This window comes from Lygodium microphyllum, chromosome 4 (genome assembly GCF_053477565.2).
Source record: "Lygodium microphyllum isolate KBCC chromosome 4, Lygodium_microphyllum_v1.1.10, whole genome shotgun sequence".
In the NCBI taxonomy this organism is placed as follows: domain Eukaryota; kingdom Viridiplantae; phylum Streptophyta; class Polypodiopsida; order Schizaeales; family Lygodiaceae; genus Lygodium; species Lygodium microphyllum.
The window spans coordinates 104,350,212-104,494,390 of NC_141138.1; the positions used below are offsets into that span (position 1 = coordinate 104,350,212).

At 42.1% G+C, this 144,179-nt stretch overlaps 1 protein-coding gene across 2 annotated transcripts; it reads right to left on the reverse strand.

The window, feature by feature from the left end:
• Positions 1 to 32,136: 32,136 nt before the first annotated feature.
• On the reverse strand, positions 32,137 to 106,996 carry MOR1 (ARM repeat superfamily protein). Of its 2 annotated transcripts, none has more exons than XM_087676347.1 (54): positions 106,458 to 106,996; positions 106,227 to 106,332; positions 56,812 to 56,935; positions 55,883 to 55,962; positions 55,608 to 55,785; positions 55,426 to 55,490; positions 52,984 to 53,066; positions 52,811 to 52,896; positions 52,604 to 52,717; positions 52,386 to 52,505; positions 52,114 to 52,216; positions 51,812 to 51,948; positions 51,585 to 51,650; positions 51,348 to 51,468; positions 51,220 to 51,269; positions 50,490 to 50,561; positions 47,837 to 47,929; positions 47,607 to 47,712; positions 45,929 to 46,041; positions 45,747 to 45,834; positions 45,490 to 45,590; positions 45,298 to 45,405; positions 44,356 to 44,461; positions 44,195 to 44,274; positions 43,633 to 43,782; positions 43,453 to 43,528; positions 43,163 to 43,287; positions 42,912 to 43,022; positions 42,677 to 42,826; positions 42,514 to 42,588; positions 42,352 to 42,430; positions 42,122 to 42,261; positions 41,941 to 42,042; positions 41,779 to 41,853; positions 41,580 to 41,675; positions 38,808 to 38,909; positions 38,624 to 38,725; positions 38,323 to 38,505; positions 38,103 to 38,214; positions 37,272 to 37,348; positions 37,110 to 37,189; positions 36,751 to 36,819; positions 36,519 to 36,660; positions 36,190 to 36,312; positions 35,899 to 35,976; positions 35,659 to 35,817; positions 35,321 to 35,479; positions 35,143 to 35,240; positions 34,303 to 34,459; positions 34,104 to 34,223; positions 33,903 to 33,998; positions 33,740 to 33,811; positions 33,259 to 33,553; positions 32,137 to 33,177 (listed from the first exon to the last, which is right to left on the reverse strand). In XM_087676347.1, the coding sequence occupies exons 1-54, from the start codon at positions 106,615 to 106,617 to the stop codon at positions 32,885 to 32,887; spliced, it is 6,156 nt and encodes a 2,051-aa protein (XP_087532473.1). In that variant the 5' UTR covers positions 106,618 to 106,996; the 3' UTR covers positions 32,137 to 32,884. The 2 variants fall into 2 exon arrangements, with proteins under 2 accessions (XP_087532473.1, XP_087532472.1); XM_087676346.1 differs by having other exon boundaries at positions 50,490 to 50,564.
• Positions 106,997 to 144,179: the final 37,183 nt, after the last annotated feature.

Below are 144,179 nucleotides of genomic sequence, written 5' to 3' on the forward strand. Positions count from 1 at the left end.
TCTCATGTATGATTTTTCTACAATGAGTCATGCTTTGACTGCATGGCCCTCTCGTAAGAGTGACTATCACCTCTATGCAAGGCCTCCTCTCATAAGTATGGGGGGGCTCAATAGAATCTATCACAATGACATAGTCCATGGAGGGCTCAAATAGATCAATATCTAGTAGACCATCTCAAAACAAGAGGTGGTGATGCTAGGAGGCATATTTCACGGTGGATTCCGTGAGGTTTTCCGGTGGATTCCGTAAACTTTGATGACCGGGGCTCATACACAAAGTGGATTCTTTGCGCGAGAAGTTGATGGGGACGCCTGTCCTTTCTAGTGCGCAGATCAGACGATGTATGCTCGCGTAGTGAATGCCGGAAGGTCCCCAAGAACAATGAACTCTACTTTTTGCACAAATTACAAGGTAAAAAGCATGAACGACAAGAGCAAGAGACCAATTGGGTGCAATCTCCCCCCATGCCTTGTGTGAGCACTCCACAAAGCATGTATTTTATGTATATTTCATCTTCATGCTCAAATAATAGCCCAATTTACAAAATAGCAAGCTTTTAGCTTTTGAGTTTGCTTTTACACAAAAATAGGAATAAAGCTAATGGACAGTGCCCAAAGAGTCTGGCACGCCCAATACAATGTCCAAATAGAAATAACATAATCATGCGCCCATGCGCATACAAAATAATAATAAATAATCAATGCCTCAATAAATAGGCATGACAAAATATAGGCGTGGCGCCTATCAAAATATAATCCATAAATCGAATACTCGCTATCCTCCAATGCTTTCCTCCGCCACTGCTGCTATCTCTACACATCAACTGAAGCATTCACAATCGTTAGTAAAATAATACAATTAAACTGACAAAAGTGAATACCTAGCAGTCTTCAGCTACATAAATAAATCAACTGGTTAGAAATAAATCCTAACCTTAATTTATTACGAGTGCGCACTCTAAACTCATAAACGTTTATTAATTTAATATGCATTTTGCGGAATCACCTACTATGGATCACCCATGTACACACTAAATTAATGAAACGCCCGAAAAGGACAGGCGTCCCCATCAACTTCTCGTACAAAGAATCCACTTTGTGTATGAGTCCCGATCATCAAAGTTTACGGAATCCACCGTAAAACCTCACGGAATCCACCGTGAAATATGCCTTCTGGCACCTCACGGAATCCACTGTGAAATATGCCTCCTGGCACCTCACGGAATCCACCGTGAAATATGCCTCCTGGCATCATAGTTTTACGGTGGATTCCGTAAACTTTGATGACCGGGGCTCATACACAAAGTGGATTCTTTGTGCGAGAAGTTGATGAGGACGCCTGTCCTTTTCGGGCGTTTCATTAATTTAGTGTGTACATGGGTGATTCCATAGCGGGTGATTCCGCAAAATGCATATTAAATTAATAAACGTTTATGAGTTTAGAGTGCGCACTCGTAATAAATTAAGGTTAGGATTTATTTCTAACCAGTTGATTTATTTATGTAGCTGAAGACTGCTAGGTATTCACTTTTGTCGGTTTAATTGTATTATTTTACTAACGATTGTGAATGCTTCAGTTGATGTGTAGAGATAGCAGCAGTGGCGGAGGAAAGCATTGGAGGATAGCGAGTATTCGATTTATGGATTATATTTTGATAGGCGCCACTCCTATATTTTGTCATGCCTATTTATTGAGGCATCGATTATTTATTATTATTTTGTATGCGCATGGGCGCACGGTTATGTTATTTCTATTTGGACATTGTATTGGGCGTGCCAGACTCTTTGGGCACCGTCCATTAGCTTTATTCCTATTTTTGTGTAAAAGCAAACTCAAAAGCTAAAAGCTTGCTATTTTGTAAATTGGGCTATTATTTGAGCATGAAGATGAAATATACATAAAATACATGCTTTGTGGAGCGCTCACACAAGGCATGGGGGGAGATTGTACCCAATTGGTCTCTTGCTCTTGTCGTTCATGCTTTTTACCTTGTAATTTGTGCAAAAAGTAGAGTTCATTGTTCTTGGGGACCTTCCGGCATTCACTACACGAGCATACAGCGTCCGATCTGCGCACCAGGTGGGGCCTATACATCCTATCCAACATCATGATTATGAACCATTGAAACATCAATTGCAGGCTGTCTAGTTGGTTGTACACACAGTAGTAGGAGCCTTCTCCTAAAATATCACCCTATGTATCTCGACTACTTGCTTAGGATGGTTATGCATCTTCTCCTCATGGAAAACAACATCATGGCTATGGATTATGACCTTCCTAGCTTGTGGATCCTATAAGTGATATCCCATCTCACTTACATTCCTATAACTAAGAAAGATGCATTTGATGAATTTAGGATCCAGCGTATTGCATTTGTCCTTGGGAACATGGCAAAAAGCCTCAAATCCAAAGGCACACAAATAAGCATATGATGGAGGCTTTCAGAGTATACCTCCTTTCTAACCTAGCAACCAATAGTAATGCATGGGGATCTATTTATCAAGTGTACAACACTAGAAATGGCCTCGGCCCAAAAATACTACGGTAAGACTGCATGGCTAAGCATACTACAAACTTTTTCTTGAATCGTCCTATTCATGTGCTCTGCAATACCTAGTGACTGTGTGGAGCAGTAGCAAGCTATCTAAGCAACTCCAAAATCATAAAAACTTAAGTGATTTTATAGAATATCTTACAGTAAGTCATGATTTCAAAGAACACTATATTAGGGAATTTAGGAATTCTCATATAGTTTGGGAATTCCCAATATAGTTAATATTTGGCCACATGATCAAATCTTGTCTCCTTACTTGAAAATGGAGTCTACCATGTTGGGGTAAAAGGCCCTTGGGTCTGCTCGTGTACACTAACTGCCTATATTCTTTATTCATATATATGAGATAGTGCAATAAGGTTGTCATATATATCACTTTTGGACAGCACCTAAATTGTGTGTGCTCTTCTCTCTCGTATCTTCCTCTTCTCCTTCTCCATTGCCATTGCATCCCCTTCAAAGGGTTCAGAGCTTTGGATCAGATCTTGATCGTGGAGCTTGGCCCGGATTGAAGACCTAGAGCTTGGAGCTTCAATGCCAGCCATGGCTTCTTCCCCCCAAGGTAAGATTTCATCTCCCGCCTCTCCTCGTCCCTCATAGGCTCTTTGCAGGTATTCATTGGCTTCATTGGGCACCTTGTATGCCCCCATTTGCCCCCTTATGCTCAGGATAACCAGCAGGCCCCACAGTAGCAGCTCACGTTTTTTTTGCGTCTATTTCAAAATCTGGCTCAAAAATCCCATTTTTTCTCATATCTCAGGCATCCGAAACCCGATTTAGGCGATGTAAGAGTATAACTTGGGGTTTTGGCATGCTCCGAAAGCAATGGCGATGTCAGATTTGCCAAATTCTAATCACAAAATTTTCTACAACAGATTTGAGTTGATTTACAGCAAGAAAATGTCATGCTCTTAGCTTATGTGATGCTCTCGAGGCTTGGTATTTGATGCCTAGATGCTTTGGGGACGTTTACCCAATGTTTTGACATGCTTTTGGACTTGGTTTGAGCTTCCATAGCTCGATTTATCCAGGGATTTACTAATGTATATTGTTTGGGCAGCAAGGTTTTATCAGGGACAGCTTATGCATAATGCTCTTTGTTGACATTTGGGTGCCCTGTTGGATGTATTGATGCTTGGTCATAATGGTTTATGCCCAGATATGCTATTTACGAGCTATTGAGCCTTGATTTGGATGTAGACACTTCGTTGTTGGTTGGGATTTATTCTACCTTGGTTGACAGGTTATTTTACCTCCTATTTGGTTATGCCTATGGTCTATGGGTGCTCCCGACTACTCAGGATGATATGCTAATGTATTTGGATGATGCCACTTTGATGTTTATGCTCCTGGATGCTTCTGAGCAAAGAGTAGAGCTCAATTCTTGGTTCACTATCATTTTCTTTACAATTGGCATTTCACTTGATAAGGTTTATGCCCCGTGCTACCCATTATGGGATTGATGTCTGATGTGGATGCTTTTGGGTTCGATTGCAGTATGGCAGATGTTTGGGCTTGAATCAACTTGCATTTGAGAATTTTGTGGAGTAGTTTGCATTTGATCGGCTTATCACTTATGCAGCTTGGATGCTATTTGACCCTTAATGCCCCGATTATGGATCTTGGATTTACTTGGATACAGATACATGTTTGAGTAGTGCTTGTTCGATTGTCTTGGCAGTTGGTTATTGAGCTTTCATTGCTCATTGATGCTTGGTTCTTTGCGGATTACTCCTTGATCAGTGGACTTCTTGACAGTGCTTGGGTTTAGTAGTTATGGCTTTGTTGCTTTTGTGTTGCCTAGCTTCTATGCTAGTTGGGCTGCTTTTTCCCATACAGGTTAGAGAGCAGTTGCTCTTGATGCTTACCTGGCTATGCACTTTGTCTACTGTCATGTACCTTATAGAGCCACTTATTTGGATGTTGTTGTACAAATACTTGGGCTTTTCTTAGAGCTTGACTCTTGCAGGATTTTTTGCCTCTTGCTGGTCTTGGCTTGACTTGGCTTTTTTGAGATGGCATTATGTGCTGCAGAGCTATGCTTATGCGTATGGTTATGGGATGATTTTATGGCTGAAATCTGTATGCTCTTATGACAAATGTCTTATGCTTTATCGTATTGTGGTTGGTTATGTCATGCAGTTGGCTACAACTCTTCTTCATGTGGGAGCTTTTGCATCCTTGGTTGATGCCATTATGTCCTCTCGTCTATTGAGGTTTCATGAGCCTTTGCAATATGCTTCTACCACTAATGTAGTTTGTTAACCCCGAGTCAAGATGGCGGAAAATGAAGGAAAAAAGTGGAAAAAGCATGGAAGAAGAGAAAAGGCACGCAAGCGACCCCTAAAAGCTAAGCCGAGACCAAAGGCGCAATTTTAAATGAAATGCGCCTCAAAAAACTTGGAAAACTCTTGTAAAAGAGCACCAGGCTCCCTCCTGTGCCAATTGTAAAATATTAGATAGGCATAGGCTAGAGGCATAAAGATAGAAGAGGGAAATGGAAAAGGACCTTGCCACAATGGCCGGTCATGTAAAAAAGGGGATGGGTGCCCATGGGATTTTAGGGTTTGTATATAAAGTTCAAAAAGTGAATGGAAACTCATTCTTTTGGTGGGTGGCAAAAGGAGTCTTCATCTTCTTCTCTTCTTCTCTCCTTCTTGCTTATGTGTACTCTTGAGAGAGGGAGTGTGAGAGTGTGAGGGAGTGAGTGTTGGGAGTGAGGGATCAAGAGGGTGAAGCTCTTCACCATCTCCTCTTCTCTTCTTCTCTTCTCTTCTCTTCTCTTCTCTTGTGCGCATGGCTATGGAGGATGGAGCTTGGAGATGGAGGAGGCTTGAGGAGGCTGGAACTAGCATCGAGAATCGTGGAGCTACCGAGGTGTGCACGAGAGGAGGCTACTCACATTGGCATCAAGGTAAGCTCACTACACTCGTAGGATCAACGGCCCGTCGGCTAGGTGACAGATAGCCATTAGAGCTCGCTTGAAATGCTTGAAGCAATAAGCGGTCCATGGGTCTTGGCGGTTGAGCAAAGGCTCCCACATTTTGGTTCGGTTTTGCTGGGACCAACGGATTCAAGCTTGAGCATTGGCGTGCCTCATATTGAGCATCGAAGTAGGGGACTCATCCCCGAAACAGAGCTTGAGATAGGTAGGAAGTTTGGGTGTTTTTGATCTTCAAAACAAGTAAGTATTTTGGGATATTCTAGTTGTTTGATGATTGGAAAACATGGAGAAATTATTTCAGTTTTTTGCTTTCGATTCTTCTTGTGTATAGAGTAGGCTAACATTAGGAAATCGCACCTGAGAGGCATAGGGTTTGCTACTATAAAACAAGGAGAAAATCGGGGAAAACAAGTGAAAAATGGAGGAAATGCTCATTTGAATGTGTAGGAATCGCAAGGAGAGTGATCGGTAACATCCGGGTAATGTCCAGCAGGGGTATAAGTTCTTGGAGGGCAAGGAAATCCTCATTTGCAACTAGTTGAGAGAGAGAGAGAGTGACCCATTTCGATCGATCAGTGCAAGGAGTTACATTGCTATCGGCGATCCCCAGGTATATAGATCTCTTCCCCATCACTTCAGCATCATTCCTGTTGAATCTTGTAGCTTGTAATAATTAATACCTTAAGATTTTGACGATTTCATGCTCGAAAGTGCGTTTGGGTCGGCGGGATCGAACATCCGATCCAGTGTTCAATCCTCAGAATCGGACGCTCGAACAACTGTCCGATCGGACCACTCGGATCAACTCGTCCAATTTTGAAAATCGGACCATAGGAAATCGGATCACCTATCCGATCGGACGCCTCGTCCGATCGAGGCAATTGGATCCACCCTTGTCCGATTCATAGAATCGGACCCACGGATTAGGACACATTAGCAATCGGACCACCCACCTGGTCCGATCGGACCACTTGTCCAATTTTCAAAAATCGGACACTTGACCCCTGTCCGATTCGGAGAATCGAACAGCTTAAAATCGGACCCACCTGGTTCGATTCTGAGAATCGGACCACTGGTAAATCGGACCAATGGTAAATCGGACGTCTGATTTTGAGAATCGGACACATTCTTAGGCAGAAAAAAGAAAACATTAAAAATTGACCCCCGCGACCTATTGGAAGCGCAACCCGCTCCAGGACAACATAGCGAACGCCTTGTAGGCAGTTCCCGACGTAGGAGTCACGACCAAGGGACAGGGGGACAATGCTAGAGCACTCCCTAGCAACCTGATGCATTGAGAATGGAAATCCAATTGTAGGACCTGTGATCGACCCCCGAGTGAATAGCAAGAAGCAGCGCAGACCCTAGAATCCGCTAGGACGGCCAGGACTTGAGCGATGAAGCTTATCAGGCCCGAGACGAGACAAGAGAGCGTAAGGCATATAGAGATTGTTTGCTGCACTCACATTGAATTCCGCACTTGAAGTACACATAAGAAAGCTGAAAGCCTGATTGACCACAAGTGCACGAGAAATGACACACACTGATGAGTGATCATAAATTGAGGATTGTATTCAATAAGTCAAGGAACTCACTCAGATAAAACCACTCAAGGAACCCACCAGCAGGAGAGAACCAAGACATAGACAAACCATCAAAGCGCAAAGTAGGACCAAGCAAGGAGCGCCAACGACGTGGATCTGTCAAGTCTATTCAACCTGATTGATAGCTTAGTGGAGCGCGAGAACTCGACCATGGCGGAAGAGAGCTCAGACCATCGGTCTAATGAGAAGCTCGATTTGAATGTATTCCCAGATGCTATTCAGCAGCAGCTGGTGAGCAGTTACGACGCGCACATCCGGTACGAGCACCACGGCAGGACAGCAGACGCAATCATCGCAGATCTAGAAGAGGAGAGAAGGCTAGCCCACAAAGCATTGCAGAGCATAGCCGAGTACAATAGGGATTAGCAGGCTAGGAGCCAAAGGCAAAGCATGGAGCTGCATGAGGTGCAGCAAGTGCTGAACTTAGCTGACCGAAATCGAACGGACCATGAGAGAGCACTAGAGGGAGACTTGACGTTGAGCGAGCTTCTCATGAAGCGGATGCTCGATAATACACAGCAGAGCAGAGTGCCACCGCACTAGCGACGTCGCTGCTCACAGGACTAGGGGTGAACCAAGGCTCAAAGAGCCAGTTCAAAATACCGATCATTGCCAAGCAACTCGACAAGTACCAACCCCATGACAACCCATACAGCTTTGTTGAGTAGTTTGAGTAAGTCTGCGAAGCCAACGGTCTCAACGACCTAACTCAACGCTCGCAAGCGTTCGAGCTTTGCCTAGGCGGCAAGGGTAGGACGTGGTATACGAGCCTAGATGCTATAGAGCGAGCCAACTTCAATGGCCTCAAGGATCTCTTCATTAAGAGATTCGCCGAGCCCGGATACTCTGATAACCTACTAGTACGCTTGATGAACGTCAAGCAGAAAGAGAAGGAGGACATCCGCGACTACGTAACCCATGTGAGGAGCCTCTTCAAGAGAATCCCTATGGGCGAGCGACCGACTGAAAGAGCAGTTTTGACTGTGTTCATCAGCGGCATTTTGGACGAGGAGTTATATAAGGCTTTGGCAGGCAATTCGAGCTTGCAACGAGATGCGATAGCTAGAGTGTTTGAGAAAGCCATCAGAGTCGATGATCAGTTGAAGGAGCGGAACTCCAGGAGCTCGAATCTAGAGGAGACCAACTCGGAAGCTCAGAGAGAGCGTCAGCCTCTAATGAGTGATCAATCCCATCATCCCAAGATAATGGGAAAGCCACTGAGACAAACCAAGGCTTGGCTGATGTCAAGATGGAATTAGCTAAGTTGCAAGACATGTTGAGACGACCAACGCGCCTGCACATCCAATGTGTGTACTGTGGCGGAAACCACTTGCCGGCCGAATGTCAAGACCCTAGGCCAAGACCTTGTGCTAACTGCGGTAGGTTCGGTCATGATGTCGCGCATTGTAGATTACCAAGAAGACTTCCGTACTCGCAACCCTACGGCCAGCCTTACCCAGTGAACAGGCCGCAGCCATTCTTCGAAAGGGGAGCTCCATTGGCTCTTCACGCGCCTAACGAGATGAAACCAGCTGTCCCTAGAATGGACATAAACCCTACACGCATTCCTAGGCCGCCTGGTCCTTACGTGACCCATCCACCGAGCGAACACATACCCTTACGTCTCGCACGACGACGAGGGCAACGCGGTCCTCATGGATTATCGACCCATGCCGGTGATGGTGTTAGAAAGAGGACGAGGTAGAGGCCTAGGAGGGCAGACGCAAGATCTAGTCACTTGCTGGACTTGTGGTCACCCCGGTCATATCTCATCACGCTGCCCTGAAAGAGAGCAGCAAAACAGAGACAAGGCTGACCAAAGGTGCGCAAAGTGTGGAATCACCCATCTCTTCGTAGATTGCCCAAAGTGAAAGCCATCTTCTAGCTCAGCCAACATACCATCTGTCCCATTGGGGTTGTTTGGTGTCAAAACCTTGATGGGGAGGCCGCACCTATCCCATTGCGGGTCATGACCCGAGCCCAAACGAAGCAGGCCGGCATCTCTCTGCCAGGACCTAGCAATCTTGACGCAGCCTTGATAGGGAAGAAAAGCTGCAGGCGGAAGAAGAAGAGATCATAAGCTAGAGTCGCACTAAAAACCGAGAGTGCTACGAATCTGCCTGTTGGAAAGAAGGTTTCAGGCGCAGAGGCAGAGACTTCAGTCCCTAAGACGGCCGAAAAGGGAAGTGCTAAGGTAGGGGAATACCCGCATCCGAAGTGACAGTTAGAGGCCATAGAAAAGGTGAAGGAATGGGTAAAGGAGGCTCAAGAGCATCTCAAGGACGTTGAGCCCATCATAGAGGACGAGATCGATGATCTCTCTAGCATAAGCATGCCAATATCACCGCCTCAACCTAAGTCGACAGAAGCAACCGCGCCACAAGCAGTGCCGCTAAGACCAAGCCTTGATGCTACAGAGCCGCAAATCAGCCGCAGCCATTGGCCAGGACAATCTAGGTTAGGGGAAAAAGGACTATCCAACGATCTCCTGACCACGCTAGTGACCACCTCTGTAACACTTTGCCTAGGAGATCTGCTTAGGCAGCATCCTAACCTATGGCAAGATCTTAAGCAGTGGGTTGAAGGGTCATGAGAGTAGGTCATGGCAGACCCTCAAGACAATGACGCAGAAACGCAAATACCGAGTTTGACGCTGCAGTCCATGCCCAAATCCTTGCACGTCAATGCCTTCTGGGAAGGTTCCGAGATGCATGTGGTCTTGCCGGTTTTAGCCCTAGGTGACACAACAAGAAAGGGAATCGTAGACACGGGAGCTGGGGTCAGTGTGCTTAGCCACGCAGTGCTTCAGACTTGGGGAAACCCGCTTGTCGAAACTGCTAGGTTTAATGTTATGCTAGCAAACGGTATGAGAGTGAAGCCATTTGGGGTACTTAAGAATTGGCCAGTGAAGATCGCATGTGCCCAGTTCTCTGTTGACTTTATAGTCATGAAGGGAGTGGACTACGATATCCTATTAGGCTGACCCTGGATGCACAATGCTAGAGTCATTGAAGATTGGGGTAACGGCTTGATCTTCCTTGGCAATAGAATGGATGCTGTAAGGATAGAGATGGACACTTGGAAGACCTCACCAGTCGACCTAGCCATCTCTGCTATGCTCAAGGGTAAAACTCAGGTCAAGAAGTCTTATGGGCCCTTGACCAAGTATATCCCATGCCCAAAGAATGAGCGGGATTGGATGCACGTTCTCGCTACAATCGAACTGCCATTCTCAGATCATGAGGCGTATGAGCAAGCCATCAAAACGATCGGCAAGTCTAATGAAGCACTCTCTATACCAGTCTGCATGATGGCAAGAAGCCTCCGTGGAAAGCCTAAGCCTGTCACCTTCCAAGTACCATCCAACAAAAGGGAACTCCAGGGGATACTGGAATATCTAACAGACAAGCTAGCTGGCAATCCAGCTGCAAACTTCAAACCACTCCAGGATCTCTTAGAGGAATCCAAGTGGCAATGGACTAGGGTGCATGATTTAAACCTCATGTATAACTGGGCCCTAGTTCCTAACCAACAACATGAGACATACCAAACCCTAGGAGAGGATGAGCAGTCGGATGACAAAGATTCTAGCGACGAATACGAAGACTGTCAATCCTTCAGTGATGAGAGCGAGGGTGAAGTAGATACCGTAGAATACGACACTGAAGGATAAGAAATTGAGCAGATACGAGCAGACTCCAAGCCACAGAAAAGGTAGATCTTTAGGGTAGGGCGAAGAGTCATGCGCATGGAATGTGATCGTGCTTGGTTGGAACACGTAGGAGCCATAGACCTTGAGCAAGTAGGCCTAGCCCAGCCAGGAATGATATCAGTACTTAGGACTTAATCGCTATCTGAACTGCGGCCACCAGGGGAGACCACCTCTTCTAGCGAAAACGGAGGGTTTGACTCTGAATCGGAAGTTAGTTCGGATAGTGATCTAGAGATCCCTAGGCCGCCCACGACCAGACGTACCAAGGGGGACCTACCCGTCCACTTGAGGCGCAGACAGTTAAGGCAGGAAAAGGCAAAGCAACCCAGGGATACACGAACAGAAGAACAGCGAAAGCCGCAGGACCTCCCTAAACGCTTCATGAAATTCAAAAAAGGGGATAGGGTAGTAGTTCTATTAGGTGCCAAACGTCAAGGGAAGACGAGTGAACCAATCGAAGGACCAGCCAAAGTCAAGGAGGTAGACTTAGCCCAGGAAGGGGAAACACCCCGACCACTATTCATTGCCGATGACTTAACTGATGAAGAAGAAACGCGTCTTGTCGCTCTCTTGCGAGAGTATATAGACGTGTTTGCATGGTCCTTAGAGGAGCTTAAGGGGGTAGATCCGAGTTTCGTGACTCACAACATACCCATGATGCCAGACGCAACACCGGTCAAGCAACGACCGTACCCTATGAATCCAAAACACACTCATGCTGTCAAAGAGGAAATTGACTAGCTGATGAGAGCTGGATTCATTTACAAAATTGAGCACACAAACTCGGTATCGCCCATAGTCATTGTGATGAAGAAGAATGGAAAAATCCGAGTGTGCGTCAATTACAAGAAGGTGAACACTGCTACGAAGAGGGACAACTATCCATTGCCGTACACCGAGCACATGCTTGAGAGGGTGGCAAGCAAGGAAGCCTACAGTTTTATGGACGGCTTCTCAGGGTACAACCAGGTGCAAGTGCATCCTGCGGACAGACACAAGACCGCCTTTGCCACTGAGTGGGGCATCTTTGCATACATAGTCATGCCCTTCGGGTTGACCAATGCCCTTGCCACTTTCCAACATCTCATGTGCACCATCTTTAAGGACATGCTTCGCAAGGAGTTAGAAGTCTTTGTTGATGATCTCTGTGTCCACTAGACCTGGATCGAACACTTAGACAAACTCTGCACAGTCTTTGAGCAGTGTCGCTTGTATTGTCTCTCCTTCAATCCCTCAAAGTGCCAGTTTTGGGTTAAGCACGGATGCATCTTAGGGCATGTGGTGTCGAAGAACGGCATTGCCACTGACTTCTCAAAGGTCAGGGTTATTGTTGACTTCCACCCCCAATTAACTACAAGGGAGTTCAATGCTTCTTAGGCCATACGGGGTACTATCGGCGGTTTGTACTGAACTATGCGTTGATTGCCAGACCATTATACAAGCTGCTGATCGTCTTTGAATGGACCGAGGCATGCCAACAAGCGTACGAAGAATTGAAAAAGGCTCTAACAACAACACCAATTCTACGAGCCCCAGATTGGATCATTACCTTCCACGTGCACATCGACGCTTCTAAGTTTGCCGTGGGGGCAGTGTTGTGCCAACCTGGCGAACACAACTTAGATTATCCAGTGAGCTTTGCTAGCAGACAACTCACTGAGATGGAAATGATCTAATCGACAAAACAGAAAGAGAGGGATTAGCCATGGTGTTCATTGTGAAGAAATTTCGGCATTATCTTTTGGCCACACCCTTTACCTTCTTCATGGACCATCAAGCCTTGCTTTATCTCGTAAACAAACCTTGCGCTACAGGATGCATAGCTCGATGGCTCCTTCTGCTTCTAGAGTTCGATTTCTCCGTGGTAGTACGAAAGGGAAAACAACATTACATGGCTAATCACATGTCATGCATCCCCACGGGAGAAGCCGCGGGACAAGGTATCGTTGATGAATTACCCGATGCCCATCTATTTAACCTGTCTAGCGAGAGAGAGTTAATTAAGACTAATCTAACGCCATATTGGGCGGATGACATAGTCCAAGTGCTTGAGCACGGACTACCTGAGTGACCAATAGAAAAAGCCCGACTTAGGCACTTAATCCTTAAGGTCCAGCCCTATCAACTGATTGCAGGCCAACTCTATAGGTTGGGGCAAGACGGATTGCTGCGTAGATGCGTATGTGAGCATGAGATGCACGATGTGCTCTCGAAGGCACACAACAGCATTGCGGGAGGACACTTTAGTGGAGACACGACAGCACGGAAGGTGCTGCAGTCTCAACTATGGTGGCCCACGCTTTTCCGCGATGCCACGCGATTCGTCAAGCATTGTGACGAGTGCCAATAGACAAAAGTCTCGATTTGCAAGGATCAAATGGAGTTGACCCCAATTATTGCTCGACAACCCTTCAAAAAACGGGGAATCGACTTCATAGGACCCATCAGTCTTGCGGCGCAGTACTCACAAGCCAAGTACATCATTGTGGCCACGGATTACCTCACGAAATGGCAGAGGCAAGAGCCACACGTAAAAACAACGCTAGGACGACTGCCAAGTTCTTATAGGAGCAAGTGATCTCGCGATTCGGCTGCCCCATCGAACTAGTCAATGACCAAGGTACGCACTTCATCAACGAAGTGATAGCGCATCTCCTGTCCACCTTCCTCATTATCCATCGCAAATCATCGCCATACTACCCTCAGGAAAACGGTCAGGCAGAATCCACGAATAAGATTCTTGTCAATGTCCTGACCAAAGTAGACTCAGCCTCATGCAGTGACTGGGACAACAAGCTGATGGCAGCTTTGTGGGCCTACCGCACAGCTTATAAAACGGCTGTCACCAAACCCCCTTTAGGCTGACCTATGGAACTGAGGCAATTCTACCATTAGAATTCTTCGTTCCTAGCGTGAGAATAGCACTTCAAGAACGATGGGAAGGGAAGGAGGCATGGACGCAACGCCTGGTCAAGCTTGAACACCTATCAGAGACCCGTCTTCTGGCCACCCACGCTCTTATCTGTGAGAAAGCCCGACGCAAGAGTTGGTTTGACAAGCATGTCAAGCAGCACGAGTTCGAATAGGGTGACTTAGTGCTCCTTTACTCAGTTAAGGGGTATAAGCAAAAAATGAAATTCAGAGGTCTCGGACCCTTCAAGGTTCGTGCAATCAGTTGAACTGGCAATGTCGAGCTTGAGACACTAGACGGTGAGGGAATAGGCTTCTTCAATGGCAGTCGTGTCAAGAAGTACTACCCTTCCACGCATCCTTTGCATGAGCCACCATTGTTAGAACCGCTGGTCAAAGTATGAGTAGCTACAATCACTGAAATCAACAAAGAGGATGAGGAAGCCGTAGAACCCGCTTACCTTCGTATCACGGTCACTGCCAAGCAAACATGCGCTTTCAACGCCTTGATTGACGAGGGAGCAAACTTCAATGTCTTAACCCACAATCATTGGATCCAACTTGGCAAACCACTACTTCAACCCACAACTGCCAAATTAAACCCATATGGAGCCCACTCATACGCACTTCTCGGCAAGTGCAGAGTCGCCGTTTCTATCGAGTCTAAGACTGTTCCAATGCTTTTTTACATATTGCCAAGTGCTACAGACGCAGGCACGGAGTCACTGCTAGGGCGAACCTTCAAAAAGTAGACTCACTGCAATGTTGATTATGAGTCACAGCGCATCCACCTAACAATAGGCAAAGTGCGCATTGTCATAGCTTTCAGCAAGGGCTGTGCGACACCATCACCGTCCATAAAGCCATCGGTAGAAACATCCATAGGCAAGACTAAGGAGGGGGTAGTGCGTGGCCGCCACTTCCCGACTTCCACAAACCACAACCCATAGCAGCCAAAGCTAAGGCCCAATAGCCTCACCTTCAATGGGTGCCTAAACAGCCGCAACAACTGCCTAGGAGTCGACGCTTCTATCCTCATAAGACCCAGAACTCTAAACCTAGGAGGCCAAGACGCAATCACAGGAAGCACCCCATGTTCAAGCAAAGATGGGTCCCTAAAGCCCTCTTGCATGCACAAGGCTACTACGAGGGAAATACCTGGCTGTGGATCCCTAAGGCCCCCACGGCCAGAGGCACTATTCATACGCCACCCTCAAGCTTGATCAGCCCACATCCCATAACACATCAAAACCATAAGCCGCAGTGCTCTCCAGAGCCCAAGCCATCCGACTCATCTACGCTTTGGCCCAAGAAAGTTGCACAGGCCTATCGGCCCAAGCAACAGCCACCGTCACAGGAGGCATCATCCGACCAAGTCAATCCAACTCCCCAAAGCAAACCTGAATGCAGCAGTCCATCTATTGTGGCTGAACCTAATCCACCCATATTCCAAACAGCCCAACTGCAGGCTCAAGGAAACTCCCAACCGCAACTCTATATTGTCAAGGCCTCTAGTTCTAGCAAACCTCAACCACCCGTCGGCCTTACGCCCTCTTATGAACGAAAATCCTTTCTAGCGCTAGCCGTTGACCTCGCTGAGGACACCAGGGATGACGTGGTGGAATGCATTAAATGACTCGATGCCACCTTCGTGTCGCTAGCCCTTAGCTACGACCGCTTGGACTTAGGTCTATTAGAAGAACCCTTTGCAACGGAAGTGCGCAATATGCCTTTTTCTTGGGAGACCTTTGAATTTGCATTTGCAAAAGCTTCTCGCTTTGCTGCTGAGTTGCTCAATAGCGAGATCTCCAAAGAGCAAGCCATTAAACAACGTCTCATCACATCCTACGATCAGCGAACCACTTCTTCTATCACTAATCAAGAAATCACAGAGTTATCCAAGCTCGCTAATACTGACTCCACATTTTTGAAGCATTGATACACTCTTAGGCTGCAATGGGAAGTTGAGGGGTGCCGCATAATGACCAATGCTGAGCAGCACCGCGTAATCAAAACAGCAGAGTACGATCCCACTTACGTCGCGCCAACCTCGTATCGAGTATTAACCACTCTTCGTGGCCGACCCATGGAAGAGCACATCAAGGGGCATCCCTACCTTGACTGCCTCTTAATAGAGGAAGAACACATTGCTAGTCGCGTCGATTCTGGCGATCTCCTAACCAATGTTTTGACATACATCACGCACATGGGCATCCGTCCATTCGAATTAGACCGTGAAGCTCAGCTAGAGTACAACCCCAACTTCTATGCTTGGCTCCTGCGCAAATAGACCGATGCTCTGTATGCTGAATGCCCTTGTCCTCTCAACCTCCAATCATGGGACAGATTCTTCTCATTCCAAAGGGGGAGGGGGTAAGGTGGAATTTAAAAAGTGAACCAAGTATGAAATGTCAATAAAAGTTGAAATGCAATGGTAAAATGTAATGGTAAAAGTCTGAAAAGAAAAGTTAAGGCTATACTCAAAATATTTTAGATAAATAAAATTTGCTACGCTTTTCTTCCTTCAGCAAGTTACTTGTCAAAAAGCACTAATAGTGGAAATGGCTGAACTTGCAGGCATCTATCATGGCAAGCCAGGACAAGGCTGGCAAGCTCCCCTTCTCGGAGGAGGAGCAAGCGAAGTACGGGCTCACGGTGGAGACTAGAGCCTTTAGCCAGTTGAAGTTCCGTCACATCTTCAACCTTGAAGATGTGGCCATCGAAGAGCCGGCAGTGTGCCAGATTATAGACCATTGCCATCTGCAGAAATATCTAGAAGTAGTGGGCCAGAGGGTGGACTACACCCAGTGCGCCGACTTTTTGTGCACCTTTAACAGAAACAGAGGCACCATCACAGTGCACGAGAATGAAGCCACCCAGCAAGTACAGATTGAGTTGACCCCGGAATTGGTGGAGAGGGCACTGGGGCTGCCAACTAAAGTGGAAAGAAATCCGAAGAGGGACGTCTACGCCATGTTAGGAATGGACAAGGTGAAGGTCCATACCAACGATGGGATTAGCTTGGCAGACATCCCAAACCCAGATATCCAGCTGCAAGCAAAAATGGTGCACACTTTGTTCTCGAACCACAGGTACAACACCATAATGAGTCGGATCAATGTGCCTCTGCCCAAGGCCTCAACCATAGGGTTTGGAGGCGTCCTTACTGCCATAATCCGAGAAGCATTAGGGCAAGGATGGGAAGAAGTAGATAAGAAGGGAGACGAAGAAGGAAGTGATGAGTCACCGTCACAATCCCCACCTCACACAGAAGAACAGCACAGGTCCTCATATGAAACAGAGACTGACAAAGACGAAGAGGGAGAGTCCCAGGGCAGCCCATAGAGGCACACAGAACAAAGAACGAAAGCCCTGCATGGAAAGAGGGAAGAAGAGCGCAAGAAAAAAGAAAAAGAAGATCTGGAGAGGGCTTGGAGGGAGTCGCTCAGGGATGAGGAGGAGAGAAAAAAGAAGGAGCAAGAGGAGGCAAGATTAGCTGAGATGGAATCAAAGAAGGCAGAGGAGGAGAGGAAGAAGACTGAAGAGGAGTTCAGAAAAGAAAAAAAAAAGTACTCACGATCACGACACAATACCTCGGGGTCCTCAAATCAGGTACATCCAGTGACCTTGGTTGTTGGCTAGCTTTGTCCCTAGTTCCCTAGCCCTTTACACATCCCCCACAATTGTTCAGGGCATAACAAGGGCATGACATACCTAGGGAGGGTACGAGAAGAGAGGGCTCATAGGTATGAGCAAGAGATAGAAAAGTTAAAACAGGAGCTGAGTGCGGAGCAAGAGAAATAGGTATAGCTGAAGGACATGCAAGACCAAGAGCAGCGATTGACAGTGCTGGCTCAAAGGCAAGGCGAGAGTTTGGAGGATATGAGAAAGAGGGTCGAGGAGTGGGCCGCTCACAATGAAAGGCGGGTGAAGACTCTCGCCCAATGCCTAGGACAGCTGGAGAAAGATAAACTGATGGTGGCGGAAAGCAGGGCAGGTGCCGTCTCCATGAGCTTCAATGCTCAACAACGTGCTTTCATGACCACCCTGCTAGACGTAACAGTGCCATAAGACAACGAGACCGTGGAAACAACCTGCAAGAAACTAGGCATGGCACGCAGAGCACTAAAAGCAGGACTATAGCTGCCGGCTCGAATGACAAGAGTTAGCCCAAGCCTGGAAGAACAACGTAACTCACTACTAGAGGCAAGGCTATCTCCCCAGGAGATAGACTCATTGGGCTTCACAGCAGAGGCAGTGCAGCAAGAGCAATGGCAAGAGGGGGATGAGACCGACTTCAATTTCGAAATGGGGCCTCAAGAGGAGGAGTTGGTCCATCCACCCCCTTCGCCACCACCAGAAGACCAGTCGCCCACTGACCCATCTGCAGAGAGAGCAGCCGCTCAAGAAGAAAGGAAGAGGAAGCTTATTGAAGAGGTCAGGGCTAGACAGAGGGCTCAGCTAGTGATAGCAGCCGCAGTGCCAATCGCGCCCACCCTAGAAGAGCGCCCTGTGCGCTTCCAAGCAGACATCGTCGCCTGGGAGCAGCAGGAGCTGAATAGACAACCCTATGACTTCGCTTTCAGCTTCCCCACGAACTTAAGAAGAGTTTTACCCATTAAAGTGGTGGACGAAGTCATAGGTGTCGCTGGAAGGCTAAGGGACAGGTGGTTGCTAGAAAGAGAGCAGCATCCAACTGCATGGAGCAATGTAGACAGCGAATACTGGCAGAACAAGGTATTCAGACCGCCAAGATCTGTGCCAGGATTTGAAAGCCAGCCTCTGTGGAGGAGAAGGCTATGTTTGATGAATATGGACACTTGGATGACCTTTTGCAATGCACTCCCCTCCGAGCATAATGATCCCACTCACATGCCGTACCCTCGGAGGATTGGAGTCAATTTTGACCCAAGTGCCCATGGAAGGTATGATTTCCAAATCATCTACAACCCTAATTGTACAAATTACGAGGATGCTCTTACCTTCACCCCTAGCGATCTATGTAATGCCATTGTACACTTCCTAGACACATTCTCCTCTTGTCCTGACCCAGCATTTATCACCACTTGTAATTACCTTCTCCTACTTAGAATTCTCATTAGGATAGATCTCACTCTACAAGAGCGCAACTTACCCCCTCTCTTCTTCGATCCTAACATGATTGATAGCTGTGCCATGGCCCGTCTCATGATGCGAGCCACGCTCCTACCCTCGTTTTGCCTAGCCCTTTTAGAGGATATGAGTGACAGCCGATTTTCGACTTGTAGTCATCCCTTCCTCTCCACCACCACACTCCAAACCCACCTCGATCTACATAGGTATCTGCAAAGCCGACCCTTCCTTAATAGATCCCACAAACCCCAACCTCCTTCCCAACATGATCAAAGTGAGCAACAGTAGCCATATCCTCCTCTGTAACTTCTTCCCTTATTAACAACCAAAAAAAAAAAAAGAGAAAAGAAAAGAAAAGCAAAGAACGTACAAAAAGAGAAAAGCTAAGAAAGAAAGGCAAAGCAAAAAGCATGACAACACAAGCACTCACTTGAGAGCTCAATCACCACATAAGCACTATCACTGCACCTAGGGGTTCTCAAGTTAGGCGTGCCCGGTGGCTTCGGTCGGCCGGCTCAGCTCCTAACCCCCTAGCCCCTTTTGCTCCTCCACTTCACCCTTAGGGCATATCAAGGGCAGGACATACCTAGGGAGGTAACACTTGCCTATGGTTAGACCTGTCACCCTAAGCCACTTGCACCGCACCTCCCTCGGCACAAATGGGATCCTCAAGTGTGGGACATCACCCAGGCTTGCCTGCAGTTAGACCCACCTCCCCATTCCACTAGCACGAGCACAGTACACTAACACGGTACGGTAGACACTCCCCTTAGGTAAAGCACATCACCTTCTCCTGTCAGGCATCACAGAAAGCAATAAACCACCAACTTCGGAGGCCTTGTCAACCACTTGCTATCCATTTAACTTCTCCGACAACCATCCTTCCTCAGCTTCCATGAGTACCTAAATCTCCACGTGGCCCTCCCCTTTACATCATCATTTGTCCAACTGCCTACCACTCTGCAACAACACAGAAGTGACATGGGACTGGCACCCATCTAGGAGGGGGGTAACGTTAACCCCAAGTCAAGATGGCGAAAAATGAAGGAAAAAAGCAGAAAAAGCATGGAAGAAGAGAAAAGGCACGCAGGCGATCTCTAAAAGCTAAGCTGAGACCAAAGGCACAATTTTAAATGAAAGGCGCCTCAAAAAACTTGGAAAACTCTTGTAAAAGAGCTCCAGGCTCCCTCTTGTGCCAATTGTAAAATATTAGACGGGCATAGGCTAGAGGCATAAGGATAGAAGAGGGAAATGGAAAAGGACCTTGCCACAATGGCCGGTCATGTAAAAAAGGGGATGGGTGCCCATGGGATTTTAGGGTTTGTATATAAAGTTCAAAAAGTGAATGAAAACTCATTCTTTTGGTGGGTGGCAAAAGGAGTCTTTATCTTCTTCTCTTCTTCTCTCCTTGCTTGTGTGTGCTCTTGAGAGAGGGAGTGTGAGAGTGTGAGGGAGTGAGTGTGAGGGAGTGAGTGTGAGGGAGTGAGGGATCAAGAGGGTGAAGCTCTTCACCATCTTCTCTTCTCTTCTCTTCTCTTGCGTGCACAGCTATGGAGGATGGAGCTTGGAGATGGAGGAGGCTTGAGGATGCTTGAGTTAGCATCGAGAATCGTGGAGCTATCGAGGTGTGCAAGAGAGGAGGCTACTCACATTGGCATCAAGGTAGGCTCACTACACTCATAGGATCGACGGTGCATCGGCTAGGTGAGAGATAGCCATTAGAGCTCGCTTGCAACACTTGAAGCAATAAGCGGTCCGTGGGTCTTGGCGGTTGAGCAAAGGCTCCCACATAGTTGCAGATGATTATCTTTATGCGCAAGTTCCCTTTGTCGGGACAACCCTTGACTCCTTGAGCTCCGTGGATGCTATGGATAGCCATATTCATGATGACTTGGATTCCTTGTTGTCTTCTTCAGGTTCTTCAATTACAAATGTTATATACTTCCATTGTGGAAAGCTTGGGCATGTTAAAAGAAAATGTTTTAGACGAATTAGAGAGGAGCAGAGACAGAGACGAACTCAACATGAGCAGAGAGTCAATGATGTAGTAGGTGTTACCACTCTTTCTAGTGGTGAGGTACATGTAGTTACCCATGATGATGCATTTGAGCATGTCCTCCTGTCATCTAGTTTCCCCACATCTTACTTGCTCAATGATCAGGCCTATCTCTTTGATTGGTTGTTAGATTCTTCAGCCTCTTGTCATGTTACCCCTCATAGAGCATGGTTTTCTTCTTACAGGGAGGTTGACAGATGTATTGATTTGGGCCTTGAGCAGACTTATGCTATTGTTGGTACAAGGGACATACATCTAGCTTTGCCTAATGGGACTTCTCTTATGCTTAGGGATGTTCTACGTGTTCCCATGCTCAATAAGAGCTTGATTTCTGTCAGTCAGTTGCATGATGCAGGTTACTTTGTTTCTCTTCAGGATAGGTCATGGAAGATCTATCGTGATTGCTTAGTTTTGGCTAGAGGTTCTAGAGTTGGTTCTCATTGCCTAGTGCATGTCTCTCATGTGGGAGATTCTATGGTTGCAATTATCCAAATGCCACATGCATTGTTGTGGCATTATCGCCTAGGCCATATGCACCACAGAGAAATGGAGATCTTGTCTCATTCAAACTCATTGTTGCCTCCTATGTCACATGCAGATCTTGATGCTTGCCCGGATTGTTCTTATGGTCCTTGCAAAGCCCCTTTAGCTCATGGTGATCGTGAGAGGCATGATCCTCTAGATCTTGTCCATTGTGCAGTTTGTAGATCTATGCCTACCAGTCACTTGGTGGAGCTTCGCATTTTGTGACCTTCATGGATCATGCTACCCACCGTGTTTGGGCTTTTCCCTTGGTACGAATTGAGGATGCTGCAGTTATGCTTGACAAATTTATGGATTCTACTGGTTGCAGGCCTAGGTGCTTGTAGATGGATTATGAGAGTCATGCTATCTCTCCCGGCTTTTAGTCCTATTCTCAGCAGTTTGGCATTGGTTTCCTATGTCCACGATATTACGGGATTGCTCATGGCATGTGCCTGAATCTACAGGCAAAGGTTGCTTCTATGCTTACCACAGCTAGGTTATCTTATGGCTTTTGGACTGAGACCCTTATGACGAAAATCTACTTGCTTAATAAGACACTGTGTCTGACTTTGGATGGTATTACATCACACGAGGCATGGAGTAGCATGAGACCCTCCTATGATTACTTGAGGATGTTTGGCTGCCAAGCATTTGTATGTATGCCAGATATGCATATGTCACATAGATGTATCCTCCTTGGTTATGGAGACGGTGACTTTTAGGCTTACAGGCTATGGGATTTGGATGCCTAGCATGTTATATGTAGCCGTCATGCCATCTTTTATGAGACGCAGACATCTCTCAAGCCTCTTGATGCGCATTCAGTGTGCTTTATGGTTGATGCTACAGCTGTATGTTAGTCTTTCGCTTCACTGAGGCCGCATACTATCTTGAGACCCCGTCTGAGATGTTGGCCCTTCTTCTATGATTGACTTTGGAGAGTCTATGTGCTCTCAGCTGTCTCCTATGCACCATGCTGATGATATGTGCTACTTTGATGCTTATGCATTACAGCCTTGCACTCATGAGTTGTGCTTGCTTCATGAGAAGCATTCTTGGATTGCTCCGCTGTATGGAGCTGCGGGATCACTTATCTCCTAGATCTCATGGACTCGAGGATGCTTATCTCCTGGATGTCATGGACTCGGGGATTGCTCCGTTGTATGGAGCTACGGGATCGCTTATCTCTTGGATGTCATGGACTCGGGGATGCTTGACTCTTCTTTCATAGAGATTCCCGCTTATTGCATAGCTCCCTTTCCGATTGGGCGTTGGGTGAGATGGCATGATTCCTCACCTTGTCTCTTTTCCTTTTGTCTTTTTTTTTTTACTCCCTGACCCATTGGCCTTTTAGTGGGAGGTTGTTGGGGTAAAAGGTCCTTGGGCCTGCCCGTGTACACTGACCGCCCATATTCTTTATTCATATATATGAGACAGTACAATAAGGCTGCCATAAATATCACTTTTGGACAGCACCTACATTGTGTGTGCTCTTCTCTCCCCCATCTTTCTCTTCTCCTTCTCCACTGCCATTGCATCCCCTTCATACCTTAATTACTGTATAGGTTGTCTTTCCAAGTTCCACTTTGAAGCATGGGTTAAGATTTAGCCACATGACCAAATCTTTATCCCTTATTTGAGAGTGGGACTTGGGAGATTCCCAAATTCTCTAATATGGTGTTAGAGAAAATTTAATTCTATTTCTACTTTCATCATGGAATTGGGGTACATATATGGGGTGAATTTGATATGGAAGGCTGGACTTGCAAGGAATAATATTATGATCATCAAACTTTTCCTGCACTTTACCCTTGCCTTTCTTTTTGCACTTATCATTGTGCATCTCATGGTTCAAGATATGCCCCCACAATAATGATATGTAAGAGAGGCCTTACGACCCCACAGAACTTACTATGAGATTGCCCACAAGATTGAGACCTTTGTGAATCTCTACCATGGTCGTCTCGTTATTGCACTTACCATCATGTCTGCCCCTAACAGTCAATGCATGAGATGCATCCACATTCTTTCTATTTATCTCTCCTGTGAGTAAGGCACCCTCAACATCCTAGAGTTTCAAACCATGTTTAGGCATAGTAGCACACATGGTAGTATGAAAAGTGTTCCATGACTCGAGAGGTATCACAAGTAAGAATAAGGGAGGAATATTATCCTTAAATCCAATTCCTTGTGAAGTCAACTCTGTAAAAATAAATTCAAATTCATTCAAATGCATGGACACAGTAGTACTTTCCTTCATGATGCGAAGGGCCACAAGCTATTTTGACCAATACATTTGTGAAGCAGGACTTTGCTCTTCATAAAGATTGATATCTTTTCCCATAATTACTAAGCATTATATTTGAGTTTCACAACATTGAAATAAACCTAATTAGATAATGATAATATAAGAGTGGATTTACATAGATCATCCAACTCATCCGAACTATCCTAATCAATGCCTTCGGGCTTTATACTCTTGTTTTCCAAAGGCCTAACATGCTTCTTTTGAACCAATATATGCCATATTTGCATCTTCCAATAGGTGAAATTTGTGTAATCAAGCCTTTCAATATTAAAAATAGCACTATCATTTGAAGAACCAACCATAATGATAGTATACCAATGTAAAATCCAAGAGAATAGGCTACTATAAATAACTACAAATCAACTTGCAAAACTCAGTCAAAACAAGAGAAAAATAGAAGGGAATACCAAAGTATAGAGTTGTCCACCAACTCTAAGTAATAGACTACCAAAGCACAATGTCTACTCTCCAAAAGAATGTTGAAACTTGTAATTACTTCAATGCTAAAATAAATACAACACTATATGTCAATTCAACTATAGGCAAATAGCCAAGAAAGCAAGCTCCCACTGCAACAGATATCCGAGTACCACCCCGAATACAAAGAATGCAACTAGTAATGACTAACCATAGACCACTGATACCAAACATTGTCATTGCAAACTCAAATTGTCAATAAGCCATACATCCCATAAGTATATGCATCACTAACAAATTGTTGATAGAGGAAAGCGCAGGTGTCCGAAGCATACAGAATCAAATCAGCCCACAAGCATAGGTAAATCCATCCGATAGCATACAAGAGAGTATATATGTGAACCAAGAGTCCCACTATCTCAAAGAACCAAGCTCTATCAAACCTACTTCTAGAAGCAAATCCAAAATGCAAAGTGAGTAAGCAAATCTCAAGACATATACAGCAAAGCATCTAAGAAGCCCAAACACATCACAAATATATCTAGGAGCATAAGTGTCCAATGAAGCTTTAATATCTATAAGTGAGTGAGCATAAAAGCTCAAAGAAATTGACCAAAGAGATTAGCTCAAATCCAACTACCAAAGCATGTTATAATATTAGGCACCAAAATAGCATCACTAAGGCATCAAACATGCATTATGGAATTTACTATTTGCTATCCAAACCAAAACTGTTCTATTTTTTGTGAAATAGAGAACTGAAAATTGCACAAAATTGAACTCTATGAGTGCTTAAATCTATAGCTCATGTCATGCTCTTTGTTTTTAGATATAGAATACTTGAATTTGATGTCATATACAAAAGTTATGGCCAAAATACAAAAGTGTTGTTAAGTTGTCCATAATTGTCCACGACTTCAGTAGCATGCTCTATATCCACTCAAAATGGATAGAATGGTTGCTCCTTAGCTCAATAAGCACTTAATAAGGCTCAACTAACCATTGGAAAGCTTCTCAACAAGCCAAGAGAGCAAGTTGAAACAAGCTGGGAGAAGAGAAGACTCAATGTATACCTCGAGAGGAAGAAACAATGGCTACCATGAAACCTTGAGTTGAAGCTTTGAATTCAGGCTAAAGCAAAGGATAAAGAAGCTTCTTGAATAGTTGGCTTTGATACCAATTGAAAGGTAGATTCTGAGTGGAAGTACACAAGTAGAAGGAAGGGTAAAGAAAGAGCTATAGTAGATGGAGAGAGAGAGAGAAGAGAGAGAGAGAGAGAGAGAGAGAGAGAGAGAGAGAGAGAGAGAGAGAGAGAGAGAGAGAGAGAGAGAGAGAGAGAGAGAGTGTGTGTGTGTGTGTGTGTGTGTGTGTGTGTGTGTGTGTGTGTGTGTGCAAGAACTCTAATAGTTGACTTTTTAGACTTCTCGTACATTAAATTTGAAGAGTTTAGACTATCAAAAGCGGTGTCTGGGATAAAATAATATGTATCTTGTACCTCAACACATTCCGAGATTGATACAAGAATGAATACCTCTACACGGGAATTGCCATGTGCACAACGGTTATGGCTAGTAAGTCTAGAATAGATTAAACATGTTTAAAGACTTGAGCAAGTCAAGACTTGACTTGTGAGAGATTAAGGCCAAGAAAAGAAAAAAAAGTTTTAAAGATTTTTTTAAAAGGCTAATAGAGAAGGAGACGACAATTGATTGTGCTGCCCCCTTCCCTCCCTTTTTTACAAATCATTGCGATCATCTTCTCCCCTCCCAATTTGGGAAATTGAAAGACAAAGACAAAGCTTGAAAACTCCCTTCTCAATCTTAGCAAAAAACTCTAGCAATCTCCCCCTTTTCTCAATTCAACAAGAGTCTTGGATCGAAGCAAGATCACCCGAAAGCTAGGCAAATCAATCATGGCATCTTTAATAGCCTCTCCAGACCTCAAAGATCACGTTGCCAACATCAGATTGTATCTTGAAAGCTTCCAAATAGCTAGATTGGCAATATACCCTCCATAAAGAACTCCTCTTCTTGGCCACAACTCATGAGATCCCCCCTCCCTTCAATTTGATTATAAATATGGGGTATGAGTAGTCGTAGAGGGCATTAGCTCAAACAAGAGAGGAGACTCTTCCCAAATCAAGAGAATAGAGCAAAAGAGAGGGGCAAGAGGAGAGCGAGAGAGATAATTCATATTAGAAGGCAAGGGGGATACCCTGCTAGCTTTTGAAGTCAAATCCCATCTCTTCTACGTTCATTCCCTTGTAAAATCAAGACTCTACTCGATTTCTTCTCAATTCCTATTGTCGCCATCTCTGTCGATCCAATCGAGACGGCCATAGCTCTATTATCGAAGTCTTCTTTGGAATTTCTTAATCGAAGATCATAGCCCCAAAGACAAAAATTACAAAGGCCATGGAAGCAAGGGCTATGGGTACAACCCACTATGAACAGAATAGCAAGTACCGGAATTACAAATGAAGCTGCCAATCCCAACGACAACCAAGCGCTTATCGTAAATTCCCAGGTGCCATATTTGACTATTATTTTAAATATTAAATGTGATAATTAGATTATCATGACTGGTAAAGAAAAATTACATTTGTAAGAGTAGGATTTTTTTCATATAATCTCATGCATAGAAAATTTACTAAAGAAAAATTCTTAATGGCAAATTCAAAGGATTAATTCGGATAACATGAGATGTATTAGGAATAAAACACAAGGAAGTTATTGCACTACCCGAAAGGATTTATGATTTTATTGCATCAAATGGAATTTTCCAAGAACTAAATTCTAGAACTAAGATTTTTGCAATAATAAATATTTAAGTAGTTAAAATTTTGAATCCAATTTGTATTAACTGATGGAACCTCGATCGATAAATATGAACACTAATCCCTTGAAAAATCTTGGGATGAAATTATTATAATACTTTTTTGTAATCAAATATCCAAGGGTATTGAACCTAGTGAATTATCACTAGACAAGGACCTATAGAATTCCGTTAAGGACAAGGAAAAGGTCATCATGAAAGTTTGCTTATAGAAGTCCCTAAGCGATCTTGGAAGGACTAATGGATTGTCCAAACTCTCAAAGATGGAAGTTTTGAAAAAATAAACTCTTTGGCTAGATCCCAAGGGGAACAGTAATCCGAGAGGATTATTGGAAGCTATTGCCACTTGCGCTAAGTTTAACCTTGATATTGTTATTCTAGGAAAAGGGTTTTTCTTGGAAAGAAATTCATTAAAATTATTGTGTATAATACATTTGAAGTAAGTTGTTTGTGGTTGTAGATTATATTCTTATTTTTCTTAAATTATTAGGATAAAAGATGGATAATCAGGTACAAATAACTAACTGAGGCAGTATTTCGATAGGCATAAAACGTTGATTGAGGTAGTGTTCCCTGCTAATGATGCTAGACCTCCCCAAGGTCAACATGAATAAAACCTACTCCAAGGGGTATTTGTTTCGCATCAATGAGTATGGAACAATCATGGTGCAAAGGGTCCTATCATAGGGAATTCTAGTTGGCAAGAGGAGTTCAGGATACCAAGGGGCTTTGGTCACAAATTCTTTGGACTCTTACAAACTATCAATTACCCTTTGAACCCAGATAGTATTCTGGAAGTCCCAATACTAGTCTAGGGATTGAACTTAGTGGGAATAATACCTTTGGATTAATATTATGTCCAATTAGGATAGGAAACATTGTAAAAATATATTTTTTCCAAGGGAACTATTTGAGAAATAATTGATTTACAATGTTTTTGTGTCATGAAATAAAGACCTGTAACGAACCAGTGCTAGATGATAATCAAAGAAGTTGTTTTTATATGTCAAACCTAAGTGGTAGGTAATTAGGTAATTAAAAATACTTTACTAAGGGAAGGAGGGTGGATGGATCCCCGAATGGGTCCAGACGTACGGCTGGGTGGTCTTAGTTACTCGAGAGCTTTTCTCATAAAAATTACATTAACAAATAGGTAAAACGAATGGCCATTAGATATTAGGAAAAACCCGACTTGCATCGTTTTAGGGAGCTGAAATTGGATTTTTCCTTACGGGCAGAAGGGTCAATGTGCTGCAGTCCCCTTTGTCTCCCATTCTCTTTGAACCAAGTGCAATGCAAGTCTGCCTCAGTTTGAGTAATCCTGTGAGAAGTGGGAACTCGAAATACTGATGCTAGCTAACTAATAGGTGACTTGAACAATGTTAGGAACCCAAAAACTCAGGTCGATCCTTGTGGGAATGGCTGAAAACTTCCACAGTGAGGTAGACTCAAGCAAACCCAAACAACAAGCTCCGAGGTATTCCACCGAGTGCTGGCGGACGATGTTGTTTAAGATATCTCTTGATGGACTATTAAGAACATGCCAACAAGAAAGTAACTCGGGCAAGCACGTTACAAGATGCATGTTTCGAAACTTGTTCACCTACTACTTTGGCCTCTCCATCCTTCAACATCTCTTGCACAATTTTCCACACATCATCCAAAACTTCTAGAGTGTTTGCCTTATGAACCATCTGATCTTCAGAGATCTCCTAATATTTACTTCCTTTAGTCCAATTTTCTTTAGCTCCTAACAAAACTATTGGCTTCTAAGTATCAAGAATAATCTAATTAATCTCAACATTTTGCCTCTAATTTTTGAATCCAACATTTTCCTCTTGGTTTTCAGACACAAATGTGGCTTCAAACAAATAAATAAATTTCGATGTTGTTTGATATCGACTTGCTTTTTATCTCCTTCCAAAAACAACATTCTCCATTTGGCAAATGACAACCACATTTTGTCCATCTCCATCTGAAATAAAGATTCCTTGAATCTCCACATCATCTTGAGCCAACAAAACCTATTTCTCAATAGACATAATGGCTCTATTCTTTATCACAAAACTTGGTTTCAGTATGTAATTTAACCATCTAATCAAAGAACATTTCGAACTCCTAAGTCTTGGACTCCAAATCCATACTCCATTCTTAGAACAATTTGACAAGTATCTTATTCTTAAATATCTACCTCTATAAATCCAAACTAAGGTTTTGAGCTACTTTTGTTTGTCGACAAGGCTAATAATCCTCTCTTCTTCCTTCGTTTGGATCTAATCAATCTTAATATTCTTGTTCTTCATGAGATTTTGATAATAAACATCCAAATTCTTTTCCTTAGGACTCTTGACTTCTATCTATTTTGGGCCATTACATAGTCGTTGAGCTTCAACAACATATGCACAACTATAGCTTCATCTAACACTTCATATTTCCTTAGCCCAACAATTTGAAACTCTTGCCTTCCAGTTAATTCTATAAACTAGATACATCCTCTAGAATGGACAATTGTTTCTTTCTCGTCACCCTCAAGGCAACTTCTAACTTATGCATGTCCCATTTCTACCATGTGTTTTGTGAGGGGTTCAAGCTTGCAAGTGATATGTAGGAAGACGATTGCATTTGAAGAGTGTTGCAAGTGTAAATTGTGAGATGAAGAAAAAGTAGCTTGATTATATGTTTATTTTTTATTTATTTTACAAAAAGTGCTATTTTGATTATGTATTAATATGAGATTATATTTACATCAATAGGGTAAATGGGTCAATATAATGTCATCTAATAATCCTCCATTATAACTTTCTTTCCAAGTGAATTCAATAAATGTTTCATAATAGTCAAACTATATATATCATATGGAGTTCAAAGAAATGACATTGGGGCATTTTGATATTTTCATCAAGGAGCCTTAGTTATAAATGAAGGATTCATAAAAGAGTAACAATGAGGGGCCAATAGACTGACAGTCAAAGATGCTTGTTTTAAGATTTTATAAAATCCAAAATATTAAAATTTTTACATGGCTGGATTGTTTAACTCACTTTAAGCTCATAGGTAATTTAATATTCAAAGGTCTAATTTGGTCAAGTCACCTAGAGACAATCATAAGTTTATAGCTTTCCAAAGCTATATGGGACCACTTTTTCACTTAGCAGGACATGTAGTCATCGATTATCAATGTTGCTTGTTTAAGGATAATTCTATTCCACATCTTCACTAGGATAGATTCCTTATTTTGTACCTAACACCAAGGTATACCTTGAGATGATCTTGAGTCTTGAAGATAATTCTTGACCATATTTTCTTGTGGTATCTAATCCCCTTTTTGTACGTGATATGAGCATACCTTCAAATGATCTAAAATCATGTGATTATTTCATGGTATTTCATTTGCTAGAGAATGAAATGGCCTGGATTTATTTGGATCTTATATCAAACTCATTAGATATTATTGGATTTGATTTGGCCAATTTGAGATCATGGATGGTTACCTTTTTGTGTGATACTTGCATTGATGGTGTTATGCCATAATCTCGTATAAGGTACCTTCAAATTTCATACATTTGAAATGAAAAGACAACTTCCACTACATGAATGTATTTTTTTAATATAATCATGTATAAGGGTATCTTTCGAAAGAGGATTTCGAAACACATAAATTTGAAGTTGGCATCCAATTATTCAATACATGTTTGTAGTCTATAGACAAGAAGAACCCTACTAAACCTGTGATGCCATAAATGTACAACTGACTATGAATAATGTATTGTCTCGTGAGAGGAGTTGAAAAGGATGAGCGAGAGGATCTGTGGTGGGTCTAACATGGTTTCCTATTGGAGAAAATTTAGGAGAGCTAGATCTATTGTCTCTCAAAATGACCCTCTCCATACTGTGTTAACTCTAGTAGAAAGAGCCCTAAACACTACTCGTTTTCAAGACAAGCAATGTTACCTTTCAATGAGTGTTGCATCTCAATATGCATCTCCATCTCTCAAAAGTATAAGCTAAGCATGCTCGTGAAAAAATGAGGCTTATTGTAAAATAAACTACAAATTGTCAATAAGAACCTTCCAATTTTGCAAAAGATTTTAGGTATAGCAAAAGCAAATACATATAAATTGATCCAATTTTTGTAGGTTTCTAGTTATAATAGCAGCAAATACATGTAATTTGATCCAAAATCCAAAATACCTATTGCTATGTGATTGATGTCAATATACTAATTCCCATCCATACTACTATTGATATATGGCTCCCTTCACATTGGTGCCATGTATATGTCTAAACCTTAGACCTTGAGAATACCCCACATTTTGATGTCCATGGATAGTTGTCTTAGACATAGAACCTATCCTAAACCTAGTTCCTAACCCTCCTATCATCTCTAGCACTCTAGAAATGCGTTTCATATGATATACTACTTTGTAAAATTGTGAGATTCTCATCTGGATCCCGTTTTGGGAACAAAAGCTTTTGACTCCACCACAAGGTCCAAAATTGCTATAATGCACTCAAAATAGGGTTATTGCACATTATTTCACCTCCACCTTGGTTTCCTTTATTACCTCAATGAAGGTAGTAATCTCCATATGCAAATTCTCCTAATATTCGTTTTGGATCAAGGAATGAAGAAATCATTCCCTTCTTGCCATGCTACTTTTGTGGACACTATGTAAAGATGTTTTGAACATATACATCACCCGTTGCAACAAGTCTGCTTTTCCTTTTACATCCTATAGACATACACCAAAAAGTTGCTTCCAATAGAGATGCATAGACTAATGTAGTTGTGACAATGCCGAAACAATCGGTAAACCTCTAACTACAATAGAGACATAAAGTTTTAACAAGAATATGGTTGCTCAAACCAACTTTGACTAAACCATGTCATTTGTTGCCAGTAAGTTCTACTTGAATCCCAAAAAATTGTCATGTTATTGCGATTTTTAACATCCAGTCAAGAACCACATACGATTGATTGCATACTGTTATCATTCCTTGCCTCAACAACAAGATGATAAGAGTTTCCAGAACCTACAACTTAAGGTAAAAATTACAGGTGACTTTTGAAATTTGGAGATGTACAACTCCCTTTTATACATTGCTCATAAAGGTAACAATATCAAAAGGGATCAAAACAAGTAACGAGTTATACATATATTCAATGAAGGTATATACTGCAGGAGGGATAATATCATGATTTCAAGGTCACCGTACAGGAAGGAAATTTGAGTAAGGTATGAAAGAGCTCTCTAGTCCTCATGCAGAACTCACAATTAAAGGTACAAGGTACTGGTGACTTTTGAAATTTGGAGACATACAACTCCCTTTTTCATTGTCAAGATGGACCTTTTGCAAGCAACTACGTCATGATCAGGAGACCACCCATAAAAACAGCACAGAGGTCCTAGAAAGTCTCAGAGCGCTCTCTCTCTAGTCCTTGTTCCAACAGTTTCAAAATATCCATTGCCAAAGGGAAATTCTGCAAAGGAACAATCTTCACAAAAATTGGCCTGAACGCAGACCCTGATTAAGAAAGAATGATTGCATCTGTTCAAAATTTTTCCTGCACTTCTTTCCACGGGGACAACCCTGGGATGGCACTTCTCTGTATTGTCGGTGTGCTACTGCAATTTGCAGTGAAGCTGCACCAAGCCTCCACATGGTATCAAAGGTGGAAGAAATTGGCAGGTATTTACACTCATCCTCGATGGAACAAGCTGATGATATACAACATAGGACCCTTAATGGCTTCATTCAAGAGGGAAGGAGATGTGCTCAAGCTTTCTTGAACTACAAACACAGCTTTCACAGCTTTGCTTTTGACATAGCCAACTTCCCAGACAAGGTAAGACATGCTCTAGTATCACTTTATGTCACTGTTTTGCAATCACCATGAAGTACACTCACAAGAAATTTCCCAACACTCCCCCAGTTTTCAGTCTCTCCATGCGTGCTTGAAGACCAGACAATGCCTTGTCCTCAGTAGGTACTGGCCCTTGACCTGTCGCATCTAACATAGAGTCCATTACTCGCGATGGTACATTACGTGGGAAACTTGTCAAAGTCCCATTTAAGTATGGACCTGCAGTTGTACTGGGGGACTTCACAGCTGCAGCTGCTTGTATATTCTTCATTCTCTCCCTAATTGCATCTAATGTCCCTGGTGTGGGTGGAGCCATACTTGTTTTCATTTCTCCTTCATTTACAAATATACTTCAAGTCAGTTTGAACATCGGTATAGGAAAAAGCTTACACTAAGAAAAGCAAACACACTTACCTGAAGTATGCGACAAACTATCATATTGTCCACCAAAGGCGCTCACTTGGACACCCTTCTTCACATCTGATGTGTCTGAACGAGGAGATAATGCACCATTTGTGCACTCTGTATCCTCATGAAGCTGATTATTGCCTAGTGGGCCTAAACTTTCCAGCTTCATAGACTGCAATCTAGTATTCAAAGGAGAAGGTGGCGGAAATTTTGGTGATGTATGCAAAGGAGACGAAACAGGTGGAGGGGTCACCATGGGTAAACTTCCAGGAGTGCGCCCAGCAGCTGCATTCTTCTCCATCTGTTTTTAAGAACATTTTCCATTTAACACTTTCCTAATCATAGTCCCAAGCATTCAAGAGAGTGCAGACATGTACAATAGGTCAGACAGTGCTGAAATTTCACAAGTGCCTGTGGAAACCTCTGAGAATGTTCCAATAATTGCAAAGTTTTAGTAAGGCAAAGGATGTAGCAAAAGGATCCATACCTGTGCTAAACCATCTCGAATATAAGTCCGGAAAGCTTCACTTGCATTTTGTAGTTGTGAAAATATGTCTACCTGATGGAGAGAATTTCAACATGTTGCATCCATATAATTAGCAAAGACGAGCAGAAGCTGTAAGACTATCTAAATCCAGTTAAGGACACACCTGTGGATACAATTGTGTGATCCGATACAGCTCATACAGACCTATTGTACAAGTCTGTTTATCACCAATTTTTTTGAATACAGCAGCCAGCTCTTGCTGAAGCTCATCAAACAAATACCTAATGAGAATTCAAATTGCTAATGTGCAAGGGAACAACAGATCATCCTGTCACAAAAACCTTCAGATATAGACTAGTTTCACCTTCAATTGAGCCTCATTTGAATGCGGCACTGATGAGGCAGCACCATTTGTAGTTGAATCTGACCAATGCCCCTGACCCACAGCTCCAGATGGGGTAAGCATTCTAGCAGCTGCAAGAGTCTGCTTGAACATTACCAAGCATAGGGTCAAAATAACAGGAAAGACTATATATTAGATCAAATAATAAATTCTAGACTACCTGAAGATTGAGATCGATGTAGGCAAGGATAATAGGCTGTGGCTCTAAGTCAATTGGCACCATTGACAGATGCCCTTTAATTGCAGTTCCACGAAGTTTCACTAACTCATGAAGCACAGTTTTCACCATACGAAGTGGTTTGTCATCTGCCCCAGCTCTGCCATTTGAAAAACAATTTTGAGCACAATCTTTCTCACTCCTTCAAAATACACACCTGGACATGCACAAAGAATTCCACCCAACCTCCCCCTCTGTGTACAAGAGCTCAGACTAGCCTAATCATCCTGCCTCTTGTATGCAGGGCACACTGTGTGGCCAACTCCCTCCACAGATATAACTGTACCTCCTGTCCTCCCTGCAATAACCCTTCCATAACTCCTCCCTCTCTTAAATCCATTACAAAGCTTTACCTGATGGATTGGTTGCATGTGCAAAAACAGTCTAACCTATACTAAAACTTTTATTGGGTAATAATAGCATATATTATGTTCACGTGACATGCTTCCTCTCTATACTATGGCATTAACTCAATGCACTTTTGTTTTCATGCATTTTTCTTCTCTCCTTCCAAAAACCTAAATAAAAGGAAATACAAGGAATGCAATGCAATACACAAAAAACTGCAGTTGCATGCTAAAGCTGATTCACATAGACAAAATACCAAAATGCCTCTGCATGTAGGTGTCTCTTAATTCGTGTATCATTCCTTTCTTATATATAAATGGAGTACATGACAATTTGCACCTAATTTGACAATATTATCATGGTTATATATATCATCCTATTTCACAAAGTATTTGCAATCAGAAACAAAGATAGCATCTCTAGGCTGCCACTCACCTTCTGCGGATCTCCTCCATCCCCAACTCCTGCAGGTATTCATGAATGCTCTGTAGAAGCCTGTCTAGATCCACCTCAAAAATAGTTGCTCCTAGAACCTGTTAGTCACAATCAATCAGTACCTCATTGAAGTCCTCAAGATTTTGCGCCTTAAATATGTTGAACCATAGTTCAATACCTTTGTTAGCTTGATAAGGCATTTCACCACCAAATCTGAAAACTTCTGGCCTCTAATTGAAGCAGATTCATCTGAATTAGGTCCTACAAAACGTGCTGACTCTAAAGGCCGCAAAAGTTGTATAAGCACAACAAAAGCTGAGGTACGGTCCGCGTTTTCCTGCAAATTTATACATACCAGTTCACTTCTAAATCATCAGTGGATTCACAACACTGTATGACTCATAAGTCTAGACACGTGCCAGCACTGCTTAAATGAAACACAAGCAATTTCTATCTATGTTTGATGGAGACAAAATTCTTCTCTCAAAAGAAAACAAAAGAAAGAGAGGATAGTACCAAGATTTTCAGCATTAAAACATTCAGAGCCTTCAAAAGCTGGCTTCCATCGTCCATCAGTGGAACGCGTTCATCTAAGAGCCACAGTAGCAGCTCCATGATCAATTTATTCAGTGTATCTTGCTTCACGCTATGAGCAAGCTTTTTCAGTTGAAATGTCTGCACCAGAACTCAGCCACAAAAGATTAGAACCATCAAAAAGAAAAACAAAGATTCAAACCATGCGGGCACACCTCTTACCTGCATAAGAGTATTCAACACGTATTTACAAGATCTGGATGATGCACCACCAAGTCCTGAGTGAAATGTCGTGGCTACCTGAACAAAAACAAGATGTACTCAGAATTGAAGTAGCAAACCCCTTGGCACTTTATATAAACACTTTGCATATACGAGGAAATAAACCCTCCCTTGTATGACTGCATGCATTACAAGATGCTAACCTACCTCTCATGTCTTACATGATTCATGCATTACAAGACTGTAAACCTGCCTTGTACATCTACATGCATTGCAAGATTGTCAACCAACCTTTTTGGTTAAACAAAAAACAAGACGGTCAGCATCCTTCGCAAGGTCCTCCAAAGCAGTACTCTCTCCATCTCCGGCAGCTTGATTCAACTCATGGCATACCAGTTTCATGCCCTCCACAGCCTGCCACAACAAGGAGACACAAAACGTCAAGACATATTTGGACTTCAAGAAAAAGATCCATTCATTGGAAGCTTAGATAATTGGCACATCAGAAGCAACTCTACCTAATGCAGCTCTACATAAGTAAGTGACATTCTAGTCACAGTGCTCCTGTGTAATCATGCAGTTTGTTTCTCATATTAACTCAAGGCACAATTCAAACCTACATGTTCAGGGGTTGCGCCTGATTCAATGATGTCAAGAGCCTCATTCCAGTCTGAGGGACCACCACTTGAAGAAAGTAGGGTGCTGCTATTGAATGAGTGTTCCACCACACCTTCATAATGTCCATTATTTGCTCTCCCAACGCTGAAAAAAACCAGTTTGTCAGAATATTAAACTTGAGAAAAGACAATACTACCCTATGCAGATAGAGAAGAACATCGCAAGAACATGGACCTTGGGAGAGTTGATGGTGCTGTCACTGGCCGTGGCAGAACTTCACCACTCGGTTCAGCCATCTCCAAGCTGTTGCAATTTATAATATACGACCATAATTGCACCAAGTTACTCAAATTTGGATTTAAAAAGTACAGGGGCTTTTTCTAGAATTTTCCAGAGTCTAAAACCAGACCCGATAGTAGTATAATCATTTTCCATCCGATTACTGGCAAATGCACATTTCCAGGTATTATGCTTTAATACAACTTTTTCCCAGCATTACCCACAATCGGACACCTCACATACTCAGGTGCTAAAATGACAAGAATTAAGAAGGTTTCTGGAAAGCCTATGATTCAAGAGAGTCTTTATCTTACCCATTATCACGAACAGACCGCCTTAATGCAGCTCTGCTCTCTCCTGGTTTTCCTTCCTTCCTTTTTTCCATCTCACGGGCCTGATCAATAACCAACTTAGCTTCATTAGTTAAGCCCTCACTCCTATTCAAGAACATATCCATAACATAAAAATCCGCAGACCTTCCATTTGAACTTGTCATCCAGCATGCTCCTCTGAGCATCAGAGAGTTTACCCACATATCTCCAAATGTCATCACCTGTGACATGAGACAGCTACCAGTCGTTTGCACTATGTTTGAGTTAAGAGTTTTAAATTAACACTTCTAATTATGAACTATCCAATTAACCATTTACACTGATAGAAATGATAACTTCCGTTTCTATTCTATGAACCAGAGCATTTACTGACAATGTTCTCCGAACTGTTTATACCAACAATACTTGTTAATGCAAATATATTGTACGTATTTTTGATTGGCAACATAGAGAGAAAGGCAAAGATTTTAGTGAACCTAAAAGATTAAACGTGAAATTTAGATAGCTTAGCCATAATGAAAAAATAAGTTAATTATGTGTTACATCGTAAAAGATTTGCAATCATTAAAGCCAGTGCTGCTTTTGTTGAATAATGACAGTAAACACCCTTTGCAAGTGATAATACTGATTGGTTCCTCTGTTAAATGATATTAATCACACAAAAATGTGGCATGGAACATTTTATTAAAGTTTTTAGAAAGGCCAGAACTAATGGACACCATCATACCTAAAGTAGAATATTATTTAATTTGCCAGTTTCTGGTAGTAATGTAGATTAAGGAAAAGCTAAATGGGTGGCATAGGTTTGGAGCTAAATGAGCACACCATACTAACATTAGACGGTCCAAATTTCTACCAGGGGGGAAAAAGAAGATAAGCAGGCTTTTCTAACACCTTGAAAAGCACTGGATTCTGCATTAAATACTCTCAAGCTTGAGGTTACAAAAAAGAATTATGCATGAACAAGAAATATACCCAAGATCTTATAAGCTACTGCCAAAGTTTGAAGAGCAGACTTTCTGATCTCTCCATCCCGTTCTGATGTTAATGCAGCAATGGACTGAAGAGCTTTCGTTGAACCAATAATCTGTTCATGGCACCCATTTTATGAAACCAGTACTCTGGACATTTACACAGCAAAAAACTGAAACCTCCAGTTCCATGCTTGTATATTTCTAGCAATCTGCCAGCTTACCTCGACACCATACCGATCAATCATAAATCCTATGTGGTCCACGGACTCAATCCGAGTGCGATTGTTTTTTGACTTTAACCCTTCTAGAATAAAAATAAACAACTTGGGTGTAGCATATATAGAGCAAATGAGCCTCATCAATTCACGCATCTTCTCACGAACCTTCTCTATGTTATGCCCAGACTGTGACATGCAGTTTAATCAATGGTCAAAAGTAGGTTATCAATAAGCCTTCCTCTCTAACCCTTCATAAGAATATCCTATCCTCACGGAAGGGAAAAAATAGATCAAGTTATCTTACCTTCTCAACTAAACAGGGAAGAAATATGCTAGCCTCATACTCTGACAATGCGTAGCCTTCATTTTTCATGGCCTCAACAAACTCTGGTAAAAATTCAAGTACCTGGAACAAAAATCACCAAAAAAATCAGACACCATACTGTGAAAAGACCTAATATCCACTGCTGTAAGTAGTCTTATCTCACCTTTAACAAGCATGTTGTGTTTGACTCACAAAATCGCAGTACTGACCATTTGAAGATGACATCTGCTAGCTCAATCATTTCTTTGATATGATCGATTATAGCCTGCAGCAAAAGGAACACACCCCGCCCCAACACAACAACAAGATTGTAAGTCAAAAAACAAACAAAAACCCTTTACAATCCAAGTTATGGATACAAATCACCACTATGGTGTTAAAAAGTTTTCAGAAGACCCACTCCTTTTACTAATGGTCTACAATATTCTTACTTTGCAAGCTAGAATTAAAGGTTTCAAACACTTTGAAAATCACCACCAGTTACATGTCCAAGTTGGCTCTTGGATGACGGTAGACACTACTGTAATTATGAGGATAAAAGTTGTGCCTGTTAGTACCAATGACAGCTAGCAATTCTTGAGTTCAACCCTACATTCATACTGTCATTTGGAAATACAGCTAGAAAAGGAAGATGTGAACCCATGTCTACAGATTGTTAGCCTAGTTCGCTACCACTTGAATAACATGAAGATAACACAAAGAAAAAGAAAGATGACAAGGAGGGGTAGAGATAAGAACAAGGTAACTGTCATGGATGAAAGCTTGTCAAGAAATGACTGCTGTGAAAGCAAACCAGAGAGACAATAGGGTTTGTGGGAGAAACACAAAGTGTGTACAGCAAACACAGAGAGGAGAGAAACTCAGAAAGCACAGAAGAAGATGATGTCAGTGGGGCTACGGGAAAGATTCAGCACTCAAAGATCAGTGAGATGGGGATGTCTGCTTGCCCCCTTCTTGTTCTTATTTGTAGCAGATGCTATAACCTCCTTGACAAATGGCTCCATACATACAAAAGGGATGAAGTTGCCCACCCCAAATTTTTATGAGCTCCTTGATGCCGAGTTAGCAAATGACATAACAGCATATTTAGATAAGGATGAAGGCACCTTTAAGGCTTTGTAGCAGTAATGGAAATTTTGAGCAAAACTTTTGGTGCTCTCAAGGATCGGCACATGTTGTATGGTTTCTAGGAATGTGAAACTAGACGACCAGACTAAAGATTTCACTTGGGTTCCTCATGAGACCTCATGAAATACCTTAGATGTCACATGTGGATCGACATTGCCTCAGAGCAACAAACAACACCTCTTCTTTTGAGCATCAAGCAAAAGCTCCATTATTGAAGCACCACAATACTTTCTTTAGTGGGAAAAGTGTTGGTTTCCAATCGGATTCTCCTTGCCACCATACTGTACATAACTTCTTCTTGGGTATTCTCCAAATCATACATTGGCAGGGTGAAGCAGCTCATCAAACAAATTTTATTTGGTCGAGAGGAGATGGGAGTCCAACTAGGACAAAGGTGGTTGGGGTACAATCATCTAGCCTAAATCTAGAGCCCATTTAGGAAAGATTGACCAAAATTGCCAAAGAGCAATGTTGGTTGGAGAGGAGGATGTAGATGGGCAAGGTCAGAGCAGAGCCAACTATATTTAGCATTGGTATGATAGGACATCTTAGTGCCTTTCTTGACAGATTTTAGCCACGGAATTATCTTACAAAATTGGCATGGAGAAGATTGGACGATTAATTCAAACCCAAGAAGATCTCTCCCTTCGTGTAGCTTGCAGCCCATAGGAGTCTAACAATCAGCACCTGGCTTGGTTATGATAGGGCTCATGCAGCATGTGTGAGATGTGGAGAGATTGTCTATGGGATTGTCCCATGGCCCAAGATGCTTTGAAGGAGAGCCCTGAAGATAGTCTTGCATGGCACAGGGGGTTTTTAATCTCTTCATTGGTCAACACTCAAGCAGGATTCCCACACCAGATTACTCAAACACAATACACCAAGGGGTATTGTCACATATGGGAGTTGACTGCTGGCATCACTGCTTGGTTCATTTGGAGTACGAGGTGCAGTCATGCCATTGACCTTCAGGATGTCTCTATTGCAAAAGCTCTCCCTAGGATTTGGACAAAGATATGTTCCACAAAAGATGGGAGAGACTACAAGGTGACTTGACCAGATGAGGGAGAAAGGAGATGCTTTTATGCAGACATGGAACTCCAGCACCTTTTTCCACTTAATACCACACATGGTACAGCATTCCAGCCCACCAAATTATTATCTGCTCAACCATAGTATTTATGATGTACTTAGTAGTCCCTTCTTGTACTAGAGAATTTCCATTATGGAAATACAGCAGAAACTTTGACAACAATCCTTGCAACACGTAATATACAACACACAAGGTCCAACCCCATACAATGGTGCAGCCGGCCACTACAATTCTTCTTTCAGAGAGCGTTGCTGCTATGTACATTGTATGAAGCTCCAAGAACACTCATCTCTTCAGAAGCTTACTGGTGCATCTAAGGGACCCATGATTATCTATAGTTACAAGCCAATCAAGCGATATGCTCTGTTGGGAAACAGGAAGAATCACTGCAATTGTTGCAATTTAAGCCCCAAAGGACCTATCTTAGATTTAATTTAGTCAAAGTTCAAACTCCATATTCCTGAAACTGTGGCGAAGATAAAACTCTGCCATCTCAAAAGCAACACTTTCTTGACATATTCATAGGTTCATTGTTGGAAGGTATATCATAAAGGCAATAAAATATTTAAACTATGTTGAAGATTATACCACTCAGGAAGCAGCAAATTTATCAACAACCAATATACAACTAAAAAGCTGGGGCGATTGTGCAATCACTTTAAACACATCACTTTAGCTTGATCTGGTCTCAACCATTGGCATCCAGGCACTTGCCTTCTGCAACAATTCAAGTCCATCAAGCTGCTTCTTGAAATCTGGACTTAGCAGACGGCGGTGTATATCCTCCCGAAAATATTTCATAAGGTCCACCTGAAGCCAAATAACAAGAAAGCTAGATGTGAGCTGCTCATCTAAATTATTTCCAGGTAAATCAGTTAATTCATAAAGGTCATTGCTAGCAATCTGTAGGAACCTCTATTTCCTGTATTTGTTCTGGCCTAGGCTCCTCAAACTTTAACTTGCGAGCGATAGATTTCTCCCGTTCTTCCTGCCAATCCGTTGATCCAAGTATCAATATTTGTAACAGAAAGCAATATTCCTCACAATACTACTGAAAGTATTTGTTGCCTCTTACTTTGTTCGAATCTTTCAAATTAAACAGTGCCTGCCCTTGAACAGCTGCATCTTGTGCAGCAACAGCAGCAGCTTGTTTTGAAACTTTCAGTAAACCACCTTTCTGCAAAATGAATAACAAACGGTAAAATAGATGGAACCCACCTAAAGGAGAACAACATGATCTAAAATATACAGCATACTGCAGCAGCAGTTCGAGAAGCCCCAACACCAGCTCTGGAAGAAGGCCGCTCCCCAACATTGCTGTTTAATTGTTTCCCTCCTTTGATGGTTCCAATCTTGTTTGATGCAGATTTCAGTGTGTGTGCTGAGTCTGCAGAGTCTGTAAATTGGAAATGGGCTTCCAGTGAGCACATGAAAATTAAACAAATGCAAAAGAGTTGAAATCCTCAAAAAGCCTTGATAATTATACCTAATGATCGCTGACGATCCAATATAGGCTGTACTGCAGCTAAAGCAGATCCCTGAAGATCTCTTACTGCTTTGCTGGCCTAATGTAAGAATCACACATATACTAAAATCAGAGATGGAAATTCAGTTTCATAACTTAGCCAGTAAAAGGAGAAAAACCAACCGGTTCTGATCCACAGGCCTTAACAAGTTCTAATAAACAACTTTCAGCAGCCTTTCGGACTTCTGAAGACTTATCCTGCAGTAGATCCCTGATCCATTAAGCAAAATACATAATTCTAAAAAAGATGACCTCTACATTCCCAAACTAAGAGTTCCTTGCATACCTGCATAGATAATGCCATAGGTCTGATCAAATGCACCAGTTCAGCATGATCATTTGCTTTCACTATTTGCCTTGTTAACCATTCGATAAGTTCTTTCCGACCATCTGCACAGATTTTTACATCTACCAATGCAGGAACAATGTAGGGAACCTGCTTGTACCACCAGAACTGATAAGAAAGATATCGCACATAAGTGATCAGGTCACTAAATTCCATTTCTCTAAGATTTATTTACCATCTTCTCAAGCTGCAGCACTGCAGACCATGATTCAAGAGTTTTGATGGTTGTCTCACGTGTCAGTTTTTTGTTATCACCCAAGCATTTCAAAACATCCGTAAGGATACCCTGCTTTCAAGGTCTGAGGTTTAGCACATATGAATTGAACTAAAATGCATAATTCTTGGCATACTCACAGAACAGAAGTTGTGTGGCATGACAGTTCCTTCTGGGTCAGCAATTACAACAGAAGCCCATGACCAACTCACCTTGCTGCTTTTGTCAACAGCAGGGCCCATTGCAGAGGCCAAATTGCTGAGTGTAGTCAAAGTCATCATAACAAGGTTCTTATTGGAGTCACTAAGGCGACCCTTGAGGCTTGTGAATAGCTCACCTGTAAAACATTTCTTACAAGTACTTGTCAATCACAAATGGACATTGGTACATAACCCGAGTCTGCATGCATGTCACATCTTATCGAATTGACATATCACTGAAAGTTATACCCACATGACTCCCAAGAGTGACCAAGAACCTAAAAGCATCGTTAGAAATGGACCTGTTCCCACTGCCTGTATTCTTTTGTTCGCTTCTTCAATTACTCTGTTCACATTTTCTATGGACTCCTGACGGACCTGAGAGAAAGATAAGATTGGGCTAGTAATGAGATGCTTTGCAACCTCTCTAATGGCTGGTAAGTCCCAGAAGCGGGCGGGCATCACACACAACACATACACACCTTCCAATCTGGACTACTAAGGTTCTTAAGTAGGGTTGGCGTCAGTTTAGAGCTAATGTCTTCTCTAGGTAGGCCATCTGCTCCAGACCCTCCGGCATTTTCATCTGCATCAGCTGACCGTACTGTCCGCTTTGGTGCTGCTGTGGGTCCCTGTTCATAGAGGCAGAGAAAAACTCAACCTCTAAGCTAACACTCTCATATCACTAAATGAGTTCTTTGTTAGATAGATAACAACACAAATTTGGCAGATTAGACGCGACTCAATCAGGTAATCACACTTTCTTGAGGCAGAAAATAAATTGAAAAGTATGACTTCTGGAATGAGATCAGAAGTCTTCTTTATGTGTAAGATGGAAGGCAAAATTCGAGAGGATGATTCCTGGATAGAAAGCAAAAAGTTATTATGTACGTGTATGCAGATATGTGCAAATTTATTTGTCCTGGTTGCACATTGAAGTCCATGGATTGGTTAGTTACAACAATGAAATTTAATTGGAAGAAAGAAAACCTGTACAGACAACAATCATCCACAAAAATTATCTTTCTGCAGTTGATCCTGTACCTCATAAGGATTTTTCTCATATTCAGCATCAAGAGCACTTAGGAGTGCAGGCTTCACATCAGTCATAAATGCCTTAATATCTGCAGCCAAAGTTTAAGCAGAATGTTCAAAAAATAGCATCCCAGAATGGTACAGAAACGCTCAAACTCTAGATTCCGTACCTGGTCCCACAAATTTATGAAGCACACCAATTAGCTTGATTGTTGCAGTTCTGGTCGCAGCAACACTTGATTGCAATCCAACATCCTTTGCAAAATCAATGACGTCCTGTTGGCATCACTAGAGGTCAGTATGTGCATATGCCCCAATGGTGACCGTGTGCCTAAGTCCCTGAAAATTGAGCTACATGTTTTACCAGCTCACTGATGTATGCCTTAAATTTTGAGAAATGTTCGTTCTAAAAAATCATTTAGTAAAAACCACTTAACATAAAAGAGGGGGTCAGAAACTCTAGCTTGTTTTCATGTTTCCTCATTTTTGGACATCCAGAAACTTTCTGTGGCTGGAGAGTTGTCAAGAAGAGGAAATCAATACCTTGCTCTTTTCCTTATCTTTTCAATGTTTCCTCATAAGTACAAGTAAGATAGTGTAGAGTAAGCATATATCGTTGTTACTTTAATTTTTGAGACACATAGAATACAATGTCAATAAGGAGGACTATAAATGACAATTTAGCTCTTGAGACAAACATATCCAGGAACACGAAAAGACCATTGTAATCTGAGTTTGATGACCAACACTACAGTTATATGGCTTAAGGTAAATGGCAGTGCTGAAGTCTCAGTTGAGGCCTGTAGGAACCACAAGAAAAATCTTGGGCTGGTATTCTGGAGAAAACATACAACTAAGCTCAACAAGTGAGAAGTTAGAGGAATGGCACAGCAAAGTGGGGAATACATGCAAGCTGAAAGGAGAAAGGATGAAGGAAAAAGCTACAGAGTTGAATCACTGGAAGTTTAGAATGACACAATTTTGGCAAAATTCACCTAAAACAATCTGTCTTCCCGAGTGCAAATGAAAGTTTCAAGCTATAGAGCATTGATCCTTTGTTAACTCCTTTGGAGGTATATCCAGCCTGATTCAACTAAGAAATAGGCAATTACCTTCAACTTCAAGTGTGTAATTCCGAAGTCTTCTACAGCAGTCACCATCCAGAGAAGGCCCTCACTCAGAACTTTTGGATTTTTGTGCTCCTTCATGATTTTGAACAGCTGCAATACAGCACGCTCAAATCTCTTTGAGATGCACCAATGACCAAAGAAAAAAGACTTCATGAAATGACAACAGTTATATACCCTGTCAAAGACAAAGCCAGGTCCAACTGCCTCACAAAATGCAGTTAGACATTTAATTGCCTGAGCTCGTGTTTTTATGTCAGACACCCTCTCAGCCACACCTGATAAAAGATTGACAAAAAGGAGAGATTTTTACTGAACTAGCTTTTTTCCACTAGATTTCATTATGTTTTATAAATGGATTACGAAAACAGCAGATATAGCAAACAGCAGCAGTTCTACCAGCTGGCATGACAACTGCTGATTGAGCTACTCACCAACAATGCACAGCACAACACATCGTTTAGAAAAACATGAGGAGCGTTCAGCCAGATCAGAGACAACTTCGATCACTTTCTGCTGCACCTGAATTTACATCATTAACCTGACTCAGTAAACTGCAACAGAAACTTTGAATCAATTTATGACAATCCATCACTTGTCAATATTGATATATCACCTGTACATTCTTTTCTGCCCATCCAGGCAAAGCTGATAGAAGACGGACCAGGATTTCTGTGTTGCTATCAATATCCCCCATAGCCTCTACAGCTTCTTTTAAAGAACTCATTGCTGTAAAACCAGAACAAAAGTAATTATTATCAGGGTAGATGAAGGTAAGGAAACCTGAATACAGAGCTGCACATCATACACCTGAGAAGCAATAAAATCTACCCACAAAACAATGCCTATCAGATCAGTGTCTCGACCCTTAAGCATAAGACACACATGGACCAATTAAAATGCGAAGTGCTCACCCTTTCCTAAAAACTTTCCTCCTTGTGCCCCCAAAAACCTAGAAGTCTTCCAAAGCTAAATTCTAATGTCATTGCATGAGCAAGCATCCTGTTGTTGGCCCCCATTGGCAAGGCAAGGATCAGCAGCTTCTTTAGGTGACTTCTTAGTGACATCAACCCGAGACCAATTTGGCAATTACCTATGGGGCATGACCTTCAGATCAACTTTCAAAATGACATTCACTAAAGATAGTGAACAAGATTCACTGCTCTCTCCTGCAAGGTGTGTTTATCCTGCACTCGTGGAGATACATCTACATAAAATTGTGACGATTAAATGAATCATCTCCCTGCACCTGGCTGACCATATACCACAACATTAATGCTCTGTTATGAATCCAAGAGACCGTTCTCAAGTTCAGTAAACTCGCCCCAATCATACGCAGACCCAATGACAGCAACTACAACTATGAAAAGAACACGGCAGCCCTGTCATGAAAGGATGTTGTCTGCACACCACTTGGTGGTTATCCAGCTTTACTTCCACTAAACGTTTTACAAGGGCAAAGGCCACATTTGCATGATTTTCTGCTGCATAACTAGTCATGAACGCATTAGGTTTGGCCCACAACTGTAAAAGGGATTTGCTTGTCCTGAGCTTGAGAATTTTGCCCTGCGTCCTCTATGAAAGAGAACTATCACAGTGATAATCTCATTTGCTACTTTTTTCCTACTGGCATTGAACTCTGGCTCTCAATCAGAGCTATTCCTAGCTGTTTTAACACTTTTCTCATCAATCTCCCATTCTTGTCAATAATAGCCTCTTCAAATGCCACACCAATATTACATTTCCCATATCTATGTTTATCACAAACTGACAGACCAATATGAAAGGCATATTGATCTGCACTGTCACAAGTAGCAGCTCACACAAAAGACAACTGCAGTTACACACATGAGCTGTAAAAATTACTGAGTGAACACAATTGGTGCCTGGAAAACTGCTGCTTGGGACATATGCCCAGCTAGTACAGGCAGTGCCCACTTTGTTATTCTGTTTTAGCGCAATCTGTTGCTACCTTGTCTAGGGACACACGACATAGATGGCTCTCTCTTTACAAAATGCTTGTGCTTAGTATGGTACAGCAAGACACACTAAGAGCAACATACAAGGAGAGCACATTGTCACTATCAAAACTACCCCAAATATGTGGCACTTGTATGCCAAGGGACAATAATCACAAAATAGCAGGAGGAAAACTGTAGTAGTCAAAAAACCTCAAACTTTTTAAAAGATCATGCAACGAGAGACAGCTGCCACTCCCATATGGTAATACACAAAGACATTCCTATTCAGTTACAAAGAACACATTCATCACGTCTTTAATGTGAACTCATCACCTTCCAAGCGCTCTTTCCACACAGCACTCTTCAGATTGGTGAGGATCTCTGCCTGCACGAATCCTGAAACCTTGCCTTCAATCTCCTCGAGACTCATCTCAGATGGCTAACACATAAGGCCAATGTCCATCTTAAGAGAAAAATCCAAAAACTTCTTAAGCATAGACAAGAACAGAAGCACGTAAACTGCTACACAATGTTGCATCTTTGCAGTTCATTCAAGTAAATACCTCTATTTCTTCTGCCGACTCAGGCATGGAACTCTTGCCATGGCCTCCCCCTCCTTCACCTTTTTTAGAAACTCCAGATTTCTTCACAGCTTGCTGCATTCACCCTTGATTGTATGAGGTTCAGAGATTCAACCGGCAGAGGCCAAGTTCATATATATTATTCATCATCACCAGAGATACAAGGAATACAACAAACCTTGCAACCATATAAATGTAACCAGACTTAGTATTATTAGGCTTTTAAGAAAGTAAGATTGATTCAAATTTGTACAACTAATCCAGTCAGAAGTCTTTGACCTAAAACTTTGCTGGAACAATATAGCAAAGACAGCAACCTCTGCAGTCTGTTTCTAATGTTTACAGGTATTATTTGAATAATTTAAAAAATCAACAAATCATTTATGACATAATAGAAAGAATTGATGTGACTGATAGCAATTTATTAAAACTTATCAAGCATGAAATGGACATCTGATCATGTATCAAGAGCTAAATGTATTCAAAATATAGATGTTTGCAATAGATTTGTCCATCTGTAATAAAAATGACATTGGTAGGAATGTGAACCAAGACATCTCCAGCTTATGTTTCTATGACAAAGGCAATTAAGGTACCCACACCAGTCCAGACTTATCAAAGACTGTCTGCTCTAGTTTCCAGCCAGGTGGGTTCAATGGCTTTATATGGATTAGCTGTTTTTGACCCATCCAATCCCGCCAACTCAGAGTAAGAAAGTTTGAATGAAGTGAAGGACTCTTTCAGTTTAATTAGTATGAAAGACATTTTAAAAATGCTAACTCATGCATGGAACGGGCAACATACACTGGGTGGGGGGGGTGGGGGGGTGGGGGCGGTGTGTGTGCAGGGGGGGCACAGGGGTGGGTGTGGGTGTGGGTGTGTGTGTTGGCCAGCCAAAGAAAAAGGGATGAAGCCTCATGCATATGTAATCAGCCAACAGCCGTCTCAACTGCTACATACCAGCACCTAGGACACGTAAAAACAGAAGGCAGACAGCACAGTACGCGCAACACATATTTAGATGACAATGGCAAACAGTCAATTAAAATGTGCCACTGACTCTGTGTGAACCCTAACAAGGTGGAAGGGTGAGAGCAAGTATGTGAGGTGCATAGTGGACAAGTGTGGAAGACATCAGTAAAACTAAGAAGAATGAAATTTAAGGACAACTTTTCATGGTTGGAAAGAGCATTCCTGCACATCTTTCATTTAACTGTGCACGTACCGATGTTCTGGCGTGCTAACATGGCAGTGATGAACAGTATGAAAACATGGCATTGCTGACATGGCAAATTACTGTGCTCTCAAGTATTTGTGTCAAAGCTTCTTCAATAAATCAAAGAAACAGCACAAGTCAAAGCTTCTTCAATAAATTAACAAAACGGCACAAGGGACACCAGAGTTTGGGGCCAAGCTTGTGTCACTCTCTCTGAGCAGGAGCATTCTAGCTCCTGTGCTTTCTGATCTCTGCAGTGCTGAATCATTATGTGCAACAGTCTGTGTCTTACTGCCCTTTGAGTTATTGAAGACTGGTTCAATCACACAGGAACCAGCCTTGGGCATTGTATCGCTTCCAAGGCACGACTGGGCTCTTAGGTGTAAATTGTATTTGCACATAGATTGCAGAATTCAGTCTTCGGCATCCATTCTCTCTTTTTTATTTTGTTAGCCAATGACTTATTGCATCCTTTCGATGAATCACCAGGTCAATCTAGCTTTCCTTATACCAGTCAGAACATTGATTTCTGATTGATAAACAACATCACTACTGCTTTGTTCAATTAAAATGAATTTCCTGCCCTGGATATAAAAGTGTTGGGAAGCTGTGTTCAGCCTACATTCCTATCTAGAATAAAAAGCATAATTGAATACCATGTAAAGTGAATGTGATCTGAAGATGGAGCTTCTTTAGCAGTCCAGATCCTTGCCTAGAATGTTGCAATCCAACACTATGTTCGAATTGATCTTAGCTAGACATGAACCTTCATATAGCATGCCAGATTTGAGGCTTGATAGAGCACACAAACAGAGGTGAGATGGTGCAAGAAAGACACCAAAACAAGTGCAATAAGACTGTTAACTTACAATGAAGCATCTTACAACTCCGATGCATCTGAGTATGCAAGGGAGACACCCATTAAAAAAAGATTGTGAGAAAGTAACAGCATGTGATCTAGAAATGAAGCTTCTTACAGTAGGCCAAAGTTAATGCATCTAGCAAACAATGGGCATGCAAAGAACGTGAGATAGCACAACAAAGCCACCAAAACAATGGACTGCAAGAAAGAGTGACAACCCTTCATTCAAAGGGTAGGCACATATTGACATCACTGGATGCCACATAGTCCTGACAGCTTGAAAACTGACTTTCAGTCCTGCCTAATTACATTTCCTTCAGCAATAAATGCCAAAGCATCACAATGATACATGATCATCACTAGGATATAATGGTTTGATTAGTTTAGAGATACTTAGTCCTACAAAGTCCCCTAAGCCAGTTTGAAAACATAACAAGGCAAGCTTGGTGCACCAAGGCTGGTATACTTAGTAACTTTCTAAAAAACATGAACTGCATTTACCACAGTGTGCATTATTCATCTTAAATGTAGAGGCTTAAAAGAATGCAAAGCCTTACTGTAGTTGCCACCGGTCTCTTTCCAGATAGCATGCTTGCAGCAGACTTCCTTACAGCACCACCCTCTGATGACTGCTGAAACAAAGAAGGCATTCTTAACAAGTCAATCTGAAAGATTATCTGCAAACAAGTAATTCAGTCTCGAGTCTAAGCAGAAATAAGGGGGACAAAAGAGGTAATAGTCAAGGGATGGTTTTCTTTTTGGTGTTTTTCTGGTGGGTGGAGAAGGAAGAGGGGGGAGGAACAATGCTAATACTAAAATACCATGTCTCATTGATGGACCCTGGGGAAAAAAGGGAAGAAACAAAAGACATAACATGGGGAAAAAGGTATAAGGTCACAATGCCAGAGATGGGGAAGGGGGGGAACACTGACAATAAGCTCATCAGTCTTCATTAGACGGACAAAGTACATAAGTCTAAAGGCATGCTGATACTAAATTACAATGTCTGACTCGGATGGGAACCCCACCCCCCGACCCCCACCCCCTGCAGGGGTCAAATACATAAGGAACAAAAGACATAACATAGAGAAAAAGGTATCATGTCAGGATGTCAGGGGGGAAGAGAGGAATGCTGACTATGAGCTCATCAATCTTCTTTAGACAGACCAAGCAAACAAGTCTGAACGCATGCATACATGGGAAAAACTTTTTACCTCTGAGACTACTGCTGACACTCGGGCCAAGAAAATAAGTCTGCATGTATGCATATACAGAAAAACTTTTTACCTCTGAGACTACTGCTGCAGTACTTGCCATGGCTGGAGCCCTTGATGGCACTGCAAAATAAAAACAAGCATGAAGGAAATTGCTTACAAGAAACCAATAGATACAAAAGAATTATATGTCGCACACACCCGAGTTGGAAATCACCGGTATAGGTCCATTGCCACCAGGACCAATCAGCTCTGTTAGTTTCTTTTTTCTCACATCATCAAGCTTCTCCAAAGACCTTTCCAAGGGCCTCATACCGACCATCTATACACAAAAGTAGTAATTGCCAAACAAATGTTAAGTTGAATGAGTTGAAGACTTGTGTGCCTCCAGATGTGGACAACCTTCCTGAAGTACAAAGAAAAAACATCTGAACTAACCTTTGCTATTGCTGCAAGGGCAGAAAATGCAGCATCCCTAACTTCAGGTGTTCCATCATTCAGACTCTGATCACATTAGAGGGAAAAAGAAACGTTGTCAGGTATAGAAATAAAAAGCTGCAGAACAGGATGTATCCCAATCAAAGCATTCAAATAGCTACAAGTTTCCATCAACAACTGCAAGGAGGATGACATAAGCCACTGGACAATACAAAAATAGCATTTACCTCCATCAGAATAGGAATATAGTCCTTGTGAAGCTTTAAAATGACTGCCTTTGGACTGGATTCTATGCAACTTGTAATCCACACAAGGGTCAAAGACCGGACCGATGGAACTTTATTCTTTGTGGCAAGCTTGACATCTGCAAAAAAAAGTAACAGAGAGGCCATTCCACATGCAATGCTTTAGTGACAATGAAGATTCAAATCAAAGTTTTATGTTTAAAGCTGGAATCAATATGCTAAAGTTCAAGAATAATCCCCACAAACACAAGAGCTAGAAACATCATTGCAGCATGACAGCTCACCTTCCACTACGTCTAAAAGTTGTAAAGATCCACCCTTATGAATTGCCTGTAAGGTCTGAGTAAGAGCTTCAACCATAACAGGTTTCTTTTCTTTCAGCTTTTCCTGATTGGCAGTAGCCAAACGCCAGTTAGTATGCTTCTACCATTTCAAAATACTAGCACCAGTTAGTATGCTTATATCTTTTCATAGCAGTAGCCAAACCCCAGTTAGTATGCATTTATCCTTTCAAAACCATCCATCCCCACAAAAACTATTAGAGTTGAAAACATACCAACAATGTTGGCAGAAGAATTCTAGAACCACTAGCAAAATCTTTGCGCAGTCCCTTGGCAAGGTTGCCTGTTGCTTGAACTGCTTCTACAGCCACAGCTATGTTTACATCTGTAATGAGCTGGAAGAATGCCCACAAAGAACTCATGATCAATGTCAAAACAAAACTACACAAAGGAACCATTCAATCACCATAACATAACAGCGAGAGATATATACCTTCTTTAGTGTTCTACATACTTCCGTAAAATCACCAGGAGATATCTTCTTTACTGATGCCAATTTAGTTAGCTCAGCTACAGCATCACGCCTTTCAGACCATTTGGCAGCTTTCTGCAAAAAGTTGCATAGCATATCATTAGAAGAGTGTGTCTTATTCAACTGTCAACAGAATCAACAACCAACAGCACACGGTAAAAAACTCACCACTCCATCCCAAAATCCAGACTTCTCTAGGGGGGTTAAAATGTCAACTGGATCAACAAGCTCATACTCATCAACTTCAGAGGGACCTGATTCAAAAGTCCAGTTTAGTAGGGCAATAAGTGATCCCACTGCAAACACAAAATACTACGCATATAATCCTTTTGAAATCTCACCTGTTGAAACAGCCTCATCAGAAGGTGCAGAACCTGAAACATCTGCTACAATGTCTTGCTCAAGTTCCTTGTCCTGTTCAGACCTGTTCTTACAATAAGTGAAGGACTTAGTCAGACTTGAAGCAAGTGAGAAAGCTCAATTACTTCAAAGCACAGTTGAGAAACTCAACAGCTAGCTAGACTTCTGAGGACAGATTTTTGGTTCTAGAAATGTGACAGTGGAAGAGAAGAGCAAAAAACACAGGCTAACATTAACACGAAGACAAATTGGCACAAGTTCAAACCAAACATAACCCACAGTAGTATTCATGTGGATGAGGGGGCAGTAAGAAGATGTAAAAATGACAGCCAAATATAAAAGCCAGAATGCAATTTTAACTGGTGTGATTGGACAAGTCCAACCTTACCAGCTGGCACCAACCAATATGTCCACTCTATTGGAGGTTATTTTGTCCCCTCATACACTTCTACAACTACAACTATACTTCAGCATCTCACTCTGCAGATTTTGGACACGAGCTGTCATCCTTGCTTGGATGTGAGGCTACCGTATCGCCCCTCTTCACCATGGTGATTGCTATTCTATTTTACTATGTTGCAACTGGTGGATTTAGTTCTGTGTATCTTGTGTCATTTGCTTTGATGCTTTGTCTCTATGCTCATTGTGTGCAAGTGTACAGCGGAGCAGGGACACAGAGAAAAGAGAGAGAACAGAGTTAAAACGCAAAAGAACAGAAGGAGTACTGATCTGAAAGCACTGATACAAGGCTACAGACAATCAGCCCCTGTATACTGAAAAGGTGTGTCAATTAGGGCACTGGATTGATGGCTGAGGATCTGACCAAGAAAGATCTGGGAGAACAATGATGGCTGGAATGGTGATGATCTGATCTGAATGATGAGGCGTGGGCATGGGACTGCCTAAAAATAGGTGTAGGATGCATGAACAAGCTGACCTAATGCCAAGAGGATGGTGATGGTTGAAACTTGCTGCCCAGCTCACCATGTGGCCAAAGACAAAATGCACTCCACTGATCATAAGTGTGCAGTGTGAGCAAACCCAAGCAGACTCCCACCTAATGTGCCTGAAATGAAGAGACTCACACATGAAAATGAATGGCAAACTGAGACAGTAACAGAGCTCCTAAAGTCCTTGTCTGACCCAGACAGAGGCTTGCAAGCAAGAGATGTACACAGAAGAAGAAATACTAGTACATAACTGCTAACACCCCCTCCCAAATTGGCCACAGGAGAGAAGCAGAAAATCTGATGTTAAGAATCATGGCCAAACATGCAACAGTATTATCGTGCTCAGATTCATGCTTCCTCAATCCATAATTGGCTTTATTGGGTATTTCAGCAGCTTTGCTGGTGTGCTAGCCACATTATGTGTCTTTATTGCGCATGGAAGATTCTGCATCTTGCAAGCACGAACATGAACACATATGTACAGATACGTACTTCAAAATAACCAAACATGCAACAGTTTTACCATGCTCAGATTCGTGTTTCCTCAATCCATAATTGGCTTAGTTGGGTATCTCAGAGGCTATGCTAAGGTGTGCTAATCACATTATGTGTCATTATTGCAAATGGCAGATTCTGCATCTTGCAAGCACAGACATGAACAGAAATGTACTCCAAAATCCCATGAAGAGTATGCATTTGTTTTATATACTCGATACATGATGTTCAGTGGCTTCAGTTACTGCACAGAGTCAGTAAAGTACTATTTTCATCAATCCTCCCTACAATAGATGTTGACAGTTAATGTATCCTGCTTTTTGCGGTAGTTCTCACATGAAGACCTTGTTGAATAATGGACTCCAAAGATTTATGCTTGGCACTGAGACTATAATTCCTAGGAGCCCACCCCTCACAAAAGAGCAGTTTCCTATTTCAGTATATGTGCAGCTAGCATGCAAGTAAAGTCCTGGGAGATAGACCAGCACTGTAAATCATGGCATTTATCTATGCCCAGATTGACTACATAGCCGTGGCTACTTGGGCATGTGACATCTCCTATATGTTTGCCTCACAGATTACTACTGAAGCGTTAAAAGAGTTTCTACACCAGTTATCAAAAAACATCACTCAGCCACCCTGGAGCATCTCACAACAATGTTACATTTCAAGGTGTCTACATTGCAAAGGGACATCCTCCCCACCTACGCATTTTATAAACACACATTGATAAATTACTTGTCACTGCATGTGAGTTCGTTCATGTACATGTGAGATGATTGGCATTTGAAATCGGCACTTATGCCTGGTTTGTCTGTATGGAGGAGGCAACAAAACTTCCTATATTTCATTTAACTAAAACTGGTCAAAAAGCCCACGTTAAGCTTTTACAACATCCTTAAATGCCTACTCTTCAAAATGGCTCTCGAGACATATTTTCCAATTTATTGCTGAAGTTCATGGCTTCTAATAACTGGCCTGATTTTCCGAGTTGGTTTTGGAACTCCAGTCACGCTACCCATCTCAGCTTCAATCTCCTTTTTCTGTGTGACAATAATCACACATACCATCTCAAAATCAAGTAATGCTTCAAGAAATAAAATGATGAGAAGTTATCTAAAGACAACACAGATTATGGATTTGTATGCCCTGAGACTCACCATTGTATCTCGCATCTTTTCAAACAAAATTGACTTCACTGGCTCCTTCCCAATCCATCTACACAGCTCTATTGTAAGACCCTTCGCTGAAGCTCTCACATTTTGATCTTGATGATCAAAGAGTTCAGGTAACATCTTCAGTATTCTTTTGGGAGGAACCACCTTTGTCCCAAATTCACTGAACGTAACAGCCAATACAGAATCATTAGATAAAGATAAGAAGCACGCTGCATATGCCAAGTAGCTGAGCAAGGCTGTTCAGACAATCCACAAACCTCACTGCTTGAAACATAACATCAATGGCTGGAACAACCGCTTTGGCGACCTTGTTCTTGATAGCTTTCTCCATGGCATCCTGAAAACCAAGTGCAACGATATCCTCTTTGGTAAGACACTTTGACAAGGAACACACTCATTTGCAAACATGGCTTGGATTGTCATATAACTGACACTGTATTTCACGATTTTTACTATACCAAATGTCCTGACAACAAAGAGAACAAACATGACCAAAATGCCAATTTGCCAAAAACCAAGTTGCATACAACTCAACCCCATGAAACGATGAAACAGAAGTTGGCTTCACAAATGAGCAATCTTGCATGAGCTTTGTAGCTTTTTTCTTGAGTGAGCTCTGCAGTGTTTTTCTCACATGCCCTTTGGTCACCTTTCTCCATCCCAGCAAGTATTAACTAACAGCGTCTCAAGGTAGACCATTTTGGTAAGATCTATTGCTTAGTGTGATAAAATCCCAAACTAAAGACAAAACTCAAACCGCTACAAGCATGTTAGTAGACGTGACAAAAAGTGAATGTATAGAGAATTCTGAAATAGAAAAGAAATTCAACACCTTGAGACTGCAACTACAAAGACAATCAAACTTTGCAAGTTTTGTAGCAAAAGAAGTGAAGCCTTTACATGACAAACCACCAACTTTGTGATATTGCAGAGTGTAAGACATAACTATGCATGCAATCACTCTCTCGCTTTAGAAAGGAAAGGTACATATGAATTTCAACTTTAAGTATTCCTTTCATTTAGCAATATTTCTTTGCCCCAACCACACCATATCTTAAACCCCCCCCCCCCTCCCTCCCACGGCCCAAAAACATAAAAAAACATAAAAAAGGCTCGAGTGAAAATTTTAATGTCACATCTTCTCATTTCAGAGGCAAAAAGGGTGCATGGAGAACAGAGAGGCTACCAGAAATACTTCGGAGGCTTCAAGTTCCACCCATAGAAGAAAGGCTGACTGTGCTTTTTCCACAGTTTTGGGGCGACCTGTTAGGCATTTTGCCACTATACCATCACAGATCTCCTTCGCAAACCTACAGTGAAATACATTGCATGTGTCAGCACAGGCATAACAGTTTACAAGTAAGCAAGATAGGTAAGAAAGCTTTTTTACCACAATCTTTGATTTGATCCAGATGAGTCATTCATGACTCTTCAGGAACAGTCCATGACACATTAAGAAAACCAATGTACTCATTAATGTGAAGAGGAGAACTACTGAAACCAAAAGCTTAGGCAGAAAGACTCTTTGCACTCTTATATGTCACTGATGGTGTTAGTATAATCATACAACAAATTAGTGAGCTCATCCCGACTGTGTATTGAAACCTTTCCTGACACCCCAAGCATAAACTTCATATTACAGCATATTTGATGCAAGAACACACAAACTCCACAACTCAGCAATGTCTATCTTATTCTAATAAAAGAATAATCATGGCTATTTCTAGACATTCATGTCACTCACTAGCTTTCTAAACACTCATGTCATTAGCATCAAAAGTTTATTGATCACTAACCAATCTTAACTTTTGCAAACGCATCTGTGCACAGTTCAGAGACACGGGCTAAGTAGAGGAAGCCAGTACAATTTACAGAAATTCAATGCCAAATAAATATCATCACATGGAGCAAAGTTGACATCTATTGTGTTTTCTAACATGGCACATGCAGATGCATGGTTGCACAATGAAAGCAAATATTACATCCGCAAACCTTGTTAAGTAAAAACCTAAACTTCCAGCCATGGAAATTAACACGTATAAGTACATAGCACATAGGAGCCCAGGCATTGAGACATGCCATAGACCACATAGTAGAAATGTAGAAACTCACTACCCAGCCACAGGGGTACTTGGATTTCTTGAGATACTGAGTCTATTTAGAACCTGGTCATCAAGACGCACCATAGACCACACTCTAGAAATGTAGAAACTCACTAACCGGCAGGGTACTCGGATTCCATGAGACATTGAGTCTACCAAAACATGACAGCCATATATTAGCATCTAAGACCACCAAAGCATGCCTCATACTGAGTCCTGATACAACCCAATAAAAAGAGAATCTATATTCATTGACTAAATTTTTCATATTTCATTAATCTAATCTGTTTTCTATTAAAACTACAAGATCTCCAATATTGCATCAAAGATAGCAGGTGAATGGGTGTTCACAAGGTATACAGTAGGCTTACAATACTGCATCAAAGATAGCAGGTGCATGGGTGGTCACAAGTTATATGGTATCCCTACTTATTGAGTTAGAGCAAACATAGTGCACAACCCAATTGGATGTTTTTGACAGGAACTCAAGTATATCAAGGCTAAATGTGTCAAGAGGATGTGAAATTTTGAGATGCTTTAATCCTATTGATAACATGTGATTACGCTATTAATCAAATGTGCAAGGTTGTTTAGCACATGTGATGCACATGGCAATTATTTCATGGTAACAAGCTAAGGACCCCAAGAATGCAATGGATGTCAAATGAAAAAGTTGTAATAGGTTATGCCAACTAGGCTTTGGGGGTCGGTTGGTGTCAGCTTTGACCCTGGACAATTATTTGGCCAATAAGTGTCAATGGTGATACTAGGGACTAGCATTAATTGATTAATTAATTAATTAATGTCAGTCTAAGGGTCAACATAGGTTGGGGACCATTCCAAGTTGCAAATGGCCTATTACGGATGGGCATATTCAATTTTGGGTGAGGTTAGAAGGTCTAAATTAATTTTCAGGATTATTTAATTCTAAAAATTAAATAAATGGCTGGATAATGCTAAAAAATGGGTTTAAAAAGTCGTCGTTTGCAAAAATGCCCATGCAAATTGAGAAAAGTTTTTAGAGGCTGGGTCTCAACCATTCAGTTAGTTTACAGCTTGGAAGAGAGAGAGAGAGAGGGAGCTGTTGGTCCATTTTCTGATCAGAGAACAACAATTTGCTTTGGAAAGACAGCCATCTAGGGGCCTCGGCAGGCAAGGGACAGCAGGGAGCCACCTTCCAAGGGCTGGCAACAGCATTGTTGATCAGGTGACAGTATTTTGGAGGTGCTTGGCAATAGGTGATTGCATTTGATACAAGCTCGAGCAAGCAACAGGTAGAATTTAGGGTTTTCACGCAAAGAAAATTAAACTTCTCTCTTATCTTAGCTCTCTCACCTTCTCCAACCCATTCTCGAGAGATCTCAGCCATTTTGCACAAATCTCGGCCAAATTTGGAGGATAGTAAAGAGATCTCTACTATAAATCCTAAATTTCTCCAAAAATGAGGGTTTAGCAACCACCTTGGGACTCGTGCTAATAGGAGAAGACATCATACATTGAAATCAACACACCTGAAATTCATGGAATTGACAAGGAATTCAAATGCCAGGCCATCCATTGTGAATTGGGGCAACATTTGGCCACTTGATGGTTCCATTTGTGCAACTCTTCTTGGGCGAAAATCAAGGGGCAATTAGCCCAAATTGCTTGCTGATTGTATGTACAGCAAGGGGCTTTGGATCAGCAAAAAACATTGTGGAATCTCAACTTGTACTCAATCCATTAGCAATTAAAGTTAAAGAAATACCAAAAGGGGCACCAATTTTGGGGCCAACCATGTGTCTACTGTCCAAGATTATTAAGGTAAATTGCACATTTCAATTTATGTTCATCTGCTGATTGTTGTATTTAAGTGCTTAATCAAGGAATTACCACCCTCTCCAAGAAGGAAGGTTGGTTTCATTGCCGAGATAGCACTCAATCCCTTGATTTGGTGGGCCCGAGGTACCTCATTGCAATCCAAAGCTTTGTGCTACTGCTAATTTTTGCTCTCACCTCAAAAATTACAGCAATACTTTTTCATATAGTGAGATGCAATCAAGCAATGATAATGCCTCTTAGTATGAATATTCACATTGGAATGAAGAAAATGCAATGCCTAACACTGGACAAGGCTCAAACCATGGACAGTAAGCTAAAAATGTTGTTGTTAGGCAAGTTTCAGGGCCTTCAAGGCATAATGAGGCTGATGACCAACAAAGTGAATAGGACTTTGATCACCAGTTCAAGAATCGGATGAGGACAGCAGCAAATCTATTTGCTGAATCGGCAAAGGATCCTCAATTTACCCCATTTTTTAATGCTCCACAGAAGGAAAGCAAGGGCAAGAAGAAGAAGAGATCTTCTACACCTTCGCGACAGCAATGTGCACTAAAGATAATGCCAAACCCTTTGTCTAAAGCTCCTAATGAAGCGAAACAGTTGGTACCTATGGGGCAAGAAATGCAAATGCAAGGCCGTCATGGTAGTGTCAATCCAATGGATTTTGGACAACCGAGCACGCATACTATGATGGGGCAGCCAGCATATGTTGGTAGAAGCACAATTTTTCATGCTATGGTTGGATAGGGACCACATACAAAATGTATGGCACAAATCCCCATCATATGCAGCGACCAATGCATGGTGTGCAAGGCCCAATGTATTCGGGTATGGCTGGAAATATGCAAAACCCTATGTATGGCAGCATTGGCTTGACGCCTGGGGCACAAAGTAGCATGTTTGGTTGCATCTTCACCCCCAAATGCTCATGGGGCTCAAGGAATGAATGTTAGTCATGCAAATGCTACGTTTGGTGTTGGTTTTGATATAAATTCAGCAAATGCATCCTTTTTGTAGCAACCAGTGTATGACAACTTGACACCCAGAGGGGCAGCAAAAGACTATGATGAGGGTGGAAAAGCAGTGAAGCTTGAGTCCTTCAACGGTGCACAAGCTAGGCTGAAAGCTTTGACTCTCATTCAACAGTTTGAAGCAACATATTCGGGGAAAAACTTCACCGAGTCCTCGAAGATTCGAAAGGCAGCCACTTTTTTGAAGGGGAATGCATTGGAATGGTAGTCCACTCTTTTGATACAAGGTAGAGCACCATCAACATGGATACAATTCAAGCAAATGTTTGCATCGAATTGGTTGACAAGTACCTTTGAGGTGGACATCATGATAACCTGGAATAAGCTGGAGGCTAAGGAATATAAAAATTTGGAGCAATATAGTAAGAAGTTTTGGGCTGCATTGCTGCTCGTCACTTCTTATTGCCCCATACCTCTTCATGAGCAAGTGGAAAAATATGTTTGTGGGCTGCCTAAAGGAATCAAGGATTTTTGCATTAAATCCTTTGTCTCTAGCATGTCTCGGGTCGTAAACTACTACTACAGCAATAGCTTTGTTGCACGGGAAGAATTCCGGCTTCCTAGAGAGTAGGTGTGATGGTCTGGCCCTCGAAATCCCACACAGGGCACTCCCACAACCTCGTCCAGGCTCCCAACGAGCACTAGACCCACCGTGCTACATCACGACATCACCAACTCAACACAACACGGCACAAACTCAACATGACACGGAACGCGCAACAAAACTCAAAGAATGCTCACAAGTTTGCAGAATGGCCCATCTTGAGGGTAGAAGCTCGTATTCATATCAAAAAAGCATTTACAAGATAAGCCAGAGGCACAGCAAGGGACCATGTCATGTGTGAGGGTGGAGCTATCAACACGTGTCCAACATGACTTAACACCGCGGGATAAAGGAGCTAGATGTACTCCCTCATACACAACTCCCCTTGAAAAAACTCGATGTCCACATCAAGTAGGGAGGCACAACTCACTACCCATCTCAAAAATCGGCTTTGACTCAGATTCATACTTAGTATTGGGGGTCTTAACGCACCTCACTATCAAGGTGGTCAGTGTCTGCTCGCTAGGTGTCATGTCCACTGACTCTATTTACAACTGTGAAACATGGAATTTTCAAGACTTCTTACATTCCGCCCACTAACTCTATTTACAACTGTGGAATGGAATGGGACTAGGCAAGGTTGTAAAAGAGACTTTATTGAGCACATCAACCATCCACCTACTAACCATATTTACAAGCACAGAGTGGAGGGTAACCCTGTCAAAGCACATTGCACACACATGCTCCAACATTGGGCCAAACAGCTTGAGCGTGCAGACACCCACCTTTCACTCCGAATGCCAAGCCCAAAATGCAAGGGTCCGAACAATGACACCTTGTGGGAAAAGGTCCGTCTTAGCCACATCTGTCACTTCACTGCCGATGAAGAAAACAACATGAGACAACCCTAGGATAGCCACTTAGTGTAAGAGATGCGCTTTGCCTTGAATGCACCTCCCCTTGAAAAGAGTTGGGCCTTGGGTTGCCCAAATCTTCTTTCAATGATGCCTCTTTGTCTTCTTGCCCTTGGTGGCTAGAATCTTCGTTGTTGGTGCACCCTTCTTGGCTTTTCTCTTAGTGCCCTTGGAGGCACGGATCTGACTTGAAGCTCTGTCAAGTTACGACCATTCGACCTATTAGATTGCATTTTAGGCCCTTGATGGCCAGATCAAACTCTATGGTCCATGTTACAGCTAGACGAGTCCGATTCATAGCATCAAACCTTCTAGCTTGCATTGGAGGGCCGTGTCTCCCGCCGTAGTAACTTTGGCCTAGCCCTCAACGGCCTGATTGAACAAGAAGGCACCCCTACTCTTGAGCAACTCTAGGTGGGAGGGTCACCATGCCTTGTTTTGCTTTATGAGTGGGCCTCCACATGCCCAGATTCATCTTGGTTGCCCCGACGAGAGCTAAGCCTTCCGGCTTCGCCCTCTCCTTCATCACTTGCTCCGTGACAAGTCAAATCAACTTGGAACAATCTAGAGGGTGAAGCCTCCTTGCTTCCACCTTGGTTCGATCTCGTAACCATCCAACTACTTCGACTTCTCCAAGAAGGTTGCATTCCTTTGGCCCAAAGACTTGAATGGGCTTGATTACACACGTGAGCTTTCCTGACTTCTCCACGCCCCTGAAATTCACATTCATGTAGAGCACAGGCCCAATCTCGTCCCATAACTTAGCCACATGGGTTCCATTCATGAAGATCCATTTGCCATGGTCGGACCACACTCGAAGTGCCCCAGCACTCCCAATCATGTTGCGGTGTGAGGGTCTCTCACCCTCTGAATCGGCCACTACTCTGTATGCATACTCGCTAAACAAGGACCTTTCACCCTCAAAATCAACCATTGAAGCACAACTAGTTAACTCCGCATCAAGCTCGTAGCAGTAGGATCTCACTTCCTCACGGAAGCTAACCTGTTGTTGCCTACTCGCGGACTCGAACCTTGGTGGCATCGGACTCAACTTCTTTGTCTCATCCTCAGCCCCAATGATAGACAGTGGGTTCTCAAGTTTCCAAATTTCTATTTTCTTCAAGCAGGTCTCACTGGCTTTCATCTTCTCAACTCTATCTTCCTCTCCAACACTCTCTTCATCAACACACACAACCATTCGTTTTTACTCACAGCTACACAAGTCTTCAACAACAAGGTTGCCCATTTTTTTATCCTCACAGCGCAAGGAGTCCACACACACATCTTCACACATCTCTTCACCATACACGGCCATTCCTTTATACTCCCGGTTCAAGGAGTCCTCAACATCTTCTACTGACATATAATAATCTTCTTCTTCTATCGACCAATACTCTTCATCTGAACACTCGGCAGTTCCTTTATCCTCTGAGCTCGAGGAGTCTTCAACATACACATCATGGCTCATTTCTTCAACACACATGGCATGTTTATCTATACTCGCAGCACCACAAGTTTCATCAATAGGGTTGCCCGTCTGTTTATCCTCCCGATGCAAGGAGTCCTCCACACACACATCTACTCTTACTTCATCTTCTTTACATGGCTCATCAAGCACAACATCAATACAAGGCACAAGTGGCCCCAATTCATTTAAGCTCGCTAGGCCAAACGAGCACTCCAACACATCTTCATCAACACACAAAAACTCTTCATTCTCTTCTAACTTAGCACTGGCACAAAAATCTTCAAGTGTGTCCTAGTTCATTTAGGCTCACTGGGCCAAACGAAGCTCCTCAAAACATCTACATCACCACACTTCAACTCTTCATTTTCTTTAACCCGGCATCTGGCACATCGGCCTCATTGGTGCAAGAATCAACAAGTGGTCCCAATTCATTTAGGCTCACTGGGCCGAACGAACTCTTTAAAACATCTACATCAACACACAAAAACTCTTCCTTCTTTTCCAACTTAGCATCTGGATCATTGGCCTCACTAGCACAAGAATTTACAAGTGGTCCCTATTCATTTAGGTTCGTTGGGCCAGACAAGCTGTCCCTTACTTCCACTACAACACACTCCGCTTCTATCCTCTCCAACACATGGGGCAACGCACTTGGAACAAGCAACTGGGACTTGGCCTCTCTTGCCTCGTCCACGTCTTCTATCATGACCCCATCAGACACACATTTCGACCCGTAGGCCACCTTAAGCACAGGTTCTTTCTTTGGCTTCAACACAGCATCTGCATCATGCTTCACTTTGGCAACTTTAGCCTCAGCATGAACTTTACTTGAACTTAGCAACTTTGCCGTATTACGCACATCATTATTTGGCACTCTTACTGAACTTGATTTTTCACTTGGCATTCCGCCACCTGCACACTTAGAAGCACACGGCCCGATTTGTTTAGACTCACCCCAAGTGCACAAGTTCTTCTTAGCCGAATCAACATGGGAAGCACTCTCGGCGGCAACTTCACTTTTAACTCGCTTCTCTTCTCCATCTCCTTTCCTCTCACATCAGCACTAGACGCCTTTTTCATCTCAACACCGACTTCTTTCTTTACCCCTCGCATTCCACCAATAGTAACAGATGCACCAAAATCCAAAGCAATTTTTCTTTTCAACTCTCTTTCCACATCAAGGGCATCCCACTCGCCCATACTCAACATCTCACTAATCCACTCTTGAATCTCCTCATTCACTTCTCTCAACTTCATCTTCAACTCATCTTGTCTATCTTTAATCAACTTCACCTTTTTCTCAAACTCATTTTTCATTTGGGGTGGAGCACTTGCCCCGTTTCCACACATATACTCCAACTTACTCTTTAAACCTTGCACATCATATTCCAACTCGAAAAAATCACTTAGCATGGCTTTTTTTTTAATAAAGATTCTTTACCATATCAATTCTCAAATCAGAAGTGGTCATCCTTGAAGCTTTCTCGACACACCTCAACCCAAGCTCTCCAACACGAGGGTTTGCACATGCCACCCGTGAGAGCGGCTCTGATACCAAGTGTGATGGTCCGGCCCTCAAAATCCCACGTAGGGCACTCCCACGACCCCATCCAGGCCCCCAACAAAAGACTGAGAAAGGAGGTAAATCTGAAAATCAGCTTGAAAAGAGGCCAAAACAACAAAGAAAGGGCTCGAAGACATTGGCACAACTTGGGGAATTGATGGCTACAAATAAATATTTTATTTGTGAACAAGAGGGTCACATTGCAAGTGACGATCCCAATAGGCAACGAGCTGGAAAATCAAAAAATCAGGGAGATTCTAAAGAAAAGAAGCCCAAAACATCACTAGGATTAGTGCTTGATGTTGTTAGTGATCAGCCCAATGATAATGCTACTGAGTTGTATATGGCATGCCACTTACCCAATCGTCTCATGCCCGTGCGCCTCTCGCCTGCATGTTTCGCCCCCACCTGCACATTTCGCTTCAACCTCCAACTTGTGGCGTTCACATTTAATCTTCTATCCCCATCTGGTTTGCTCCAATCTCCAACCTCCCAAGTCCCCCGATCTGCTCCCACTGCCTACAAGTGCAAGCACCATCACCTCCAAGCTCCTCATCTCTCTTCCTTCTTCTCCGACTTCTCACTTCCTTCTTCCTCTTTTTCTCCTCTTGTCTTCTTCCTTCTCTTCTTTTCCCTTCTCTCTTCTAAGTTCTAAGTTCTCAATTTCTCCCTCACTCGAGTCTTGAGCCTTCTCCCTTCTCTCGAGTCGCTTCGCAATAGCCAATCCTTTAGGCTTTTTTTCAGCCATTTTCATTTCAGTTTTCAGCTTGAAATGGCTTTCATCTTCCCACCCCGTTCATCGTGTCAATGGTCAAGGAAGAAGTCCGATGATTAGTCATGGTGGAAAAAAAATAAATGCTAACCACCCATTGAGTGGTGGAGGATCTCGACCATGGGCTTACAAGCTTTGCCCATACAAGCAAACTAGTGGAGCAAACAAGGTAATCCATTGGACCGAGCATTTCTATTTTGAATTTTTTTTATTTTAAATTTTCAAAGTTTCTTAAATATTAGAATATGGAATACCAATTGCCACTTGTTTCATCTTATGCATAATTAGGTCCGAGCTCATCTCCTACATAAGCCAAATTCAGAGGTACAATTTTGTCCTAATGTGACCTTGGAGAAGCAAAGGGAGCTTTATGACCATGTTGCAAGTCAACAAGCTTTATCTTATGTCTAGACAACGATGTGTTGCAGTTAACCTTTCACCTTTTGTGATACCATCCCCATCAGATGTATCTAGAGCAAGATCCGTATCAGGAAGTGCTACTTCCACACCTACTGCAGGCATTGCACATCTACCATGGCATCAACAGCGCCATATGTTGCACGTAAACAAAGCACACTTTATGCTAGTTGGGATCCCAAGAAGAATGAAGAGGTGGATACGTCAATGGAACGTTTTTTCTATCATAACCACATTCAATTTCGTGTAGCTAAATCAGAGTATTTTAAATTCATGTGCAAGAAGATTGGCGAGTATGGCCCTTCGTATGTACCTCCATCATCAAAGACCTTACGCACCACTTAGCTCAATAAGAAAAAGAGCCTTGTTAAGCAAGCAACAATAACTACAAAGAGCCTGTGGGCTAAAAATGAAGTTTCATTCATTGTTGATGGTTGGAGTGATATACGCAAGTGATCCATCCATGGCATGGTTGCTTATTCTCATAGGGAAATGTATTTCATATCTTCACATGATGCCTCAAGCACAAGAAAGTCAACAGATGTACTTGCAACAAAGTGGGTTATAGGTATTGCGCTTATTGGCCCCAACGCATGTTGTGGGATTTTTTGCAAATGGAGAGCCCGCAAATAGGGTAGTAGATACTATTATCCAAGGATATAATCCGCATATCACAATTTCATATTGTATGGCTCATTGCTTGAATAACCTACTAAAGGATATTGATAACCTGTCACGGATTGCACCTGTCATAGAGCAAGGAGCTCAAATGGTTAGCTTTGTTTTGAATCACCAGTTTCTTTGCCATCAGTTCTCTTTGCGATCCAAAAAGACACAAGGCAAATTAAGAGAATGTAGTGGTGCCTTGAGGCAGTTATTTCTTAAGGATGAGTTCACCTCATTAGCATTGGTAGATACTCTTACAGGTATCTTATGCTAGGAGAAAGCAAATAACTCCACTTTTTGGGATAATGTAAAGCGGATAGATGCTATGATATCACCTATTGTGCATTTATTGAGGGTTATGGATGCTATGCAACCTTGCATTGGCAAGGTATACGAGGCTATGGATAGGTTGAATAGAAAGCTGCAGAAGTTGGCACCAAATGATGAGACGTATAAGGAGATACGCCATTTAGTTGTGACGAGGTGAAACTCCTATAACTCACCCATCCATATAGCTATATTTGTTGTGGATCTTGAGTTCCAAAGCAAGGGTCAAAAGAATGACACTGAGGTTATGGATGCATGGAGAATGACACTGAGGTTATGGATGCATAGAGACTTATATTGTCTCATCTAGTACCTGATGATAGCACTAGACGAAAGATCAAAAACCAACTTTCATGTTATAGGACCTTTCGAGGTTTCTTTGGTTGTGGGGATACACAAGAGGATAGTTGCAAGATTGAAGCAGCTTTGTGGTGAGAGAACTATGGTTCGGATGGCCCTGAGTTGCAATAACTAGCCATCCATATTTTGAGTTAGTTAGTTAGCTCCTCTTGTTTGAAGCAATTGTGGAGTACATATGCTCACATTGCTTCAAAGAAAAGGACCCATCTTGGTGTGGAGAGAGCAAATGATCTGGTATTTGTTAGTGCTAATTTGAGGATGCTATGTAACAGTATGACAACAAAGCTCGATCCATTCATCACAGAGTGGGAGATGCAACAAGAAGAGGAGACACATGCTGAGGTTGAGGGAGATGCAACAATTCATAGTACACACGATGATGAGGCCGGCACTTCAAGAGCAACTAGAGCAACCTCAGATCATGATGATGATCTTTGATTTAGTTTACTTATCATGAGTCTCATGTCACATGTATATTGCATATGATATTATGATCATTGATGACAGTGTGACACTTGGGCCGTTGTGCCATGCCAATATTATATTTGTACTTGCAGTCTTGCAGTTGCCCTTTAGGCTATTCTGGCATGCCACATTTTGCTTCAATCTAGAGATTAGACTTCATATTTGTAGTCTTTTTTGGAGCAATGAACATGTTCTTTCAAAGATTAGACTTTATATTTGTAGTCTTTTAAGTTTTTTGACATGGAGCCATGGACATGTTCTTTCAACTTAGACTTTAAAGTTTAGTTCATTGTTCATTATTTTATGGCATATATATTATGCGTTTTATGATTGGATAGCTTAATTATTGAGCCTTGTAAGTTGTAATTTAATTTGTAATGACTAGTTTTAGAATAACGCATGATATCTTTAAAGTTAAAACTTAAAATGATTTGTCCTTGTGGATTATATACCTTGGTTTTAACACTCCACATAGATTATGAGTGAAATATCAAATTTTTTCATAAATTTTAATTTTTTAAATGTCGTTTCCGTTCCCACATCCCCATTTCCTAGATTTGGCATTCCTGTCACCATCCTCATCCTTGTTTCCTATTCCCATTTCTTGTTTCATGTTTCTATGGATCTTATCCTTGGAAGTAGCCCACCTAATAAGTCACCCTACAGAATCAATACAAGCCAATAGAAGATTATGAGTCAGGTGAATGAGTTGTTAGAAAAAGAACTTAGTTAGCCCAGCTCATCTCCTTTTTGTTCTCCAACGCTTTTGGTGCAGAAAAAGAATGGTCCATGGCATATATGCATTGATTATTGTGCTCTGAATAAGACCATGATAAAGAATTGCTTTCCATTCCTCGGATTGATAATGTTATAGATAGATTGCAAGGAACAGTCATATTCAGCCGTATAGATTTAAAAGTGAGTATCATCAGATATGCATTAGACTGGAGGATGTGCCTAAGATAGCTTTCAGAACATCTTTTGGGCTATATGAGTTTTTTGTTGTCTTTTGGACTTACAAATATTCTCGTCACTTTCAATCAGATGATAGATTGCATTTTCAAGCCACATAGAGGATTTGTGAGCACTTTTTTTAATGATATGATTGTCTATTCAAAGAATGAAGCAGAGCATAGAAGACATTTAGACATTGTGTTCAATGAACTACATGAGCATCAACAAGTCATCAATGACAAAAAAAGTAAATTCTTTTTATATAAATTTCACTTTTTGGGATGTATTGTATCGATCATTGCCACCTTTGAGAAATATGCATAAGATCCACAACTTCTTACGTTTATGTTCTTACTACAAGAAGTATGTATGTGGATTTGCTGAAATTACATCTCCATTGCATGCTTTGCAAAAGAAAGATGTGCCATTTAGATGGATAGCAATGGAAATTTCAGCATTTGAAAAGTTGAAGGAAAAGATAACTTTAGATCATGTGCTTATGTTGCCCGATCTAAGAAAATCATTCGTGGTTCACTATGATACATGTGGTAATAGCATTGGGGCTATTCTTATGCAAGATCGCCGAGTTGTGGCTTATAAGAGCCGAATTCTCCACAATGTAGTACACAATTTGCAAGTCTATGAGAAAGAGCTCTTGGTTGTAATTCATTCACTATCTATATGGAAACATTATTTGTTGGGGGCTGATTTTACAGTGCAGACAGACCATAAGACTTTGAGGTACTTTTTGACGCAAACAAAGTTGTCAAAGAAGCATATGAGATAGGCAAATTTTCTCTCTATATTTCATTTTCAAATTGTACATATTGATGGTAAAAAGAATGTCGTGGCCCATGCAATGTCACATAAGCCACAAATTTTAGTCACCAGCATGGTTTATCACACTCAATTGGATATCATAAAAAAGTAATGTGTTGCTGATTCGGACTTTATTAATGTTTATGATCAGCTGTGCAATGGCCAAAGCCAAAGACATGAGCACTTTGTATTAAGAGATGGATTTTTTATGATGCATGGAAGACTGTGTGTCGCGAAGCAATTGAGGCCTAGAGTTATCACTGAAAATCATGCTCCTGCGTATGCAAAACATAGAGGTATTGATGCCACAATGAAGAAAGTGGAGCATTTCTTTTATTGGCCAACTTTGAGACATGATGTAGAGCAATTTGTCAAGACATACATCGTATGTAAGAAGGTAAAGCATAATACGCAAAAGAAGCCAGGTTTGTTACAGCCCTTGCCTGTTCCAAATAGACCTTAGCAAAGCATTGCAATGGATTTTATTTTTGAGCTTTCTAGGACACCTACAGAAATGATGGCATATGGACTATCATTTGCAAGTTCGGCAAACAAGCCCATTTCATTTCGATGAGGAAGAAAATAAAGGTTGATCATATGGCACGCTTGTTTTTGCAGCATATTTTTAAATATCATGGTATGCCAAGGTCGATCGTCAGTGATCGAGACCCTCAGATGACCAGTTTATTTTGGAAGAGGTTATTTGAGAATATGGGTATCACGTTGAAATTCTCATAATCCTTCCATCCACAAACAGAAGGTCAACCTAAGGAAGCAAATTTCACAATGTTAGATGACACAGTGAAAGCAATATTTGCCCTCGGTTGAGTTTGCTTACAACAATACACTAGCAAAGCTCCATTTGAGGTGGTTGAGGGTGTCAAGAAGATACCACCTATCTTGTAAACTAAGGATAAGATCTTTTAGGCTGACCATTATGTGAAAATTTGGATACGGCCTATGTGAAGATAAAGTATACACTTCAAATATCACAGGAAAAGCAAAAGAGGACAACTGATCATCATAAATGTGCTTTACACTTTGCAAAGGGCGATTATCTATAGTTGCATTTTGAAAAGGCAACGCTGAAGAGGCTGAAGAAGATGAAATGAAAAGAAAGATTATATCCGAAGTTGAGTATGAGATACTATGGACCCTCCCAGGTGTTGGAGAAGATCAACAAAGTGACATATCCGTTGAAATTACCTCCACATTGGCAAATACACAAAGCCTTTCATTTCAATTTCTTAAGGCCTTTTCGTGGTGATGTGCCAAAAGATATGCCTACTAAAATTCAATCTAAGGTTTAGGAGTTGGATGAGATTTTGGTACCCGAGCATTTTTTGGCACATAAGAAAATAAATGTCAAAGGTAAAGTTTCTAGGAGATACTTGATAAAATTTTAAAATTATTTATCAATGGATGGAAAAGGATAACTTGGTAGACGATCCTAAATTGTTGCAGCTTTACCTAGATGCCTTGCAACTAGAGCCAACTTCAACTCAGGCTTGATCAGGTTCAATAAAGCAGGGATCAGGTATCGGAGGGGTTTTAGTCGAAAGGTCGTATCCACCGGGAATCAAAGAGAGAAGAAAGTAGAGAATAGGAGACAGAAGAAAAGAAAAAGAATAGACAAGAGATACACAAAATAAAGCTCGGTGAATCAAAGCACTATGTATTAAATAAACTTGAGAAGATAAGCAAAATCCTTTTCTGGGACTACTTGGAAGCAATCTCCAAGCACTAGATCTTCTGCAGCTCCCTGGTAGACCAAAAATGTACACCAAACACTAGCTTCTTCTCTGTTGCTGCAACCGCAAATCTGATGGTTCTGTTGGCTTCAAAAGGGGAATAAAAACCCACGACATCTCCTTAAAATTCTCTCAAATCACTCCTTCTCCCCGTTCAGAGTGCTATTTGCTACTTGTAAATTGCGATCGCGCACCATGTGATTTCGGAAGCCCTTCTTTTTGCATGAGACTTCCAAAACTGGTTGTAAAAGCCACTTGCTTTTTACGTGTCGCTCTATTCTAGAAGTTTTCAACATCTTTTTAGGATTTTTACAAGAAATATATCAAAAATATGCTAAACTTGTCCAAAAATCCTGTATTTTGAAACTAGCCATACTATGGACACTAGCACTAATAACTAAGATAACATTGACTCTCTAGATTAATAAGAAAGTCGGACGATGATGCGCTCCAAGATTTTGTGAGATAAAGAAAGGATCGAAGTTCAGCTCAAAGTACAGTAGACAATGTGGAGGGAGGAGCACGACACCCAATGCAATAGACTGAAAGAGTGTAATCTGAAAGTACAAAGTACAATCCTTAAACCTTAGGGTTGTAGGGGGTGTTCACACCCAAACTCGGTAAGTGCCCGTAAGTGTGTGACATAAGCAGATACGAAAGAAGACAATAAGTCTAGGGGAAAAACCTCTCGTACCAAGAGTAAAAAGTGCCCCAATGTCCTACTGATCACTGACACTTCTCTGTGAGCGTAGGCGTGAGTGAAAACCCAACTTGCCTTATATTTGGCAAAGGATCCATCTACATTCAGTTTCAATTTGTAGATCCATTTTGTTCCAATGGCTTTCTTCCCAAAGGGCAAAGACACTAAATCCCATGTTTGATTCTTAGTGATAGAATCCAATTCGGCTTGCATTAATGCCATCCAATGCACACTTTGTTGTGCATCCTCAAAACATTCAAGCTCCTCATCATCAATTGTGCTTGCTGCCACAACAAACTCCATGGTATGTGCAGTATCATGCATACAAGCTTGCCTTCTAGTACGACCAGACATGGGTGCATCCAAATGACTATCTTTCATAGTCTGTAAATACCATCTACGCATTTGTCTTGCCTCCTGACTGTGCATAAGCTCTTGCTGAATTTCAATTTCAGCACTTTGCTGAATATTCAGATCAGCCAATGGTGGCTGATTTTCTGCATTTTCCAATGGAGCAACTAGCTGAACATTGAGTTCACGTGCTGAAACTCCAACTGAATCACCAAATGTAATGGGCAACAGCCCTTCAAATATATCACAAGCAGCCTAATATGTGTCTAAACCAGCAAGGGACAATTCTGATTTTCATCAAATAGTACATCCCTACTAACAAACACCATTTTAGAGACAGGATCATAAAGTCTGTAGCCTTTGCTCTCACTACTATATCCCACAAAAATACATTTGACAGCCTTGTTATCCAACTTTTTTCTGAGTACCTCGGGAATGTGTGCATATGCAAGACACCCAAAGGTACAAAAGTGTCCAAGAGAAGGTTTCCGGCTGTTCCAAGCCTCAAAAGGTGTAATTTTCTTTAATGCTTTGGTGGGGCATCTATTCAAAACATGGCAAGCACACATAATGGCTTCCATCCAAAAAGTGTGTGGCAAGCTCTTTCCTCTCAGCATACATCTAGCCATCTCCATGAGTGATCAATCTTTCTCTACAACCCCATTCTATTGTGGAGTATAAGCAATAGTGAACTAATGAACAATGCCCTTCTGGTTCAAAAAAGAATTCAACATAGAGAACATATATTCCCCCCTCGGTCAGAACGGAGAAGAGTCTTTATTTTATAGCCAAATTGGTTTTCAACAAGTGTAACAAAAGCCAAGAATGGATTATACACTTCTGACTTTATCACCAAAGAATAGACCCAACAGAATCAAGTAAAGTCATCAATAAAAGTCACAAAATACATCCTCCCAATGACTTTGTCTGCATAGGCCGACATACATCTGAATGCACTAATTGTAACTTGGCTGTGACTCTGAACGCAGCATCACGAGGAAACGAAAACCGATGCATTTTCCCTAAAATACATCCTTCGCACAAGTGCTCAGGAGGTCTCTCCAGAAGAGGTAATCTATCTAGCATCTGTGTACGTTGTAAGAGCATCAAGCTACCAAAGTTCACATGCCCCATCCGAGCATGCCGTAACTCTACATGTATCATAGCAGGAGTAAGAGTGGATGCCAAGTACGCTGACTGATCAACTAAAAGAGCATCCAACTCATATAACCCATGACATAAAATGCCAATCAAGACTAAATTCATGTGTTCTTTGTCTCTCACCATGCATTTTTCATCATCAAATGTGGCCTGCAATACACAACGTACCAAAGAAGAAATAGAGAGCAAATTCTTCTTTATACCTAGCACAAACAAAGCATCCTGTAGGTGAAGAATAGAGCCATCAATGGCTGTGAACACAATCTCCCCAATACCTCTAATAAGATATGATGCATTGTTGGCACACTGTACACACTTGCAACTAGAGTTGCACCAACAAAGCAAATACATCTCTGTGAGATGTGATGTGCCTAGAAGCACCATTGTCAAAAAACCAAATGCATGCATCCTCAGTAGAGCTAAATGCTCGATCAGCCCAAGAAGTGTCATAACTACATGTGTAAAAGCAATAGTCCTTGTCTACAACAAAGAATGCAGACTCAGTAGCAATAGAAAGAGCATCAGAAATAAACATTCCTGACTCCTCCTTGGCGGTGCGCTTTCTACACTCAGTAATGTAGTAGCCTGGCTTCTTGCAATAATGACATTTGCCCTTTTTGGCTTACGTGCACCCTTGTTTTTTACTTCCCTAGGTGCCTGAAGTCCTAGAGCTCCGCGGAGCATTCTCCTTGGCGGTGCGCTTTCTACACTCAGTAATGTAGTAGCCTGGCTTCTTGCAATAATGACATTTGCCCTTTTTGGCTTACGTGCCCCTTTGTTTTTTACTTCCCTAGGTGCCTGAAGTCCTAGAGCTCTGCGGAGCATTCTTCACTTGGCTACCTTTGCCCTTCTATCTAACCATAAAAGTCTACTCGGAGGCTATGATATCCACACCATTATTTCTTCTTATTTGCTCCTCCTCTAGAAGCAAACTCACTAATTGAAGAAAGCAAATAGGCTGTGGGGCTATCCTCATTGTGAGGTTTAGGACAGTGTGGAAAGCCAAGTACGAAGAAAGTAATGAGTTCAATGTAGTAGATATCAATTGTGCATCTGAATAGTACTCATCAACATTCATAAGTTACTCACGCAAGTCCTGAATTTTGTTCAAGTGATCCTACATAGAATCACCCTCATCCATCTTCAATGTCTCAAGCTCTTTCTTTAAGAAAGAGATGCAGGTCTCATTTTTACCAACAAACATCTGCTCCAAAGCTAGCCAAGCTTCTCATGAAGAAGCTGCCAAACAAATGTGGGGGATGATGGACTGTTGAACTACCAATGCAATCAGCGACAAAGCCTATGCATCCCGTGTATCCCATGCTTTTTGAGCTACTGATCTTTGGGGAAGTGGTTGAAGTGGAGCAGGCTAAACAAGCTAAGGTGCCCATTGTCCACGTCCTCTAAAACCAACCTTCCTTCTTGGAATGGGTGGTGATAACCTAATTTAAGAGTTAATTACAGCAATAAATAAATGCACATAAAACAAAATACACACTTTACCATAACATTCTTGGACAGTAGGCCCCCTGTTGGCCCCAAAATTAGCGCCCCTTGCAGTATTTATTTAGCTTTCATTCAATTGCAAGAAGTATAACTTGAGATTCTTCAATCTCCTCTTGCTAACCAATTGCTCTTGATGTCATAAATGACCAGCAAGCCTTTTGGGTCATTTGCCCCTTGATTCACCCAGGACTTCTTCTCCAATTTGACCCTTGGTTGGCCAAATGCTACCCCAAATCAATTTGGGATGAGCTAGCCCCTGAAATCCAGGGATAATCTTCAATTATCAGCTGTTGATTTCAGTCCCTTGAGCCTTCAATCTCTGACGCAGATCCCAAGGTGGCTGCTAAACCCTAATTTCTAATTAGGGTTTACTGCAGAAATTACAGATCAGCCCACCAAAAATGGCTGAGAATTGCTGAGCATAGGTTGAAGGAGATTAGAGAATACTATAGAGAGAGAAAATTCTGAGATTTGTCGCAAAGAACTGATCAAAATCAATTGCTGCCCTGCTGTACCAGCCCCAAACAGATGCACCAACAACAATAAGAGCATCAGAGACTATGATATTCAGGAGAAAGTGCATCAGCAGCAATTGCCAGCTTCCCAAGGTCAAGAATATGCAATCTCCATCACCAAAATGGTCTCCAATGGCTGGGAAATGGCCCCAAAAGCTGGCAGCAACAGTCCAACACCTCTTTCCAACAGCTCCAAAATGAGAAAACGAGATTTCCCTCTCCCTTCAGCCCTATATAACCTTTCCCCCACTTGCATGGGAAAGTTTTGCCAAGTGGCAGCTTTCTTAATCCATTTTCAGCAATTTCCAGTCATTTAATTAATTTTCAAAATTAATTAATTCTGAAAATTAATTCAGCCCTTAATCCATACCCAAAAATTTGACCTTGCCCATCCAAAAATTAATTGGCTAGGCCATTTGCAACCCAAAGTGGTCCCATGCATTAATTGACCCTTGGACAAGCATTAATCCATTAATTAATGCCTAGTCCCTACTGTCACCACTGACACTTAATGGCCAATTAATGGTCCTAGGGGCAAACTGACACCAAAATTCACCTAGAATCTAACAAGTGTAACTTGTTACAACTCTTGCCTTTGACACCCATCTTTTTCACAGGGTCCTTCAGCCTCCAACTATGAAAAAGTAGCTTGCACCTCACAAGTGCAACACATGTGCATCTTTTAATTGCACATTTGATTAATCCTTTAATCAAATGTCAATTAAACTTAAGCAAAGCATGAAATTTTCACGTCCTCGTGACATCCTCCTAGAGGAGGATTAGCAGGAGCCACAACTCTGGGCCTAACTTTTTCTCCACTGACATAATCCCAAAGATTTTTTGCAACAAGCACATTCGTCATCATGAAGGACCAAAGTGAGTAATTGTTACCATCCAATCTGTCCTCTTTGGATACATAGGTAAATACATCTCCTCCCTCATTTGCCATGATAATCAATACCAAAAGAAGGCAAAAGAGCAATGTCCAAACTGGAATAACCTGGAAATCTTTAAAATCTCCAAAAATTACCGCAAATAGCTTGATGCAATTAGTACACTGAGGTACACTATCAAAATTGTCTGTAATGTACGCAGTCCAAGGTGCATTTAATGTTCAGCAATACTATATGAGCAGAAGCCCCAAAATTTCTTGCCCCAAAATTGTCCAAAACAGTCTATCACTAACTGAGACTACAATACATGTGCCAATGTCTTCGAAAACCTTAAAAACCCCAAAATTTCTGATAAATTTGCCAAGAAATTTGCATCAACCGTGTCCCAGACACGTACTCAAAATTTTGTTCTTGTTCAAGCAAAAGCCCCTTTTTCCAGAGATGAATCTGGAATTAAAAAAATGGTAAATTTTTCTTAAAACCTCTGAAATCAGTCAACCAATCAAGCTGCTGGCCACAGGCATAGGTATAAGTGCACGCGGCGCTTCCAGCAGAGCTGGCAAGCAACTGGGTACAAGCGGGCACACGCAGATAGGCAACGCTCAGTAGGTGGGAGCAGACGACACTGTTGCCAAGCGTCAAAACCCTGGCGGGAGGGTGCAAGGCGAACAAGCAGCACTCAACAGGCGCAAATAGTGCTGCTAAACAAGCGTCAAAACCCTGGCGGGAGGGCGCAACTTGGCAACACTTCCAAGCGGGCTGGCTGGTCGTTGGTGGTGCAAGACGACCTTCTGCTAGGCAGTGGCAGCTGCTGTGGTGAACTTGGGGGTCAATGGCAACAAGGGGTAAAGCTCAACTGAACAAGAACTCCCAAAGGCTGAGCAGAGTTGAACCAACCAGAGCCTCAACTCTGATACCACATGTGAGATGGAGAGAGGATCAAAGTTCAGCTCAGAGTGCAGTAGACAGTGTGGAGAGTGGAGCACGACACCCAATGCAATAGACTCAAAGAGTGTAATCTAACAGTACAAAGTACAACCCTTAAACCTTAGGGTTGTAGGGGGTGTTCACTTTGAACACAATAAGTACCCGTAAGTGTGTGACATAAGCACATACGAAAGAAGACAATAAGTCTGGGGGGAAAAACCTCTCGTACTGAGAGTAAAAAGTACCCAAGTGTCCTACTGATCACTGACACTCCTCTGTGAGCGTAGGGTGAGTGAAAACCCAACAAGTTTTTCACTCTGTGTCTGCATAACAGCACGACACCGGAATATTAAATGGTCAAGGGGGAGATAGCACTTTCACTCCTTCAGTTGTGGATAGCTCTCATGTGTAGTGGATCTCGAATGTATTCAACATGCATCCAAGGTACTGTGCTGACAGTATGCTTGCCACCATGAGATCACTACTCAATCTACTAGTCACTATGAGAGGTATGCAAATGAGTATGGTTGTTACCACAACTCTGAGTCTATACTTTTGCATCAATTTTGGTTTAGTTCATGATTAGTTTGGCATAAGCTTTTACCTCAATTTTGAAATCAAATTCTAATCACTTTCAGCTCAATTTTTGATAAGTTTGAGAACCGTTTATGGTCACTTTTGGATTCAGTTTTGCATCAATTAATGATCAGTTTTTGCAATCACTTTGGGGTTACATTTGCAATAGTTTGTGATCAATTCTCGAATTAGCAAGTAATCAGTTTATGATCAAATTATGATCAGTTTCAATGGTCTACACATGGACAGCAGCATGTTTGTAAATGCCATTGACAGTTTCAACCATGGTTTATGCTGAGAATATAGTTTACTATGGTTCTAAAGTCAGAATAGTTGAGAAACGTGAGTTATGGATGTATCCAATGGGTTTCTTGCAACAATTCTGCATTGTTTATGTTAGCTATAAATTTTCAGCAAGGTTTGAGACATGTAAGATGGTTGGACAACGATGTACAATGTTGTGACTGTAATGCCTTATGGAAATTCCAGTGCAATATGCTTTTCCTTTGGCACAATGCAGTGCAATCAAGGACAATTGCAAGGATTTCAAAGGGGAGGGGGGGGGGGGGGGGGGGGGGGGGGGGATATATGTCACAAGGACGTGAAATTTTAAGATGCTTTAATCCTACTAATAACGATTAAGTTATTAATCAAATGTACAAGGTTGTTTAGCACATGTGATGCACATGGCGATTATTTCATGGTAACAAGCCAAGGACCCTGAGGATACAGTGGATACCAAAGGCAAAAGTTGCGATAGGTTATGCCAGCTAGGCTTTGGGGGTCTATTGGTGTCAATTTTGACCTTGGGACAATTATTTAGCCAATGAGTGTCAATGGTGACACTAGGGACTAGCATTAATTAATTAATTAATGCCAGTCTAGGGGTCAACATAGGTTGGGAACCACTCCAAGTTACAAATGGCCTAGCCAATTTAATTATAGATGGACACATCTAATTTTGGGTAAGGTCGGAAGGGCTGAAATTAATTTTTCAAGATCATTTAATTCTAAAAACGAATTAAATGGCTAGATAATGCTGAAAAATAGGTTTAGAAGGCCGCCACTTGGCAAAAATACCCATGCAAACTAAGAAAACGTTTTTGGAGGCTGGGTCACAACCATTTAGTTCGTTTACAACTTGGGGGAGGGAGAGAGGGAGTTGTAGTCCATTTTCTAATCAGAAAGCAGTAATTTGTTGCATAAGACAACCATTTGGGAGCCTCAACAAGTAGGGGACAGCAAGGAGTCACTTTCTAGGGGTTAGCAGCAGCATTGTTGATAAAGTGACAGCATTTTGGAGATGCATGGCAATAGGTAACTACATTAAATGTAGCCTCGAGCAGGCAGCGAGCATCAGCAGGCAGGGGACAACAAGGAGTCAAGCCACCTTCCAAGAGCTGGCAACAGCATTGTTGATCAAGTGAAAGCATTTTAGAGATACTTGGCAATAGGTGATTGCATTAAATACAAGCACGAGTAGACAACAGGTAGAATTTAGGGTTTTCACGCAAAGAAAATTAGACAACTCTCTCATCTTGGTTTTCTCGCTTTCTCCAACCCATTCTCAAGAGATCTCAACTATTTTGATCAAATCTCAATCAAATTTGGTGGACAATAGAGAGATCTCTGCTGTAAACCCTAAATTTCTCTAAAAATTAGGGTTTAGTAACCACCTTGGGACCTATGCCAATAGGAGAAGGCATCATCCAATGAAATCAGCACCTAAAATTCGTGAAATTGATAGAGAATTCAGATGCTGAGCCATCCATTGTGAAGTGGGGCAACACTTGGCCACCTGGTGGTTCCATTTGTGCAATTCCTGGGTGAAAATCAAGGGACAATTAGCCCAAATCGCTTTTGATTGTATGTACAGCAAGGAGCTTTGGATCAGCAAAGGACATTGTGGAATCTCAACTTGTACTCAATCCATTGGCAATTAAAGTTAAAGAAAGACCAAAAGGGGCATCAGTTTTGGGACCAACCAGATGTCTATTGTCCAAGATTATTAAGGTAAATTGCGCATTTCAATTTATGTTTATTTGTTAATTATTGTATTTAAGTGCTTAATCAAGGAATTAGCACCCTCTCCAAGAATGAAGGCTGGTTTCACTAAAATTGGATATAGAAAGTATCGATGGCCTAGAACATCGGCAAGACCTGCCAAAATAGATAGTTATAATCAATAAGATGGCATGCTCATGGAATGTTATGCAATGTATATATATAAGGTAAAAACACAGATGCATATAAACTTGCAAATAAGTCTCAATTTAAGATTCTAATACCGTTTTGGTATTGTTCTTGAAAATAGCTCTCTTCTGATACCCATAATGGGGAGCTAGACTGCATGAGCCTCAAAATGGTCTAAGCAAGCTAACCCTTGAAAATAGGAATGATGTTCACAAAATAGCAGCTCATATCATAACATTTTTTACTAAATTTGGTTGTTTCTACTGTAAAAGGTTTTAGTCCGATATGAAAAGCTTTAAGGATGTGATAATTATCAAGATACCTGTCATTCGAGTTTTCAACTATCCGCACAGTTGTCCCACTTTAAGACATATGGCTAAGCTTTTGTCTTGTGCTACTTCACTTTTCCTCTTTGCACTTGAGTCCACTTTCCCTACAAAGAAACTATACTCTCATTCTACATCACATAGCTTGAATGTGATCTTCTATATAGTAATAAATAAAGATAGCAACAGAAGGAGGCTCTATGCGTAAAGGAACAAGTAACTTCTTAGATTCACAAGTTTATTCAAACGAATTTGCTTTTGGTACACCGCCTCAAATTCAAACCCTCCCATCTTCTTCTTCCATCCTTCTATCTACTGCTGCTCCACCGCACTTCCCATCTATGTATTCACCTATGCACTAAAGGATCCTAAATCTTTAGGCACGAATCCCATAGATCCAATCCCTTTCTATTAATCAAGTGTTGAAGCAACAACGGTGGTGGGAGTTCCCTCCCAAACCAAGCACCCCAAGTGAAACATCCCCCTAGAATCCAACCCACACACAAGACATGACACAAGCCATATCCTTAAAACATAAGGGACTAGACATTAAACTCACCTCCCAACCATAGAGCCAAACGAGCCCAACCAAGCCTAGGAGCTAGCAATACTTTAAGCCACGACCACATCCCAAGGGTTGGCATCCCATATCACCAACCCACACCATTCCAATGTACGAATGTGTCCACCAACAAGCCAAGTATCCAAGAGTGGTGAGCAAACAATGATGCGCAAAATAGGACCTTGAGTGCCCATCTGGATGTCCAAGGATGTAACACAGAGGAGCTCAAAAATCGTACCAATTTCATGTATATCAAGCCCCAACACATCACTTAAGTGGCCACACAACTTGCATATATGTCCATACATAGTGGATGTCACGAGGACGTGAAAATTTGATGCTTTGCTTATATTTAATTGACATTTGATTAAAGCATTAATCAAATGTGCAATTAAAAGATGCACATGTGAGATGCAAGCTACTTTTCACAATTGAAGGCCAAAGGACCCTGTGAAAAAAATGGGTGTCAAAGGCAAAAGTTGTAACAAGTTACACTTGTTAGATTCTAGGTAAATTTTAGTGTCAGTTTGCCCCTAGGACTATTAATTGGCCATTAAGTGTAAGTGGTGACACTAGGGAGGACTAGATATTAATTAATGGATTAATGCTTGTCCAAGGGTCAATTAATGCATGGGATCACTTTGGGTTGCAAATGGCCTAGCCAATTAATTTTTGGATAGACAAGGTCAATTTTTTGGGTATGGATTAAGGGCTGAATTAATTTTCATAATTAATTAATTTTAAAAATTAATTAAATGGCTGAAAATTGCTGAAAATGGATTAAGAAAGCTGCCACTTGGCAAAACTTTCCCATGCAAGTGGAGGAAAGGCTAAATAGGGCTGAAGGGAGAGGAAAATCTCGTTTTTTCATTTTAAAGCTGTTGGGAAGAGGTGTTGGACTGTTGCTGCCAGCTTTTGGGGCCATTTCCCAGCCATTGGAGACCATTTTGGTGATGGAGATTGCATATTCTTGACCTTGGGAAGCTGGGAATTGCTGCTGATGCACTTTCTCCTAAATATCACAGTCTCTGATGCTCCTATTGTCGTTGGCGCATCCATTTGGGGCTGTACAGCAAGGCAACAGCTGATTTTGATCAGTTTTTCGCGACAAATCTCAGAATTTTCTCTCTCTACAGCATTCTCTCATCTCCTTCAACCTATGATCAGCCATTCTCGGCCATTCAAAGGAGATCTCAGCCATTTTTAGTGGGCTGATCTGTAATTTTTGTAGTAAACCCTAATTTACAGCAGAAATTAGGATTTAGCAGTCACCTTGGGATCCGTGCCAGAGATTGAAGGCTCAAGGGACTGAAATTAGCAACTGATAATTGAAGATTATCAAGGGATTTCAAGAGCCAGCCCATCCCGAATTGATTTGGGGCAGCATTTGGCCAACCAAGGGTCAAATTGGAGAAGAAGTCCTGGGTGAATCAAGGGGCAAATGACCCAAAAGGCTTACTGGTCATTTATGACAGCAAGAGCAATTGGTTAGCAAGAGGAGATTGAAGAATCTTGAGTTGTACTCCTTCCAATTGAATAAAAGCTAAAGAAATACTGCAAGGGGCGCCAATTTTGGGGCCAACAAGGAGTCTACTGTCCAAGAATGTTATGGTAAAGTGTGTATTTCGTTTTATGTGCATTTATTAATTGCAGTGATTAACTCTTAAATCAGGTTATCACCACCCATTCCAATAAGGAAGGCTGGTTACATTGGACTATTTTATTTTTTCTCAACAATCCCTTGCATTTTTAATCACAATATTGGAGTGCCTAGATTTTGACCTTGCATCAAGTATTGAACACATTTGACAAGCCATTATGCAGCTCGCAATTGTACCCATCACATTAACCTCAACCATAAGCTACAATACTTGAAAACCACTAAGAGAAACAACTGGAAAATCAACTTGGCTGAGTATTGGGGCTTACTTACCAAATTCCCCACCATTGGCTCTTCAAAGTCATATGACAATCTAGTCACTATTTCTTAACAAGTAGCCCTCAAAATATTTCAATTTTATGCAACAAACTACAAACAATATCACAATCACAACTCCCCACCTTCTATAAATACATGCCAACTCTTGCATTTCACATTATTTGAGCAAGTCCATAAGAAGTCTCCCTTACCATCTTCAAAGGGGGTTCTAGCATCCACTTCTTAGAAAGATAAGCAAAAGATGGAAAATTATTTGACACAAGAAGTCTCCCTTACCATCTTCAAAGGGGGGTCCCAACATCCACTTGTATGAATAAGTGCCAACTCTTGCATTTCACATTGTTTGAGCAAGTCCACAAGAAGTCTCCCTTACCATCTTCAAAGGGGGTTCTAGCATCCACTTCTTAAAAAGATAAGCAAAAGATGGGAAATTGTTTGAGCAAGTTCACAAGAAGTCTCCCTTACCATCTTCAAAGGGGACTCTAGCATCCACTTCTCAGAAAGGTAAGCCAAAGATGGGAAGAATACTAACTCTAAGTCAACAAACTACATAGTAGATCCCCAAATGTCTTAAGTTGGAATGGAAGATAATACCACAAAAGAACATGTTTTGCCAACATTACCAAAAAGCAAGCCATTTTGATGGCTTGTTCTTCAAAGGCCAAGGACACACCCCAAAATGGAAACACTCAAATGGAAATGCATCCGCAACTTTGAAATGCACTTTAGAATTGTTATTCTTTTGTATATTAATTTTTTTTATTTTGAGGTTTTTGTTTTGAACTTTAGTTTTGTTTTTTAGGGGAAAGGAGCCTTGAACTTTACCCTTCGAGTTTCCGATTTTGGCCAAATTCCAATGTGTCTTATTTTGTAAGCTTTCATTTCTAGCCTTCGAATTCTACATTTGTTGCATGCACTTGCAACATGTCTCTCTTCATTACGGCCATCTATAATGAGAGGATACATGGAATCACACAAAGATTTGTGTAATTATGTAGGTGGTACTATTTCTAACTCTTACTGGCAACTAGTAACTACTAAATAGTGAGTTTAACACATGTTCAGCAATGAAAACATCTAATTATGTAAAGGCTAATGTAGTAGCTTATACTAAAACTAGTTACTAACTACATACACACACACACATATTTAAACTTTTATTTTTCTTTTTATTTTTTGTATTTTTCAAGTTTCCATTTTGTCATTTTGAATTTGAGGCAACAACTCCATTTCATGACTTCGAACGCGTTTCCATTTTCCTGTTTTCAAAACCCCTAGTAACTATGCCCATGAAACCCTCCAATCCAAAGGGCTAGGAGCATAGAGCCTTTCTCGATACATATACCTATGGCACATGTTACCTCCTTTCCCACCTACAAATCTCTCAATTCTCGCAAGTCTTGCTCAAACTTGTATTCTCTCTTCTACTATACATTCCGACTCTTATTATCTTACAACTTGACCTTGCCTACCTTTTCGTAGTGGAATCTCTCTTAAAATTTTTCACAAAGGTGCCAAATGGATCTTCATTGAAGTAGAGGTATGTGTTTTCCAAGGTCTCATGCTCATACTTGTGCTTTTGGCTTGCATTTCTTTTAGGACTAACATTACAAGGACCTTACCAAGTTGTAAGCTTGGATAGTTTGGTACTCCCATGGCAGTTCCTTCCCACCAACATGGAGGCTTCCTTTTCCAAGGCCACCAAGTTATCACTTTCCCTTGGGCTGCTATGAGGGTCATTCGTTTCATAGATTTCCAACCGAGACACGTACTTCACTCTTCTTCATGGGGTGCTTCTCCTCCCCCCTTGAAATCACCATGATGGGGTGAGAGGCCGTGCCTACTCCTTCCACCTTTCGATACTACGAGTGGTGGTAGCGGTTTTGTAAGCTCATGAGTGAGTCTAGGCATGTGGTTTTATGGGCTGGGCATTGTAGATATTTTAGGAATTTTTTATTGTCATTATTCATGTGATCTATGGCATTTATGGCTGGTCGACCTAATGCATTTATGGTATTATTTATTGCCTATTTATACGGCTCCCTCCTCCTCAATCGGATCATTCACTACCTACATCTTCTAGAGCAAGTTCTATTGGAGAGAGGGAGCCAATGCTAGTGCCACGCATCTAGTGAGTCACTATTATACAAAACCATCTCTTGTTTGGTATATGGATTCTATTTCCCAAGCATATCTGTGGAATCTTCTTTTGCAATGTTCTTTTGTTTTCTTCTATTTTCTCTTTTCTCTTGAGTTGTGCAATCTCTTACAGCAGTCTTCTACGCTTCCATCGCTCATCCACCTCTCACAAGGGAATGGTCTCTCTTCATAGTTGCCAAGAGTTTTAGAAACAAAAAATGGAAATGTGTTTCAAAGTTGCAAAATGAAGCTTCAACCTCGATCCAAGATGGCAAACCAGGAATATAAATATAAAAATAAATATATTGTACAAGTTACTACTTTAGCCTTAACATAATGAGATGCTTAATTTGCCAACCATACACATTAAAGTCACTATTTAGTAGCTACTTGTTGCTCGCAAGAATTAAGGATTAGTACAACATTCATAATTACACAAATCTTTATGTGACTCCATGCATCCTCTCCTTACAGATGACTTTAATGAGAGAGTAGAATTTGAAGGCTACACATGAAAGATGAAAACTAAAACATTACCTAAAAATTACAAAATTTTTATTTTGAAAACCTTCCAAAAATGTTGGTGATTCTAAGACATATTTTGGAGGTTCTAAAACATTTCCATTTCATTGTTCTTGTTTTGGGGGTATGAAATGCCATTTCAAGCTAATATGCCTCTCTTGGTACTTGAACAAATTTGCTTATTATATCTACCTCATCCTCTTTTTGTATCATCTTCCATTTGTATCAAGGATAATCCTCGTTTGTAAAAGGGTGCTTGTGTATGTGAACAATTCCCTTACAAATGCACTACTCAAGCAACGCCTTCTACATTCATGCTTCGAATTTTGCATTACATCTTGCATCACCCCTTGCAATGCATTGTGTCTTTTTGAAATAAGGCAATGGATGGAAACCAATGAGTAGTCATCACTTCAAATGAAGGCCTTGCATTGTGTGTAAGCATTTTCTCGCTTTTACCTCTTCAAAGAATGGTCAACTTGGTTTCCCCTATGCTACACTACGTCCGCAGCGTTAGTCGCTTTCCCTCTTCTATACCTCGTCAGATCTTCATCATCAACACTCTTGCCACACAAGTGTACTTTATAGAAAATCTTTCCCACAATTACACTTCTTTTATAAATCATAAGACCCTTCCACTTGGGCTACTCGAAAAAAGATATCATCTTTGATATCCCAATAGGCCCTTCAATAGTCCATCAAGATATCCATGGTCCAATGCCTTGGTCTCTTTGGGGTGAGACCTTTTGGGTACATGCAATCAAAGTGATACTCTCTTTCTTCCCTTGGCCACCTTTTTGGACCTAAGAGAGGGTGTTGAGCAAGTAAATTAAAGGCCTCAATTATTGGAAAGTTACTGTGCATTTCAGCCTAATTTAACTCCACAAAACTGTCCCCCAAAAGAGAGATTTATAAAAAGGCACTTAATATTTTATAGTAGAACAAATGCCCAAAAATCCTTGTAAAGCAACATGATGTGGACATCCTCATTTATCCCAAAGCACTATTATCTTTTTGTTGCTTGCCATCAACCATCTACCGTCGCCTTGTTAAAATGTTGCCGCCTTCCTCTAGAGGCTGCCACTTGGTGCCAAAGGCCACTTGGTGCCACATTCATCATTTCTATATACCTTGGCTGTTCTATATACCTTCACTTGCATCATTCTTTGTTTGCTCTAGCATTTCTTGACATTTTGCTACTCGAACCTTTGTATTGGTACAAGTCTCAATATTTGTAGTGACTTAGAACTAGTACATGCACATCAATAGAGATCACAAAGAAAGGATACAAACCATAGATGCCAAAAGAAGCATGCAAACCTTCCATCACTAAGTTTGGCCTATGATAAAGGCTTTGGATCACAACTCATTCACTTGATAGTATTTGCTCCCCCAACTAAGAGTGGGCCATCCTCACAAGCTCGTTGCCTTGACTCACAAGCACCTTTCAAAGGACTTGGAGCAATGATGGTGAAAACCCAAGAGGAAGAAACATGCCGCTTCTCAAAGGTGAAAGATGGTACCACTCCCTTCGAGCCTTAGTGGACAAGAAAACCCAATGAGAGGGCTCTAAGATTGCTTTCCTAAAGAGGGATGACATAAATAATAGCTCATCAAGAGCACCTAGCTCAAAATCCTAATATCACTTAAGGATAGAGCAAGAGGGCTAATAAAGGGAAAGTAACTTGTGTGCGCTCAAAAAAATAAAATGAAACAGTAATGAATGGATGCATGCACAAGCAAGGTACAATGCATGGATGCTCAAGGAGTAACATAAGCAAACTGGAATCTAGTCAAAGCAATGGCATTGGCTCAAAGCGAAGATGGAGAAGCCCACATAGGCTTTAATGACTCAAGGTCCAAGCTATGGAGTGTTGAACAAGGCAATAACACCACAACCAGCATGCTGAGTGTGACATACTTGAACATATCCCAATGAAAAGCAACCATGCAAACAAATCCCAATGAAAAGCAATTATACTCAAATAAATCCCGATGAAGAGCAATCATGCAAAACGCAAAGAACCCAATATTACTACATCTTGATGCCAATGATGGATATTTGCATTTGGCTAGAGCTATCCAAGTATAGTAAACTTTGTTTTAAATGGCAAAATAATGAATTTTTGATGGAGATGGCTGTGCAGTAGGTTTATAGACGGAGCATGACTGTCTAAACCACCAGCACAGCAATTTGGAGCAATTGCTTGGCAATAGAGGGAAACAATTGTGTTTAGATGCAAGCAACAATCTAGGTACCTAGAGCAGCAAAGCATGTCATCATGGGCAACAAAGGGAGCAGCAGTTGCTGCTGTGTTTTGGTTAAAAAATGTGTGGTGGCAGCAGCTAAAAGGCTAGAGCAGTCATACAAGTTGCTAGTTGTGTTTTACAATTGTGGTAGGTGTAGAGAAGATAAGAGTGATGAGAACACTATTGATAAAGTTTGACTAATGTGGGGATGAAAGTGGCTGGTCCCTTGGCCCCTTTTAATAGGGATTTTGGAGACAGTTGTCCTATCAAATTTCTCTAGTTTCAATATGATTAATGTTTGATTGAATTCCCTTTTTTGGGATGTATGAGAGCCAAATAAAAAGGCCAATAAGTGTAGCGTAACAGCCCTTGGATTTTCCTATGGATATCCATCATAGGGTTTGAGGATCCAAACACCCACATCAAGCATTCTTTCAAATTGCTGCAAGAGTTGTCCCCGCCAAACTTGATTGCTCTAGTGATTGGAAGCGCTTTGAATGCTGAGTACATTGAGTGTTACTTACAACCTCTTGGCATCTAGACCAAGTTTTAATTCATGGTTGTATAAATGACTAGTTGACCCTTTCTTGAGCATTGCAAAACTGGTAAAATTGTTGTGGTCAGCATTGGGTATTTTCCCTGCTTTCATGCATTTTATTGAAGCCTTATAAATAGAAACCCAATGTTGCCTCACTTTCCGTCTCTCGTTCTCTCTTAGCATCCTTAATCACTCTTCGCATTCCATTCCCTAGCACATCTTAGAAAGACATTTCTAACATCAAATACATTTGAACTCTTGGTCAACATCCAATAGTGGCTTGTTCCAAGTCTTAGAGGCTTGGCAGTGTTTCCTAATCCCTGTCAATTTTGAATTTTGGAATTCTGGTTCTTCCCTCCAATATTTACAATCTACCTTTGTTGCCCAAGCTATTCAATTGCTTCAATAACTCAACTTCAAAGATTCATTAGGAATCTCATTGCATCTAAACTAGATCCATATATTGACACCACCATCTACCATAGCCTTCACCTCATTTCCACTTTGTATTCTTGCTTGGTGATGATTATGGGAGTTGTTTTGTTTTTGGATCCATTAATTATTGATGTTTCAATGCTATTAAAGCATTTATAGTTAGAGACTTCTTGCTTCCAAATCAATTCTTGGTGTTTCAATTTTCAAAGGTCTACTAGCATCCATAGTTCTTTTTGTCATTTTGGTTGAAGTCCATCCCACATTCACTTGTGGCATGTGCTTATTGTACATGTTGCTTACTCTTGGTCAGTCCTCGCTATTAGTTCCTACCTATTGTGTACAAAGGTAAATGAGCCACACAATTGTGCAGCAAAATCAAAACACTGACTGTGGCATGAAAATGTAGAAGATTAAAGGCTGAAAACAGGCAGAAATGCCCAAAAATTGGTTGCCCAAACTTCAGCAAACAAAAGAAGGATGATCACCACCAGAAAACTGTGAGGGCAGACTTGCCACACCAAAAAACAGCACCCAATGCCTCAACACAGACATCAGATACCATGTCAGAAGTGGGTGCAGCGATGGAAGTGTAGAAGACTGTTGTAATAGGCTGCACAACACAAGAGAGAAGAGAAAACAAAAGAAAGTAAAAGAACATTGCAAAGGGAGAACTTAGAGATATGCTTGGGAAAAGGAATCCATATACCAAACACGAGACAATCGCGTACAACAATGAGTCACTCGCTACATGGGCACTGGCATTGGCTCTCTCTCTCCAACAGGACCTGCACTAGAATCTACAAGTGATGAAGGATGATTGAGGAGGATAATAAATAATATATAGGCAATAAATAATGCCATCAATGCATCAAATCAGCCAGCCATAAATGCCAAAATCACCATAATAATGACAAATAAAAAATGCCTAAAATAATTGTAGTGCCTGCCCTCTACACCATGTGCCCAAACTCACTCATGAGCTGACTATACTGCTAACAGCTAGATGAGCACCACATTTGGTTGCATCATGATTGCCCAATTTCCAATATATCTCACTTTGACTACCAATTGAGCTACATGAGCAATGAAAATATTGTGGTCTCCTTGGGATTTGTGAGAGGTTAAGGCCTATCATACATCTTAGACTACCTACAATTAAACTTTTTTATTGGACTAACTGCCCTAGCTTGGGCAATGGGGGATATCGGCATAAGTATGGACAAGTGCTGGTGGGTGCATGGTGTCAAAACTTGGCCAAACACATTAAATGTGCCCATGAAAATAACTTTTCGTGCCAATAAAGGTTAGAGAATTGAAGCATTCAATACTTTGGACTAAGGTTGTTGAAAGTTTGGACACTTTCAAGTTCAAAGGGCCTAGAAATTTAAAATTGGGTTTGGCAGAGCCAAGAAATTTTCATTTTCCACAATTATTAATTGCTGGAAATTCAGTTCTTGGGGCTAAGTTGTGTATGGGCAGGTTTGACTTCACAGTCAAAGAGATAACATGTCATGCACAGCTCGAGCAGCCTACTGGGGGCAGATTGGATTGGTCGGGCACAAGAGAAGGAAGTATCTAGTCTGCATGTCTGCTGTTTTGGAGTCTCTAACAGCAACTAAACACCCTTTTGCTAAAGGCAACCCAATCCTAAGACCTCTTTACTATCGGAGATGGAACTCTGCGCATTTGTTGCTGAATGTGACTTGTTCTGGCATTTTGGAGGTTACTCCGCTGGCGAATGCTAGTGTTGGTATTCCTCAGCCTAGACTTGAAGATTGTCTTCTCATCTACTATTCTCCTCTCTCAACAAAATTGAAGATTCTCAGACCTGCAGTTGCTGTCACAGACCTTATTTCCGCAGAAAGCAGGGTTTATCAGCTTGTCTTGGGCTGCATGCACGAAGAAACCAGGCATGCATGCAGCCCCATTGTTGAAAACCAAAGAAAATACAGAAAATCTGAAGACCTTCAATTATCTACAGCAAAGGTGATTTGCATGCAAAGGTCAAAGATCCAATTTGGCTCCTCCACTGCTCAAAATCAAGGGGGAAACTGCAGATAATTGCTGCTGGTCATTTGGGGCAGCAAGGACTTTGGATTTTGTAAGAGATTGTGCTCAATTCACTAAAGATTTTGGGAACTCTTGGACATATTCCTTGAGTTCATGGCAAGGCCCACTAATTCTCAGGGATCCAGCCTTTCTTTTGGTTGTTCAACAAGATCTTGAAATAAATATTAGAGAAACACCACAACAAACCCCATTTTGGTGTCCAATGGGTATCAACTGCCTCCTGCAATTGGTGAAGAGTTGATTTTATTTATTTCTTTAATTTTTCCTTGCTGTAATTGCTTGTGAATCAGATAGCTCCCCACCCTTTCAATCAAGGAAGGCTGGTTTCACAGATTCTGTTCCCGCGCTAACTATAGGACCACGATAATAGGCCACAAGCTTTAGATCCTCCTTTTTTCCCACAGCATGTCATATCAGTTCCACACCACGTGCCTAGACAGCCTTAGGTCTAGCCTTCCTTAACTAGGAGGGGTGATGGAACCCTGATTTACAACTTATTACAGCAAAAAATAATATGTAAAATAAATAATTAAATGAAATCCAGCACTTTACCACTTTAGTCTAGATTGCCCTTGTAAAAAGAAACAAGCCAACATTGATTGGCCCCAAATCCTTGGAGCTCCTTGAGGTTTTTTTTTGTTTTTCAATTACCTCTCAAAATTGATGACTTACAACAAGGCAAGTTGAAGCTTTGAAATTGAGAAGACTAGGCTAGGAACTCAAAATCCTTCTAGTTCCATCAACTGAAACCTCCCCAAAATCCAACATATCAAGGCACAATCCCTCACAATTCTGAAACCTTCTCTACAGCCAACAACCCTAATTTTCAATTTGCCGCTTGATTTCACATCGCAGGGAGCCAAATTGATTCTTTTATAGTTGAATGCAACTATGCCCTACTGTAGACCACAAGATACCTTCCAATCTGCTGTCCAATGACTGAATTTACAGCAGCAGCAACTTCATGCATCACTAAGACATGCTCACACGCATGCATCCCAAGGCAGCTAGCATGCCCTAATTCTTGCTAGTAACAAAACAACACACAGCAAAATCCCAACAGCAGGTTCAAACTTGAGGCACACTCCAAACATCAATTTTCATCACCGTATTCAACATGCATCAGGTATAGAGAGAGAAGCAGTAAGAGAGCTGATTTTCTTGCCCCAAAAAGTGTACAGCAGCTGTTACCTGCCCTTGTAGGGTCACTAAATGCTGTTGTCAGCCCCTAATTGGTCTCCAAATGCTGTGACCTACAGGTGATTGGTCTGTAGATCAGGTGGTCTGCTGCAAATTAGGTTTTTGCCAGTGTCACTTGCTTCAGATGGGTGCACAAATCAGGTCACCAGCTACTGATTGAAGTTGTTGTCCATGGTCATATGCTTCAGATGGCTGCACAAATTGGTTGAATGCAAAGTGGCAACCTGCCCATGCAAACTCAGCCTCTAAAACTGAATTTCCCACCATTCTTGATTTGATAAATTGAAAATACTTGGCCCTGCCCAAGTTTTGGCCATTGTCCAACCTCAATTTTTAAATCTCAGCCTCTAAAACTGAATTTCCCACCATTCTTGATTTGATAAATTGAAAATACTTGGCCCTGCCCAAGTTTTGGCTGTTGCCCAACCTCAATTTTTAAATTCCTAGCCTCTATGAACCTGAAAGGGTAAAATTTCCACAAATCTTTGTCCAATACAATAAATGATTCATTTCCCTAACCCCCATGACACCATAAGTCATTCCCAAGGGGCTATTCAATGTATTTAACCAAGGTCCATCGGTGAACAATGTAACTACCACCAATGAAAATAAAATTTTGAGACCCCATAACACAACCTCCTCTCCTTCTACCACCAGAGTAGAGCCACCACCTCCAACTTCTTCAACATAACTATGGTTTAAGATCCCATTGATGGACTCTATAATGGTCGAGAACAAGACCATGATGGATTGGTAACAAAGCACCTCTCACAAGGGACATGTCATCTTTCCTAGTCTGCTAGTTAAAGAATTCCCTACCGGTTGGTCAACTAATGCTATACTACCAATACTTCGAGTTAGAGATCCTATGGTTTCCACTAACTCTAGGACCATCATGATAGACCACATGCTAGCCAAGCTTTAGATCCTCCTTTGTTCCAACAACACACCGTATTTCATATTGTACTAAACTCTAGTTTTTTAAAAGTTCTCCCAAATATCTATTATTTCCTATTGCTTAGTTAGATGTTTTCTCTTATATTATGGCTTCTTTGTTCTACTTGGGAAACAAGATAATTCCCTACCTTTCAAATGTATTTGATCTCGTAGGTTGATTTAGCCTTTGGTAAATGTTAATACAACTCTCTTTTATTCTACTTATTCCCTAACTTTCAAATGTATCTATTTTTGCCTCATAGGCTGATTTCGCCTTGGATAGATGCTCATACAACTCTCTCTCATAAGTGGACCCTCCAGAGGGCTTGCAAAGGCACAGGAATGCATTGCAAGCATTTTATGGATAGAGGATTGGCAATGAACATTGGGAAGACCAAGGTAACAATGTTCAATACCACATAAGCTTGGGTAATCCAAGCAAGGCATTAGTTTGCTCTCGAAGGGGATATGGTTAGGCATGCCAAATCCTACATATATCTGAAGTCACATTGGCAAGACCTACATTTTCATTGCAAGATGCCAACAGTTGCCAAGTTGGATGGGGGTTATGTAGCACTTGGAGCACTCGAAAGGAAAAGTGCATATGTTGAATCCCCAAAACGTAGACTAAATTGTGGTTGTTTGATACATTGGTTACCCCATCCTTGTTATGGATCCTCACTATAGGGCCCAATGTCTTTGCAAAACAACCTGAAAGACTAGAGCAGCACATGTGGTCATGAAGGCATTATTTCAATTAGTCGCTTACAAAACGTGATTGGCATTGACTCCCTCCAAACAATTAGCAGAGAGATAAGAGAGAAATTGTTGGTATACAAAGATACAGTCATGGTTTAGGACACAAAGTAAAGGGATGCGCTCCCACCCTTATAGTAAAATTCGGATTGCCCATGCTTAGATCTCACTCATACAAAGTAAAATTGAGTTATCAAGTCAAACATTGTCAAGATTAATATGGATTGTACATGGGTACTCACCCCCAAAGCCCCTCTACATGATGTCACACTATCAGCACCATTCCTTACACATGTTGAGAAATAAATTCATTGTCAAACCACCGTACATGACTATACACCTCTCCATGGGATTCATAATGCTATTCGATAGATATGAATATCATTACACCAGCTCAAGATATACACACATATCAGGATACAAGTATTTGCTAATTATCCCATCAAGAGATTGAATGTGAGGACAATGGCAATTTGCATTACCTTTTCAAAAATGGGTTTGGGCCTTTTAAAACCAGCTTTCCTCCTCGGATAGGGTGATAAATAACTTGATTAAGCACTACTTATAACAAGCATAAAATTCACATAAATAAAATGCACACTTTACCATGTTAATCTTGGACAATGGACAGCATGTTGGCCTCGAATTTGGCACCCCTTGCAGTATTTCTTTTAAGTTTTGTTGCAAATCAATAGAATACAACTAAAATTCTCTGATCTCCTCCACTAATCCAAGTATCTCTTGCTGTCAAAACTAACCAACAAGCCTTCAAACCAATTTGTACCTTGTTTTTCTTGGGGATTGAACTTCACCCAGCTTCTTGAAAGACAAATTAAGCTCCAAATCTAATATGGGCTGGCTGACCTCTTGAATCTCTTTGAAATTCTTTAATTTTAGCTACTAGAATTCAAGTCTTAGACCCTCAATTTTGAGCACACATCCTGAGGTGTCTATCAAACCCTAATTTCTACTGTAAATTAGGGTTTGCAAAATTAGGGTTTGAAACAAAGATTGACTGAAATCTCTTCCTTTGATGACTCAAATGACTAGATCTTGCTACAATAACTTCAGCAATAGCTGTAGGATAAGAGAGAATACTATAAGAGAGAAATTTCAAAGTTTCATTACAAGAAAGACTGAAGAACTGCTACCGCCTTGCTCAAACAGCCATGGAAGTTATCACCTACACCTTAGGACCACTAGTACAACTATTGCTCCCTCTTGTATACTGTCACCTATACCAAAAGGACCTTGGGTTGCTGTCACTTGCACCTTGAGCGCTCCAAACTGCTATCACCTGCTATAGGTCTCTCGTGACTACAAATCACATCAATGACATCCTCTTACTCTCTAATAGCCTTCTTCTCTCTCTCAATGACTAAAATAGACTTTCACCAACCCCCCAAAAACGTTTTTTCAACTTGAATGAGCAAGTTTTGCCAAGTGGCAATCTTTTAATCTCACTTCCTAACATTATCCAGATTATTAAATTAATTTTCATATATTAATTCTGAAAATTAATTTAATATTTATTATAGTGTCCAAAAATTTAATTCCCATAGCTAATAATTAAATTGGCTAGGCCAATTTGTCTTCCAAGAATCCTTGAGCAGTTTTAAGCCCTTAAACTAGTATTAATTAATTAAATAATGCCTAGTCTTTAAACTTAGCACTAACATTATTAGCCAATATATTGGTGTAAATCCAAATCTAACGTTGGGTACCACCTAGTACCTCTCGAGCATAACTTATTACAACTTTTGCCTTTGGCATCAACTAATATTTTAGGAGCTCCAATCCCACATTGTGAAATAATTAACTTGCACCTTACATGTGCAAGTCACATTAGCACATTTTGATTAAATTTCAATCAAATGCTAAACAAAGCAATAAAATTTCATATCCTTGACACCTTTCCCTAAGATGATGGAGCACAAGGATTGGCAAAACCAACCTTCCTTCTAGGAAAGGGTGATAGATGACCTAATCTACCACAAATTCAACAAGCAATAAATACACAAATCTGAAAATGCAAACTTTACCACTTAATCTTGGATAGCTCCTTACAGTATTTCTTTATCTTGGATTACTAGAAGGTTGACATACACTCAAAAAGGGACTAATCTCCTTCGATCTTCAATACGATTGTTGCCCTAAATGACCGGCACATCATAAAATCAATTTGTCCCTTGATCATAATGCAATCTGAGCACAATTGGGTTTTCAATCTCTCACATCTGGGCCACAATAAATTAAGAATGGGCTACCCCTCAAATCAGCAACAAATTCCTTGCCTTTAGCTGCTACACTAAGTACGGAATCTTCAATAACTGGGTATGGATTCCGAGGCGGTTGTTGGAACCCTGGTTTTCTACTATATTGTAAATTAGGGTTTCAGTAGCAATTTCTTCCATTACTCTTCACCAATGCTTGAAATGGCTGAGAACTTCTAAGGAATTATCAATAGATGAGAGAGACAGAGAGATCTGATTTCTATAACGATGATAAGTGGATTGAATCTGCTACCACCACCCTCGGGACCAACTAAAAAGCTGTCATCAATGCCAAACAGACTGGAAATGCAGTTGTTGAGCCCTCACTGCTATCACAGCAACTATGCACCTCCTGGACGTTGTTGCATCCTCGCCCAAGTTTGCCTTCTCCTAGCTGGGAATGCCCTGAATCAGCTGGCACCTACAGTCTACAGCCTCTCCCCTACCTCTCTCAGCCTCTAGCATTTTTAGAATGGTTGGAATGACCCTCAGCCAGCCCCAACAGTCCTCTATTGGCCTTGTACGGGTAAATTTGACAAGTGGCAATCTGTTTCGCTACTTGGCAGCCTTGTGATTGCATTTTCCAGCATTAATTAATTTTTAGAATCTATTGTTTAATAATTAATTAATTATTCATTCATCTACTCAAGAACTAGCTAGTGCCCATTCACAATTAATGTGCTAACCCCAATGAGACATTTAATTTCCCCCACATTAGTTGGCCTTGGACTACCATTAATGCCTCACTTAATGCCTAGTCCCCCAGTGTCACCACTAGCATTTCATGGGCCAATTAATGGCTTAGGCCCAAACTAAAACCGAGCATCCACAAGGGTACCTATCCAATGTTAGATATGCTCAATGCCCCACCCTCATAAGGTGCCACCAATGATCCATGGTGCTCAAAGTTGTAAGGCCCCCATTATGAGGAGAAGCCAAATGTGAGCCCGGACATTGGTTGAGTTTTGACTTGTATATCAAATGAGGTCTATGTGATCGGATGGCAAAAAGGTGACCATTGTGGGTCTAATCTTTGGGTTGGAATGAGTAGTTAAGTTGGTAACAACTCAAGGCCTTGGCTGGGAGGTCCCAAGGGGGCCAACTACCCCCCTGGCGGCGGTCCAAGGGCAACGCCCCCGGCCCGACGATAAAGGGAATATTCCTTAGCCGACTAGTGGAGCCTCATATGGTAGGTCGATCATGCCAACCTAACTGTCTTTACGGGCTATAAAAGTTAAACCCCTTCACAACCATCGATCATCTATCTTTCACCCAGTCAGAGTTGTTCCAGCTAGCCTTAATCTCTTCACCTATCTTTTGTCTAGATCGCCATCCAAGCTTCACTGTGGAAGCGCACGGGTGGACAAAGCCATCTCTGTATCAGTTGTTTGGAGCTAAAGAAATTTTCTAATTCTCCTCTTATTTGTTGTGAACTCTCTATCTCTATCTCTTTCTCAGATTATGTTCGTTGCGCCGTGTAATTTTTACATCCAACATAACTTTTTACAACTTTGGCCAATGTCATCCACTGCTCACTTGGGGTACTTAGGTCATCAACATGACTTAACTGACTCGCACCTCACATACACATAACTTAATAATGTCAAAGCTAAACATGAAAAATACGTCCTTGCCTAGCTCCCAATGTCACCCACTAGACATTTTAATGGCCCATGGCTTAGACCCAAACTGACACAAAGCACTAGCAAAAACTTATAGAAGTTTTGCCAATGTCATCCATTGCTCACTTGGGGTATTTGAGTCATCAATGTAACTTAACTAACTTGCACTTCACGTATGCACAACTTAACAACTTAATAATGCCAAAGCTAAGCATTAAAAATAGACTTCTTTTTTTTAAGCTTCAAACACACAAAGAGAAACTTGTGAGAAGCACACATGAACACTCTACAAAGCATAGTGCCCACCACCTTGTCATCGTGTCGAACATCCTTACCTTCAATAGATCCGCTATCAACACTCACCATCAAGGACGAGTCTCTCCTCTCAATGGACCATCAAAGACAAGTACCTCCTCTCAGTGGACTCGTCATCTTGGATCACCCCATGACTAATATTCTTGCCTCAAGGAAAGTACACCATTTTGCTAAACTCTTGTTGATCATGTTCGGATCCTTGAGGTCAACTAAAGAATCATCAAGAGATCAATTTGTACATGATAGTAGCCTACAATTGCAATCCTTAGGATTATAAGCATCAATATAGTTAGTTGTTCACTATAAGCATTAGCATAGTTAGTTGTTTTTCATTTTTATTGTTATTCTGAAATCAAGATAACATGATCAGATGTACTCATTTCCTTGTCTCATAGGCCATTCTAGCTTTTATGAGACATAAATCTCTCTCTCTCTTTTTTTCGTAAAAGGTAATTGTAGTAATTACGAAAAAAGGTACAAGTTTACATGATTACAAGATACACGATGGCTCTACGCCATCGAGTGTAAAAACTCTCTCTCTCTCTCTAAAAGAACTAAACGACAAAAGAGTTACAAAAAGTCATGGCAAAGACACAGAGGAAATTGCCATATGCCAGGGAAGTAAGTCCTCCCAAGGGAGCAAATTAGAGTGCCAAATAAGATCTATCTGCCAATGCAAGAGACCTTTAAGCCTAGCAATATGCCCCTGAACATTAGAGGTGGAATTGAAAAGAAAAGCATTCCAAATGGTCCAGTTATGCCAACAGCCCCAATATCTAAGACAGTGAAACAAGATCTTCATATGTGGCTGTGTCGGTGTGGGGTATTTGGGCTGCACAAAAACCCAATCAAGCGGGCGTAGCAAAAAACCGACCACCGCTCGCCAAACTGCTGACAAGAATGACCGGATTTTCTTAGCGAGAGGGCAAGAAATAAATCGATGACGGGCCAATTCCACAATGGTGGTGCAAAAGAAACAATTGCCGTTGGAGATTCGACGCTTGGAAAGGGCTGAAGCAAGAGGAAGACCACCAATCATCACCCTCCAAAGAAAGACCTTATATTTGAAAGGTGTCTTGTTCAACCAGCCCTTCATCAGAGTTACCCTCCACCATGACCGGGATTTACGAAATCCCCATAGAGTATTAGCTTTAGTAACCAGCCATTGATGATCTTTAATCAGAAGATGATACACTTGGTTAGCTGAAGCCTTTTCTGAATTCAGCCGGCCTGCAAGGTCCCAATCCTGCTAGGGACGATCCGAAGCAAGGGCAGGAAAGGGTTGTCTGCTTTGGAGCACCATCAAAAGCTGTCCCCATAAATCCCTGTATCCACGAGGGATCCCGAAAAGCCTCCTGGTTGTACGAAACAATATCAACACATTGCGACTGGCAAGGATGGCATTTGCAACTGAAGTCAAGCCCAAACGTGCCATGCGGTTAAATTTTGGTCTAAGCTCATGTTTGCCTTCCCAAGAAAGTAACCGCGAGACTCCCAACAATTCCAATTGAAAAGAGTTAGTAGCTAAGCGGTCCTCCGCTGGATGCCACTAAGTCTTCTGGAGGACCAATCTCCAGGAACATACCAAATGGGCAAGCAGAGATGATAAAGGACTAGAAAACCGAGAGTCTGCATTAAAAACATGCCACCAAGAACTCCAAATTTGGGTATTACCATGCAGAAGCCCGTGATCCTCAAGAAAATAACGGCCTATAACGACCCACAGGTGATGATCCAAGCACATGGCACGAAAAAAAGACCAATGGAGTGCCAACATATGAGTTTTGGCATCTAAAATAGCCCCACCACCCATGCGTTTGGGGATACATGCATGCAACCAAGAAATCCATGAAATGCCTGCATGCAAGGAATCCTTCTTCTATAACATGAAACAAATATACTGAGTAAGAGCATTCAATGTAGTAGTAGTCCAGGGCAGCAATGGCAAGAAATATGTGAGCATTGGCAACATAATTGTCTAAGCCACTTTGAGGCGAACATGGAAGGGCCAAGCCTGTGACTTCCAATACAAAAACTTAGCCGCTAGTTTTTGTGAAATCCACTGTAGTAGCTGCTTTGGCGGAACATCAACACCCAAAGGGTACCCAAGATGCCTGACAATGAAACCACGGGGAACAACCATTCCCTGCCAGTCCAATGACTGCAAATCCGACTCCGTGCAGCTGAGAATGACTAATTTCAAAGCATTGATGCGAAGACCAGAAGCCTGACCAAAGAGAGTCCAAACATCTAATGCTTTGCAAAGATTATCCTTGTCCGCACGCAGAATCATAAAGTTGTCATCAACCAAGGATTGACTAATGAAGTGTTGTCCAAAAGGAAGAGACAATCCAGCCAACTGAGTAGAAGCTGCCATATGAGATAATATCAAAAGAACTGGATGGGTCGCAAGGGCAAAAAAGAGAGGACTCAAAGGGCAGCCCTGTCTCACAGAGCGGACAAGGACAAATGGCTCGGTAACACCTCCATTCAGCATGACTCGCAAAGAAGCCACCACACTAATGGTGTAGATCAAGCGAGACATCCAAGCACCAAAGCCCATAGTAGACATAAGTTCTGCAATGAAAGACCAGCCCAGATAATCAAAAGCCTTTTCCAGGTCCAATTGAATCAATACCACCTCCTGAATAGAATGCCTTGCTTAGTCAATAGCCAATTGCGCATTTAATACATTGTGCAAAATGTTTCGACCCTTAATGAAACCATATTGGAGAGGATACACAATGGTAGGAAGATGCTTATGAAGCCGATTCGCCATTAGTTTGGAAAAGATTTTATACATAGAACCCATCAAAGAAATTGGTCGCCAATGTTTCAACATAGACAGCAAAGGAACTTTTGGAAGCAGTTTAATAAGTCCTTCTTTCCATGAGGAAGGCATGAACCCCATTTCCCACACCTGCTGAAACATAGCCGTCAATGGTTTCGTCAGTTGGGTAGCAAAAACCTCAAAGAACTCATTGGTGAGACCATCCCAGCCAGGTCTTTTAACCTTGGGCAAGTGTAACAAAACATCCATAACCTCCGCCTCATGAATATCTGTCTCCAAAGTAACTTGCATGTCATGTGGAACCTGATTGCGGATCAGATCATAGAAAATTGAGCGGGCATGAGTAATTTGGTCTGAAGGTGGAGCAGTGGAACCAAGAAGGTCAAGAAAATAATTCCTACACATATTCACAATAGTCTGCGGATCAATGACCATTTGACCTTCTGCATCCTGGAGTCTAGCCATATTCTCTCGAGCAGGAGAGGCATGGTGAGCTCGAAAAAACTTATGAGTCTGACAAGCACTATCTTGCAAATTCTCCGTCAAAATCTCTCTCTCTCTCTCTCTCTCTCTCTCTCTCTCTCTCTCTCTCTCTCTCTCTCTCTCTCTCTCTCTCTCTCTCTCTCTCTCTCTCTCTCTCTCTCTCTCTCTCTCTCTCTCTCTCTCTCTCTCTCTCTCATATGAATAAGAGTAAATGAATGTATGGAAATATTTACATCAGGCCTTCAAGCCAACTAAACAAAGAAGGAAACAAGTATAATGAAGCCATCAGGCTATCAAAACAACCATTCTGCATGAGTACCACTAAGAGATCACACTGAAAGAACAGCAGGAGTAGAGCAAACAATAGCCAACCAGGGAGTAGCAATGTCAAGAAGAACCAAGTCAGCTGATATCATAGAAGAGATTTACCAAAGCACTGAACCATAAACAGGGGCCACATGACCATGATTGCCCGATACCGAATCAAAAATAAAGGTGTTACGAGTGCGCCAAATATGCCACAGGGCTGTCCACCTAAGAAAATGGAAAAGGCAAGAATAATCTAAAGGCAAAGAAGACATAGATGGCATGTTTCCCATAATCCACAAACAAGCAAGAATCCGTTGTTGGGTCGCTGAAGACCACACGCAGGAAATAAAACTCCAAATATGTCGAGCAACATGGCAAGAGACAAAGACATGAAGCAATGTCTCATCGCATGTAGTACAGAATACACAACGACCAGCAGAAATCTTTGGAGCACGCAACACATCCCCAATTGGAAGACCCCCAATGAGCATCCTCCACATGAGCACTTTACCCTAATATGGAACCTTAGATTTCCCAAGTTATATAAATATTTCCTGCCATTTCTTTTTACAATCCCGAATGCCATAATTTAGTAACCTTCCCATTGACCCATTTCTTGGCCTCCACCATTTGATGATATATCTAATTAGTTGACCTCTTCTCGAAATCATCAAGAAGCACAAACATCCAATCACACCATGGTTGCAATGGTTGTAATGCAGGCAAGGGAGCGAACCTCTGAGGTCTGTCCTATATGGACTAACAAATGTCACTATATATGCAAGGCACCCAGAAGTACTGACGAATACGCCTAAAAGAATAAAGCCGGGGCTGCCCAGGTATAACACCATCAAAAACGATCTGCAATCCCAAACGAGCCATCCGATTAAACTTCTCTCTGCAAATCTTTATCCAACCACTCCAACAACGTAGAGGAGGCCAGTACTTGTACTTGCAACGAATTCTCCTCCTTACAACTATCGGGGGAGCACCAAACTGCAAAACGTAACATCTCCTACCAAGATGCAATCAAATGAGAAAGGAGAAAAGACTGAGAGACCTTAATAGGCCTCGAGCAATTGAGCACATGCCACCAGGAGGCATAAATAACCATGCTACCATGAGATATACCAATCTTTTCTATGAAAATTTCAAAAATATCTGACCAAGGATGACTCTGCACACATAGGCCTGCAAAAGGGTTAACCTCAAAGCAACCATATGCAAGTTAACATCCAACAAAGCTGCACCCCCCATACTTTTCAAAGTAGTCACATGCTGCCACGAAATTCACACCTGTCCCAAACAATTGCCTTTCTTTTTCCACAACATGAATCTGATAGGCTAAACCAATTCCAAGGGACTTCCTAGTCCAAGGAAGCAGTGGCAGAAAAAACGAAATCAAACTGATCATAATACACCGAGCAACTTTAAGTCGGACATGTAGAGGCCAGCCTTGAGATTCCAGTACATAAACCTATCATGAATCCAAGAGCCCATCCAATCCAGCAAGACACGAGGGGCTACCTCCACACCAATAGGATATCCCAAGTGTCTAGTTATATTTCCCCTTGAGATCACAATACCATGCCAACCCAATGCCTGTAGATCATTCTCCATACAAAAGAGAAGAGTAGATTTTTGAGTATTAATATGAAGACCCGATGCCAGAGCGAAAAGATTCCATGCCACCATTGCCCAATTAATAATAGTGCAATCTGCCTTGAGAAACATAAAAGAATCATCTACCAAAGATTTTGACCCACAAGTTGGGTACCACAAGGAAGAGACAAGCCAACTATCTCACCTTGATCAACCAACTTATCCAACGATGAAAATCTTTGTGAGTGTGTGTGTGTACACACGCGCGCATGCATGTGTACCAAAACTTGCCTTTTAATTATCATATTTTTCTAGCTTATTTGGACTCATCAAAACAATCCCAAAAAGGCGTTTTGCCATTTTGAAGGACATTTCAAAGAATTATATGACACTCTAGACATTCTTCTAGGTCCAACAGTTTACATAAAATGGATTCAATATACGCACCACTCTTCATCCCTCATGCCCATAGTTGCTACCATCACCATCACCATCATCATTACACCTACTTTCATCAATGATTGTCACCCAACCATCTTGACTACCTCCTTGCCTTCGAAAGTTGTTGCTCACACTTTGGAGGTAGCATCCTTTGCTACCAACTTGTCGACAAATCCAAACTACTGTGGTCGGTCTGCCTAGTGCATCTTCCTACCATTGCCAACTCAATGACCTATAAACAACTACACATCACATTCCAACATGCAATTGAATTGTCCCAACTCATCACATGGCATCCTATTACTACATTTTCACTTATAGCTAGTTCAGACCCTTTTTTTTGTTGACATTGTTTCAACACATTAAGAGACCGTGGCCAAACCATAGACAACTACTCTACATCAAATTCTTCTTCACTAACATCATTCTGACACACTAAGAGGCTGTGGCCAAACCATAGACTAATGTATTTGCTACTCAAGCCCCAAAAATTGCTATGTTCCAACATCTGGTTCGCTGCCCTACTGTCTCAACCTCTACATCAAAATTACTACATCTTCACACCCTCAGTTGCTACATTTCATCACCCTTAGCTCCAATCTATTGCTCCTAGCTTATTATTGGTGGTATGTTTGGACTCATGATAGGTTCTTGGAATCTGTTCTTGGAGATTAACACTCTCCCTTATTCCACTCCCAATAGAGACACTAACTATTGGGCTATCTCTACTCTTTTAACTCAATCTATATCACACTACCCGTTTGTTCATTTACTATCAATTATTCATCCATTACATTCTTGTTCCTTTCTTTTGTGTTCTTGTCTATGTTCACTATGTTGTAGCTGTGTTAGACACTCCAATGTTTTCTCCATGTAAATCCTAGCACATTTTCACATTGTTTAGAGTGGATGCTTTATTAAAGAGTACCCTATAGCTATCATGAAGGCTTGGTTTGCAAAAGCCACAAGAATTTAACTCATAATGGCTTAGACTCCTTTATCTTGGGATCCTCTAATGTCTTTCAGGGCCACTCCTACAATGAAGATCTTGCTAAGGCATTATAGCCTCAATGTGAAGGACACCACTCCACCATCTTCTACTTATTTTGCATTTAGGAGTCATTCTCTAAAATCTCACTTTGTATACTTTTTATAGTCCTCCTTCACAAGATGCTTCTCAATTGAGGCACTTCACTATCAAGAGCACCTTTCAATTAAGGAAGGACAATCCACTTGGGGTACAACAAGAGGTCAAAAATCTCCATTGTGTGCAAGCCCAATGACAAGTTCATACAATCCATTTTTATGTGATCTTGATTCTATGTATGTTGCTTCTTTTGGTATACAAGAAGCAATTGTAATCACCTTGGAGATCCATATTAGCACCAATAGGGATATGGAGAAAATTTTATTGTCAAAAGTGCTCAAACAGGTACCCCTCTACCTTCTACTTCATTTGAGTTGGATGCTTCACATTCACAATTCCTAATCTTGCCTTGCACTTTAAGTTCACATTTAGATTCATCTACATTAACCACTTAGAAGTGTACCACTTTGCCCCCTAGTGCACCTCCCACATGAGTCACACTCTTGTCCTCTCATCCAATCATGCAAGTCATCCTCTCCTAAACAGTGTACCACCCTCCCCAATAGCTCATTTTGTTGCTTTGGAATTTGTATTTAACTAAATGCCACTAAAACTACACCCTTAACCTAATATACTCTCCAAGCTTTAATTGAGAGAGATAATAGGCAGTATCTAAGGAAGTTTATTTTGAGTAAGGCAGTGGTATCTCATTCGGAGTTGCAACTTTAAACAACCTTGAAGTTCAATTTGTTCAAATGACTTTGATGAAACTTACTAAAAAGTTTGTTAATCATCAACTGTGTAATTGGACCCAGAGAGAAAAGGTGTACAAGAGGTTTGTCTCATGAGACTCTGTGAATTAGTTGCTCACACATGTATGCCTTGCACATAAGTTCACAAATTGCTCGATTCTTGGGGAAATGCAAATATCTTTTGTTGTGTCCGATATGGTTTTAGAACGATCATTTGGTGACCAAGTTCTGATAGAATCCTCGTGCATGTAAAGGAAAGAGCTAGGCGCTATCAGATACAGAGTTCAGACATGTGGTCTATACCTCCAAGCGCATTCAGTGTCTGTGCTACCGTGCTAACACATCTAGTACGATGAAAAATGTTGTAACATAGAAACCGTGAGCAATACAGCAACATGATTACAGCAGTGCAGTACACACCCTACCAAATAGGAAGGGTGTTCAATAGGAGTGTACCTGGAGGCATCTGCATCAGCAGCACGCAAATAAGCAATCAATGCATCCAATGCTTTCTCCTGAACAGGTGCATTTGAGTCTGAAACTGCTTTTTTAAACAATGGCCCTGTTAAAAAGAGGCAGAGAGTCAATTCACTGCGAATGATTAAGCTGCAAAGCATCTCGTCCTGCTGTAATTTGCGCCTGCATCAGCAGCAGGAGTTGCCAATCGAGCTAACAATCGATTGTTACCGAAGTCTCTAAGCCGGGGGTCCTTTGGATCCATGATGCCATCGCAAACAGCAGCAAGGTCAATGTTGGCATCATTGCGAACTTTCCAATTCTTGTGCGCAAGACGTTCTTCCCAAGGGAGCTTCTTGGCGTCCTTCAGCAGCTTCTCGTCCTCAGACATCGCGAAGGGAGGTGCGATGAATCAAACGACGGCGAGAACGATGCAGATCAAAGGCTCGGGAGCCGGCATCAAAGGAAAGGCATGGAACGAGGACGAAGGGAAGGAAAGCGGAGGCACGGTCAGGCAATGGCGGCAGGTAGGGGGAGGGGGAGGTACGGATCTGAGGACAATCTAGAAGGGATGGCGCTCCGGCAGCAGAAAGTGAAGGAGACGGAGATGCAGAGAGAGAGAGAGAGAGAGAGAGGCGGCAAGCAGCAGGTTGCACGCCCTCGAGAAAGAGAGAGGAAAAAACTGAGGAAAAATGAAAGGGAGAGGAGTTGAACGAAGCAACTCACACACACACACACACGGGAAACGAAAAACAACAGCAGCAGAGGGAAGAACGGATACTCTGGGCCTTTGTCCAAACTTATTAATTCGCTGTTCATCGCTAATCGTCCCATTTTACAAATTTTAAGGTCTCTTAATTGGCTCTCGTCGAATGGCATAAACAATGCTTTGCTCGCCATCCCGCTCCTCCATTCCACGTGGCAGTGACCGCCTACTGCCAGTCTCCGCCACTGGCCCAGCCCGTGGCCACTTTCGGCCCCTTTGAATTGGCCGCGCGGGCGCCAAAGCCGCCTGACGTTACCACATTAACCTTCACTTTCACATGCGATAAATGGTTAACGGGGCCATATTTTTCACACTTAAGGTGCAAAGGGTTAGATCGATTCAGCCTATCAAAGACATCAATTTGCCATCGAAATTTTCTGCATGCTCACCCTCACCATTCCTATCCTCTAAGCAATGAAAATGCCAATGCACTCTACTTCATGTAGAAATTATGATCAAACTTTTTACCCCCCGTTGCTAAAAAAGGCAATACATATTGCATCACACATTGGACCTTCTTAACTTGATAAACATGTACCAATGATGTTACAACCCCAAACTAAATTCCCATGAAACAAGAAACAAACAACCCTACAAGCTCCTTTGTTCCATTACTAGTCCACTCTACTTCAATATTCACTCATGCTGGTCATTAATAACTTTAAAGCTTTTGGGGGCCAATGCGTGATTGGCCCCCTTACCCATACATTCTAAGTTTGTAGCTAACTCTTTTAACCAAATCGAACAAAGAGCCTTGTCGAGCACTTGGGGCTTATGGGTAGACGAGAGAATAGGAAGCGCATAATATAAAAACTTCACAAACAAGTTCATCTTCAATACCTACCCAAACAAGTTCACAAACAAGTTCATCTTCAATACCTACCCAAACAACTCCAAATTACCTTATTGCATTACTATCAACAACCTTATTGCGTTACTATCAATGACCTTATGACATTACTATCATAACTACCTAGCTACAAGATTACATGCATAATTTGTTGCATCGATAGAAAGACCTTAACACCCTTGGCTTAAGGAAATCCTTGGTAACAAGCAAGCTTTCTATGGAGCTTATATAGCTTCCCTATTTTTTTGAAGCCCCACAAACCCCAAAGCAAGATCATTGATTTACAATAGCAATGGGGTTGACAACCTCCAACTCATTCTAAGTGGGACAAGGCTTTTAAACCTTCAAGTCCCAACCCAATTCTTTATTTAAAGCAAGAAAGAATCATATGAAGTCTCACACAAAAAGGTTTTAGGGAGCAATTCCTTTGTTTCACACCTTGGTGATTGAGTGTATAAACAAGCAACCACCCTCTTATTCTCCTATCTTTTTGAAAGACATTGTGAAGTATTCGAGGAAAGCAAGTGAAGGGCTTTTTCAAAAGTTGGCTTCTTGAGTCCAATAATCCCCTTCTTGTTCTCCTATCTTTTTGAAAGACATTGTGAAGTATTCGAGGAAAGAAAGTGAAGGGCTTTTTCAAAAGTTGGCTCCTTGAGTCCATTAGTCCCCTTCTTATCTCAACTAGAGTCAAAACCAAGCATTCATAAAACTTCACATGTGCTTGTAGGCATGATATTATAGAGATATGTCATAATAGATTATTAGTTTGCAATACAATCTCTAAAAGACTTCTTAAATCAACAGTATGCTTCTCTCAAATTGAAGTCTTCCATGATGCATTCTCATCACTATATCGTGCAAAACATTATAACCTACTAATGCAAATGTTATGACCTAATAATGGATGTGTGTTTAACTTTTGAATGTTTATAAATCTTCAAACAACTTTTGATTGAGACATGCTACCTTTCCTATCAAGGGTATTGAGATTCAAGGCAAATCAACACCTTGAAAATGAGACACAAACACCACTTCCTTTAGTGGGTCAGTGTATTCATTTGATTTGTGTGTAAGTAAAGGATGCATAAAGAAATATCTTTTGTCACCATTTCTAACTCGCTCTCAAACCTACATCCTAAACCCTCAAATGTAGAATAAATAATGACATGCAAATTGCTTCAAAAGCTAGCAAAAGCTTATCATCAAAGTTCAAGCATGTAACCACTTAGCACTTTCTCTTTTTAAGTCTCATAAACATCCCAATTACTAATATGTAACCTATAGGTCATTTAGGACCTCATGATAATGGTGTTGTGTGCATTAACATAGACACATCCTTAGGCTATCTGCCTCTTATTATTATGTATGTTAAATATTGTGGTTTAGTTTTTACTTTCAAATTATCAAATCACACGCGTATTTTATCACAATGGCAGGGTAACAATCTACATACTCTTCCATAAATGAATCCCAACCAAGAACTAGAAAAAACTTAGGTGGATACAAACATTAGATGGGAAAGAATTGTGGCAATTTTAATGGAGGTGGCTTTTGTGCATCATCTTTAGATCCTAGGTACTTTGATCCTATATATTCACCACAAGAGGATGCCATAAAATGTATTTCTAAAATAGTTATGAAGCACTTGGTCATTCAATATACTGTGTTCACTAAGTCGAGTAATTCGCATTATCAATCAAATATGAGTTTGCTAAATGTTATTCAATAACTTTTTGAACTAGAATTGCAATAGTTTTGCACATACATGATTAAAGGCTCATTCAAAAGTATGGTAGGTTTTTCTTGTGTGACTCGAGCCTCAATAAATTTTTGGGTATAAATACAACTTATCATGTTTGTTGATTACCGTGTTCTTGCATCAACTAATGCTTTTACAATATGCATGTACACAATGATGTGTTTAAGAGGTAGATTCAATAGTTTGAAAGACCATTAATGTTATTAAGCAATGTCAAACACAAGGTCCTAGTAGAGCAAGTTCAACCACCTCATCAATGTTAGCATAAGAAGTCTTGTTCTTTTTTAGACATTCTTCCATCTCAATGTAAAATGTCATCATACATGGTCCCTCGTATTTAGAAACAGAAGCATAAGGGAAAGCATGCCAAAAGAAGGAAGGCAGTGACAAAAACCTATATTGAATACATAGCAATCACAAGCCAATTGACAAAACATGGTAGTTTATCCCATTCTCATTGAGAATGTTTGGCGTTTGGCAATTTAATTCTTTGTGACTCAAGTAAAGTAAGACTAGGGTTAAAAAGAAACCAACAAATAATCATTTATTGTATTTTTTAGCAACTACCTCCAATTGGTTGAGCCTCCTTTGCAAGTAAGAAGCTCCAAACATATGAAAGACCCACACTTACATTTATAAAGATGTTGTAACCTCTAAGAAATAGACGTTACTTTTGAAGGGAGTGAGCCCAAGAGCTATGGTGGAAGGAGCAAGAAAGCAAAAGCAAGAGACACAAGATGTGGGCACTCCAACAATCACAATGTGTGACTGGCCTTTTCTTATTCAAATGTCACTGAAAGAATAAAGAATGAAGTAACAATGATGGGCACCCGCCATTTGTAGTGTGTACAGGTGTACAGGTACTATCAATATAACTAATACACAGGAGGTGGCTAGGCATAGTTACCTTTACCCCCAATAACCTCCCACTTAAAGGCAAATGTGCCCCTTGTGAGAAGAGAATGAGAAAAAAGTGACAAAGCACATAAAGCACAACAAGACGGAAAAAAATATGCTTTTATTGAGTAAATTTGTAGGATTCTCATTGGTCAAGATCTTGACAAACTCGACATACTTGTCCTCTACCACCTCCCTAATGAAGTGATAGCACACCTCAATGTGCTTTGTCTTCACATGGGATCAGATTCTTTGCCAATTGAATAGCACTCATAGAATCCAAATGTAGTGTAGGGATGACATTAGTCACGCTAAGGTCAATGGCCTTACCATAGAGCCTCCTTGCAAGCCTCAGTGGCTATAAGATACTTGGCCTTAGTAGTAGAGAGAGCCGTGTATTTCTACACCATGGACATCCAAGAAATAGCAACTCCAGCAAAAGTAAAGACATAGCCAGAGGTGGACTTCATACTGTCTACATGTCCTGCATAATCAGAGTCAATGTATCCCACAACTCCATCTCAGCCACCATAACATATGCACATATCAACTATGTCCTTCAAGTACCTCGCGATACCCTTCATGACATCCCCATGCCACCTACCAAGTGTAGCCATATAGCATGCCACAACTCCCAGTGCAAATGCCATGTCACAACGAGTAGCTATCATGGCATACATCAAATTTCCCACTACAGATGCATAAGGGATCTTGGCCATCTCAGCCCTTTGCTCATCTGAGTGTGGAAAATTGGCCTGACTAACCTTCACGTGAGAAGGTAGAGGATAGCCAATAGGTTTACCATGTTGCATACGAAACCATGCAATGACTTTTTGAATATACTCATTTTGTGTGACTAATAAAGAAGCCCCTTAGAGCAATTGCATGTGATGTGCATCCTAAGAATATGCAAGCTTGTCCCATGTCCTTCATCTCAAAGCTCTTCTTGAGCTAAGTTTTCAAGCCATCCAACTCATCATGAGCTCTCCCAGCAATAAGCATATCATCCACATAGAGGACCAAAATCATAAGGCTACCATCACAAGTCTTCTTCATGCATAGACATGGATCCATACCACTATGATTATATCCTTGTGAATTCATAAAAGCATCGAACTTAAGGCCACAAAGGCTCTTTCTCAACTTGCACACTAGGTATTCCCTACCTTTTTTCTCAAATCCCTTAGGTTGCTACATATAAATCTTATCATGAAAGTCCCCATGTAGAAAAGTCATCTTTGTATCCATTTGATAAAGGTCCAGATCTAACAAGCAATGCTAGTACTAAGCATAGGGTCATCATCTTGATCATGGGAGAAAAGACTTCATCAAAGTCAACATTGTGTTCCTACTTGAAACCCGTAACTACCAATCAGCCCTTATAAGCGGACTTGGGGTGGCAAGGGATACTTTTCAACTTGTATACCTACTTGTATGACAATGCCTCCTTGCCACTACACAAAGGAACCGAATCCCATGTATGGTTTGTTTGTATGGAGTCAAACTTTGACTATATAGTCCTACCCCATGAGTGATCATCATCTTTGTGCATGGCCTCATCATAAGAGAGAGGCTCACATGCATCTGTCATCGTAACATAATCCATGGAGGGCATAAAGCACTTAGTAGGCTGACGTCCAACTCTAGTAGAGCATCTCAAAATAGGCTAATCCTACACAACAGGCCATTAGAACATCAACTCTTATAGGCTATCTAACTAGTTGTATAGAAGTAGGATGCTCCTCTTGAAAGATCACCATGTGTACCTCAACTACTTGCTCGGGTTGTTTATGCATCTTTTCCTCGTAGAAAATGACATCATGGATGTGGATAATCCTACGAGCCTGTAGATCCCATAGGTGATAGCCCATCTCATCTACATCCCCATAACCAATAAAGATTCATTTCACAAACTTATGATACAACTTAATGCATTTGTCCTTGGGAACATGGTAGAATGCCTCATAATCAAAGATGCGCAAATGAGCATATGACAAAGGTTTCCCAATCCATATCTCCTTTGCAACCTGTCAATCAATAATAGTGCAAGGGAGCCTGTTAATCAAGTGGATGGTAGTAGTAACTACCTCACTCCAAAAGTGTTGGGGTAAGCTTACTTGGTTAAGCATACTACCAACTCTTTCATAAATCATCTTATTCATACGTTTGGCAATACCATTCTAAGGAGGGGTGCAAGGGATAATCGATTGATGCTTAATATCCCACTCATTGCACAACTGCCCAAGCTTTTGAGACATACTCACCTCCATTATACGACCTTAGGCATTTTAGCCTATACCCAAACTAATTCTCAACAAGAACAAGCCAATGCTTTTGAGACATACTCACCTCCATTATATGACCTTAGGCTTTTCAGCCTATACCCAAACTAATTCTTGACAAGAGCAAGCCAATGCTAAAAGGTAGACAAGACATCCAATTTTTGCTTAATAGGCTAAGCCCAGACCTTATGTGAGTAATCATCAATGAATGTGACAAAGTAATTCACACCACCTAGTGAATAGGGCATGGGACCACATACATTTGAATGGACAAGAGCCAAAGGCTCACCCATGCACTTCATGCCAAAATTATTATACATACTATGAGTCTGCTTGTCATATAAACAATGATCACATGACAAAACACTTATAGGTCTAGGGGCAGAAGATACTACAAATTAATAAGCATTTTCACTCATTTCAAAGACACGCCCAAGGTGACACTACCAAAGAGATACATGTGGAACAATTAGCCATAGCCAAAACATAGTCAACAAATCCAGATATAAGCAAGAAATAGAGGGTACTAGACTTAGCACCATGTGCAATAACAAGATTTCCATGGGTAATCTTCCATGAGGAATCATCAAAAGAGACAAAATAACCTACATCATCCAAGGTGCTAGTAGAGATAAGGCTCTTTGTGAGAGCCAGTACATAACATATATCATGAAGAGTGAACATGCTACCTAAATCAAATTGCAGCTAGGGACATCACCAATATCAACTATCTCCGATACCAAGTCATTATCCAAATGCATCGATCCATTGCAGTAGGAGTGAAACCACCCTCCATGAGGGGTCACATAAAAGGAAACACCTAAATTTATCAACCAACACTGAGTATATCTTGACAATGCATTAATTAGCTATGAAGCATCCAAGGAAGAGGTTGCCAATATGAGACCATTAGACATACAAGATTGCACTACATTAATCTCCTCAATCTTGATGCTGGACTTGCTAGGCCTAATGCTATAACCATGTTTCTTCTCATGCACTTTCTCTTCACCCTTTTCCTTGTGCTTGTCTGCGTGCATTTTGTGACATTGTGGTCGAATAAGACGTGCTTTCCCACAATAATGATAAGTAAGATTGGACTTATAGCCCCAAGACTTACTACGAGACTCTCCATGTGTCCTAGACTGAGACCTTTGGGAGTCCCTACCATGACCATTTCCATCCTACTAACCTCTCATAGTCAATGCATGTGACATAGAAGCATCCATATTCTTTCTATTCACCTCTTCTGTCAAGAGGGCACTCTCAACATCCTATAATTTCAACCCATCCTTTGAGCTGCTAGTACCTAGAGTTGTACAAAAAGTGTCCCACGACTTAGATGGAGTACCAAGTAGAAATATAAATCCAAAGGATCCTTGAACTTAATCTCTTGCGAAGCTAGATGGCTAATGATAGAGTGAAACTCATTCAAATGTGTAGACATAGTCCCTTACTTCATGTGAAGATCCATCAACTATTTTAGCCTACATTTGAGATACACGACTCTACTTGTCATAAAGATTTTTAATCTCTGTCGTCCAAAGTTGATATGCAATTAGGTTGTTAGTCACAACATTATAGTGAACCTACTTAGAGAGTGATAAAATGATGGTGGACATGCATAACTCATCCAATTCAGCCCAATCCTCAACATCAATGTTTTCGAGTTTGGCACCCTCGTTTTTTAGTGGTTTGACAAAAAAAATTTGCACTAAAACCTACCACATTTGTGTCTTCCAATAGCTGTAGTTGGTCCCATACAAATTTTCAATATTAAAGATAGTATTGTCATGAGAATCACCAACCATAACGAGACCAAGCAAGTGCATAGAAGGGTAAAACAAGCTATTGTAATTTCATGTAACTTAGACCCAAAACCACTGCTAAATCAAGTTGTAAACAAGAAAGACTACCAAGGTAATGAGCTGTCCACAAATTGCAATTAGGAGATTGTCACGTACAAGTGATTGCCCTAGTAAAGAATGCATATATTAGAAATAATAGACTATTGTAATAAACTGCAACAATAGGTCAATAACCCACTATGAGCAATCAAGATGAAGAAGCCATGAACAATTGATATTAAAGATTGTCACAAGTGCAATGTGTTAGTAACCATACATGCAATAGGCACAAACATCAAGCACAAGGTAGATCTCAAGGGTAAATGAAGAGAACTGCCAGATGCATGACCCATTGAGCAAAGCTCAATACATAACCCAAAAGCATATAAATACCACCAACAACACCTTGATAGACATAAGTGTTAGGTCCAAGAAGCCAAGAGATCGAATCAGCCCATGATAGGGTAACTACATCCAATACATATCAAGAGAGCATGTACATGGCACAATGAGTCCCACTGTCTCATTGGAATACACTCAAGCTCGACTGTATATATCAAGCGCTCTATGTAACATCCAAGTGACCAGTAGGCAACTCCCAATAGAACAAAAGTCGAGTGCCAAATGAGCAAAGCAAGTTCAATACATTATGTATATGGCATCTGAGCATCCAAGATACATGAAGATTAAGCCAAGAGCATACAACCCATTATATTCTTTAGGCTTTTAAAGTCAATGAGATGGAGGTATTTGGAGCATAAGACCAAAGTGTCAAAGCATCCAATGTAGCTCAAAATGGAGCCTCAAATGTCACCATAGACATGTCCAAGCCCATGCATCAGTGCCAAGTACGCACATAAGCATATGTCATACCTGAGAAGCATGTAAGCTTTCAATGCAGAAGGCTTTCAAGTTAAATACTTGATATCCTCACTATGTATACAACAAAGAACCTTGCTTCAAACCAAGCAAAGAAAGCTTAAACCTATCTAACTAGCATCTCAATGCATCCCAACATCAATGCATAGGTGGATGAGCATCAGGAGCTCAAACAATGAGGTAATGGCTGTCCCTATGTGTATTATAGTAAACTGTCATAAACAATGAATCAATGGCTGATGTCAAGAGCCTCAAACAATGCCTAAACTCATGTCCAAAGTGCCAAGTACAATGCTAGGTTAATGCCCAAGGTTGGGATTAAGTGCCATAAGCAAGAGAGGATGTCCACCTAATCAGAGATGGGGTAGCAACAACAAGCACAATTCATGCCATTGCTATTGCTCCTATTGATGTGTTTGCTAATGGGAATGGGGGTGGGAAAGCACTTTAGGGTGCTCAAACAAGCCTACTTGAGGGTTTGAAGAAGCCTACTGTGAACCGCTAGACAAACAAGGTGGAAAATCTGGAAAAGCTAAAGCAGAAGACAAAGGCCAAGGCAAAGTGAAACGGAAGACGAAGGTGCGGCAAAAAAAATCTAGAAACATAAGAAGCACAGAAAAGTCCTAAATAAGGAAAAAAGGCGCACAAGGAAAAGCGCAAGTCAATACTTTTGTAAAAGAGCGCAAGCACATAATGATTTAATTTAAGGAGCGCCGCGGGTTCTCATCCGTGCAATTTGTAAATGTAGATGGGGGGGTGGAAAGGAAGCTAGGAAGATAGAAGGACAATGGGGAAAAGGGCCTAGGCCACGGCCGACCATGTAAAAAAGGGGATAAGGGGATGACTGCCCAAAACGGATTTAGGGTTTTGTATATAAAGTTGAAAAGTGAATGAGAAGCTCATTCTTATGTGTGGCCAAAAGTGGCTCTCCTCCTCCTCTTCTTCTTCTTCTTCTTCTTCTTGCTTGCTCGAGCTTGTGCTTGAGAGAGGGAGTGTGAGAGTGCGAGGGAGTGAGTGTGTGAGGATGAGGGACCGGGGAGGAGAAGCTCTCCATCTTCTCCTTTCTTCTTCTCTTCTCTTCTCTTCTCTTCTCTTCTCTTGCTCACGGCGATGGAGCTTGGAGCGTGGAGCTTGAGGATGGAGCTTGCTTAAAGCTTGCACTTGGATCGTGGAGCTATCGGAGTGCGCAGGAGAGGAGGTAACTCGATCAGCATGGAGGTAAGCTCACTACACCCATAGATATGGATGGCGCATCGGCTATGTGAGAGGTAGCCATTAGTGCTCGGCTTGGAACACTTGAAATAATAAGCGGTCTGTGGGTCTTGGCGGTTGAGTGAAAGCTCCCACATTTTGGTTCCATTGCCGGGACTAATGGATTCAAGCCTTGAGCGCTTGCGCGCTTCGAATAGAGCATTGAAGTAGGGTTTTCCCCGAACCGGTGCTTGAGGTAGATAGGTAAGAAGAGAGGGAGTTTGAAGAAGTATTCAATCTCCTTAGCAAGTAGGTTTTTGTTGTTTTGGACTTGGGAAAGCATGATGGAGTAGTGTAGATATTTTCCTTATAGTTTTTTCTTGCATTTGGAAAGGATATGAGAAAAACGTTGGAGCAAATAGTAGGGTTTTTTGTTGCTGTATAACAGGCTGAAACAGGGAAAAGAAGGGCAATAAATGAAATATTGGGTTAAATGTTAGTAAGGGAAGCAAGATTAAGGTGAGTGCAGGCCTGGACAAGGTGATAAGGAGCCAAGAGTGGCAAGAAATGCCACATTGTGTATTGCAGGGTTTCAGGAGAGCAGGAGAGAGAAAGAAAGCTTCATTGAGTGGATTCGTTTCGATCTGGCCATCTGGAAGTTATTTGCCTAGCCTAGGTAATTCCACACCTTGCATTGCATGAGTAGGTTGGATCTAGAGCTGCTCGACCAGTAGGATGGCCTCCATTGCTCGGCGTGATGAATTTTTTTAAGTTTGACGAAAAAACACATCGCGTTCGGCCCATCTGAGTGACTGCGATTATGGGCCGAGTCCCAGAATCGACCCTCAGACCGCTCGGCCATTCGGCCCTTGGCCCTGTCGACTCGGCCCACCTGACTCGGCCCTTGGCCCACACGGCCACTCGGCCCTCGGATAACCAGACTCGGACTGGCCGAATTCAACATTAGGACCAATTACATTCGGCCCTTTCTACTCAGCCCTCGGACGGGCCGAATCGGGTACTCGACCCCTACAATTTGGACTTGTTGGGCCGAATTTAGATTTTTTTAAATTTTAACCTGAAGACAGTGAAACTGATCGAGAGACCATATAGAGCCAAAACCATATCATAGATCGATCACTAGGCTGAAACTTAGAGCAAGTAGTTCAAAATTTGGCTATAAACGGTCTTTCAAATCACGTATGTCATTTATCGTAATGGCCTTGTCGACCGAGGGGGATTGCCGCCCCCCCCCCCCCTCGGACCCCCATAGAGGGGGCTCTCTGCCCCCTTCGCACCTCCCCCAAGTAGGTTGGAGAGAAAATGTGCGCCGTGACAGGTCCTCCAAATTAGACCCCAGTGTAGTAATGGCACTACACGAGCATGGATTCTCACTTGCAAAAGAGCAACCAAAAGCCCATACCCGAATAGAGACAAATAGAGACCCTAGAACCTCAATGGGCCAATCTAGCCAAAGAGGGCAAAAAGGCCACATTGCAAAAACACGTAGGTGTTGCATTCGAACTACATCTAGTTAAAGTGGAAATCAACAACATCATGCTACAATTGCGAGGATGACTAGATATGACAATCCTGACGATAGATGTACCTTGAATAGCACTGCACACACAATCCAAGACATCAGTGGAGAATCCACACCTAGTCGTGCAGTTGGGGGCCCAAGGGCATTTGTTAGAAGGCTTAAATTTATAAGCCAAGACCTAGAAGATGAAGACATAGTACCGCCTGCTTATCTTAAGGTCAAACTCACCGCAAAAAGAGAGCACCCTATCGATGCTCTGATTGATAAGGAGCATATTTTAATATCTTGACCTATAAAGCATGGACCCTACTAGGCCAACTAGAGCTCACACCGACTAATGCAACTTTTAGCCCTTACGGGGGACACCCACAAGCACTCATAGGGAAGCGCAAAATCCTGCAACAATTGAAATTGAAAGCTTGCCTATCCTATTTCATGTTCCTCCAAATAGTGCTAATTGCGGGAAGGAAACCCTCCTAGAAAGACCTTTCAAAAGGGTGACCAAGTGTGAGGCCGACTATGTAGCACAGAGGATACACCTGACACTACCGTGTGTGAGGATAGTCACAACCTTTAGCAAGGGTGACCTCATTGAACCTCGAGGGAAAGGCAAGGAAGGTGCTGACATAATAGTCAAGCCTGCTAACGAGAGCAAGGACTTGCTAGAAGAGTTGATACAAGCATAGTTCGAACAATGAGAACTAGTGAGTGAGGCCATGCCTGAAACAAGAAGGTCAGGAGACAATGCCAAGGATGGCCTTTGGACTTACAAATATCTTAGAAGACCCCAAAAGAAGCCCAAGCCTTATAGATGAAGGCATCAATGGAGGGTCAGCACAACACCGCGATGGATATCCAAAGCGTTGCTATGTGCTCAAGGGTATTACGCAGGTAACCGATGGATTTGGGTGCCAAAACCCCCTGCTAAACCTCCTCTATCGATTGAAGGCCAAATTGTATCAAGAGCAAAGAAGCGTAGGAGGAGATCAATTGAAGGCCAGATCATATCAAGAGCAAAGAAGCATAGGAGGAGATCTAAAAGAAAGACCAAGTCTTGAGTCAAAAACATTGGAGTGATCGAGCCCCTCACGGTCAAAATCAAGAAACCAAACGGGACTAATCGGAGGGTAGATCCTCAACCTAGCGTGCTTGACAAGCAGATATCAGACGTAATCATTGAGGATACACAAAAGCCACTAGTGCCCAAGGAGCCTTTGATTCCCCAAGAGGATAATGAGCACAAGAGGCACAACGTTGCTTGTGAGAAGGATGATTGCTCAACAAAGCAAATGGCACAATCACCTAATAGCCTCGAGCAAATCATTCAGCCAGTACCAAGTCCACCTAAGAGTCCTAGATCTCCTACACCCTCTTTTCCCAAACGGACATAGGAAGCACAACAGCAGTCGTCAAGGGCGGCTGCTCAATCCCAATCTCTATCTCCATCTAAGCTTCCAAATGTCCAAGAGGTGGGACATGACACCATCCGTAGCTCTCGGCCCAAGGATATACCTGTGCAACCTAAATTGACTAGATCAACTCATGGTCGATCTACATAGGTGAATGCTCAAAGGGCAACAAAAGACACGACCACTTCCAATCGACCTAAGGACTTGACACCACAATCCACCAATAGTAGCAAGTCCACTGAACTAGCTGCTACTACTTCCAATCAGGGATCATAGCAGTCACAACCCTTGGCCATGACAATGCCCCTTGCGGAACGTGTCCTTAGTTGTTTACCTGTGGAGGAGGTGCCATAACCAGCATCCTTGACAACTCCAACACTTTCAAAGCACCTAAAGCCTAGGATTGAGGAGAAACCTCTCAAAGATGTGGCCGAGGAGATGGTGCATCTGACCAATCAACCTAGCAAGGCTGTCCAGCAAGGTGCAGCTACGTCCCATGAGGACACACCAGAGAGGGGGAAAGCTGAGGCCCAACCAAGAACATCAACGGCGGCTAAACTAGTTCACGGTCCTGAGTCGATAAGTTATGCACCTTCACTGACCAAGAAAAAGAGGAGAAAACAATGAAAACAACAGCAGTTACAAGTGGTTGTGGACCCCAAGAACATTGAGACCAAGAGCGGTGGAGAGCTAAGGAATAAAGCATCGAGTCCATCCACCAATGAACCCATTGATGTCTCTCCTAATAGCAGTGAAACCTCAGACACATCCGTGTGCTCTGAAAAATCAAAGCAGCCTTTACCATCAATGGCTGCTTGCAACACTCAATCCACCGACAACAGAACTCGCATTGACCAATCAAGAGTGGATACAACGCTGTCACAACAGGGTGACAAATTTATACCAGTCACATCTAAGGAGAACCATGACGCAATAACAAAGCCTCAGGGGAAACATGGAAACCCCGAGAGCATAAGCAACCCTAGCGTTGACCAATCTTGCTCATCTAGGCTTGAGCCCCCAGCTATGCTAAAGCCTAGGGAAACTCCTAGAACCTTGCATGAGATAGCAATCGAGCAAGTCCTCGTTGAACATAGAAGTGTCGCAGAATGCTTAACTGAGTTGGATGCTAAGCTCAAAGTATTCGCACGTGTCTATGTCCTGGCAGACATGGGCGCATTCCCTAAGGAGCAGCTTGAAGAATACTTGATGTTTTCCCTATCCTGGGAAGAGCAAGAACATCTTGACGAGCACTATGACAAGCTCCTGCATGAATGCATGTGACTCACCTCTGACAAGGAAGCCAACAAACTATGCTTAACTGTAACATTCAATAATGTGCTCTGCCAACCAAATCTCTTAGGGGTAGAGCAACTAAGGCGATAATCGAAGGGTCAAAGTCAATTTGAGAAACGTTGGTTTGAAAATTGTGTTGCAATGGCCGAACTAGAAGCCCAAATCATGACAGTCTCAGAAGAGCGATTGGCCAAATGGCGGTCTCAAAGAGAACTATCTTTCGAGTGCTAACTACCATTTGGGGTATGGACTTAGCTGGATATAGCCAAGAGAACTCTTTGGCTGATAAGGTTCTCACTGAGGAGGAGCTACATGTTGCAAGTAGACTCGGACAAGATACCATGATACTTGACATTGCAAAATACCTGATGTTATTAAGAAGGCTGCTACGAGTACTAAATGCATGTGCTATGCTCTAGTACAATCCTGAGTTCTACAATTGGTTTTTATCCTCGTGAAGTGACATGGATTCGTAAACATGTACATAAATAAAAAATGAATTTTGTGACCTTGTATAGATAATATCAATACACACAAGCAATGATAGTCAAGCGTAGGGAGAAGAGTTTGGTTTGACAGACTAAGCTCCTTAGGTTCTCCTCTCACCACACATTTAAAAGTCGTGTGACCATTCCCGCCTCTAATTGGAGGGCATGCAGCCCTCATTATCGCCATAAGAAGCCTTGACCAACATTTTTGATGGTGTAGATGGGGCACTGTCCCTTTCTATACACCTTTCCCCTTTTTTGGTCTATCCTTCCACGGATGAGCCCTGCTCCACTCCATGAAAACCACTCTGTGCAACTTAGCATAAGCCAAGATCTACTAATGGTTGGAGGCAAAATGAACATCAATAGGGGGCTGTCCCTCTACAACAAATGCTGCATGCCTCACCTCACCCCTCCTCATCATATATGCTTGATAACCCACTGTATAATCCCTTCCACGCGAATAGTTTTATCTTGCCTCAAGGCCTAATCCTTGGTTCACATTTTGTAGGTCCCCCTACGGTAGCAGCCATGGACCGCATAGTGTAGCTGGCATGCAAGGAAGCTCTCTGCCGTCAGAAAGAGCATAAGGCACTAGCGCCCCCACCAAAATGCTACATGCCTACTCTAAAGAGGTACGTGCCGAAAAGAGGCCCTAAATGACACCGCCCAAGATGCAGACTGAAAACCCCCCAAGCCAAGAGGACGAGGGCTCAAGGGAGCACACGGGGTGTGGAAACACCAGCCGTGCTGGCTCCCACTAGATGCTCGGGCACGAGGTGCTCGAAAGAGGAGAGGGCAGCTCAAGACAAGCAGGAATTTGACACATTGTTTAAAAGCATTCTGGAAACAGTTGTAGCTAGGGACTACACCATCTGGGTCCCAGCCAACATCTTCCCTGCCCAACCTCACAGGAGCCCCTCACTAGCAGAGCCTCAGTTGCCCGACCACTCGGACTCGCCCCGCCTCGTGCAAATAGAGTAGCCTCTATGATATATAAGCAGCTTAACAAAGGCCATCATGCCATAACTTTTTATCTTTAAATGGTTAAAGGGGCAAGCTCCCCACCTATATACACTTTCCTTACCTATGGCTAATATATGCCACGTCTTTAACAAGCATCGAAATTTGCATTGCAATCAGCATCATAGGATTTTGATAAAGTAATATCTTGATATGATTGCATCTGTTCGTTGTACTTGATGCATGCGACTTGCATATACTCTCATGAAGTGACAAGTGGATGCAGGACGACGCAGATCTTCGTGCGAACGTGTTCAATGCCCAAGTCACTGCAAAACCACCAACCTCACAAAGAGCCGTGACAAAGCCACGTTGTCGAAAGTGAAAATCACCCTTGCAAGTGCCCACGTCACATGGCCCAAAGCATGATCTTAACCACTTCCTCTTTCTGGGTTATACTCTATGCCGAGCACTCATGGCAGTTGTTACCTCAATCGTACCCATATCGCACGTTCCAAAGAGGGTTGCAATATCTCAAGTGTATCTCCCCATCTCAACAACTGCTTCTCCAACAACGAGGCTAAGACACAATCATCGCTGTAATATCCATTTCTTGAGCCTTCGAAGCTTGACATTTCTTAACTCGTTGAAAGGCTGATAGCCTCAACATATTGCAATGGTTGTACTCGGTAAAAAACAAAAAAAAAATAAAAAAAGGAGAAAAAAAGAGAAAGAAAGAAAAAAGAACAAGAAAAAGAAAACAAAAAGAAAAAAGAAAAGAAAAGAAAAGAAAAGAACGAAAATATAAGAAGCACACCACGATCACAACACAGCGCCTAGGGATCCTCAGATTAGGTACGTCCAGTGACCTTGGTCGGCTGGCTCCGTCTTTAGTCCCCTAGCCCCTTAGCATCACCCACAATTGTTCAGGGCACCTCAAGGACGGGACCTACCTAGGGAGCTTGTCTCGCCTATGGTTAGACATGTCACCCTGATCCATTCGCATGATTCCCTCTTGCACTTTGCCTTAATACCATTGCAATCAATTGTGGTAAGCACCGCACGAATGGCCATGAAAAGTACGCCGTCCTCATCAAGCAAGTCCAATAACTCCTAGCTATCGAAAGTGCGGTGTCCCTGTGTTCAATTATGCTACGTCGTGCAGTCACAATGCAAAGGATGTCTCATACACCTTCACGTGTACTTCTTCTCAACATGGACAACATTGCTTCATCCACATATTGTTATGAGAAACCAGCCCGCGGTCTTCTAACTACGTAATATCTAAGTATACACGAGCACTCATATAATATCTGCACCAAAATATATACATAGTTTGGGTCCTCAAGTGCATGACAATACTCTCAGCTTGCTTAGAGTTCGACCTGTCTCCCAAACTAATTGAACTATGTCTTGTGCACGATAGAGAAGACTAGCACTACCCCTAGGGAGAGACCACCTATGAGAGGTTTTCACTTGCAGGTATTGAAGACTCCAACGAAAGTGTCATTCACTCTACATCGACACCCAACTCTAAGTTCTTATCCTTTATTGTCTTGCAAGCCCGCCAAGAATCGTCATGTGCAGAATCCCCAACAAACCAACACTTGTGCTGGCCATCAGTGCAATCCCCATGGGACAAAGAACAACCCTACCACCAACTCCAACAACCCTACTACCAGCCACCTAGGCCACCAACGTGCCCCCAACGACCTTCCTCCACATCACCACTAACATTCCTCCATGGCAACCACCAATTTCCCTTCCACCCATGTGGGAGCTTTCGCTCAACCGCCAAGACCCATGGACCGCTTATTGTTTTAAGCGTTCCAATCTGAGCACTAATGGCTACCTCTCACGTAGCCAACGCACAATCCATATCTACGGGTGTAGTGAGCTTATCTCCATGCCAATCGAGTTACCTCCTCTCCCGCACACTCCGGTAGCTCCACAATTCAAGTGTAAGCTTCAAGCAAGCTCCATCCTCAATCTCCACGCTCCAAGCTCCATCGCCACGAGCAAGACAAGAGAAGAGAAGAGAAGAGAAGAAGAGAGGAGAAGATGGAGAGTTTCTCCTCCCCGGTCCCTCACCCTCACACACTCACTCCCTCACACTCTCACACTCCCTCTCTCAAGCACAAGGCTCAAGCAAGCAAGAAGAAGAAGAGGAGAGCCACTTTTGGCCACATACAAGAATGAGCTTCTCATTCACTTTTCAACTTTATATACAAAACCCTAAATCCTTTTTGGGCGGTCATCCCCTTATCCCCTTTTTTACATGGCCGGCCGTGGCCTAGGCCCTTTTCTCCATTGTCCTTCAATCTTCCTAGCTTTCTTTCCACCACCCGTCTACATTTACAAATTGCACGGGTGAGAGTCCGGTGCTCTTTAAATTAAATCATGATGCGCTTGTGCGCATTTTTTTCTTATTTAGGACTTTTCTGCGCTTTTTATGTTTCTAGATTTTTCTTGGCGCGCCTTTGTCTTCCGTTTCACTTTTTCCTTAGCCTTGTCTTGTGCTTCAGCTTTTTCGCATTTTTCACCTTTGTTCATTTGAGGGTTAATATTACCCCTCTCCTAGACGAGTGCCAATCCCATGGCACTTATCGTCGTAGGTAGTAGGCTTTGGCATGCATTGAAGGCGTGGGTGGAAGGGACATCGGTGGTTGCCGTGGAGGAGTGTTGGTGGTGGTGTGGAGGAAGGTCATTGGGGGCACGTTGGTGGCCTAGGCGGTTGGTGGTAGGGTTGTTGGAGTTGGTGGTAGGGCTGTTCTTTGTTGGGGATTGCACTGATGGCCAGCACAAGTGTTAGTTTGTTGGGGATTCTGCAAATGACGATTCTTGGTGGGCTTGCATGATAATAAAGGATAAGAATTCAAAGTTGGGTGTTGATGTAGAGTGAACGACACTTTCGTTGGAGTCTTCAATACCTGCAAGTGAAAACCTCTCATAGGTGGTCTTTCCCTAGGGGTACTGCTAGTCTTCTCTATCGTGCACAAGATGTAGTTCAATTAGTTTGGGAGACAGGTCGAACTCTAAGCAAGCTGAGAGTATTGTCCTACACTTGAGGACCCAAACTGTGTATATATTTTGGTGTAGATATTATGTGAGTGCTCATGCATACTTAGATATTACGTAGTTAGAAGACCGTGGACTGGTTTCTCGTAACAATGTGTGGATGAAGCAAAGTTGTCCATGTTGAGAAGAAGTACAGGTGAAGGTGTATGAGACATCATTTGCATTGTGACTACACAACGTAGCATAATTGAACACAGGGACACCGCACTTTCAGTAGTAGGTAGCTGGGAACTAGTGGACTTGCTTGATGAGGATGGTGTACTTTTCATCCATTCGTACAGTGCTTACCACAATTGAATGCAATGGTATTAAGGCAGAGAGCAAGAGGGAATCGTGCGAATGGATCAGGGTGATAGGTCTAACCATAGGCGAGACAAGCTCCCTAGGTATGTCTTGCCCTTGATGTGCCCTGAACAATTGTGGGTGATGTTAAAAGGCTAGGGGACTAGGGATAGAGCCAGCCAACCAAGGTCACTGTATGTATCTAATTTGAGGACCCCTAGGTGTGGTGCTGTGATCGTGGGTGCTTTGTATCTTTTCATTTAATAATAATAATAATAATAATTTTTAAAGACTTGCATGAGTGCAACCATTGCAGTATGTTGAGGCTATCAGCCTTTCAATGGGTTGGGGAATGTCAAGCTTCAAAGGCTCAGAAAATGGATATTACAGTGATGATTGTGTCCTAGCCTTGTTGTTAGAGAAGTAGTCATTGAGATGGGGAGATACACTTGAGATATTGCAACCCTCTTTGGAACGTGCGATGTTAGTACAATTGGGGTATCAGCTGTCGTGAGTGCCTGACATAGAGTGTAACCCAGAAAGAGGAAGTGGTTAAGATCATGCTTTGGGCCATGCGATGTGGGCACTCGCATGGGTAATTTTTTGCTTTCGACAGTGTGGCTTTGTCGCGGCTCTTTGTGGGGTCAGTGGTCTTGCGGTGACTTGGGCATTGAACACTTTCTCACAAAGACCTATGTCATCCTGCATCCACTTGTCACTTCATGAGAGTACATGCACGGCTCATGCCACAACTATGATAAACCAGTGCAACACAAGGAGACATCACTTATCTGAATTCCATGGTATTGACTTAGATACTTCTCACATGCGCTTGATTACCTTTTTCTTTTGCTAAAGGTGTGAAACATAGTAAACGTAGATATGAAAAGTTTGTACAATTGGGGAACATGTTAGTACGTAACCCTTTTAGAGACAAAAATTCATGGCTAGGTAGCATTTGATAAGCCTTTTACATAATATGGGGCTACTCTATTTGTACGAGGCGGGGCGAGTCCGGGTGGTTGGGCGAATGAGGCTTTGCTGGTGAGGGGCTCCTATGAGGTTAGGCAGGGAAGATGTCGCCCGGGACCTGAATGGTGTAGTCCCTGGCTGCAACTATTTCAAAAATACTTTTGAACAATGCATCGAATTCTTGCTTGTCTCGAGCTGCCCTCTCCTCTTTCGAGCACCTGGTGCCCGAGTGTCTATTGGGGGCCCGCACGACCGGTGTGGCCACACCTTGTGTGCTCCCTTGAGCTTCTATTCCCTTGGCTTGGGGATTTTTTGGCCTACATTTGGGGCGGTGTTGCTTAGGGCCTTGTTTCTTTGCATACATTTTGAGGTATGTAGCGTTCTAGTGGAGGAGCTTGTGCTGCATGCTCCCTTCGATGGCGGGTAGCGTCTTTGCAAGCCAGTTGCACTGGGTGCTCCATGCTTGCTACCGTAGGGGGACCTGCAAAATGAGAACCAAGGATTAGGCCTTGAGATAGGATAAAACTATTTTCATGGAAGGGATTATACAGTGGGTTATCGAGCGTATATGACGAGGAGGGGAGAGGTGAGGCATGCAGTGTTTGTAGTAGAGGGATGGCCCCTATGATGCTATTCATTTGGCCTCCAACCATTAGCAGAACTTGGCTTATGCTAAGTTGCATGGACTGGTTGTCATGGAATGGGGCAGGGCTCATCCTCGGAAGGATAGACTAGAAAGGGGAAAAGGTGTATAGAAAGGGACGGTACCCTGTCTACACCCTCAGAGATGTTGGTCAGAGCTTCCTATGGTGGTGACGAGGGTTGCATGCCCTCCACCTGGTGATGGGAATGGTCACACAAGTTATAAATGTGTGGTGAGAGGAGGACCTGAGGAGCTTAGCCTATTGAACCCAACTCTTCTCCTTGAGCTTGACTATCATTGCTTGTGTGTGTTAACATTTTCTATATAGGGTCACAAAATTCATCGTTTATTTATGTACATATTTACGAATCCATGTCACTTCTCGAGGATAAAAGCCAATTGTAGAACTCCGAATTGTATTGGAGTGTGGCACACGCATCTAGTACTCGTGGCAGCTTACTTAATACCGATAGATATTTTGCAACATCGAGTAGCACGGAACCTTGTCCGAGTCTACTGGCAATATGTAACTCCTCCTCAATGAGAACCTTATCAAATAGAGAGTTCTCTTGGCTAGTTTCAGCTAAGTCCGTACCCCGAATGGAAGTCAGCACTCGAAAGGAAGTTGGTGCCACATAAGTTGGGTCTCTTTGAGACTACCATTTGGCCAATTGCTCCTCTGAGACTGTCATGATTTGGGCTCCTAGTTCGGCCATTCCAACACGGTTTTCAAACCAACATTGTTCAAATTGACTTGACCCTCTAATTGTTGCTTTAGTTGCTCTATCTCTAAGAGATTTGGTTGGCAGAGCACATCATTGAATGTTACAGTTAAGCGTAGTTAGTTGGCTTCCTCGTCAGAGATGAGTCGCATACGTTCATACAGGAGCTTGTTATAGTGCTCGTCAAGATGTTCTTGCTCTTCCCAGGATAAGGGAAATGGCAAGTATTCTTCAAGTTGCTCTTTAGGGAATGCGCCTATGTCTGCTAGGATGTAGACACGTGCGAACACTTTGAACTTAGCATCCAACTCAATTAAGCATTCTGCGACACTTCTATGTTCAACGAGGGCTTGCTCGGTTGCTATCTCATGTAAGGTTCTAGGAGTTTGCCTAGGCCTTAGCATAGCTAGGGGCTCAGGCCTGGACGAGCAAGATTGGTCAATGCTAGGATTTTTTATGCTCTTGGGGTTTCCATGTTTCTCCTAAGGCTTTGTTATTGCATCATGGTTCTCCTTGGATGTGACTGGTATAGATTTGTCACCCTGTTTTGACATCATTGTATCCACTCTTGATTGGTCAATGCGAGTTCTATTGTCGGTGGATTGAGTGTTGCAAGCAAATGGTAACGATTGCTTTGATTTTTCAGAGCACAGGAATGTGTCTGAGGTTTCACCGCTATTAGGAGAGGCATCGATGGGGTCATTGGTGGATAGGCTCGATGCTTTATTCCTAGCTCTCCAGCGCTCTTGGTGTCAATGTTCTTGGGGTCCACAACCACCTGTAACTACTATTGTTTTCTCCTCTTTTTCTTGGTCAGTGAAGGTGCATCTCTCAACGACTCAGGACCTTGGACTAGGTCAATCATTGATGAGCTTGGTTGGGCCTCAACATTCTCTTTCTCTAATGTGTCCTTATGGGATATAGCCGTGGCTTGCTGAATAGCCTTGCTGGATTGTGAGGGTACAACTGCCTCCCTTTTTGGAGAGTCTAGCTCTCCCTTCTGCTTAACTCCTCCAGCTTAGACTTTAGGCGCTTTGGAAGTGTTGGAGTTGTCAATGAAGTTGGTTGCGACACCTCCTCCACAGGTGAACTACTAAGGACACGTTCCGCAAGGGGCATTGTCACGGCCAAGGGCTGTGACTTCTGTGATCCCTGATTGGAAGTAGTAGCAGCTAGTTCAGTGGACTTGCTACTATTGGTGGATTGCAGTGTCAAGTCCTTAGGTCGATTGGAAGTGGTCATGTCTTTTGTTGCCCTTAGAGCATTCACTTGCGTAGATCGAGTATCAGTTGAGCTAGCCACGGTGGATTGCACAGGTATATCCTTAGGTTGAGAGCTAAGGATGGTGTTGTGTCTGGCCTCTTGGACATTTGGAAACTTTGATGTAGGTAGAGATTGGGATTGCGTAGCTGCACTTGATGATTGTTGTGCTTCCTGTGTCCGTTTAAGGGAAGAGGGTGTAGGAGACTTGGAACTCCTAAGTGCATTTGACACTGGCTAGGAGATTTGCTCGTGGCTGTTAGATGATTTTGCTATTTGCTTTGTTGAGCCTTCAACCTTGCCATGAGCAATGTTGGATGCTATTCTCTTGGGGAATCAAAGGCTCCTTGGGTACTAGTGGCTTTTGCATATCCTCAATGATTACATCTGATATCTGCTTGTCAAGCATGCTAGGCTGAGGATTTACCCTCCGATTGGTCCCATTTGGTTCCTTGATTTTGACCATGAGGGGCTCAGTCACTCCACTGTTGTTGACTCGAGACTTGGTTTTTCGATTAGATCTCCTCCTACGCTTCTTTGCTCTTGATACGATCTGGCCTTCAGTCGAGAAGGGAGATTTAGCAAGGGGTTTTGGCACCCAAATCCATCTGTTATCTGTGTAATACCCTTGAGCACGTAGCAATGCTTTGGATATCCATCGTGACATTGTGTTGATCCTCCATCGATGCCTTCATGTATAAGGCTTGGGCTTCTTTTGGGGTCTTCTACGATATTTGTAAGTCCAAAGCCCGTCCTTGACATTGTCTCTTGACCTTCTTGTTTCAGGCATGGCTTCACTCACTGGTTCTCGTTGTTTGACCTGTGCTTGTATCAACCCTTTCACAAGTCCTTGCTCTCGTAGCAGGCTTGACTGTTATGTCAGCACCTCCTTGCCTTTCCCTCGAGGTTTGATGAGGTCACCCTTGCTAAAGTTTGTGACTATCCTCACATCCGGTAATATCAAGTGTATCCTCTATGCTACATAGTCGGCCTCACACTTGGTTGCCCTTTTGAAGGGTCTTCCTAGGAGGGTTTCCTTTTCGTAATTAGCACTATTTGGAGGAACATGAAATATGATAGACAAGCTTTCAGTTTCAATTTTCGCAAGTATTTTGCACTTCCCTATGAGTGCTTGTGGGTGTTCCCTGTAAGGGCTAAGAGTTGCATTAGTCGGTGTGAGCTCTGGTTGGCCTAGCAGGGTCCATGATTCATAGGTCAAGATATTAAAATTTGCTCCTTCATCAATCAGAGCATTGATAGTATGCTCTCTTTTTGTAGTGAGTTTGACCCTAAGATAAGCAGGTGGTACTATGTCTTCGTCTTCCAAGTCTTGACTTGTAAATTTAAGTCTTCTGACAAATGCCCTTGAGTCCCCAATTGCACGACTAGATGTGGATTCTCCACTGATGTCTTGGATCGTCGGTGTAGTGCTATTCAAGGAGCATCTATCGTCAGGACTGTCACATCTAGTCATTCTCACTATTGTAGCTTGATGTTGTTGCTTTCCGCTTTGACTAGATGCAACCTGAATGCAACACGTATGTGTTTTTGCAGTGTGGCCTTTTTGCCCTTGTTGGCTAGATTGGCCCATTGATGTTCTAGGGTCTCTATTTCTCTCTGTTCGGGTAGGGGCTTTTGGTTGCTCTTTTGCAAATGAGAATCCATGCTCGTGTAGAGCCCTTACTACACTAGGGTCCAATTTGGAGGACCTGTCACGATGCGCATTTTCTCTCCAACCTACTTAGAGGAGACGCGGAGGGGGCAGAGCCTCCTCTGCGGGGGTCCGGGGCCCCCCAGCCCGCAGGGCTGTTATGGTAAATGCCATGTGTAATTTGGTTATAGCCAAATTTTGAACTACTTGCTCTAAGTTTCAGCCCAGTGATGGATCTGCGATGTGCCTTTAGCTCCATGTAGCCTTTGGGGTCAATTTCGGGGTTTAGATGCGTCAAAATTTGTGTTGTAGATACTTGTCTGATTTTGACAGTTTTCTGTCCGATTCTCAGATGTCCGATTATCAGAATCGGATGTCTGATTTCGGGTTGGTCTGATCGGTCCAGTGGTCCAATTTTGGCCACGTCCGATTTCTGGAATTGGACGTTCGATTTTGACAGGCGTCCGATTCTAAAATTGTCCGATTCCTTGCGTCTGATTTTTGTGTGTTCGATTCTGAAGTCTAATTTTCAGGGTCCGAGTGTTCGATTTTGAGACTGGGTTTGATTCTCGCAGTGGTCTGATTTTGGGAATCGGATCGGACAGGGTGGTCCGATTCTAGTAGTCAGACGGTCCGACCCCGAAATTGAATGGTTCGATTCTGGAAATTGGATGGACTGGTTCGACGGCGCAGACGACAACCCGCGGGTTGAGTGCGATACCTCAAGGTCAACACCCACACCACGGAATCATCCAGCACCTTCCAGATAGGTACAAAACACTACAAGGAAATGCTAGACTTACCTAGAATCACTATGGCGCTCGAATCGATCGACACTTCAGAGGTCTCCCCATTGCTCTCTCTCTCTCTCCCTGGCTCTCAAGCTCACTCTCTTCTCAGAAGGCAGTATGTCAAATGTGGTCTTCCTGGTTTCCTGGGCCTCTTATTGCCCCATCCCAGCCTGCTATAACCTCAGAAATTAATCCCTCGTACTCTTCCAGCCAGAAATCTGAATCTGTGCCCCTATTTCCCTATTTCAACCTGTCATACAGCAATAGAAAACCCTACTGTTTGCTCCAATGTTTTGCTCCTATCCTTTCTAAATGCAAGAAAAAATTATAAGAAAAATACATACACTACTCCAACATGCTTTCCCAAGTCCAAAACAAAAAAAACCTACTTGCTAAGGAGATCGAATACCTCTTCAAACTCCCTCGCTTTCTACCTATCTAGCTCAAGCATCGGTTCGGGGAAAACCCTACTTCAATGCTCGATTCGAAGCGCGCAAGTGCTCAAGGCTTGAATCCATTGGTCCCGGCCAACGGAACCAAAATGTGGGAGCTTTCGCTCAACTGCCAAGACCCATGGACCACTTATTGTTTCAAGCGTTCCAAGCCGAGCACTAATGGCTACCTCTCACATAGCCGATACGCCATCCATATCTACGGGTGTAGTGAGCTTACCTCCATGCCGATCAAGTTACCTCCTCTCCTGCATACTCCGGTAGCTCTACGATTCAAGTGCAAGCTTCAAGTAAGCTCCATCCTCAAGCTCCATGCTCTAAGCTCCATCGCCGCGAGCAAGACAAGAGAAGAGAAGAGAAGAGAAGAAGAGAGGAGAAGATAGAGAGCTTTTGCTCCCCGGTCCCTCACCCTCACACACTCACTCCCTCGCACTCTCACACTCCCTCTCTCAAGCACAAGCTCAAGCAAGCAAGAAGAAGAATAAGAATAAGAAGAAGAAGAGGAGAGACACTTTTGGCTACACACAAGAATGAGCTTCTCATTCACTTTTCAACTTTATATACAAAACCTTAAATCCCTTTTGGGTGGTCATCCCCTTATCCCCTTTTTTACATGGCCAACCGTGGCCTAGGCCCTTTTCCCCATTGTCCTTCTATCTTCCTAGCTTCCTTTCCACCGCCTGTCTACATTTACAAATTGCACGGGTGAGAGCCTGATGCTCCTTAAATAAAATCATGATGCGCTTGTGCTCTTTTACAAAAGTATTGACTTGCACTTTTCCTTGTGCGTATTTTTTCTTATTTAGGACTTTTCTACACTTCTTGTGTTTCTAGATTTTTATTGGCGCGTCTTCGTCTTCCATTTCACTTTTGACTTGGCCTTGTCTTTTGCTTCAACTTTTTCGGATTTTCCACCTTCGTTCGTTTGAGGATTAACAACCCACGTCTTCAGTGTAGGCTAAAGCTTGCTATCTACAACGGTGAGTGCCATGGGACTGGCACTCGTTTAGGAGGGGGTAATGTTAATCGTCAGACAAACAAGGTGGAAAATCTGGAAAAGTTAAAGCAGAAGACAAAGGCCAAGGCAAAGTGAAACGGAAGACGAAGGCGCGCCAAGAAAAATCTAGAAACACAAGAAGTGCATAAAAGTCCTAAATAAGGGAAAAAGGCGCACAAGGAAAAGCACAAGTCAATACTTTTGTAAAAGAGAGCAAGGGCATCATGATTTAATTTAAGGAGCGCCGAGCTCTCATCCGTGCAATTTGTAAATGTAGACGGGCGGTGGAAAGGAAGCTAGGAAGATAGAAGGACAATGGGAAAAAGGGCCTAGGTCGGCCATGTAAAAAAGGGGATAAGGGGATGATCGCCTAAAAGGGATTTAGGGTTTTGTATATAAAGTTGAAAAGTGAATGAGAAGCTCATTCTTGTGTGTGGCCAAAAGTGGCTCTCCTCTTCTTCTTCTTCTTCTTGCTTGCTTGAGCTTGTGCTTGAGAGAGGGAGTGTGAGAGTATGAGGGAGTGAGTGTGCGAGGGTGAGGAACCGAGGAGGAGAAGTTTTCCATCTTCTCCTCTCTTCTTCTCTTCTCTTCTCTTCTCTTGTCTTGCTCGCGGCAATGGAGCTTGGAGTGTGGAGCTTGAGGATGGAGCTTGCTTGAAGCTTGCACTTGGATCGTGGAGCTACCGGAATGTGCGGGAGAGGAGGTAACTCGATCGACATGGAGGTAAGCTCACTACACCAATAGATATGGATGACGCGTTGGCTATGTGAGAGGTAGCCATTAGTGCTCGGCTTGGAACGCTTGAAACAATAAGTGGTCCGTGGGTCTTGGTGGTTGAGTGAAAGCTCCTAAACCTTCACAAGTAGGAAGAAGCAAGAGATCAAAGCTCACCTCAAATGAAAGAAGCCATGGCTACCATTGAAGAAAAGCTAAAGCTTTCAAGTCCACGCTGAAGTAAAATGAAGGGAAGATGGAAGAAGCAAGAGAGCAAGAGTAAGAGACACTAATTTTGGGACCTCCAAAAGTCACAATGTGTAATCGGCCTTCCCTGATTCAAATGTCACTAAAAGAATAAAGAATGAAGTGACGGTGATAGTGAGCGCCTACTACCTACAGCGTACATGTGTGCGGGTATTATCAGTGTAACTAATACACAGGTGGCTAAACACAAGTGCCTTTATCCCCGACAACATTTACTTACCATTATCGCAACTAACACACTTTGAATGCACTAGTCTAGGTTAACTATCAATAAGTGCAACCATCACTTTGGAGTGCATTGGTATTTGGCATATTATCCACTAATTGAAAGAGCTCATGAATATCAAATTGACCTCACTTGCACCTTGAGATTAAATGGCATTGAAATTTGAGAATCCTACAATCTCTTTAAATGTCTAATGAGAGATTAAAATGTAAAAAAGTTCCAACGTTTAGAGAAACTATAACTACTTGTAACCTAAGTATACATTTTGTACTTTCTACTTAAAAACCTCGTTGATAAACAAGGAATTGTTGATTTTTGCATTGAATTTTTCTTTTGATTTGATTATTTATACTTACTTTATAACTTTGTTGTTAAACAGGGAATTGTTGATTTTTGCATTGAAATTTTATTTTGATTCGATGATTAGATTCCATGAGGACGATGGACATCTTTGTGTTACGACAAGTGAGTGTGTGATTTTAGTTTTAGAACCTACTTCAATAGAGTTGATATTTTTTGCCTCCCAAAATATGAGTTATAATGTCACAAAGAGGAGAATCAATTGGGTCATTCACAAGGGTTGAGTGATGATGCCAACAACTAGATCCTTCAAAAATTGATATGCTAAATGATCCCCATCAAAATATATCTGATGAGGATGATGAATAGAATAGCAATTCTATCTCAATTAATATAAAATAATGTGCATATTCAAAGTGTTGCATTATTGTTTAGAAATCTTAGGTTCTTAGAAATTTGTGTTAGGGTAGACACATTGCCTCTCATTTAGGGCCACCATTGGTGTTAACCCTCAGATGAACAAGGTGGAAAATCTGAAAAATCTAAAGCAGAAGACAAGGCCAAGGTAAAGTGAAATGGAAGATGAAGGCACGCCAAGAAAAATCTGAAAACACGAGAAGTGCAAAAAAGTCTTAAATTAAGGAGAGAGAGGCGCATAAGAAAAAGTGCAAGTCAATACTTTTGTAAAAGAGTGCAAGGTGCACCATGATTTATTTTGTAAAAGGGCAGTGAGCTCTCGCCCATGCAAATTGTAAATGGTTAGAGGCACGAGTTGAGGCCATGCCAATAGGGAAAGAGGAGGAGAAGGGTTGGAGGAACAGGCCAAGCTGCTCGGACCAAATGAGGAGCTCATCCTTGTGTGTGGCCAAAAGTAGCTCTCCTCCTCCTCCTCTTCTTCTTCCTCTTCTTCTTTACTTGCTTGAGCTTGTGCTTGAGAGAGGGAGTGTGAGAGTGTGAGGGAGCGAGTGTGTGAGGGTGAGGGACAGCTCTCCATCTTCTTCTCTCTTCTTCTCTTCTCTTCTCTTCTTTTCTCTTGCTCGTGGCAATGGAGTTTGGAGCATGGAGCTTGAGGATCGAGCTCGCTTGAAGCTTGCACTTGGATCGTGGAGCTACCGGAGTGCTTGGGAAAGGAGGCAACTCAATTGGGCATGGAGATAAGCTCACTACACTCGTAGAGAGAGATAGTACGTTGGCTATGTGAGAGGTAGCCATTAGTGCTCGGCTTGAAACGCTTGAACAATAAGTGGTGTGTGGGTCTTGGGTCTTGGCGGTTGAACTTGAGCTCACCTCTACATTTTGGTGCCATTGTTGGGACCAACGGATTCAAGCCTTGAGTGCTTGCATGCTTCGAACCAAGCATTGAAGTAGGGTTTTCCACAAACCAATGCTTGAGGTAGATAGGTAGGAAATGAGGGAGTTTGAAGAGGTATTCGATCTCCTTAACAAGTAAGCTTTTGGTTATTTGGATTTGGAAAAGTAGATTTGAGTAGTCTAGGTGTTTTCTTTGTGATTTGGATGCATTAGGGTAGGGGAAAAAAAAGAAGGAAAACAAGCATTGGGGTTTCTGTTGTCATAACAAGGAAAGAGGGTTCGATTTGTTGTTGATTTGTATTTTGAAGTTTATTTGCTATTCCATGTATATACAATCCTTCATATTAGGGTCTATTATTACATTCTAGAAGTTTGTGTGACCTCTTATAACCAAAATCATTAGAATAATCGAGTCAATTTTCATCATCTCTAGAAACTCATTCGCAGGAGTTGGACACTTTGACTCCCAAAATCGAACTCAGATGGTCCAACTCCTAGAATTGGACCACCGAAAGTCAGGACAAACGACCACCCAAAGTCGGAACCACCACCCAGAGTCGGCGAACCACGCCACCCAAAGTCAGACCACCCATAGTCGATTGGACTCCTAGAGTCAGACTAGTCGGTGTTAACCTCACTCTTGCCTTTGATTGATTACAAAGTGGTCTTTCTTAGGTGGGTGTTAGATTGCTGTTAGGGGTGACTTGTCCACACTTCCCTTGTGAAGTAGAATTGAGATTCCCATGGTCAACTAAGACCTAGGTTTTCCATGGGGAGATTGGATGGTGATGTGCATGAATATGAATTTTGATCGACTACTAAGAGGACTCCTCCGGGTCTATAGGAGGAGGCACCTCACAGACTGGCTAGTTGGATAGTCCGATTCTACTAGTCGAATTTGGTTCAAAGAGAGTGAGAGAGGGGGAGAGTGTAACTTGATTCCCCTACCCATAAGGTAAAATCTCAGCTTCGACCCCCCTAAAACGGTGTTAAACTTGGTAACTAATCCTACTGATATTGGGAGGGTCATGATTTAATCAGCTCTATCTAGTGTTGGCCAACTTATTGGGTCTACCCAACCACAGGCATTTGATCATTAGGATCGAAGCCTTCCACTTTCCTCGATTGGGTTTGCTTTAGTTTTCTAATTAGCAAAGCATACTACCATGCTGTTTGGACATAGAAAAAACAGCTTTCTTTTATTACCCTGTTAAACGGGACTCGTTAAACTCAATCTTTAGCACATAACAATCAATTCCAAAATCAAATATTTAATTTCATAATAACAAGCAGAACCATCACTCTGCAGAGTGGTACAAAATCTGTCTTTTCGCAGAAAGACACTGTCCAGCCTAGGATAGGACCTTCCAATCCATCAAGATTGGGTTGTATGTGATCGCACTCCATCCATGGTCAACACGGAATTTATTGGCTTAGAGCCCCTCTAAGCTTTCCTGAGCCTCAGAAGCTGTCCTACATAACAGGGGCACTTATCACTCGGCCCTTTGCCCTCACAGGTGCTCGAGTGATCAAAAACCAAAAACACCTACCTCCTTCGGGAGCATAGGACCCCCACCCATAGGTGAGTTTTTCCACACTCCTCCACAGAGTGTTAGGGAGCATTGGATTGGGGACCCCAAATTCCTGATCCATAACAATCCACAACTCGTCTAGCTAATACAAGCACGGAATCATAAGAGATACAATTCTTCATTCACAAATCCAAAAGCAGTCATAACCATAAAACATTTTTAGCACACTTATCAATGTATGCAATGCATAGAATCTATTCCCCTCATCATTTCCTAAAAAGCAATTGATAATACTAACATGCTTTTGTAAGTTTAAGTACATCTAACTAATCATAATCTACGTAACAGACTTATCCTATGGGCTTTTCTAACATTACTAACTTATCCCTCATAAAATAGAAAAATTAGAAAGTTGTAGAGTTAATAGCTTAAAAGTAATCCTTTTCTTATGTACTAAACTTGATTATCTCTCTTCGGCCATCCATCGTGATTATGGCTTATGACCACAACCTTTATTTATTGTGGAATAACCAGTCCTTCTGGTTGAATGGATTTGGGGGAAACTTCCACTTGCGCTTCAGCTTCATGTTGAGTTCCTTAGCAGCACCAAAAATGACTACTTGCTCGCGTTAGGGAGCTCTCCAAGCATGACCTTCCTCAGCATCTCGATGTCTCTTGGGAGCCATGGAAGAAGCTTGATGGATTTGAACAGTGCTTCCACATAGATGTGGAGAGAGAGAGAGGCTCGGTTGACTGCAGCAGAGCTTCGTCGCGTCTATAGCAGAGAGACTTCTGCATGGGTTGTTGTTCTAACATGACGCGCTATCCCTATTTATATAGTAATCGAGGGGAGGGGGGAGTAAAGAGACAATGCTTGTGGGTCACATTGTCGAGCGGGCATCACTCCAAGGCTCATGACCAAGGCGGTGACCAAGGCAGACCTTGGCATCTTGGCCTTGACATACTTGGCAATGAGCTACGAAGGCTTCGTTGGCACTGTTGGCTGTGCTTTTGTGCGAGAAGCTCCCACTAGCTTGTATGAAAAGCTTCTCGGGAGGTCACCCATCGTGGTAATGTCACCACCCAAGTGCACTTAACTGCCAACTATCCATTAGGCTAGTTCTTTTTGTTGTTTTATACTACAAATATAGTTTTAATAAGCTTGTCTTGGGAGGGTTTTCCAAGCCTTCCTTCAATTATCTTCATAGTTAGAGCTAGTTTTAAAAATGTGCAATCTTTACTATTTTGTTTTCAACATAAATCAATTTTTAGAATGTATACGCACATTGTTTATTAAAATAAACTAAGTAATGGTGACATTATATAATCGGACCAGGACCAGTCGGGGACCGCCATCCGATCGAACCATTCTATCAAATTGGTGCCAATTGAACCACCTTGTGTCTAGTTGGACTAATTGGACCACCTAGGTCCAATTAGATTGCCATCCGATCAGACATACCCAATCGGACTCGGATCCCGTTCGACTTCCAGAGTTGGACCACCTAGAATTGGACCGCTTGATTTTGATAATCGGACCTCTAAGAATTGAATAGAAAACTATCAAAATCGGATAGGTGAACAAAATACAATTTGACACATTTAATGCTTGAAACTGGCCTAGAGACCATATAGAGCCGAAAGCACATCATAGATTTATCACTGGACTAAATCTAGCAAGTAGTTCAAAACTTGGCTACGAATAGTCCTTTAAATCGTGCATGGTATTTAGTGTAATGGCCCTGTACGAGTTGGAGGAGACTACCTTCCACCTCCCCCCTCCCCCCGCAGGACCCTTGCAGAGGGGGCTCCTACACCTCCCCCAAGTAGGCTAGAGAGAAAACGCGCGCCATGACATGTCCTCCAAATTAGATCCTAGTGTAGTAATGGCTTTGCACAAGCATAGATTCTCACTTGCAAAATAGCAACCAAAAGCCCATACCCGAACAAAGACAACCAAAGACCCTAGAACCTCAATGGGCCAATCTAGCCAACAAGGGAAAAAAGGCCACACTAGAAAAACATGCATATGTTGGACTGCATCTAGTCAAAGTGGAGTGCAACAACATCAAGCTACAATTGCGAGGATGACTAGACATGACATTTCTAACAATAGATGCACCTTGAACAACACTGCATAAACAACCCAAGACATCATTAGAGAATCCACATCTGGTCGTGCAGTTGGGGACTCAAAGGTATGTATTAGAAGGTTTGAACTTATAAACCAAGACCTGGAAGATGAAGATATAGTACCGCTTGCTTATCTTAGGGTCAAACTCACCGCAAAAAGAGAGCACAGTGTCGATGCTCTCATCGATAAAGGAGCAAATTTTAATATCTTGACCTATGAAGCATGGACCCTACTAGGCCAACCAGAGCTCACATTGACTAATTCTACTCTTAAGCCTTATGGGGGACACCCACAAGCACTTATAGAGAAGTGTAGAATCCTTGCAACTATTGAAATAGAAAGCTTGCATATCCTATTTCCTATTCCTCCAAATAGTGCAACTTGTGGAAAGGAAACCCTCCTAAGAAGACCCTTCAAAAGGGTGACAAAGTGAGAGGCCGATTATGAAGCACCGAGGATACACTTGACACTACCAGGTGTGAGGATAATCACAACCTTTAGTAAGGGTGACCTCATCCAACCTCGAGGGAAAGACAATGAATATTTTGACATACCAGGCAAGCCTAGTACCGAGAGTTAGGACTTGTTGAAAGAGTTGATATAAGTGTATGTTGAATATAAAGAACCAGTGAGCGAGGCCATGCTTGAAACAAGAAGGTTAGGAGACAATGCCAATGATAAGCTTTGGACTTACAAATATCATAGAAGACCACAAAAGAAGCCCAAGCCTTATAGACAAAGGTATTGATGGAGAGCCAACACAACACCGCCATGGATATCCAAAGTGTTTCTATGTACTCAAGGGTATTACATAGATAACCAATGGATTTGGATACCAAACCATCTTTGTCAGTTGTTTGAAGGCCAGATCATATCAAAAGAGAAGAAGCACATCAGGAAATCTAAACGAAGATCCAAGTCTCGAGTCAAATACATTGGGGTGTCTGAGCCCCTCATGATTGAAATCAAGAAACCAAATAGGACTATTCGAAAGGTAGATCCTCAGCCTAGCATGCTTAACAAGAGGATATCAGATGTAATCGTCAAGTGTACACAAAGGCCACTAGTGCCCAATGAGCCTTTGACTTCCCAAGAGGATAATGAGCACCACAGGCACAATGCTGCTCATGATAAGGCTGATTGCTCAACAAAGCAAATGGTAGAATTGTCCAATAGCCATGAGCAAATCTTCTAGCTAATGCCAAGTCAACTAGGATTTTCAAATCTCCTACACCCTCTTTCCCTAAATGGACACAGGAAGCACAACAACAATTGTCAAGTGCAGCTGCTCAATCCCAATCTCTATCTCCATTAGAGCTTCCAAATGTCCAAGGTGACAACACCCCTAATTCTCAACCTAAGGATATGCCTGTGCAATCCACTGTGACTAACTCAACTGATGCTTGATTTGCATAAGGGAATGTGCAAAGGGCAACAAAAGACACGACCAATCCTGATCTACCTAAGGACTTGACATCATAGTCTACTGGTCCATTGAACTAGCCACTACTACTTTCAATCAGGAATCACAACAGTCACAGCCTTTGGCCGTGACTATGCCCCTTATGGAATGTGTCCTTAGTAATACACTTACAGAAGGATGTCACAACCAACATCCTTGACACCTCTAGCACTTTCAAAGCACCTAAAGCCTAGGCTTGAGAAGAAATCTCTTGAAGATTTGGCCAAGGAGATGGTGCATCTGATCAATGAACCAGAGATGAAGTGCATGATGAAGCTTAATCACAAGCTAACAACCATCACACATGCATATGTCCATGTGGACATCGGAAGGCCAACACCAGACCACACAAAGTTCATAGCCAAACCCCTGACTTGGGATGAGCAACAACATGTTTGCTCCTACTATGTAGTTGTTGACGCTGAAGAAGTCATAAAGGACATCCCAAAAGCCACATCTAGGGAATTGCACTTGATACCCTCACAATATACTGGACAATATGAGACAAAAAAGGAAAATCTTGAAACAATCAAACAAAATGGGAAAGGACAAGGTAAATTTGTGCAGAGATGGTACTTCAGCTAAAGTTTTGATAGCCAAAATTGGCCACCGACTAATGACACTCGCTGAGAAAAGAAAAACCCTTTGGACATCAATACATGATCCCACGTACGTTGCCCTGACCTCATTAAGAGTGTTGGCAATGGTCCATGAGGTCTAGCTTTCTGCCACCACCACTGTCCAAAAACATACCTTATATGATAAGCTGCTTCTAGAAGAAGATCTACATGTGGCTAGTACGCTAGGAGTAGGGAGCATGGTACTTGATATTAGCGCATATGTCTTCTGTCTCACTCAAGACCCTGCAATCTTAGATCTCTATGCTTCCCATCAATACAACCCTAACTTATTTAGCTGGTTTCGTCTAAGCCTACATGATAAGAACCCTAAACCATCACTTGGATCTACACTAGAGTCGTCTGAACCTCCAGAGCAAGAGAAAATGACTCTAAACACAACACCCGCTCTAATAAGAAGTAATGGAGTCATGTTCCAATAGGTAAGGACAAGAGTCTAGAGCAAATGCTAGACTAGAAGAAAATGCCAATGTAATTAAATGAAGGGGTAAATGGAGGGGAATTAGTTGAAGAGCTAGACTCTCCAAAAAGAGAGGTAATTGTATCCTCACAACCTAACGAGGCTATTCAGCAAGCCGCAACTATGTCCCATGAGGATACATCAAGAAAGACAATGCTGAGGCCCAACGACTGACCTAGTTTAGGGTCTTGAGTCTTTAAAGGATACACCTCGATTACCCAAGAAAAAGAGGAGAAAACAACAAAAAAAAAGGCAGTTGCTGGTGGTTGTAGATGCCAAGAAGATTGAGATCGAGAGTGCTGAAGAGTTGAGGAATAAAGCATCGAGTTCACCCACGAATGAACCCATTGCCATCTCTCCTAACGGTGGTGAAAACTCAGACACATCTACGTCTTTTGATAAATCAAGGCAACCATTACCATCAATGGTTGCTTGCAATGCTCAATCCACTAACCACAGAACTTACATTGACCAATCAAGAGTGGATACAACATTATCACAAGAAGTTGACAAAACTATACTAGTTACATCTGAGGAAAACCATGACACAATAGCAACAAATCCTTAGGAGAAACATGAAAACCCCAAGGACATAAGCAATCCTAGCATTGACTAATCTTGCTTATCTAGACCTGAGCCCCCAGCTATACTAAAGCCTTGGGAAACTCCTAGAACCTTACATGAGATAGCAACTGGGCAAGCCATAATCAAACATAGAAGTGTCACAGAGTGATTGACCGAGTTGGATGCTAAACTCAAATTATTCACACAGGCCTATGTCCTTACGGACATGGGCACATTTTGTAACGTGTCCCCTAGTATCATCCAGGACACATCTTAGCAGCCCATCGAAAAGGATGTCTAGAAAGCTCCGCCCGGCACTCCCATGGAATGTTACGGGTTTTGCGATCTAGTTCTTCCTGCGTCTGCCACGTAGCGGAAGTATCCTGGCCGTTCCCACTTAGGATCGACTGGAATTAGGGTTTTCCTAATGGGTCATTAGCTAACAGCAACTAGTGTCAGACCCGAGCGAACTACTTTACGCAGAAACGCCAAGTTCGAAGCGGATTTACGTTGCACTTGGTTCAAGGAGAATGGGAAACGAGAGGGATGCAAGCTCAACCTCTTTGCCATAAGGCATAGTCCCATTCCGTTCCCCTAAAACAGCGTAAATCGGGTAAGATGTAACTTTAGGTCATCGTTCTCGTTATTCGTTTTGATGATGATGATCATTCCACTGTTCTTCGAGATTTTTGAGAAAAGTTCCCGGCTAACCGGGACCACCCAACCGTAGGACAGGCCCATGGCCCATCCTCCGCACTTTCCTCGGTTTGTTTTAGTTATGTAATTATCTAACACATTAATTTGACATATAACAGTCAGATTCTTTAATTAATCCCTTTAAGCACTGGTTCTTTCACGTAATCTTATCACGTGACATAGAAAAACAATATCAAGCAAGTTCTTTTAACATTTCATCATTTTATCTTTGAAATACAAGGAGTTCCGCCCGTAGGCTTGTCCATAATCTGCCCGAAGGCTATCCAGTAATCTCCAGGGATCACTATTCCGTCAACTAGTATGCGGGCCTCGAGATCCAATCCCGAGTCACGTTAGCCTCTTGTGCAGGACCCGGAAGGCAAGGGATTTACGGCCAGAGCCCCCCTGGCACCCAAGCGTCCTCCTGCTCCAAGTAGAACTCAATGGAAAGACCTCTCGTGGCGGGTTCGGTCCACGTTCCCGGCGTGGTCAACAAACCCCCTTGGTTAGGGTTAGGCAGGCAGTCGGGGGTAACTAAAGCTGCCTCTCCCTTCAGGCCTTTAACCTGAAGTATAGGTACTCATTTAATTTGTAATTCATAATTCAAACATAGCTCTAAAATCTCTAGCAA

What these genes read in the sequence shown, in the direction of transcription:
- MOR1 (XM_087676346.1), bottom strand. Translation starts at nt 106,617, where the DNA reads ATGTCTGAGGACGAGAAGCTGCTGAAGGACGCCAAGAAGCTCCCTTGG. An exon ending in GCTGATGCAGATGCCTCCAG is followed by an intron (nt 56,936 to 106,226) that starts GTACACTCCTAT and finishes ATTTCACTGTAG; the next exon opens with GTTTGCGAAGGAGATCTGTG. An exon ending in AAACCAACTCGGAAAATCAG is followed by an intron (nt 53,067 to 55,425) that starts GCCAGTTATTAG and finishes TTGTAAGAACAG; the next exon opens with GTCTGAACAGGACAAGGAAC.